Below are 144,179 nucleotides of genomic sequence, written 5' to 3' on the forward strand. Positions count from 1 at the left end.
AACAAAGGGTATTTGAGTTTATGAAGATCCTGATATATATATTATTCATATTTCCCCCAAAATTTGTAGCAATTTAAGCTCTCACAAACCAGATATGAATGTCCAGTTCCTACACCCTCATTATCATTAAATATTACCATGTGTGTTTTCTTTAATTTTGCCAATTTCAAAGATAAAAATAATGCTATCTACTTATTTAACAAAGCTTTTTATTAGTACTGAGATTAAATTATATCATTTTTTATTTTCCATTTGCATGTTTTCTATTATGAATCATCAGTTCATGTCCTTTTTCCTATTTTAAAATCAAGATAATAGGGCTTTCACCCTAAAGACTCTGCCAAAAGTTTGTGAGAGCTGATAAAAGACTTCAGTAAAGTTTCAGGATATAAAACCAATGTACAAAAGCCAGCAGCATTTCTATACACCAGTAATATTCAAGCCAAGACCCAAATCAAGAATACAATACCATTTACAATAGCCACACAAACAAAATACCTAAGAATATATCTAACCAATAAGGTGTTATATCTCTACAAGGAGAACTACAAAACACTGCTAAACGGAATCCTAGATGACACAAACAAATGGAAAAATATTCCATGCTCATAGACTGGAAGAATCAGTATTGTTAAAATGGCCATACTGCCAAAATCAATCCATAGGTTCAATGCTATTTTTATCAAACTACCAATGTAATTTTTCACAGAATTAGAAAAAAAATTCTAAAATTCATATGGAACCAAAAAAAAAAAAAAAAAAAAAAAAAAGAGCCCAAATGGCTAAAGAAATCCTAAGCAAAAATAAAAAAGCCAGAGGTATCATGTTACTCAACTTCAAGCTACACTATAAGGCTACAGCAACCCAAACAGCATACTATTGGGGGAAAAAAAAAAAAAAAAAAAGACACATAGGCCAATGAAACAGAATACAGAACCCAGAACTAAAGCCACACACCTACAGCCATTTGATTTTCAACAAAATTGGCAGAAATAAGCAATGGGGAAAGGACTCACTATTCAATAAATGGTGCTGGGATAGCTGGCTTAAGAATGAAACAGCACCTACCTTTTACCATATAAAAAAATTAGCTCAAGATGGATTGCAGTTTTAAATATAAAACTTCAAACGATAAGAATTCCAGATGAAAACCTAGGAAACACCATTCTGGACATGGGCCTTGGGAGAGAAATGTCTAAGACCTCAAAAGCAATTGCAACAAAACAAAATTGATAAGTGGTACCTAATTAAACTAAAGAGCTTCTGCACAACAAGAGAAACTGTCAACATAGTAAACAGACAACCTACAGAATGCAAGAAAATATTTGCAAATAATACATCCAACAAAGGTCTAATATTCAGAATCTATAAGGAACTTAAACAATTCAGCAAAAAAAACCCCACACAACCCCGTTAAAAAGTGGGCAAAAGACATGATCAGACACTTCTCAAAAGGAGACATACAAGCAGCAAGCAAATATATAAAAAACGTTCAGCATCACTAACCATCAGAGGAAGTAAATAAAAACCACTATGAGACATCACCACACACCAGTCAGAATGACAATTACTAAAAAGTCCAAAAACAACAGATGCTGGCGAGGCAGCAGAGAAAATGAAATGCTTATATACTGTTGGTGGAAATGTAAATTAGTTCAGCCACTGTGGAAAGCAGTTTGGAGATTTCTTTCTCGAAGTACGTAAAGCAGAACTACTGTTCAACCCAGCAATCTCATTACTGAATATGTACCCAAAGGAAAATAAATCATTCCACCAAAAAGACCCATGCACTCACATATTCATCACAGCACTATTCACAGATAAGAGCAGATAAATGGAATCAATCTAGGGGCCCATCAATGGTGCATTAAAGAGAATGTGGTCCATATCTGCCATGGAATACTACACAGCTATAAGAAAGAATGAAATCATGTCCTTTGCAGCAACCAGGATGCACCTGGAGGCCATTATCCTAAGTAAATTAACACAGGAACAGAAAACCAAATACCATGTTTTCTGACTTATAAGTGGGAGCTAAACATTGGGTACTCATGGAATAAAGATGGCAATAATAGACACTGGGAACTACTGGGGGGTTAAAAACCTACTATGCTCACTACCTGTGCTTCAGGATCATCCGTACCTCAAACCTCAGAATCACACAATATGTCCATGTAACAAACCTGCAAATGTTCCCCCTGAATCTGAAATAGAAGTTGAAATTATTTTTAAAAGGTAACAGTGTTTTCTTATTGATTTACAAAGATATCTTTATAGGTGAAGTTTAGCTATCATTATCTGTCACCTTGGTTATAAATATTTGTGTAAATTTGAAGTTTGCTTTTTGATCATATTTCAGGTTCAAGAATGTTTCATTTTTATAGGCATCATATTAATTGTTTTCCCCTATTAATTTTATTAACAGAATGCCATTTTATATACTGAGATGGGTTGAATATTTATCTATTTTAATTTGTTTGATTTTAAAATACTTAATCATTTAAATCATATGAAATGTATTTTTGTGTATTGTGTGAACCCGACATTGTCTTGATTTCTTTTCCCTAAATATCCAATTTTCTCAACACTCAAATGCAGCCTAATTTTATTAATTGGTGATGTTTTCTTTGTCATAAAGTTTTAAAAAATAAATATTAGGTTGTTTTCAGAGTTTTGAGTTTCATTCAGTTGGTCTGCCAATTGATTCTCTGTACTAGTGCTATTGTTTGTATTATCAGTTTTACAATGTTAAGAATTCTTTTTCCATTTTTTATATAAGTTGTAAATTTATCCTTCGTGATGATTTTTGAATTATTTTTATAACCTATTTTTATAAATCTTATTATCTTTATAACCTATTTATATATTATAATTTATTAGGTTGATGCAAAAGTAATTGCAGGTTTTGCTATTACTTTTATATGGCAAAAACCATAATTATTTTTGCACCAGCCTAATATTATAAAATTATTTTAATAAAATTTTAATGTATCAAGATTACATTAAGCCCATGAATTCATTTGGGAGAACTGTCTTAACATTTCATTTATTCAACAAGTATTTATTGAGCACATATCATGAAACAGGCCCTGGTCTGAGTGCTGAGGTTGCAGCAACGAATCCAAAGTTTTTGTCCCAGGAGGCTTATTTCTGGCTTATCCAAGGATATTGCATCCTTTTCAACACATTATTTTAAATCATATTTTATATATTTTAGTAAGGCTTTTTTTCAATGTGATAACTTTATGCATATGGATCCCATCATTTCCAGTTGGAAATAGAATTTCCAATTCTTCTAGAATTTTATACTGTGTTTGTTTTTAGCTTACCATTATATTTTAAATGGCTCAGTGATCTGGCATATTGCAGGAGCAACACAATAACAAAATCTTGTTGAGTGGATAAATTTATACTTTCATTAAACATGTGAATGGAATTTTTTTCTTCAACTTGTTATTTCTGGTATATATTATATTAGTTATCTATTGCTACATACCAAATTACTCCCAATAGCAGCTCAAAACAACATGTAAGTATTATTTCACAGTTTTTGTAGTTCAGGAATTGGCCATTGCTTAGCCAGATTATCTGCTTCATGCTCATTCAAAAATCTATAATCAAGGTGTTAGCCCAGAGTCTGTGGTCTTAACTGAAGGTTCAACTGGGGAAGGATCCACTTGCAAGCTCATCCATAAAGTTGTTGGCAGGATTCATTTCCTTGAGGGCTGATGGCTAGAGGTCATTCTCGGTATCTTGCCAGATTGGAACCTTGAACATGCTAGCTTGTTTTACCAAAGAAAACAAAAGGGAGTGTCTGCTAACATGAAGGAAACCACAGTCTTATGTAGCAGTGTTAAGGGGATCATGGATTTTATTTATAGCAACCATAGCAGGTTCTCACATTGAAAATCTGAGAAAGATCCTTCATGGTTCTGACTAGAGAAGAGGAGTAATCATTGTGAAATATGACCAGCTTCTTATCAAAGAACTACTGTCCAGGGGCAAAGACATTACCGCAGCTTTATCTCAGCTAAGGAAAGGGCATTTCTCCCATTCCAGTCTCCTCTAACCTTTCTGTCTCACCAAAAGGGGGAAGTAAAAGCAGAGGGTAGAGCTATATTTTTCTGAAGTTCACAACTCAGAGACACATGCCTGAACAATGGGAGTATATTGTAAGATGTTACAATGCTTCCCCTCCTCCATACTTCACCACCACATTAACAGGGCTTCAGTATAATAGTAGATTATAGCTGAAAGAGCTGCAAGACATAGATGCTCTTCGAGGAGTAGAACTTACGGAAGCCTAAAGTCAAATGGGGAAAAAACAAGGACATTAGAAGAAGGTGAGTCCTTTTGCACCTATAGCTATAGAAAATTTTAAACACAATCCAACTTTTAGCCAGATTAGCATAAATCCTCACACTGAAGGCCTATTTGCCTCTTATTACCCAACACATTATGTCTAGTTTTCAGCAAAAATTTACACAGCATATAAAAGGCAAACATAGTCTGAAGAGACAAAACAACCATCAGAATTAGGCCCAGACATGGCACAGCTTTTGGAATTAGGGTTGGGAATTTAAATTCAGATGGAACTGAAAATAGCTATGATTAATATGTTAAAGACTCTAATAGAAAAAGTAAACAACACTCAAGAATATTTGAGTAATGTAAGCAGAGAGACAGAAAGTCTAATAAATAATCTAAAGAAACAAAAGAAAACACTATTAAAGAAATTATAAGTGTCTTTGATGGGCTTATAAGTACACTCAAAACAACCAAAGAAAGAGTCAGTGAGCCTGAAGAAAATAAGTCAATAGAAACATTCTAAAGTACAAAAAGAAACAAGAATTAAAGTTAAAAAAAGAAAACAAACACAACAGAACCCCAAAGAAATGTGGGAAAATTTCAAAAGGCATAATATCTCCATAATTGGAATACCAGAAGGAGAAGAAATTGAGGACAGGGCAGAAAAATTATCTGAAGTAATAATGGCTGAGAATTTTCCAAAATTAATGAGACACCAAATCACAGATCCAGGAAGCTCAGAGAACACCAACCAGGATAAATACACAAAACAAACCAAAAAACCCAGAAAAACAAGCAAACAAACAAACAAAAAATCTAGGCATATCATAATCAACCTGCAGCAAATCAAGGACAAAGAAAAAACCTTGAAAGAAGCCAAAGTGGGGCAAGGAAGACACTGGACTATAGAGGAATAAGGACAAGAATTACTGTACACTTCCCATTGAAAACCATGCAAGCAAAAACAGAGTGGAAGTAAATATTTAAAGTACTGAAAGAAAAAAAAAACAATCTAGAATTCCATATGCAGCAAAATTATCTTTTAAAAGTGAAGGAGAAATACTTTCTCAGGTAAGCAAAAACTGAGGCAATTAATCACCAGTAGAGATACCCTGAAAAAAATGTTAAGACTTCTTCAGGAAGAAAGAAGTTAGAAAGTTGACTCTATATTCAGAAAACAGAAGTGTCAAAGTAAAAATAAATGAAAGTAAAATCATTTACTTCTCTTTTTTGTAATTGATCTAAAAAAAGTGTTCATAGCAACAATGCTAACAATGCATTCGGTGATTATAACATATGGATAAGAGAAGTGAATGACAACAATTTCACAAGGGGCCATAGAGAGAAATTGAGAATAGTCTGTAATGAGACACCTATACTAAGCATTAGTGGTGGTGTGATTTGAAAGTAAGTAGACTTATATTAGTTAAAAATGTATATATAAATTCTAGGGCAACTACTAACTTTTTAAAGTAAGATTGATACAATAATATTTGAAACAAAATGGAATTACATAAAATTCTAAGTTAAAACCAAGGAAAGCAGTAAAAGAGGGAGAATAAACCAAAGGAAATGAAATAAATAGGAAAATCTCTAGTATAGTAGATATTAATCCAACTGTACCAATAGATACTTTAAATGTGACTGGTTTAAATACACTTAGTAAAAACAGAGATTGTTAAGAGTGTTTGAAAAATAGGACTCAGCTATATTGTCTATGAGAAATGCACTTTAAATATAAAGTAAAAAATAGGTTAAAAATATAGAGATGGAGAAAGATATGCCACGTTTAACTGATCAAAAGAAAGCTGAAGTAGTTATATTAATTTCAGACAAAGCTGACTTCAGAACAAAGAAGATCATGAGGGACAAAGAGGAGCATTACATCATGAAAAATTATTCAGTTCTCTAAGAAGATATAACAATCCTTGATGTGTATGTGCCTAAAAAAAGAGCATCAAAGTACATGAGGCAAAACTAATAGAAGTGCAAGGAGAAATAGACAAATCCACTATTGTATTTGGAGACCTCACTACTCCTCTGTTAGTAATTGACAGGTCAAACAGGAAGAAAATCAGTCTTGATCATGTGACCTGACCAGCATGATCCATCAACCTGATTTCATTGATATCTATAGAATACTCCAACAAATAACAGCAGAATACACATTCTTCTCAGGATCACAAGGAACATTCACCAATAAATACCACATTTTGGGCCACAGAGACTTAAAAGTATAGAAATCATAAAAGTATGTTCTCAAATCACAATAGAATAAAACTAGAAACCGGTAACAGAAAGATAGCTGGAAAACATTCCCCAAGTATTTAGAAATTAAGTCACATACTTCTAAATAATACATGGGTCAAGGAAGTCTCAAGAGGAATTTTAAAACATTTTGAATGAAATGAATATAAAATAACACCTGCTGGTGAGGTTGCAGAGAAAAGGGAATGCTTATACACTGTTGGTGGGAGTGTAAATTAGTTCAACCATTGTGGAAAGCAGTGTCGTGCTTCCTCAAAGAACTAAAAACAGCACTACCATTTGACCCGGAAATCCCACTCCTGGGTATGTACCCAAAGAAATATAAATTATTCTACCATAAAGACACATGTGCTTGTATGTTCGTTGAAGCACTATTCACAATAGCAAAGAAATGGAATCAACCTAAATGCCCACCAGTTGTAGACTGAATAAAGAAAATGTGGTAAATGCATACCATGGAATACTAGACAGCCATAACAAAGTACAAAATCATGTCCTTTACAACAACACGGATGTAGTTGGAAGCCATTATCCTAAGTGAATTAAAACAGGAACAGAAAACTGAATACCACATGTTATCACTTATGAGAGGGAGCTAAATAAGGAGAACACATGGACAGAAAGAGGCGAACAACAGATACTGGGGAGGAAGGAAGGGGAGAGGAGAGAGAGATTCAGAGAAAAGAAACTGTTGGGCACTATGCTTAGTGCCTGGGTGATGAAATAATCTGTACACGAAATTTCCGAGTTATGAGTTTGCCTATATAACAAACCCGCACTTGTATCCCTGAACCTAAAATGAAAGTTAAAATATTTAATAAAAAAGAAAATTAAAATATAACATCCAAATTTGTAGGATGCAGTAAAAACAGTGCTTACAGGACATTTTATAGCATTAAATACATATATTTGAAAAGAAAAAAACACAAAGTTAACCATATGTCTTTTCCTTAAGGATTTTTGCTTGTAAGAATGATTATATTCAACATACTAAAAAATTTAGTGGTCTAGGACACTAGACCATTGTAAAACAGGTGTTCTTAGTTTAATGCAAAATTTTACAAATTTAACTTTACAGAGCTTGCTTATTAATGTACACAAAATTTTAGAAATTTAGTCTATTTTTTGCCATACATGCAAATACAAAACCTTTGTGTGCAGATGGCTACCTTGAAGTAATGTCTAACTTATGAGTTAGACAACAGATAATTTTGCTATGCAAACCATGGCATGAAATAGAACAGAAGGCCTCAACTTTTTGGTCTTAGGACTCCTTTGCACTCTTACAAATTATCAATAACTCCAAAGAACTCTCATTTATATGGGTTATATTTATTGGTATCTATTATATTAGAAATTAAAACAGAAATGTTAAAAAGAATTTTTTTCTTAAAAAGCAGAAAGTATACATGTTAACATATTTTCACAAAAAGTAACAATATTTTCAAAAACAAACATTTAGTGAGAAGAGCGATATTTTATTTTTGTTAATCTCTTCAATGTCTGGCTTAATATAAGGTAAGTGGATTCTCACATCTGCTTCTGCATTCAATCTATTGTGATACACTGTTTTGACTGAAGTATGTGAAGAAGATCTGGCCTCTCACAGTGAGAAAGAGTATTTAGTAACCTTTGTAGATAATTGTTATTATTCTGTGGTACTGCACCAAAACTCCACAAGTAGCAGTTTCTTAAAAGATAATTGCAATGCAGAATCTGAAACTATTATCAATGAAATTTTCCTGTTCGTCATACCATTACCTTAAAATCAGCTAGTCTGTTTTGCACTTTGAACGGACCTTTTACCCATGTCTGATTTTGCAACATCATGCATTGGTCATTTGGAAAATGTTGCTTCACTGAGTTAAATATATTTTCCAAATGTTGACACATTTCATAAGGCAGTATCAACAGATCACATTCATTACTATCACACCAGTCTTATCAGAAAAGCCTTAAAGTATCAGGGAAGCTGTCAAGCTTACAGTGGCAGTTACAAATTTTCCAAAATTCTAAATTTTGTTTCAAAGCTCAACTTTTTTTGTTGGCAACAAATACTGTCAGTTGTTTTCCTTGAAGTGACAAGTTCACTTTGTTCATTTTTGACAAAATGTCTGCCAAACACCTAAGTATGAATAACCTTAGTTTGTCAGTCATTCTTTCAAGTAAAATGGTGTTCTATGAAAAGAAAACCCCAGCTAGTTCAGTTCTCAACTCATATCTGCATAGAGGTATATTGTACTTGAGTAAGCAGCAAAGTGCTTTATGTACACCTCTCATTTTGTTACACTCAGGGGTCAGGGTTTAATAATACAATTAATATTATTTCACTGCTTCACCAGGACATTGTTAAGTTACACTGGACTTTTTTTCCTGTGAGTACACAGTGATGACAAGTAGGACTACTACACAGTTTGGTGCCACTGCCTTGATTCAAACTAAGGTACTGGCACTTGTAGCTATAACTGCTTTTGAACCATCAGTTCAAATGATGATGGAATGAAAAAGGCAGATAAGACCTTAGTATTTTTATGAAAATACTTTTGAACCCATGGCCCCTTTGAAGTATCTTAGGGACCCCCAGAGGACTCCAGGGACTTTGAAAATTGCCCTGTAGGGATACCAAAGAAGGGAATAACAAAGCCTTTGTCAGCGATATCCAGATAATTCAGCGCCTGCTGTTTCTGCTACCTTCACAAGCTTATGATGGATTTCTGAGGTAGCATCTGCAGCTGTGGTAGAATGGAGAAGCTAAGGAAGAAGTAACCATAATACACAAATATAAGACAGTCTAATTTAATTATAAAGAAGTGAAATAAATTAAACAGCCTAGAGATTCAGGGTCACTATACAGAACAGCAATTTTGCAGGTGACTCTTCTAGAAGGCAGTAGCAGGTAATGATCATCTTTGATGACTCTAGATTGATGGAGATGGTGGGAGGAGAAAATTGCTTTTTAGGGGGAATGTGAGAAGGGTCAACTAACAATGGAGCCAAGGTCAGCTGGGTTTTGCCATTCCTGAAAACACACAAAGCTAGTGGTTAATGACATTCTGGGGACAGTTTCGTTTTGATGAAAAAGGAGGAGAGCACATCTGAGCTGACGTGACAGTGTTAAGAATATGGCTAGTTCAGATATATGTGGCGTTGGGGGTCAGCTTGTTTTGTGCTTACAGTCATATTGCTGGGTGTATAAGAGATGGAACTTCCTCCCAGAAAGTGGTGAGTTAAAGGCAAGTGAAAGAAAATATTGTGCATTTCTGGATGTTTAAGGAGTCCATTAGAACAAGTAGTGATACCAATCTGTAGCGGAAGTAAAAGTCTTTTCTTATTAGCAAGTGCAGTTCAGGAGATATTAACCAATACCACAGAGTCCTCCAGCCAGCTTTGATCCTCCTGAATTTTGTGGAGAAAAACATCTTCTAGGGTTTGAAGTCAAAGCAGAAGTGGCTGTAAACAAAATTAAAAAGTCGGGTTTTCAGGCTGTATCTGTAATAAGCTTTCAGCTGAAATGAAATGTAATTAGCAAGTACGATAATGGATTTTGCTTCATTTAGCTCTTCAGTGGGTTTATAAACAAATTCTGTCAGTTAACTCATAAAGCAGATGCATCCATTACACCCTGGCTAAGCATGTTATGGAAGACAGCCTCATGCAGGTGCAAGAACTACAACAGGAAGATCTATTTATCAATTTACCAGTCAGGAATGTTGGCAACAATGAACATGCACCATTTTTAAATGTTCCCCAATGAAGAAGGTTAAGAAATATTATATCTGAGGGCTTATGAAAGAAAAGCTGAGCAGCAGCACTCAAATTCTCATAGTAAACATTGTTTATTTTGTAATGCTCCATGAAGACAACCTCAAGTGTCATCTGGTGTCCAAGACAACACTGAACGCTTATTACTCTTACCAAAATATTAGCAATGACTGTGAGGTGGAATCAGAGGGTTTTTTTTTTCAAACTTTTCTGTGTCTTTTTATATTGCCTTGGCAATGTAAAAAATTAATTTGGGAAAAGTGAATAAAGCAGAACTTTGGGCTCATCCCAGAAAATATTTTTTTAATACTAATGATTTTTTTAAAACATGTTTTAGCTTGTTTGAATTTAGGAAAATGAAAGCCTGTATTCTGCCACATACTGCCAGACCTTAAAGATATATTAATACAGCCCCTGTATCAAGGGGCTCGGAACCTAATGGGTGAGGCAAACAGAGGGTAGATCACTTACAATGTCCCAGGGAGGACTGAGCAGAGGCCATAGGATCCCAAGAAAAGGAAGACTAACTTTCCAGAAGAATTGAGGAAGTCTTCACAGAGCAGATGAAGACATTTCAATTAGATCTGTAAAAATACTTAATAGGGATAAAAATGAAAGTGATAAAAATATTGGGAACTAAATAGTACCTTGATTCTTATAGAGAAGGTGTTTAGTATTGCCATTCATAATATTTTCTAGAAATGCACATAGAAATTCTGAAATGTCTAGATTCTTGCCATATTAACTACCAGTAATAATAGGGTAAATGTTAAAATTTCTTTAACACTGAGCATCTACATGTTCTGATCCTTGTCATGTATTCTTATTTTAACTCTTAGGAAGTTTTCTTTCAAAGATTGATAGACATATGAATAATTATTGTGCATTTCCTTTTTTTTTTTTTTCCACACAGAGTCTCACTGTCGCCCAGGCTGGAGTGCAGCGACACGATGACGGCTCACTGCAGTCTTGACCTCCTGGGCCCACACAATCCTCCCACATCAGCCTTCTGAGTAGCTGGGAGGGACTACAGATGCACACCACCCTGCCTGACTAGTTTTTCTTTTTGTTTGTTTGTTTTTTGTTTTTGTATTTTTTATAGAGACAGGATCTCACCATGTTGCCCAGGCTGGTCTTGAACTCCTGGTCTCAAGCCATCCTCCTGCCTCAGCTTCCGAAAGTGCTGGGATTACAGGCCTGAGCCACTGTACCTGGCCTGTTGTGCATTTTCAATGTAAAGCCATTAGCCTTGATCTCACTCAAAGAATCTTCATTCATATTTTTCCTGTTAGAGCATGAATTTTCATATGTGCAATCCATATTTATAATTTTCAGAGTGCTTTCATGTTTATATGGTCGTCTTTCTATCCCTTATGGCTTACTTCATCCATAATAATATCTCCAGCATGACTTTTAGCTCTTAGAAACTAAAATCTCTAGAAGATAGTCTTTCTCCCTTCCCCTATAGCTAAATTCTATGATCCAGATCCAGATTATGGCAACAGTTTTGATTGTTTTGGGCATGGTGCCTGACTAACTGTGTGTTAAATAAATGTTCCTTTTCTCTTCCGCTCATGATGATCATGTTCTTTAAGACCCAGCTCAACTTAGCAGAACAAGGAATCCCTTTTCCCCCACCCCAACCCAGATGGATTGTTCTCTTAATTTTACACAGTGTCAACTCTTCTCATGTACTCTTGCCTACTCCCTATCCTTCTCAGATGTTTTGAATCCACTCCTAGGCAACTTACAGGCACTATAATGGATCAATGTTTTTTCAGCTCCATCAGACGTTCTGGTGGAATCCTGCTTAGGAATGCTACACTGAATTGTTTTCTGGTCTTTGGCCACTAGAGAAATGGAATCACTGGGAATGAGGCATCAATGGGACAGTTTATCCCTCATGAGGACCTTGTTGCCCCTGATACCTGAGGGACATTTACTATGACTTCCAGGCAAATTCCTGGGGCTTGTGCTTCTTTTTGTTCCCAGCAGATCCCAAACTAGGAATGTGCTTCTCATGTTCTCTGGCAGACCTCTTAAAACCACTTCCTGGGATCATAGCACGCACTCTGTTTTCCTGGACCTGGTTTCAGTTCCCAGGTTCCCTGGATGAGACCTCCATGGGGCCCTCACCTGTGGTGGATGTGGCCAAGCTCTGCTACTTCCAGGCATTGTTTTATGCTGTAGCACACCTTGACCTCCACCACCAGCAGCTACTCTTTCACCATATCCCCTCAAGTTCCTGCTCATTCCCTCTCTGCTGCTTCTCTGCCACCACCAGCTGTCAATTGCCACCCACCCAGTCCAGACAAGTTATGGCCTTTCCTAGCAATCTTGCCCTTCCTCAGCACCAGGGGCTAGATCAACTGTAATCTTGGCCTTTCCTCATTGTCATGTTACAATGGTAACACCAGCTGGAGCCACGAAGAACCACCGCCAAGAATCATGTCTAAAACAAATCAAATTGTGCCATCTTCAGATATCCATGAATGCTAGTTGAGAGTTTTCCCATGAGTTAAGTAGCATCTTCTGCACAGTGTTTCAGGAAGGAAGTTGTACAACTATTTTTATGCTAGGAGCCAGGGATTCCCAGAGCTCCTCTACTGTAATTCAGAATGCATTAGTACCACAGTGAAAGCTCTTCCTTTATATATCACCAAGATAATTTTTAAACCCAAAGTGTGTATTTGTTTTTAGAAGAGGATCACAGTTACTATACATGAAAAACATTTTATTTGTATCTCCTCAATGATTGCTGAAGTGAGTGTAAAACACTTGGACAACTATTTCTGTAAAGTGATGGTCTTTTTTAGAAATGAGACTTTTCTGTACTCCAAATAATTCTAAGTGAGAACCCTTCTTCAAGAACTACAATCTTTTTTTTTTTATCAAGAGCTGCAGTAGTATGAGTGACATACATTTTATTCCTAATGCAAAAATTTTTGCCGTACTTATGATAATTGAAATACCAAATTATTTTACATGAATATTTTTATGAAGAAGAGATAACTGATTTTTAGTTTGAGATGAAAATTAGAAGAGAAATGTTATTACAATATGCAAAAGTACTTTGTAACTATGATCCAGCAAATAAATACACAATGGTGTTATTAGTAGAAGTAGTTCATAAATATGCTACTTTTGATATGGTATGAAATTCAAGGAGGCCTTCACGGTAGGGAAAAAAGTGGATTTCAAACTGGCATTTTGTTTACTTTATAAATTAACATTTTTAATTTAAAAAATTAAGTTATACAATCTTTTATCCTTTCTTTTTTCTTTTGTCTTCTAAAAAGATTGGAAGGAGGGAAGGAATGTCTACAAGCTGCTATATCCTGAAAACTTTTCTCATTATGCAATGTTAGCCAAACCCTGGGACATGGACTAAAAAAGTGATTTTGTATCATAAGGGATGAGGTCAGTTACCTAAGTACCATCCAATACACTTCATTCTTTCTTCCAAACCAAAATGAGTTGCAGGATAGACTGTATTGGCAATAGATGTTTCATTAGTGTTGCTTAAGTTTTTGAAATATATTTTGGGTAAATTGCATTAAATTTATTAGGTACGGGAATATATTTTAGAATATAATATCTAAGATTATCAAATGGTATATATTTCAATATTTAATGCAGAAAGCCACGGTGGTAGGATGCTGCTGGTGGGTATAGGATGAGAAGACATCTCTCTCCTCCATACTCTAGCACTTTAATGTGTATGTGCATCACATGGAGATCTTGATGACTGCAGATTCTGAATCAGTAGGTCTGGGATGGGTCTGAGATTCTGCATTTCTAACAAGCTCCCAGGTGATATGAATGCTGCTAGTCTAGGGACCACACCTAAAGTAGCAAGCCTAGATGTCAAAATTGTTTTATCCCAGATTTAGAAAGTGTCTTGCACAAATTTTGTAGGTTGTTTTTGAATCAAGATGGCATGCCTGTCTGATGTATCTTACAACTAAGTTTTGCTCATTTCAGTCTTCTCAAATTTTTCCAGAATTATTGGGCAGGGTTGGGCATGGTGGGTAATGCCTATAATCCCAGCACTTTGGGAGGCTGAGGTGGGCAGATTGCTTGAGTCCAGGAATTCAAGGCCAGCCTGGCCAACATGGTGAAACCCAGTCTCTAGTAAAATTACAAAAATTAGCCAGGCGTGGTGGCATGCCTGTAGTCCCAGATACTTAGGAGGCTGATGTAGGAGGATTGCTTGAGCCTTGGAGGCAGAGGTTAAAGTGAGCTGAGATCACGCCACTGTACTCCAGCCTGGGTGACAGAGTGAGACCCTGTCTCAAAACAAAACAACCCACAAAATTATTGGGCAAATGAGCATACATACAATTGGCAACTGAGGTTTAATAACATGAAGCCAATCTGACTGCACAAAACTTCTATACATATACCATAAATTGTCCCTGAGAGATTAAAAAGCAGTTCTGATTCCACTGGATTTGAACCTGGGAGTATGAGTTTTACAAATCAGCAAAATACAGAAACATTATCCTGCAAGGAGCTGATATCATGAACCACACATATTCCTATTGTGAGAATTACTGGCAAAAGCAGAAGGAAAACAAAAACCCTTTATAGATTTTAATTATTTCCAAAGAGTAACAACAACAACAAAAAATAACTCAGAACATGCCATCTGGGGATGTGGAATTTAGAACAAATGAGGTTTGCTGTCTAAGAATGGCACTCAGGAGAGAAAACAACAGCTAAGCAGGGTATAACCGAGAGCTAACAGTCTGCACATTTTGTTATCTCATGAAAAGCATAATTTACCAGTTGTGGCAATAATAACAATGATAACGATGTGAATTAATAAACTTGCTAGTGAAACCACCATTCAAATACACGTTGGGTAATTTAATTAGCCTTGGCTGCACTTTCTCTGTCAATCCCAAACTTACAGGGATTGAATTGTTAAGTACATTTTTCATTCTGTGATTCTGAGAAGTTTATTTTTACCTGGCAAATTATTTTAAATGTGAGACAAAGCAGGGCTGCAGTGGTAAAATCACATAGGAAGCCCATGTCCCTGTTCCCCAAGCCTGGGCCCTTGTTACCTGCACCCTGGTACACAAAAAGCTGGTGTGAATTTCAGATCCTGGGTCTGCTCTAAATCATGGGAACCAGAGAAATTAGAAGTGACACCGTTTACCCAGGGGCCTTTGCCGCAGAATATTTTTTTTGGAACTTTTACATCAGTCTCAGAACTCCCTGGCTTCATTAAGTCACGTGTCGTTGTGTTAGGAAGGAGGGCAAGAACACGTTATTAGCTAGGGATTTTTTTTTCCCTTTCCCTCCACCATCCTCCTTTCTCATTTCATTTCTTTGCATGTTTCCCTTCCTTCTCTTCCCCTTCAAGGTATGCATTATATATCTTTCATCTCAGGGCTCTTTATGTACCAACCTAAGTTAACTTTCTTGGTGCACATACGAGGAAATACGTTTCTTTATGTTCACAGAGTTTTGGAAGAGAACTCTGTGGCGCTGGTTGAGGGATGGTTTATGGGTCATCATTTTACTTCCCTGTTGGTATATTCTTGCCTTTCTTTTACCCACGTCTTCTTCCTTTCCTTTTAAAGCTTACATTTTTAGAGCAAGGGACAAAATCATGAGCAATAACTTTTTTTTTTTTAAGGAGAAGGAGGATGACTGTCATTAAAACTAATATGTCTACTAGATAACAAAAACTGTCCTAACCTCCCACAGAACACAAGCCCTAGGGGCTGGGAAGAACAAAGCCACCCTCTGAAAGGAGAAAGGAGAGGGGAGGGCTTGGGGGAGTCATGTGCAGCTTCTCATCACTGTGGCACCAGCCAGAGCCCACAAACCATTTTATCATCCTCTGGCCCCAAGAGATCAAGGAAGGCACTGTTTGGAAAGTTGCCTCCAAGGAAGTCTTTTGTTTGCCCTGGTGGCTTTCCCTGACTTTTCCTAGGATACTCAGCCTGGTCTGAGTCAAAGGAAGCTACCAGGACCCTTCTTTTTCTTTCTGGTTTAGTTTGGGTGGTGGTCTTCATTGAGCACTTCCTGACTTGTTTCTATGCCTCCCTCTCCCCCACGTAAATTGGGAATCTTTTACTGGTAGTTGGGAATAAGAAGAGACCATTTTCTCTTTATATTGAGGACTCATTTCACCTCCAAGTCAAAAGCAACTTTGTCTATTGTTTGCAGAAACTTTGCATACTCTATGGTTTTGAAAATTTAAAAAAAATAATAAATGCTTTAGGCCTAAGGAGGTACCTGTGCCCAGAGAACTGTTTTGTCACTGTCAAAAGTCATATCAATGTCTGAAAAATACACTTCACCTAAATATATAATGGTGAGTGATATTATTTTCTACATTGCTAGTAAAGAATTATTGTTTAAAAATAATAAAGTTTGACAGGGGTTGGTTTGAGGTCATGGGAATGACTGCTAATAGGTATGAGGTTTCTTTTGGGGGTGATAAAAAGATTTTAAAATGAATTGACGTCATGATTGTGCAACTTGTGCAACCCTGTGAATATACTAGAATACATTGCATTGTGCAATTTACAGCGGTGGTCCCCAATCTTTTTGGCACCAGGGACCAGTTTTGTGGAAGACTATGTTTCCATGGACTGGGGGATGGTTTCGGGATGAAACTGTTCCACCTCAGATCATCAGGCATTAATTAAATTCTCATAAGAAGCACACAACCTAGATCCCTTGCAAGTGTAGTTCACAATAGGGTTGGCATTCCTATGAGGAGCTAACACCCCTCTGATCTGACAGCAGGTAGAGCTCAGGCAGTAATTCTGGCTTGCCTGCTGCTGACCTCCTGTTATGCAGCCCAATTCCAGCCTGGGGCCAGGGGTGGAGACCCCTGCTTTATAAGATCACTTGGAGACCTTTTTAATTTTACTAAGGTCCAAGCCCTACCAAAGATCAAATGAAAAAGAGGTGAGAAGAGGCCACCAGTATGTTCTAAATATCCTCCTTCTTCTTAAAAATCTGAGTTGAACATTCAGATGGTTCAAAATCACAACAATGTAAAAGAACTCACTTCCAGTCTTCTCTCTATCTGAGTTGTACCCAGCCTCCACTCCATACAGAAGTAACCACTTTTATTACTTTTTGTGAATCTGCACGTGTACTCGCAAGTGCCTCAGGATCGCTTGGAGGGTTTGTTAAAACACAGACAGCTGGGTCCCACCCACAGAGTTTCCGATTCTTTAGGTCTGGTACAGGGCCCAGAATTACATTTCTAACCAAAAAAAAAAGGAGTCAGGACTAGACAAGATCAATGATGAGAATAAGAAAAGGGAGGGGTAATTGTTTATATAAGAGCCTGAAATTGGCACGCAGAGAAGGTTTAAAGGAGCAGTGGGGATGAGGGTGGTTAAGGAAGATGTGTCTTCCTTAGACAAACTTGCAAAGGAAGGGCCAGGGTCAAGACATTCAGAGACTTGAGGCTGGAGAAGAATCAGCCACCTGTAGTGCACTGTTCAATATGGCAGCCACCAGCAGCCTGCAGCTGTTGAGCAATTGAAATGTGGCTAATCTGATTGAGGACATAGATTTTTAATTTAATTAAGTTTAATTAATTGAAATGGATATGGAAAAACTGATATTTCATTTTGTTAATGAAAAATTTTAAGTATGCTTTGAACAACTTGGTATAAATCTGTGTTTTCAACTGTAAGTTTTATGATATTTAAATACAGATCAAATAATTCCCACAAAAATCTAGCATCTGAATTGAGATGTTCTAGAAGCATAAAATACATTCAAGATTTTGAAAATCTAGCATGAAATAAGATTATAAAACATCTCATCAATAATTTTTATGTTGACTACTTAATGAAATAATAATTTTTTAATATAATGGGTTAAATATATTAATTAAATGAAAGTAATGTTATTAATCATATAAAAATAATTCCTGTTCATTTTTACTTTTTAAATGTACTTACCAGAAAATTTGAAATGATATATGAAATAATTATATTTTTATTGGACAGCACTGATTTATACCTGTGGCATGGAATAGAGTAGCTATTAGCTATACGTTGCTATTTAAATTTAAGTTAATTAAAATAAATTAAAATAAAACATCCAGTACCTCAGTCTTACTAGCTACACTTTAAGTGTGCAATAGCTGTACATGCCTACTGGCTGCCATATTGCGTAATGCAAATATAAAACACTGACATCATCACAGGAGTTCTATTGAGCAGCTTTGGTCTGTATCTTTTCAATGAATTAAGAGAAGAGGTCCTGTCTTAGGGGTGATGTTGAGAATTCGGAGGAGAGAAATAAAGGTATGAAATGGTGGATGTAGAAATGCTTCAGGGCATCTGCAAGAGATGAGTAGAAGGATTGGAAGTGTAGCCAGAAAGCCCTCACAAAAGCGAGGCAGTTGAAGATTGACAGAGACAGAGCATGGCAGCATGTCCAAAAAGTCTACATAAGAAGTGCCATGTTTAATAGGCTAACCAGAAACTCCAGGTTAGGGAAGAAGAGGACAACAAACCCAAAAGGGGACAGAGGTGAAGCATATTGTGAACATCCAAGGGAAAAAATGAAGATCACAATGAAAGCAACAAACAAAACAAAGTTTGTTAAACGTAAGTGAGAAATGAAAGAGGGGTGAGATGCATCATCTGGTAAGAGAAATAATAGGAGAAATGTTTAAGTTTGTGTCATTGGGGTGGAACCACTTCAAGGGGTGATGGAGACTAAGTTTTGACTACATCAGAGGGTAGCTGAGTTTGGAGTTGATAATGAAGGAGCCAGCATATTTGAATGTCAACAACATTCAATAGTTTTTGAGGATGATAGCTGGTAGAAAAGATAGGGAGAAGACTGGGCAGGTGCTGAAGGTGGAAGAGTATCCAGGAGTTGGTGGGTGGCTGTGGTCAGGAAAGGGAAATGTTGAATAAGCGAATGGTCTGAACCACAACAAAAGCTGTAAAGAGAGGAGAACGATGATCAGAGTGATGTGGGGAACCAAGAAATATGCTGATTTATGCCATTGCCCTGAACTTCCTTAGTAAAATGTAATCTTTCCCTCTTTTGAACCTTGGGCCACTTTGCACTCCTCAGGTAAAATTTTTTATGCTTTGAACTGTGACTATTTATGTGGTAATCTAAGCCCCGCCTCTTACTCCTCTTCCCTACCAACTTCCCTGATCCCCAACCACTGCCTCCATCAGACACACCATATATACTCTCATCAGACTGGAAGTCCTTTGAAAGTTGGAACAATGTTTTCCTTATTTATTCCAGTTTCTAGATCTCAATAAGTTTATGTCAAACTAAGTTTGGTTGAGATTCTTGCAAGCAAAAATATATAGAGAGAACTAGATCTATAAGTTTAGGTGAAAATTAGAAGAACATCTGTAGTGAAACATCACATAGCTCTGTCCTCTGTGTCTTCTTGTTCATTATTTTGTCAAAGATTTGAATGAAGACATCCTTAGGCAAATAACACAAAGCTGAGCCACAGTTCATCTTCACAGATTGTTAAGCAGAAGTAGCCTAGTGGCAACATGGAGGATGGATTCATGATAAAGTGGGATCCAAGAAGAATGGTATCAGCACCTCAGTATCACTTAAACAACATCTTTCTTTTTTTTTTTTGAGGTGGAGTTTCACTCTTGTTGCCCAGGCTGGAGTGCAATGGTGTGATATCGGCTCACTGCAACCTCCGCCTCCCGGGTTTAAGCAATTCTCCCACCTCAGCCCCTGGAGTAGCTGGGATTACAAGCATGTGCCACCACATCCGGCTAATTTTTTTTTTTTTTTTTTTTTGTATTTTTAGTAGAGACAGGGTTTCTCCATGTTGGTCAGGCTGGTCTCAAACTCCCGACCTCAGGTGATCTGCCTGTCTTGGCCTCCCAAAGTGCTGAGATTACAGGTGTGAGCCACCTCGCCTGACCCCAACAACATTTTTTTTTTTTTTTTTTTTGCAGAAAGCACAGTGCTGAGCTCTGCATATGGACCTGGCATGGCAGTAGTCCCATGGTGGAGTGCTAATCGTGCAATGTAGAACTATGAAGGCAAAAATGCAAAGCAGTAAATCTCAATGACCTGGTCCTCAGAACAGTGCCTACTAGTTGACTTGGGCAATCATCGTTAGAGCAAACTAAAAGTTTAGGACACAAACTGCCAAATAGGAGAAGCTAACATTCATCTACATAAGGACAACAGTTTGAGCCCCGTGACTGATATTTTAATCCCTCAGCACCCAGAGGTCAGGGCTATATATGCCAGGAATGGATCAGTTACGCAAATATAATGGTAACATAGAGCATGTGCCTGAAGCAACATGTCAGTCTGTGTCATCTTGGATGTCCCAGGGACTACACGTGATGTATGCCAGGGTATCCAAAATACTAACATTGACTTCCTCCTGACTGCCCTTAATATCCTTTCGAGGATAATTAACAATTTGGCAAAATTGACTTTGAAAAGAGGGGAAACAGAGACAAAATTTTATTTACTTTTTCTTCTCTTTCTCTAAGATCTGTTTCCCTCTGTACTCCTTACAGTTCAAGTTCATGCTGTAAATAATTTTGTCTCATTTTGTTCTTGAATTTGGGGTAACTCTATAGTGTAAGGGCCATCTGGACACATTTGTTGAGACTCTCCTATCTACATTTGCATAACCTGGACCATCAACAGGAAAATGCAGCCTGAATTCTGCACAGAGAATGGCAAACCCCAGGAAGTGAAATGGAAAAACTTAGTCGGCCCAGGGACGCCTCCATTTTGGGCTGCAAATTTGGATATTTGGAGCCAAATTCTCATTCCATGTGACTCCAGGGGAGCTTTGGTCAGCGTGTAATTCAGTGTGGGTTGGGAAAGGAAAAGACAGAAGAACATGAAACTGCCAAGTTTGAGGCCCCATTACGCAGTTGTGACCTGACCGAAAATACGGTGCCGAGTTGTGTGTGGGTAACTCAGCCATAAAAAAGGCAGCTGTGGTCCTATTAGTCGTGAACTTGAGATCATTTTAGTAAAAGATGAATTGCCCCTAAATGATTGATCTGGTATTTGGAGGAAATGCCGTTCTCTGTGCTTCTCTCAAATGGAGAAACTAACCAGATGCTTGTCCCACACCCAGAATGGGTATTTGTGGTGTGGCTTGTACCATGGCCTGCTGGGGAATGATGACCTTGGACTGACAATTCCCCTTTAAGTAGCAAACTTGTGTTTTTCATCTTAACATGATATGCCAGAGGCACTGAATAACAACCTACATCCTTTCACACACCACATGTCTGCTCCGGGTTTAAGCTGATAAAATCTGGAGAGAGTGTGTTCTGAGTGGTCTGACTGAGGCTGGAAATGGGGATATTCAATAAGAGATGGCAGGCCCTCCTTTTATGCCCTCAGGCCCCCTCGAAGAAAATCATAGAGATGCTCTGTGAGCTTGGACTCAAAGTAGCTTAAAATTTCAAGCCAAGGGGAATGTCCCTCCCCTTTTTTTGTGAGGTTTTGCAGCAAAATAACCTGTTTGCCTGAGAGATTAGATTTGTCAGCTTCAGCATTGAATGGAAAGGTCTGACCTTGAGAATTATGGGGCTCTCAGGACAATCAGCCATGGAGGAGAGAAGCAAGCCTGTGGCTGGGATCAGTGGGCCAGACTCTCTCTGATAAGAACCCAGAAGGGGAGAGCCCGGGCATTGGGGAGGCCAGGCTACTAGCCTCTGTCTTCTCCTGAGTCACAGAAAAATCAAAACCTGGGAGCAGATGCTGGAACACAGACACCATACCCTTTTATTTCTGTTCGAAAAGAAATAGAGGTAGAGGATGGATTTTCTTCCTATGCTGCCTCTTAACCTATACCATGGTGCTAGATTTTCTTCTGAAACTTCTCCCTACCTGTTGGCCCTTCCAGCCTTACTGGGGGACCAAGGAAAAGGAGGAAAAGACTAGAGAGTAACCCACCAGGATTGAGGTTACTTTGGTCTTGAAAATGCAGATTATTTTCAGGTGTGAACTAAAAGAAGTCAAGTGTTATATCAGCTATTTGGTGAGAATAAAAGCTTTGAGAATGTCTCCTGTTTGTATAGCATTTAATTACCTACCCAACAGTTTCTGCTGTTTCATCATTTGATTCTCACAAAAGTTCTATGAACTAGATCAAGCAGGTGTTATTCCCCAATTCTACAGTGAGAAAACTGAGCCCCCAGCTGATTTTGTAGCCAGAAATCACAGAAATATGTGGCAGAGCAAGCGTGGTCTAGGAATTTTGTCATTCTACAGTTTCCTGCCAAAGTCTTATCTCATTGCAAAATAACACAATATGATGAGTGACCCTTGGCATACTCTGTCATCATATCTTCATCTGTATGTATGTATGTATGTATGTATGATCCTACTTCAGCTTTGGTCATCTCAACTGAGATGATTATAACATCTTTCTTGTGGCTGCCTCAAGCTTCCCACTTGCAATCCATCAAAATATTTTCCAGCAGGATCTTCTTGGCAGACCATTTTGGACTGAAGTGGGTTTCACTTCCCATGAGATAAGAGCCGAATTGCTAATTAAGAAGTCTATCAAGAGGCCCCTTCTTTCCCCCGTCTTCTTTCCTTGCAAGTACATGACTGTTAGGTGGCCCTTCTCACTCTGTCACCAAATAAGCTTGCTCTTTTTAGTCTCTGCACGTGATCTAAAACTCTCGGAATAACCCCCCTTACCCGGGTGGATAAGTGTGTACCTATATACAACTTTACCTTTTTTGGCTAGCATAGGAAGGCTTTGAGATCTTTTCAGGACACTGGTTTTTGTTTCTTTTCATTTTGTCTTAAACACAGGAAACTTTCAAAATCTCAGCTATGTGGAGGGTCTCATCCCGATGGCTCCCTCTGCCTGGAGTGTTCTGTCTCCAGATATTAACATGGCTTGTTCCCTCACCTCCTTCGAGTCTTCACTTCAACTTCATTCCTCAGTGATCCCTCTTCCTCATCACCAACCTATTTAAAAAATCTCAACCCACCCACTCCCACTTCACATCTCCAATCCCACTTACCTTGATCTACCCTTTCTTTTTCCATAGTATGTATCCCCTCCTAAAATACTGTGTAATTTACTCATCTGGTCTGTCTGCTGTTTATTGGTCTGACTCTTCTTTCTAGAATTAAGTCCTAAGAGGAGAGGCAATTGGGTTTTTATTGTTCACTGATGTATCCTAAATGCCTAAAGCAATGCCTGGCAGATAGAAAGTGCTCAAAAAAAAAAAAAGTTTTGTTGAATCAATGAAATTTCTGTCCTCTGTAAATATTATCTCCCTTCTCCAACCTTCAAGATTGTTCCCATTCCTCTCTGCCAATCACTAGTTTCTTCACACCCAATTATATGAGACCAATAATTATTTCCAGTGCATAAAAATCTAGGTGCCAGTTTTCATATCTTGATAAAATGTGAAATGCTTCACTCCCTCCATCCTTTGTGACCCTTCTCCCTGCTCTCTACTTTCTGTCACAATAATTGCCAGCACATGTGTGTTACATGGAATGTTGTGTATAGGTCAGCAGATATCACTGGGTAAAAGTAAGGAAAAGAAAAGTTATTCAATGTTTGCAAGCATAAGGACAGAATCATTTGTGGTGGAGATATTTGGATAATGGCAGCACATACGAGGCCATGCAGGCCATTGCATATACAGTATTAGCTTGTAAACTTTCCCTTACCATATGAACCAGTTGTTAGGGGAATGATGGAGTGGGGGGATGATATAAAACATCACCTCATTTACTAAAGAACTGAATAATTCACAAACAGATACATATCTGCCAAGCTAATCAGAATAACGACACTGGTTCACTTGATCATTGCCTTCTCAGTAAGGCAGTCTGCTTGGGAAACTAAATTATGAACTGAAGGGCTGAATGATGAATATAAATTCAGAGAAAAGGAAATTGGTAGTGACTAACTGGCAGCAGTGATATCCCAACTCCAGTAATTAGAGATATGGACAGTGGACCAAATGGTCACATCAGTGGTCACAGTACCCTCAGCCTACACATGCCACAGACACAGTGGCATAGGCTGTCAGCCTTAATTCTCTTGTTCTTGACTTAATGATAACATTATACTATTGTTATACTCGTAGCTCTTTCACTCATTCTTATTTTAATATGCACATGGACTTAAAATTTCAGTTTATAAGTTTCCAGTTTATTATATAGGCTGATTATATTTTATGCCCATTGCTAAGTGGCAATAATGGCAGAGCCTTTCCACTCCAGCCCTGAATTTGAGTAAGAATAATATGGGGTGACTTTCCCTCAACACTATATCTTCAATACATGCATCCAATGCCATTGCCAATGGCATTAGAGAATGGATTACTACTACAATCTATACAGATTACGTAAACTGTGATTTGCCTCAACCACAGAATTCACCATTCTGGCACTAGCCTATATTGTGTGTTCTCTAATTTCTAATGCTATATCCATCCTATATGATAATTGTCCTTGTATCATCTGGCCTAATGCCTTCTGTCTCTTAAGTACAGTAAACGTTCTTATGTGTTTTAAAATGAATGCAAGTATGCCTCTCCATCTGCATATATACCTGTGCATAGCCTAAGCGAGACATGAAAGGCAAGCATCACAAATGAAAAGACTAGCAGATTTGACTACTGTCAAATATACTAGAGACTGAAAAACAGTAGTCTTACTATCTTAACATAATAAACGTTAACTAAACTATAACATATTGGGAGAATGTATTTGCCACATATTTAACAGACCAAACTTAACACACATGAGAGGAAATATTCACCATGACTATTTGTTACTATCCCAAGCATACAAATATTTATGTTAATTTAAAAAAAGACAGCTATCAGGGAACAGCAAAGTATGTAAATAGGTAATTCTCAAAATAAGAACTTCGAATGTCCAGAAATATGGAAAGTTTCCCCATCTCGCTAGTGATTATAGACATATGTGCTAAAATTTTTAACACATATCTAACCCGAAAGATAAAGAATTTCATTACTTTTAAGAGTTCAGCTATACATATGTTGAAAAGAATGTAGAGAAAGGGGCAATCTCAAACTCCATGTCTACAGTATAATGGCAACATTTTTTAAAGTTTTCTTTTACAGCAGTTTTATCTTTGCATCAAAATTGAGAGGAAGGTACAGAGATTTGTCATTTACCCTCTGTCCCCCAGCAAGCATAGCATCCACTTTTACCAATATCCTCCCCAGAGTGGTACATTTGTTACAATTGATGAACCTACACTGACACTTTATCACTCAAAGTCTGTAGTATACATTAAGGCTCACTCTGGGTGTTGTACATTCTATGCATTTGGACAAATGTATTATGATATGTATCCACCATTACAGTATTATGGAAGAGTATTTTCACTTCCCTAAAAGTTCTCCGTGCTCCACCTATTTATCTCTTCCTCCCAGAGCTCCAACAAACCACTGATCTTTTTATTATCTCCATGGTTTTACCTTTTCAAGAATGTCATATATAGTTGGAATCATACAGTATGTAGGCTTTTCAGATTGGCTTCTTTCACTGGAAATATGCATTTATGTTTCTTCCACATCTTTTCATGGCTGGGTAGCTCATTTCTTTTTAGTACCGAATAGTATTCCATTGTCTTTACATAACACAGTTTACTTATTCATTCACTTATTGAAGGACATCTTGGTTCCTTCCAAATTTTGGCAATTATGAATAAAGCTGCTATAAACATGTATGTGCATGTTCTATAAGTTTTCAACTCCTTTAGATAAATACCAGAGTGTGATTACTGGATCCTACGGTAAGAGTATGTTTAGTTTTGTAAGAAAGCATTAAACTGTCTTCCAAAGTGGCTGTACCATTTTATACTTCCACCATCAATGAACGAGAGTTCCTGGTTCTCCACACTCTCACCAGCATCTGATGTTCTCAGTGTTCTGCATTTTAGCTATTCTAATAGGTGTGCAGTAGTATCCTACTGTTGTTTTAATTAACACTTCCCTGGTAATATAAGAGGTGGAGAATCTGTTCATATGCTTATCTGCTATCTGAATATCCTCTTTATTGAGTTGTCTGTTTAGGTCTTTGGCCCATTTTTTAAATTAGGTTGTTTTCCGACTAACGGGTTTAAGAATTCTTTGTCTATTTTGGATAACACTCTTTTATCAGATGCATCTCTTGAAAACATATTTTCTCCTGGCCTGTGACTTGTCTTTTCATCTTTGAGACTGTCTTGCAGAGAAGAAATTTTTAATTTGGATGAAGTCCAACTTACCAGTTCTTTCTTTGTTGGATCATGCTTTTGATGTCATATCTCTAAAGTCATTGGTTATCTAGATTTTTTCCTATGGTAACTTCTAGGAGTTTTATACTTTTGCACTTTCCATTTAGGTCTGTAAATCCATTTTGAGTAATTTTTGTGACATATATAAGGCCTTTCTTTAGGTTCTTTTTTTTTTTTTAAAGATTTTTGTATTATTATACTTTAAGTTCTAGAGTGTGCACAACGTGCAGTTTTGTTACATAGGTATACGTGTGCCACGTTGGTTTGCTGCACCCATCAACTCATCATTTACATTAGGTATTTCTCCTAATGCTATCCCTCCCCCAGTCCCTGACCCCGCAACAGGCCCCAGTGTGTGATGTTCCCTGCCCTGCGTCCCTGTGTTCTCATTGTTCAGCTCCCACTTATGATTGAGAACATGCGGTGTTAGGTTTTCTGTCCTTGTGATAGTTTGCTTACAATGATGGTTTCCAACTTCATCTATGTCCCTGCAAAGGGCAGGAACCCATCCTTTTTTATGGCTGCATAGTATTCCATGGTGTATATGTGCCACATTTTCTTAATCCAGTCTATCATTGATGGACATTTGGGTTGGTTCTAAGTCTTTGCTATTGTGAATAGTGCCCCAATAAACATATGTGTGAATGTGCCTTTATAGTAGCATGATTTATAATCATTTGGGTATATACCCAGTAATGGGATCGCTGAGTCAAATGGTATTTCTATTTCTAGATCCTTGAGGAATTGCCACACTGTCTTCCACAATGGTTGAACTATTTTACACTCCCACCAACCTTGTAAAAGTGTTCCTATTTCTCCACATCCTCTCCAGCATTTGTTGTTTCCTGACTTTTTAATGATCGTCATTCTAATTGGCGTGAGATGGTATCCCATTGTGGTTTTGATTTGCATTTCTTTGATGACCAGTGATGATGACCATTTTTTCATATGTCTGTTGGCTGCATAAATGTCTTCTTTTGGGAAGTGTCTGTTCATATCCTCTACCCATGTGGATATCCTTTTTGCATGTGGATATCCAGTTGTTCCAGCACCATTTGTTGAAAGACTGTATTTTCTCCATTGTATTGACATTGCCCTTTTGTCAAATATCAGTTGATTATATTTATGTGGGGCTGTTTCTGGGCTCTCTGTTCTTTTCCATTGATCTCTTCATACTCGTTCACCAATACCATAGTGTCTTGATTACTTCAGCTTTATAATATGTCTTGAGGTTGGTAATATTTGCTCTCCGTCAATATTGTGTTGTGTATCCTGGGTCTTTTTGCCTTTACATATAAATTTTACAGATTGTCAACATCCACAAAATAACTTGCTGGGATTTTGATTGAGATTAGATTGAAGGTATAGAACAGGTGAGAAAAACTGATATCTTGACAATAATTGAGTTTTCCTACTTATGAACATGGTATATCTCTTCATTTATTTAGAAAATCTTTTTTATTTCCTTCATCAGAGTTTTGTAGTTTTTCTCATAGAAATCTTGTATATATTTTGTTAGATTTATACCTAACTGCTTCATTTTTGGAGGTCCTAACATAAATGATGTCATGTTTCTAATTTCAAATTTTACTTGTTCGTTGCTGGTATATAGGAAAGTGACTGACTTTTGTATATTAACCTCACATCCTGCAACTTTGCTATAATCACTTATTATGGAGTTTTTTTGGTCAATTACTTAAGGTTTTCTAAGAGACAATCATGTCATCTGTGAACAAAGTTTTATTTCTTCTTTCCCATCTGTATATCTTTTATTTCCTTTTCTTGTCTTGTTGCACTAACTGGAACTTCCAGTACGATGTTGAAAAGGTAGTTGCAGCTGGGTGTGGTAGCATGTGCCCATAGTCATAGCTACTTGGGAGCCTGAGATGGGAGGATTGCTTAACTCAAGAGCTCAAGACTATCCTGGGCAACATAGCAAGACGCCATTTCTTACAATAAATAAATAAATAAAAAGGTAATTGCAACATTTTAAAGAACAATTCGACAATTTTTTTCAAGACGTTAAGCGCAAGTACATTTGACTTAGTAATTCCACTTCTATAATCTTTCTTAGAGCAATACTCTCAGAAGAGCATAAGGATATTTGAATAAATATGTTTGTGGCAACATTGCTTGTAATAGTAAATTTTCTTTCCCCAAATGTATATCATGAATCATCTGATAAATCTATAAAATAAAATCTATGTAGCCATTATAATGAAAGAGTAGATCTGTATGAATTGATATGAGAGTATGTCCACAATATATTTATTAAATGAAAAAAAGCAAGCTTCATAGTAGTATCCATTGTAACAATATTACTATAGTAATATTACATAGTAATATCTATGGTATAATCTCATTTTTATAACAAATTTTTTTTTTGAGACAGAGTCTTGCTCTGCTGCCCAGGCTGGAGTTCAGTGGCATGATCTCTACACACTGCAACCTCTGCCTCCTGGTTTCAGGTGATTCTCCTGCCTCAGCCTCCCGAGTAACTGGGATTACAGGTGCACACCATCATGCCCAGCTGATGCTTGTATTTTGGGTAGAGATGGGGTTTCACCATGTTGGCCACGCTAGTCTGGAACTCCTGACCTCAAGTGATCTGCCCACCTCAGCCTCCTAAAATGCTGGGATTACAGGTGTGAGCCACCGCACCCAGCCTACATTCTTTACATACATATTAATAGATAAAAGACCTGGAAAGAAACATATCAACCCCCTAATGCTATCAGATAAGGATAAAAGTTTCCCCTTTTATTTCTGTACTTTATACTTCTCTAGTGTTGGATTTTTAAATAGTAATCATTAATCATATATTTTTTGTATGAGTTTCCTGGGGGTGCTGTAAGAAAGTACCACAAACTGGGTGGCTTAAGCAACAGAAATTTATTACCTCACATTTTCAAAGGTTAGAAATCTGAAATCGGGGTACTGTCAGGGTTGGTTCCTTCTTGGGGCTGTGAGACACACTCCATTCCATGCCTCTCTCTTAACTGCCAGCAGCCTTAGGAGTCCTTTGCTTGTTCAGGGTGTTCTCCTGGTGTCTTCCCATCCTCTTCCCTTGTTGTGTATCTGTATCCGTATCCAAACTTCCCATTTCTATAAGGACACAGTTATATTGGATTGGCGCCCATCATAATAACCTCATCTTAACTCGATCATCTGCAAAGATCCTATTTCCAAATAAGATCGAATTCACAGGTTCTGGGAATGAGGACTCCAGTATATGGGAGGGGCAGTGTGTAATTCAATCCATGGTGTTAATTATGTAATGAAAGCAATTAAGAAAACGTGGTTTATGCTCTTCACTCCTACATCAACTTCTTTGCCTCCCTTCTATGTTTCTGTTAATGCTTTCTTTGTAAATATCAAAATGTAAGCAGGCTTTCTGACTCTTCCTCCTGAACTTTCTCCTACCCAGTGGCCCCTCCTATCAGGTATAACAGACTTTTTATGCTTTTACACTAGTGACACTTGATCACAAACCCATGAGTGTACAAGACACATGGATTTGTATCAATAATAGTGGGAGTTTAGAGCCTCTGCTTCATTCCTAAAGATAGCAGTTCAAGAAATAATACATGAATTATAGCTCCTGTGAGAGCTTTACTCAAGCCCATTTCCCTTTTCTCTCTAATCCTTCATAATGCCCTAGTTTCATAATGTGATTTAGTGAATTAAACTTGGACAGCCAGAAATTATATAATTAATTACATTTGGCTTCAATTATATTGACTAATTGATCCAAGCCTGTTCACAGGCTACCTGCAACCAGAGGTGGAACAGGCAGGTGGTGAGGGCTCATTAGCTTAGTAGTTCGTGTGTGCTTGCTAATCTAATTTTAAAAATTGTTATAAATCTCAGATGGATCATACCATAAGTCAGAAGAGTCTCACTTCTTCCAAGCACCCCATGTTATATATGTTTCTCTTCATCAAGAGGCCTTTGTCATCTCACCTAATCTGCAGTCCCCAATGTCAGGCTCTCCCTACTCTATTCTCAACACTCAATTCATTTTCTTGATATGGGCCTTAAATAATGGTGATCCTGGGCTGGGAGTTGGGACAGGAAGCAGTCGTGGGTACAGTAGAAATGGTTATGTACCCCAGGAGCACGGTGTCCAAAAGCTGTGTCTTTTGATGAAATGGTTGTGAAAACTTAAGACTTTAAAGTCTGGCTAATCAAGATGTCCTCCCAGGGACAGCAGCAGCAGCACCTCAAAGCTTTTCAGGAATGTAGAATTTAAGGCTCCATCCCAGACTACTGAGTCAGAATCTCAAATTTAACAAGAATGTCAGGTGATTTGTATGCATTTTAAAATGTTGAGAAGCCCTGCTTTAAAGGAAGTTTTGTGAAAACAATGGTCAGTAAATTCCACATGTAATGTTCACATCAGTGGACAGACTGTGCAACCCAGTGAGAAGGCAATCAAAAAGAATACTATTTATTAAAAAAAAGTAATGTCCATTTTATGCGGTTACTCTTCATGCTACCATCAATTTTAACCCCTTTTTTAGATGCTCCTTGATGTAAGAACCTGGGTATCCTTTGGTTGTAATTACTCCTCTTTTCACAAACACTGTGTGTTTCCCAAAAATCTTCAATATGACATTCTATATTATATTCCAGTCTAAATTTCTAGTCATATTTCCTCTTCCAATTTGGCTATATACATCAGTCCAATAGGTGTGTTTGCTAATCCTTGGACAAACACCATGCATTCTTCCTCATTGGACATGCTAGCATAGACTTCTCACACTCTCTCCTCGTTCAGTGTCCATCTCCACGAAGACTTTTCATAATTCTTCAATCAAAAAGAATCTCTCTCTTGGAATCTTTATTAAATTGTATACTTCTCTTAAACTGGTTATATTGTTTTTATGGCAGTCATTTTCTCTCCACTCGATTGGACTAGCACAGTGCCTAAATACTCAGCAGGTGATTAATAACAATTGGATAACTGACTGAATGAATGAATCTGTGGTCAGGACATCACCAAATTATTCCTTGAGGACTGGTTAAGTTCTAAAAACTGTGATTCTATTTGTTTTCTAATTCCTGAGCTGGTAGTATTCATATCATCTCATCTCATATAACACTCTCAGGCAGTGATTAGAGTCTACCAAGGACGTTTGCTTGAATCAAAACCAGAAGATAATGTCAGCCTTCCTCAGCCTACATCAAACCCAGACTGATGGTGGTTCCAGTGGCTGCAGGGGCAGCCAGGCCCTCTAGGAGAGGCAATCTCTTCATGACAGCCCTTCTAGCTTACACAGTTACTGAGGGTCAATCAGCTTTCAGGACATAATTCCAAATAATCTTTTTAATCCAAAAAGATCCCAAAGGAGCATTGATGAGAAAAGATGCATATAGCTGCAGCCAGAGGATGAAATGCCCAAACTATCTGCAATGACCGCCTGCAGAGATTTTCATTTGATCTTCAGAAATAGCATTTGCAGGCATTAACTTCAAAAGCAGACTTTATTTCATAACATTATATCATATTAATTTTACCTTCCCTGATATTGGCATGCTATGTGGTAATCCAGATTACACCAAATTGTACCAACTGTGATCCAACATACAGCTTCTCTTTTGAGATAGATTAGGTTTGGTTTCCTTTGCTTAAGCAAGTACAGTCATGTGTTACCTAACCATGCTTTGGTCAGTGATGAACCACACATATGATGGTGGTCCCATAAGATTATAACATTGTCTTTTGACTGTACCTTTTATATATTTAGATATGTTTAGATACACAAATATATAACCATTGTGTTACAATTGCCTATAGTGTTCAGTATAGTAACATGCTGTACAGGTTTGTAGCCTAAGAGCAATAAGCTAATCATATAGCCTAGATGTGTGGTAGGTTATCCCATCTAGGTTTGTGTAAGTACACTATGATGTTTGCACAACGACAAAATCACACACATTGCATTTCTCAGAACATATCTCCATTGTTAAGTGATACATGACTTCAAAGGTGATGCACCTATCAAGAAACTATTGTAATGTGAATATCAATATCAGAAATAACTAAATCAGATTTCCTGTGGAAACCCAAGGGCGTATACAATAGATTTAAATTTAAAGTGATTGATAAAATGTAGTGTAGTGATTTTTATTTTGGTAATTTCTTATATAACAAAAAATTTATCACTTTAACCATTTTTAAAATATATAGTTCAGCAGTATTAAGTATATCACATTTTTGTGAAACCATCACCACCATCCATCTCCAGAACACTTTCATCTATTCCAGCTGAAACTATGCACTTATTAAACATGAATTTCTTGTTCTTCCCCTCCCTCAAACCCTGGCTACCACCATCCTACTTTCTGTTTCTATGAATTTGCCTTAGATTCTAGATACCTCATTTAAATGGAATCATACAATATTTGTCCTTTTGCGTGTGACTTATTTCACCTAGCATAATGTTGTCAAGGTCCATCCATGTTGTAGCATGCCCCAAAATTTTCTTCTGTTTTAAGGCTGAATAATATTCCATTGTATGTATATGTCAGATTTTGTTTATCCACTTATCCATTCTTGGATACTTGGGTTGCTTCTACCTTTCGGCTACTGTGAATAATGCTGCTATGAACATGGATGTCCAAATTGTAGTTTAGGTTGTTGAGACAATCCAGCATTTTGAACATGAGGTCAATGCATTTGGAGAAGCACAAGCTATAGAGTTTATTCTTCCATTGATTCAGTGTCAAAATCCACAATGATGCTGATAACTCATCATACATCAAATAACTAATTCTGATAATCAATCCTCCAGTCTTTCCAACAACTAGTGCTTATTAATGTGAAAATAAAATCTAAGCAATGTAAATGGGGATTTTGGCAATTTTACCTGAGCACAGATGATAATAAAGATTGTGTCTCTTGACTGGGAGTGGTGGCTCACTCTTGTAATCTCAGCACTTTGAGAGGCCAAGGCAGGTGGAGCACTTGAGGCCAGGAGTTTAAGATCAACCTGGCCAACCTGGAGAAACCTTGTCTCTGTTAAAAAATAACAACAACAAAAAAATAGCTGGACATGGTGGTGCATGCCTGTAATCCCAGCTACTTGGGAGGCTGAGGCACGAGAATCACTTGAACCTGGGAGATGGAAGTTGCAGTGAGCCGAGATTGTGCCACTGCACTCCAGCCTGGGTGACAGAACAAGACTGTCCAAAAAAAAAAAAAAAAAAAGTTGTGTTTCTTATAGTAAAAATTGTCATTTAATTTAAAAATAGATTCATAACCAAATCATTACACTTTTTCAAATCCCACCTGATTTAGAGTTATCAAGTAAAGATGTATTACAGAATACATCTTTATTTAAAATAAATTTTCCCAGATTTTCCATGTGGCTTCCTGAAGATTCTCCACAGTAGCTCTACCTGGGAGCTTCCTCTTATATCTTGTAGTATTTGGAATAAGGGTGATTTTCTTTGACCACATTCTATATTGTATTTATCCACCTTATGCCACTAGCTCTGTAGCCAAAAAGTGAACATGGTATTAATGGGATGCAGTCCTATTGACAGTAATAACAGTGTGGATTGCTAACCACATGATAAGATCAAGATGCATATTTGAATTGGCTGTATTTATGTTCCAGATGCAAGATGATTATCTGACAGCAGAGGCAACATGATTTAATACATAAGGCCCAGGGCCAGGAATCGGGAAATCTGGGTTTTATTCTTGGCTTCATCACTTAGGCCATGTATACATGAGTGGAGTATTTTGTAATTGCACTGTTCTTGTTGACCCCAAACTGCTTCCTGCCCTGCCCTGCCACCAGAAGTGTTTTACTACATTGTTATGATATCATTGCCTCTCTTCTTTCCCTCTTTCTCTTATCTTTCCTCATCTTCCCTATTTCTTATTAAATTGTACTAAATTTGTATCATATGAGCAATACATAAATACATTTTATTATTTTTCAAAATCTTACAGAGAATATTGATTCCCCCTGAATCTCCACTCTTCTATTTCTAAGCAACTCTCATTCTCTTGTTCCTAATCTTGTTCTTTTTCCTATCTGCTTTTATTTCATTGATTTTCTGATTGTAGAGACTCACCCCATTTCTACACTACCCTCTTTTTCATACCTACACCAGCTTGAGTTTCATATAAGATATTCCCAATATAAATATTCCTCTAAAATACACTAAGGCAAGGGGAGCAATATGTGAAGTGTGATAGAGAACACAAAAAGAAAACTAGGAAACAGAATAGAAAACGGAAGAGTCCCAGGGATCTGTGGGATTGGATTTTGGGTGAACTGAAAACTGCTCTCAATGCATCCCATCATATCAAGTAGGTAGTTAGCAGAAGTTTCTCTTCAGAATTCTGAGAGGCCCTCTCAAGGAAACTTGCAATTTCCTTGAGAATCAGAGATCTTTGCATTTCTGGGTTGCTGTCATCCCCACTTTCAGCAAAGAGATGCCCAGGTTGATTTCACATCCATGGGGACACTCTTCTGCCTCATCTAACCTCACCAGGAGGAAGAGGATGGTAGGGAATGAAGAAGGTAAATCCACAATTAAAAGTGCCAGAAGACTAGGGATACTAGCCATCATCCACAGCATTCTTCCCCCTTAGAAAGAGCATCACTGAAGAGGCCCAGCATTGGGCTGAAAGGAACTAAGAAATGGTCATCTTGCCTGGGTAAATCTCAATTTTTTCCTAGGTCATGTTGGTAAAGAGGCTGAAAGGAGAAGAATGGAGACTGGTTATGTTGGCCAGAATGTGCTGTTTGGTGTTGTGTTGTTGCAGTAGTTATATGCTGAGTGATTCAGGATAGAGTTGGCATTTTTAGTAATTTTTACAGCAATAAAACATTATTGGCAAAAATAAAGACCCATGTTTCCTTGACCTGAATACTGCCGCAAAACTCAGGCAGTTTAGTAATTCTCAACTATATGGATATATACATACATACACATTTGAAAACATTATATATATTCTTTATCTTAAAAAATGGAGCAGGCAGGTGGCTGAAAGCTTAAAATTACTGCTTTGCCACATACCACATAGTTTAATAAGTCAAATATATTCAGAGGCTTTCATACTTTTTCTGTTGTCTTTTCTTATCTTTTCCTCTAATTTTTTGTTTAAATAAAGAGATAAAGTATCACAGGTGTAATTAAGTCCTTTTGGCACCATTCCCTGATCTCATTTCTTTCTCTTTCTATCACTTTCCTAAGAGGTAACCAGTAGTCCAAAGTTGTGCATCTTTTCTGCTCATGTTTTAAGTTTTAATTTCATCTGTGTGCATCCTGAACTAATATACAATACTGTTGAGTATTTTAAAATTTATAAGCATTGATTTATTCCATATATATCTTTCTTAAATGTACCCTTTGTACTCAACATTGTTCTTGAATTTTTATCAAATATTTGTACCACTTCTCAATACTTAAAAATCATATGTGCAAGTTCCTAATTCCTTTGTCATCCCTTCTATCTAATTGCAAATCCCCAAATGGGTAGGCTCTGTTTGACCTTGTGGAATTGTTGAAGATGCAGTTCTCAACAACATCACTAGATGTTGTAAGTACATTAAATAAATTTAATAAGTGGGATCCATAACCTGATAATAGCATTTGTAATAACTTATAGGACTGGACCATCCTCTGACATTTAAATTTTGGAGTTTCCTTAGGTGACATTTTGAAGTTTTCTAACAGCGAGTCTAGAATAAAACGATCATATAAAATTTGACATATATGATAACCAAGAAAAGGCCATAATATTTTAATTACATCACAGAAAAGATAGGTGTGTCTTATCATTTAAACAGTACTCCAAACATATTCTTACCGATTAATTTATTAGAATGTTAAAAGCCCATATCCAGACTTGGCTCAATCAACGAATACATCCAGAAGTAAGATTAATGTGTCCAAATAAAATTTCCCTCTGAAAAGAACCAGAGGTCTTTGGAGAAGTGGCTGATTCTGTGACAAGAAATATACAAGATGATCTGGGAACATCTTGTCCTATAGATATCAAGTAAACTATCAAAATACTTCTATGGTCATTTCAAAAGGACTCAGGAACTAAAATAAAGAGGCTCCAACTGACCAGAAATAGGGTAAGTAGCACATCAATTCAGATAAAAACTGCAATGGATTAAAACTGATCAAATATGTTTAAATCCATGGTCACTTTTGGAGAATGCGAGCCAACTCATAATTTTGAAAATAGATAAACAAACGGAAAGAATCAAGTATTTATCCCAGCTTCCCTGTATATTATATGCCAACGGGTAACTGCTATGGTCTCAATGTTTGTGTCCCCCTAGAATTCACAGGTTGAAATCCTAATTCCCAAGGTGATAGTATTAAGAGGCGAGGATTTTCCATGGTGGTTAGGTTAAGAAGCCTCCACCCTCGAGAGTTTGGATTAGTGCCCTAATAAGAGACCACAGAAAGACTCCTCTCCTTTTCTACCATGTGGACCCTTGCCAAACATTGAATTTTCTGACACTCTCATCTTGGACTTCCCAGCCACCAGAAATGTGAGAAATCAATTTCTGTTGTTTATAATCCACCCAGTATATGGTACTTTGTTATAGCAGCCAAAACAGACTAAAACAGCAACAAAATAGGAAATGCAAGAAAATAGCTCTTTGAATAAGTGTTATAGCTAATAAATAAAGAAGAGGTGATAGAATTATAATAGTACTATTTTGCAACCTTTCATGAACTAATGGATTAACAATAGCTGCTAACATCTCACAAATAGAGATAACTTCTCATAAGGCCAGGCACGGTGGCTCACGCCTGTAGTCCCAACACTCTGGGAGGCTGAGGTGGGTGGATCACCTGAGGTCAGGAGTTCGAGATTAGCCTGGCCAACATGGTGAAACCCTGTCTCTACTAAAAATACAAAAAAATTAGCTGGGCGTGGTGGTGTGCATCTGTAATCCCAGCTACTTGGGAGGCTGAGGCAGAAGAATCTCTTCAACCTGGGAGGCAGAGGTTGCAGTGAGCTGAGATGGCACCACTGCACTCCAGCCTGGGGGACAGAGTGAGACTCTGTCTCAAAATAAATAAATAAATAAATAAATAAATAAATAAATAAATAAAGAGATAACTCCTGATAGAAATACAAACCACCACTTTGATGAAATAGCCTCAACAAACAAATCAAACTTAAATCCAAGAAAGCTCTAGATCCAGCTAATAATTTATGGGAAATACAGTCAGAAGAAAAACATATGCAAGAAATATATTAAGCTACACCATGGGGATGCCACCAGCAAAACCCCAACTTAAGGAGATTCTACAGGAAAAACAATCTTGTGTCTTCAACAAGTAAATTACAAGCAGAAGGAAAGGTGAGAGAATTCATAGATTAAAAGTGACTTCAGAAACATACCAAGAAATCATAACATGGAAACTTTACTCGAATTCTGATATAATCAAATGAACCATTAAAACACTTTTATGACATTTATGAGATCATTGGAAATATGAACATTGTATGATGATATGAGGAATTGCTCGATGTTTTTAGGTTTGAAAATGGTACTGAAGCTTTTCTTATAATTTGCATGATTTCTTATGTAAATAAGGTATTTATAAATGAATTAGTATATAGGTTTTGATTCAAGATAATAAGGAAAGAACGTATGTTACACTTCAGTAACTAATTGATGAAATAATATGAGGAGAGGTATAGACGTAAATGAAATCAAATTGGCCATAAGCTGGTAATTGTTGAATCAGTTCATGAGCACATGGGGATTTGTTATACTATTTTATATGTTTGAAATTTTCCATATTAAAAAGTTTTTGAAAAAACCTAACTGGGGAAAAATAAAGCAGGGAAGAGGAATTTAGACACCAAGCTTTGCTTAGGAGTCTCTGCTTGTAGTTTTTCTAAGACAAGAGTTGCAGATTCTATAAGAAAAGGGGTCATTTTAGGAAAGGATATGATGTGAAAACCATAAAAATAAATTCCAGGAACTGTACTTGTTCAAACAACATACCTATGATGTTTAGACCCCAGGGGGTGCTGACATGGACTTCAGAAAGTCTTCAGATTCCCTGAAGTTGTACTCAAGATATTCTCCGTATGTGCATATTTCTAAGAAGAAAGTGCAAAGCTTCATCAGACCCTTAAAGGGAACCCTTTCCTCCTGAACTTTTAAGAACTACTACCTGCAGCAGGGAAATTAAAACAGGATTTATACCCATGGGTTCCATGGCCAACCCAACAGGAAGTGAGCAGCTGTGAGCACTGCAGGATCTCTGTGAACTGGATACTTGGGCAGTACCACAGTATCTGGGTTGTATCTGTGGTCAGTCATCCCTTACTCTTCTAGCTGAAGAAAAGGTCATGGTGAACCCTGACCCATGCACTTTACCAACAACTAATGTCAGAGCTCACGCAGCTGTAATGGCAGCAATCCTCAGTTTAGGGAATTTTCAAGTCAGCACTTTCTGTTCAGAATATCTATTGGCCCTGGAATTTTCTAATGCTTCGTAAAGGCCCTGTCATTAAGGGTCCTTCTGATGCTGAAAATAAATGAGGCTAAGGTTTAGGAAACCCTGTGTTATTTCAGCATACCAGATATCTAAGAGAAGAAGAAATAGAAACTTCCAGGGACACTGACTAGCTTCTCTCAATGATTTATTTGTCTCAGTGACTTATGCAATTCATGATACGCAGTCTCTGAGATGAAAACAAAAGTGGTGAGTTTTCCTAGACTAATCCTTTTTCTCCTACAAAAGGTAATCAGGGCTTTTTGCCTGCTGGGAAAAAAGTTGCAGTGGTGACTTGGGCAACCAGCAAGAAGAGGCTTTCAGAATAGCAAGCAGGTTTTTACTTTCAAGTCTGTGCTATTATATTCAAAAAGACAGAGTTCCAGAGCTCTCAGATGCCAAATGCTCATTGTTCAAGAATAATAATAACTATAAAACAGAACAGCATATAGATTGATAGGTCCTTGGAGGTTATAATGGGGATCAAAGAGTTAACAACTCACTAAATAGGCATGTTTTTAACAACTGAGCTGATCATAGCCCTTTTGGAGAGCCTGCGTATCTAAAGATAAGCTTATGCTTCTAGTAGAGAAATAATGACCAGTGTATTCTGTTGCTGACCATCCAGGGTTATTTTATTCAGCATTTGATCAATGCTTCAGTGTTAGAAGAACTTGCCAATCATTATTTAAGGGAATCAGCACTGCTGGGTCTTAGATTGGCCTGATAAAGGGAGAGGCCCCTAGAGAAACTGAGAGATCCAAGCCATTTCTCAGACTGAAACAGAATTAATCACCTATTATAGAATGCCTCTTATGGTGAAGTTATATAACTTGTCCACATTCATTTGGCCCCTACCTCAGAACAAGATGGCCAGTGCCAAGCAGAATGCCTTACATGTAGAAGGAACTCAAACATATGTTGAATGAATTACTGCAGCATATCAGTGAATTTGAGCATGAAATTGTTGGCTAGAGAAATTTTTCTATTCTGGAATTTACTCTTTCATCAGAAAATAAAGGAATGGAGAATATATTAGGCTATTTTGACATAACCCAAATAATAGTAGCTTGTGTTTTTGAACATTTACTGTAAATGCGGAGTATTATAAACATTTTACATGTGTTAATTTTCACAAGTTTGTGAGATAGGTGTCATGATCCATTTTTACAAATAGAAAATTGAGGCACAGAGAATTAAATTTATATGCTGTAATTCTTATAACTGGTAAGTGGTACAGCCTGGAATTAAACATAGTCTGACTCACTCCAGGTCTGCAGTCTTTACCAGTGTTCCAGACTGCCACTACCTATCCACAGCAAATGAACAAAGGCCTTGTTTAAAGATCTACATTACTTTGAGAGGATCTTACAAGGAAAATTTTCTGTGTGATAAAGATGCCATATACTACAGTGGTATAGAGCCTAGGCCCCAGAATCAGGATTTGATTTACGGCTCTACTAATGATCCTAAGCAGGTTAACCTCTCTAAGCTTACTTTAAACTGGAGATAATAGTACTTGCCTCAGAGAGCATTTCTGAAAATTAAATAAAATAGTCCACATAGGATTGGATAAAGAAAATATGGCACATGTACATCATGGAATACCATGCAGCCATTAAAAACAGTGAAATTTTGTCCTTTGCAGCAACATGAATGCAGTTGGAGGTCATTATCCTAAGTAAATTGACACAAGAACAGAAAACCAAATTCCACATGTTCTTACTTGTAAGTGGGACCTAAACATTGGGTACTCATGGATATAAAGATGGGTTATAACAATAGACACTTTGGGCTACTAGAAGTGGGAGGGAGGGGGATGATCAGGGTTGAAAAACTAACTATTGGGTACTACATTCAGTACCTGGGTGATGGGATTAATTGCACCCCAAACATCGGCATTATGCAAACCTGCACAAGTACCACCTGAATCTAAAGTAAAAGTTGAAATTATTAAAAAATAATAATAATTCACATAAAGCACTTAGTATGTTTGGCACACATAATAATGATAATACTAACATGTTTACTGAGGTATTATGTACTTACTAAACATCCAATAAATTTTAGTTAACATAGTTCAGTGTGCTCAATGACAGCTTGAAATCCACCACATTTGGATGGTTTTTAGTCTTTCCTAACATTAAGGCATGTACTTATCATCATTGAATTCAATAACTTTGTGGAACAGTCTTCATTAGCCTCAAGTTGATGATTAATCAAAAAAGATTGGGGTTTTTTTGTGTGTGTGAAAGGTCTATATACTACTAAGATGCCCTAAATCAGAGAGTTGAAGAAGGCTAGCCAATTATATGTTGCTCAGATCCACTCCCTGCTAAGTAGTAGTTAATATTACTAAAAGTCAGTGAGAAAACATTTTAAAACCTGCCTTGACCATTTATTTCCATATAGAGAAGTGGACTTAACATCAACTCTGGATGTCATCGTAGCTTTCAGACCTACTGAGACTTCTGTGGCAAGGCAGGATGGAGAAAAGAGTAAACCAGGACTAGAGGGGACAGACGAGCTCTACCCACTAACTGAGAATCTTGGCCATTACTTAGACTGCGCACAGGGGTAATAGTGACCTTAGGTCTGATTCCAACTTGCCATGATATTCAAGAAGTCTGATCTCATGGCAGGAGCACCACAATAGTCTTTAGGCTACAGTAATATGTAAAGGTCAACTGATGGTAACATCTTGGTTCTTCGGGATTTCATTATAAGAGGCAGACTTTTTTCACAAAATCCAATTGTAGCTAGGTGAAATCTGTGGCAAAAGGAGTAAGAACAAGATCCAGATTTTGAAGGAAAGATGGTAAGAGCTAGAAAGGTTTTCAGAACCACAGCCAAATGTAGTCCAGGCCTAGCAGGGAGCTGGAAGGAGTGAAATCCAGGAGCCAAGATGAAAATCTAACCTCCTCTCTAGGAACATGTGCTAGAGGATACAAGAAGAAGCTGCAGCAAAGATAATCATGAAGGGCTTTTTGAGAATTAAGTAGAAACTAAAGCAGTATAAGGAAGCACAGATAAGTTGGAATAGCAGTGGTGAAGACCTCAAATCCCTTCATGCACTAAAGCTGAGATCTCTAAACTGGAATTCATTTACAGAGTTCAGAGGTCCCCCTGGAATATGCACAAGATATTCTTAGGTGGACACATATGTGCAGTTTTCTGGGAGGAAAGTTCATAGCTTTCATCTGATTCTCAAAGTAGTTTGTGTTCCAAGAAAATGCATGACGACTGGCTTGAGTGAAGTTCATATAGACTTGATTATTTGGTAGTTACATTCGTGAGACATATTTCCTTAACATTTGAACTCATAAAAAAAACACAGGTAGTAAGTAGTGAAATAACAGCATTTTCACAGGTTGCTGTTCTTCATATCCAAAGAGGACCCACTTGGCCCTGAGAGCCACCTGCCTTCGATGCGGCCACCAAAAGAGACTAAGGCCTGATCAGTAGGCCAGTGTCCCCTTTGCTGACACTGTATTCTCAAGACTGCCCTGGGTGTGTGGCTTCACCTCTCTCTTTTTAGTCCAGTGTTGTTTATATCATGGAGACTAAAATTTATCTATGGAAAGGGTTCTTAAACTCCTATTTGCAAAGGGGTGCCAGACTGACAAGGTTTTTCATGGTTCATGTAAAAAGGAGAAGAACAGGGAAAATTAAATGAATTTTCTTTCACAAAACTAAATCTATTCAATTTAAGTAACTATCCTTTATTCTGATAAGGACAAAAGATTATACCCTTACTAATTATTTGATGTTAAACAAAATATGTGTTGATGGTGATATTTGATGGTGGTTTGTTCTTTGGTTTTTATTCTACTTGATCTATGTTGGTCTCCAATTTAAAACAAAACAAAAACAAAAACAAAAAACCTTTTTCTAGCCCATGAAATCAAAATTGTGGGAATTGGTTCCTGATATACTCAACAGCGATGCATCTAGCCTATAAGTGACTGCCACAATCCGATCAAATGTTTGTTTTTCCACTCTATGCCTAGTGACTATTCATGTGACTGATTTTCTGTGGTGGAGTTGGAACTAAAATAGGCACAACTGACTTATTTGTTTATTTGTTAAGTAGATGCCTGGCTTAGACAATTAGGATAGCATCAGGACTTAGTAGTTCCATCTTTAACTTAGAATGTGCACAGCATCACATTTAGTAAATGCTCGTTGAAATAAAATTGACTCGCTTTGTTCAAGACACATAAGGAACCCTCATGCAGTTCCCTCCTGCCCGCTGTGAGTCACATTCAGCCAACTGCCACCTGGCACAGGGCTACTCACTTTCTGTGAGTGAAAAGTAGCTTTTATAAAGGGATGGAGTATTACAGCAAGAATCTACTCATGAGAGTCTCAGTCTCAATTTTATTAATGACTTATTCTGTGACCTGAAATGGTCACTCAAGTGGACTTTCTATCCTACTTGCAGGGAATGAAAAAGTGGCAAATTACTGTTGTTGCCTAACAGTCTTAGTATAAGGACATTAGGCTGAATTAGATATGTAGGCATTATTCAGGAACAGAAATTTCTTGACATAACTATGGACTTCAAAAATTGTGAAGCTGGAACATTTTAATCTCAGGATAAACGCATTATTTAAGTTAAGGTACTTTTGAGAACAAATATGATTACTTCATTGATGTATTCACACCAGAGTATTAAGACATTTTGGTTTTTGAAAAATCTATGTGCTTCATTCTTTATCAGTTGGATAGTGTCTATTATAGTTAAGGCTAGTCTATTAAATAATCTTTATATAAAATGATTTTATAGAAAACCTATTAAAATAAATGTCTTGTACAGAAAAGTTATAATGGGACAGAAACTATTATTAAACTTATTTTCAAGAATGATTCTCTACAAGAAATGCTTTGTATGACATTTGTGTAACCTTGTTAAGGTCACAAGGTTACTTGGACAAGTCAGGTAACATCTCCCTGCTCCTCAACCCTATAAATAAGAATAGAAGCTAGCTCAAAGAATTAAATGTGGTAACACATGTATGTTAGCAGAGCAGGACACACAACAATCATTTGATAAACTTTAGCTAGTATTATATTCTTCTTATTATTATTGGCACACTTGAAGTATCAGTTGCAGAATACATTAACAGCAAGAAAAAAGCTCTGAACAATCTTGTATTGTTCTACCATTAAGTTGCAAGTTTCCCTCAATTCATCTCTATCGTATCTTCCTGAGAAAACAGCAGACTAGAAATAAGTTCAATCATCCTCCATCTCAAACCTTATAAGACTCTCAGAAAAACCTATCTGATCTCTAGCAAATCTATACCAACATCATGCACACATGCGTGTGTGTGCACACTTACACACAGACACATGTGTACGTGCACACACACACACACAAAACGACGTGTTATTTTTGCGAGTTAATGGGTGCAGTACACCAACATGGCACATGTATACATATGTAACAAACCTGCACATTGTGCACATGTACCCTAAAACTTAAAGTATAATAATAATAAAATAAAATAAATAAAAAACGACGTGTCATTTTTAGTGAGGTTCTCTACGAATTTCAGTAAACATCTGTAGATAAGGTTCATTCTTTAGACTAAATTATATTTTATTGCAAACATTGCTATAAACAATAGGAATGTTGCTTAAAAGCATGAGCTTAGAAGGCGGGCCTTGTGGTTTCAAGTTTCAGCTGTACAATGTACAATTATTTGTCTTTTCTAATCCTTGGCATCCTCATCTGTAACACCTGCTTTATCAGAGAAAGGCTGTAGTTAAATGAGATGCTGCATGTAAAACACTCAGCGCAGGGCCTGGCACCTTGTCGTGTTTAAAATTCATTAAATTTTAGCTATTATTACTCTTCATTACAGATGTTGTATTTTTCATCTCTAAAAGTTCTATTTGGATCCATTTTATATTTTCTATTTCTCTGTTCATCAGGCTTATGTTTTCTCTAAAATTTTTAGCACATAGAGAATATAATAAGTGTTTGAAGTCCTCATCTGTTAGTTCCATCATCTGTTAGTTCCCATATCTTTGTCATTTCCCAGTCTGGAAATACTTTGGTCATTAAACTGGTGCAATCATAGGACTCACCTTGTTTGCTTCTCTTCTCTCAGGGATGAGAGTCCTGTGCTCCCTACTGTCCAATGTCTAAAAATTGCTGTTTCACATTTTTTGTCCAGTTTTCTAGTTGCTCAGGTTGGGAGGATAAATCCAGTCCACATTACTCCATCTTAGCCAGAAGTTGAAGTCTTTGGCTATTATTATAACTGAAAGCCAGTCTTGGTTTTAAAGCAGTCCTCAGCTGTAAGTCAGATGAAAAGGAGTAACAAATGTGATACATTACAGACTAGACAGGTTTATGTATGTGGTTATAGGATGTTATTAAATACATGTATCAATTTAAGCATGTACCATTTTATTTTTCTTTTTGTTTTTCACTTCTGAAAATATTTGGTTTTTGAATTCTTGACACTGGGCCAATCTTTATGAAAAACCACAAGTTAGGAAGCTTTTGTATAATTTAAAATCCTGCTTAAGGTATGATTAAGGCTTTTGTGAATGACTTGGTAAATTAAAATTTTGCCTAAAAGAAAAAAATTTGATTTTTTTTTGTTTTTTTTCTGAGCCATGCAATCTTCTGAATATTGAAAATTAGATTACTCTTGCATAAATACATTGCAACTGTAATTTAACAACCTATGAAGCTAAAGTATTAAGATCCTCCCAAGTGCAAGGTTTAATTTTTATTATGCAGAATCATACTAATATTAAGCATTATTACATTGTTCAGCATTAGATGAATTTGTAGAAAGTGTGTGTATGACAGAGTGTGTGTGTGTGTGTGTACATGCTCATGTGCATGGGTGTGCGCATATGAGACCCAGGAAGAATATGCACACATGCCAGGGAGAATTAAGCTCAATTTCTTGCTTAAATAAATATTTTATACTTGTTAATATGGTATTTAATCTTCAGGCTGAGAATTATAAACCCATGAAGGGAAATTGAGGAATTCAGACTTTAAAAAAATGCCCTTGAAATGAAATTTAATCACTGCATTTTGAGACATATAAAATATACTACAAAGTGTGAGATAGCTCTACAAAATTTTTATTATGTAGAAATCGTTCAAATGAGAAACACCTCCTAGATTCACAAACTGTAGTATATATGTCTAATAAAAATTACTCTTAAATCTTACATTTCCCCTTTGAGACATTTATTGTTCCTGGAGAAAGCAGTATTTTTTTTCTTATTCCTAAATCTGTCTTCTATTAAACTAGAGAGTTCTATAAATCAGTAATAACCTTTTAGATATCAACCTCTTCATAATTATGTCCTCCAAATTTAGGTAATTGTTTACATATTTTATACAGAAATAAATAGGAGAAAACATATGTTCCATTTGATGGGGGGGAGGTATAAAGATTTAGATTTTTTTCAGCATTTGTGAAGTTTGGCTTTACACTCTTTTATATTACATTTGAATAATTAATTTATTTCACACAGAGAAACAAATACATCAGATGATGCTATGCAGCTCTGAAGGAAGAACATGTATTGCCAGGTAGGAACTGATATGGCTTATATCAATATGTGGCTTTCATTAAATATAATCCTCTACATGAGTTAGTATACCTTGAGTGTACTATGACTATGATTTTAACTATCTAACGAGTTAAAATGAATGTTTGGTTTTAGTCAAATCGAGCTCTGGGTATTCTGATGCTTTTGCTATATTTCTCAACAGGAAGTGGGTAAACTTCCAAACAAGAATGATCTCAGATTAAGAAACAACACCAGCATCTCGAAGGCTGTCTGTTTGTACAATGAAATGACAGCAAACAGAGAGGCCTGCGGCTGTTTTCCTAGATGCCTACTCTGGGTGCCAGCCATCTGTGTTCATTTAGGTGGTGTATGTGTGTGTAGGTAGGTGAAGGGAGGGGGAGAGACAGATCTCAGGTTGCAGGTCTGAGTGTGGTCTCTGATACAGAATGAAACCTCTGCCTGGTGCTCTCAAACAAGACCCTCATCTGCTGGTCTCTCCAGAGAAGTAATTTCACCAATACCAGCTGCGAGGGGTATGTTTTGTGTTTTCTTTATTCAAAGTGAAAGATGTTAAACAGAAATTTTCAGAAGCACTTTTGTTTGGAAGAGAGGAAAGGAAGATCGCGGAAACTGGAAAACATCCATGAAATTAGCCCTAAATCATGGCCAATACTGATCATTTCCTGACAAGCTGTCTGTCAACCAAGCCACAACAATAGTTTATTCAAGGCCCTCTGGTGCTGACAGTGATAGAGTATTGTTAATTAAATGTTGATACAATGGTGGACATTTTCAAATTTTAACTTTCATAACTGCAGTAGTGGCTAGAACAGCACTTTACTATCAGGAGTCCTCAAAATACATTGTTAATGTCTCTCCTACAGATTGCATTAACAGGAATTAGAAGAATATCAGTTTAAAATAAAGGCCCTGAGAGCTTATTTGACTCACCTAAGAGCAGTGAAAGAGAAGAGAACAGAAAGTAGAGATGCCTTCAGTCATGTTAGCTCCAAATTTGGTGTTTATTTGTGAAAAAGTCTATCTAAATACAATGTCTATAAATAGGAGATGGAAATGAGCTAATTTGGCGGCACGATTTTATTTATTCATTATCTATAACCAAAAAATTCTGGTTGTCTTTAATTAATGTTATATTTCACAATATTTCTACGGCCTGAAATATCATTATAATACTCTTCCAATGCTATTCTCCCACCCTCTCTCTTTCCCTCTTGCTCTCTCTTCACCCCCTTCTCTCTCATTATTTCTCTGAGTTTTTGTAGCTCTCACTTATCTGACCTTCTGTGACATATTCATAAAATTTCACAATATTTCTATGGCCTGAAATATCATTAAAATATTCTTCCAATGCTATTTTCCCACCCTCTCTCTTTCCCTTTTGCTCTCTCTCCACCCCCTTTCTCTCTCATTATCTCTCTGAGTTTTTGTAGCTCTCACTTATCTGACCTTCTGTGACATATTCTGTTCTTAAACTTGAATTGGTCAATGTTGTGATTCTAACACCCATGTCCTAATGTAAGAGGAGGGCATGCCAGATTCTGGGGTTAACTTTCTGGATGTCATGTGTGCTTACAGAAAAATGATTAGTATTCGCAACTTAGTGTCAAATTATGCATTTATGAAATTACTATAAGGTGTGAAACTGTTCCTCCTAAGCTCTTCTCAAGGAAAAAAAAAAATCTTTTTATTAACTGGACCAAAAAGCTACTTTGAGAAAAGCTCCCAAACTTTACAGTAGTAAGAACATTTCAAATTTCTTAGAATGTTGTGTTTCTAGGGTTTGCATGTAATCAAAATGCTTAGGAGAAGAGCAGGAACACTTATTAAGTATTTCACATATTTTGAGAATTATTTAAAATGAGAAACAGACTCACCTGGGTAGCATTTTGCCTTGAAAATTCACTGGCCTGAGTTTGTACACCACAATGCAAAAGATGCATAAGGAACTATTTAAGCTGAACTCTTTCTATTCTGGTATTTGACAACCACTACGAGAGATTTCTTCCTGGGTGTAAAGCAGTTTCTTCCTAAGGGCTCTGATAACTCTGTTTCCACCTTTTGCAATTTGTATCTTCCTGTTACTCTGTCTTATTTCATGAGCCAGCAAGCACATATCTGTCCAGAATCTTAGGATTCTCACAAAAAGTACAGGACAAAGATCCTACACTCAAGAAGTTTAGCATGTGGTTAGGGGGAAGCAAAACTAATAAATGTAGGAAATAAATGGAGAACCTACATGTTTTGAAGAGCAATAGGAAATGGTTTTGTGAGATTAGGTGAGTAGAAAGCAATGGCATAGGTTGGGGAAATAGCTTGGCTTATAAGACTAACATTGAAGAGAACCCTTGGAATAAAGAAGAAGGCAAGGAAGACGTGTAAAATAGTGTTGCACAGATGAGAGGGAATCAATTCATTTACTACCTTGAACTTAATGCCACTGTAGATTCTTGAGTGGGGGGTGACATGATGAAGGAAGTGTTTAGGAAAATCACTCCGACAATGATATTGGAGGTTTGGTAGGAAATGATCTGGAAGCATGGAGCTGTATCAAGCAGCTGTTGGAGTGATCCACAGTGATCAGACTTGGGCTGAGGTTATGGCAGAGTTAATGAAAATAACCCAATCTTGAGGATATTTTGAAGAAATAAACAATGGTATATGGCAGACTATAGGAGAAGGGCACTGGTAAATTGTCCAAGGTGACATCTTGATCTCAAGCTTGGAAAGCTAGAAGAACGCTGGTATCACCCAGAGAAATGAGAAAGTTGGTAACTTGGATAGGAAATGCATTTTCAAAAAATTGTAAAATGTATTTGAGAATATGGTAGCTTCAATTAACATTTTTATATATATTTTAAAAACATTCTAGGCCAGGCGTGGTGGCTCACGCCTATAATCCCAGGCCAAGGTGGGCAGATTACTTAAAGTCAGGAGTTTGAGACTAGTGGGGCCAACATAGTGAAACCCTGTCTCTACTAAAAATACAAAAATTAGCTGGGTATGTGGCTATAATCCCAGCTACTTGGGAGGCTAAGGCACGACAATCACTTGAAACCAGGAGGCAGAGGTTGCAGTGAGCCGAGATTGCGTTACTGCACTCCACACTCCAGCCTGGGTGACAGAGTAAGACTCCATCTCAAAACAAACAAAACATTCTAATGCTCTAGCATTCCTACTTTTGAATATACACCACAAATAATTGAAAGTAGGGATTTGAACAGATATTTGTACATCCACGTTCACAGAGCAGCATGATTCACAATAGCCAAAAGATGGAAACAACCAAAATGTCCATTGAAGGATGAAGGAATGAACAAAATGGGGTGTACACACACACACACACACACACACACACACACACACACACACACGAATATTATTCACCCTTAAAATGGAATGGACCAGGCATAGTAGCTCGCACCTGTAATCCTAGTACTTTGGGATGCCAAGGCTGGTGGATTGCTTGAGCCCAGGAGTTCAAGACCAGCCCAGCCAAAATGGCAAAACCTTGTCTCTACAAAAAAAAAATAATAATAATAACAAAAAATTAGTCGGGCATGGTGGCGCATAACTGTAGTCCCAGCCACTCAGAAGGCTGAGACAGGATGATCACTTGGGCCTGGGAGGTCAAGGCTCCAGTGAGCTGTGAACGCACCACTGCACTCCAGCCTGGGCAACAGAGTGAGACCCTGTCTCAAAATAAAAGAAAGGAATGAAGCCCTGATACATGCTAAAACATGGGTGAAGCTTGAGGGCATTATACCAAGTAAAATAAGCCAGATACAAAAGGACAAATATTGTATGATTCCACTTATATGTGGTACCTGTAATAGTCCAATGCCTAGAGACAGGAAGTAGATGGAGTTTATCAGGGGTTGCAGGGAGAGGGGAATGGAGAGTTATTGTTTAATGGGTACAGAGTTCAGTTTGGAAAGATGAAAACATTCTGGAGACGATGGTGGTGACAGTTGCAGAACAATGTGAAAGTACTTAATGCCACCGAAATGTATACTCAACAATGGCTAAAATGGTAAAGTTTATATTATGTATATTTCCAAATAGAAAAATGAATGTCATAAAGAAAGGCTGTAAACACTGAGGGCAAACCAAGTAAGTGCTTCCAAGAAACAAGTGGAATCTGTACACCTGAATTAAAACATAGGACCTGCCACTTACTAGCTGTGTGCCTCTTTTTCTTGTCTGTAAAAGGGTGCAATGATGAGAACTAAAAGAAATAACATGTAGCACTCTTTTTGTACTTGGTAGCTGCTCCACAAATATTAGTTTTCTTTACAGTTAAAAAAAATTACTCTTCAATTTGAACTTTTTCCCTGGACAGAATTAGACTTCAGATATATTACTGTGCATCTTGCATGCCAAAGACTAACTTCAAAGAAGAGGTGCAGCAGCTGTCAGAGAGCAAAGACATGCTTCGCTCATGCAGGAAGGGCACCCCTTTCCTTATGCAAAGTCTAAAAATCAGGAAAACGCAGCACTAAATATGAGGTTGCCTTTGACTGACAGCTTCCCTTCCTGCCTGTACCTCTAGCCCAAATCCCAGAAACATCTGTCACATACACTTGACTGTGTTTGGTTTTTATCTTAAAGAATCTTTACGACTAAATAAACTAATAAGATGTGAGAAAACTCCCAAGTTCTCAGAATGCTGACAGTTTGCTCAGAAATGTCCAGATGATTTCAGTCCTCTCAGTTCAGTGATAGAGAAGGAGGTTCAAGGGAGAAGTAAGACATGTTGAAAAGCTACCATTGCCTCTGGTTAAGAAAGAAAACTGGAAATTATCATAACTATTAGCAAGTGGTTAGAAAGAATTTTTAAAATATCATAAATGTTATAAAAACACTTAGATATTTTCATAACTTCTAAACGTTATCATGTTCCTGGTTAATATAAGAAGAATTTTTTTTTATCAAAAAGGATATCAAAGCCAGAATCCACTGATGAGAAAATACTTCTAACAATCTAAATAAGTAACCAAACCGCTCTCTTTAGAATAAAAAAAGAGATACCTCTGTAAAGCAGATGCAGCAATGCAAAGCGAGATACACGAATTTAGATGTTCATTACATTTGTATACCCCACATCAGTATTCTTAAAAACTGCAAGTAATCTCAGAGACCCTGTGTGCTGGAGCTGAGACCAGAATCCAGGGCTCCTAATCCTGAGTTCAGTTTTATGTCCCACTGTATCCACTGCCACTGCAGGGAGTCACAGAGTGGTCTTCAAAGAACCCCCCACAAACTACCCCCATATCCGATATTGGCATAACGGATCCAAAATAAAGCCATCTGGACAATTTTGTTGTGATCCTGAGATGGCACCTTATCCAAAATAAGCCTCTCTCGCTCTGATTTCCAACTGACTGACAATCCACATCACACCTTCCAATGTGACCACATTTGGCTTGGGCTTGTTGCTTGCATGTTAGTCCACCCCCACCCCGACCCCATGAATAATCATCTCTCAAACTGAAGTTCAGACAACAGGCATCCTGCCTCCTGCTTTATATCGCAGGCATTTTAAAGAGACACCCCTGTGGTCTTAATTCCTGGAAAACAATCATTTACACTGTACAGAACTTAAAACTCTAGGGAGGCAGTTAAGTAATTTAGCATTTTTGTTTCATGTGAAAATATTATTTCTAGTTCATAATGGGAAGTTCAAAAACATTGTTTCTTATCATTAAAAGCTCTCAGAAGTGTGTAATCTGGGCTCTTTATAGGTATGTTCCCTATAAAATGCCCTGAGGAACAGAATACAGGTCTTTCTACAAAGAGATACCTTCAATATCTTTTGTTGTTTGAGGAAAGGTCTTTAATTTAGAGTTGAATAGTCATACAGATAAACACTTTAAAGTCCTTGGAATCTGCAGTTAGTTTAACAAGCTTTTAAGACAAATGAGGAGTGTTTTTCATCTGTTACGTTGTGATGACTGTGAATTGGAAGTAGAGGGTATACAGGCTCATCCATTCAAGGAATTTTTTTTCATCCTATTCTGTTCCAGACTCTCCAAGGCAGTTGGACACACATGGATCTGGCTCTCAGGGGTCTTACAGTCAAGTCAGGGTTCTGTGCAGGATTGAATAGTGTCTCCTCACAATACCCCTGCACAATTCATGTCCACCAAGAACCTCAGAATGTGATTTTACTCAGAAATAGGGTCTTTGCAGAAATAATTAAGGCGTAAATTAAGAAAAGGTCATACTGGATTAGGGTAAGACTTAAATCTAGTCATTGTCAACCATATGAAAAGAGGAGAGGGCGCACAGACATAGATACACAGAGGCCATGTGCATGTGAAGGCAGAGGCAGAGACTGGAGTGATACAATTACAAACCAAGGAAGGCCAAACATTGCTGGCCACAGCTGGAGCTACAAGCAGCCCCCTCCCAGGAGCCTTTGAGGGATGGTGCCCTGCCAACACTTTGACTTGGTACTTCCAGCCTCCAGAACTGTGAGAATGGAGATTGCTGTTGTTTTAAGCCACTCAGTTTGAGGTAATTTGTTACAGCAGCTCTAGAAAACTAATACAGGCTCCATCTTCAAACAGTCTGATTTAATTGGCCTGGGGTAAACTTGGGCATCAGTATTTTCATGAAAGCTCCCTAGGTGATTCTAATGTTTTAGACCCATCACTCTAGATTGGTGGCTTTCAAAGTCTTCATTAGCTCAGCATCAACTGGGAACTTATTACAAATGAAAATTCTCTGGCCCCACACAGGCTTCCCAAATTAAAAATTCTAGGGGTAGGGCCCAGCAATTTGTAGCTTAAGCACTCCAGGTCATTCTGATGCCACTAATGTTTGAGAACCATTGTTCTGGTTGATAGGGGATCCAGGGAGCAATGGAAAATAATCAGTGAACAGGAATGGAGCAAAGCAATAGGCAGGCATATTTTAGAAAGTAAGGGAGGAGTGTTCATGTGTTCTTCTGGAGGCACTGTGACAGTACATCTGAAAATGTCAACATCATGCTTGGTGTTGCTTAGAGGTATGTGTCCAATCAATCATCTGCCAAGTGCGATTTTTGAAGACATACTGTTTTCAAATGTGCAGGCGGCCCTGACAATTTTGTTACTATTCAGGTCTATAGCCACCCAGACTCTACATTAAGGTTGTATCTGTACGCACATCCCAGGAGGCAGAGAAGGAGGGCAATCTGAATACCTGAGATGAAAAACTTCATGGAGGCCAACTTCTTTTCACTTCAATTATTAGAAAACTGGCTCCCTTTGCCACTTGTTTTACCCACAGCCCAAAGAACAAAACAGGCCAATACATTTCATTTTGGCATGGAATTATGCTCTTTGCCAGAATCAAGCTATGTGAGGCTACAGTAACCACTAAGGATGGGGTAACTGGAAATTGTCCCCCTTGATGAAAAGCGTTGGTAAAATCCACATGGCTGGCAGTTGATAGAAAAGAAAATATTAGATGTTATTTTTTTCAGAGATGAATGGTTTAAGAATCCAATTTAAATATTTTTATTTGTTTGCTTGATTTTCATCCTTCTGACCTCAAGCAGAAAGGCTTCCCTGGCAGCATTGACAACATTCTTTCTCAAGTTGCTTGCATTGTAGTCACATATTCAGCTCAACTTTCTCTTGTGCCTTTATGGCTCTACTATTGCATTGTCAACTTAAGGTAACATTTCCAAAAGCATTAAGGTAAAAAGTACTAATTTTTCTTATAACTCTTTCTCTTACACGCTCTAGATTTAGAAACTACCTTGACAGAAAGAATTAAATTCTCGTTTCTAACCAGTACAAGAGAAATTATTAAGTAGACCAAGTTTGTATTTGAAGTCCCTTTCCCTTTCTTTTTGAGGTACTCATTCCATGCGCCCAGTGCCCACAAGCAGACCCATGATTGCTCAGGACTCCCATCTAATGGGAGTGGTCCCTCATTTTTCAGATTTTTCTTCTTCTCTCATGCCTTATAGTACATTGGTCTTGTGGATTAAGAAGACCATGCTCTCCCTTGGTTAACAATAGGGATGATGGGTTGATGATTGCTATTTGTTAATTAGCTGAGGTTACCCTTACTAGATAAAATAATATTTTAACCCACATGAAGTACAGGTATCTTCTTACAAGAAGAAATGTGAATGATAAGAACAGCAAGCTCTTGCAGACATAGCTTGGGGACATCTGCCTTGGAGTCCTTACAGAGTTGCCCCAACTGGTTGGCAGCTCATTGATGTCAAAATCAGCTAGTGTGTTTGTTAAATGAAATGTAGACTATTGCATTCCACCCTAGACCTTCTGAATCAGAGTCTCATTGGTTGGCACTCAGGAGTCTGAATGTTAACAACTCTCCTGATTATTTTTTGGTACACTGGAGATTGAGACTCTCAGGTATCATGTAAAGATCCCCAGATTCAGAGTTGGAAGGCCTCATTTTTATTCTCATCTTCACCATGTGCCACGTAGTCCTGGGCAAGTCATGCCTCTAGTTTTGGGATTTAGTTCCTTTACGGTCAATTGCAGGTAAGAATACTTGCCATGTCCACCTTAGAGAACAGTCGTAAGGTTCAAATGAGTTAAAGCCTCCAAACTGCCCTTTGTGTTACAGGGTTGGCACTAGAGTGAGGCGAGCTGGCCACTCACCTTAGGGCGCAAAATTAAAGGGGGTCCCAAAATACCCATAATCAAGATAAATAATATTTTAATGCAATATTTTTAAATAAAAATTACTGGATAAAAGTCCATAATGATCAAAACATCAGCACTTGTGATGTTTTGGGTTAGTGTTACTAATTTTTTTCTTTTGGCCTCAGACGCATAGTATAGCATGGCATTGTTACTACTATTTATTTTAAAATTTGATGTTGTGTTTACTGTAGATATTTTGCATTAACTTTGATTTTTAAAAAGTGCTTCCATCAAAATATTGTTTTCTCGATTAATTGATTACTGTGTGATACTCCCTTAAAATTTGCACCTCAGGTTAGTAACTCACTGGTCCCTCCCTAGTCCCAGCCCTATAATCTAGAATAGGTTGTGCAGATGCATGTTGTCATTTTTACCGGGCTTGGACTCTCCCAGCTCCAACGTTTCCTCAAATAGTTGCATGCACATGTCAAAAAGCCCTGCTGGCATCCTAGCTAAATTCCGCCTGTTGAATGGTGGGAATGTGGTCCTAAGAACATAAGACAGGCACAGGCATGCGCACAGTGCTTTTCAGGGGCCTCCCTTTCCCAGGGGCACAGAAGAAGAACTCTTCATTGGGATATTTGGTGTGAGAACCAGTTTAACTGGCGTAACTGGAAAATTTGCCTTTGTTTAAGGAAGAATTCCTCCTGCAACTACACACCCATCCCAGAAAAGTTTGGATTTGCAAGTTGCCTCATGTGCAGCTTTTTATTTCAAATGCTGCTATTATATACCAAGGTTACCAAGTCCCCTTGTGCTGGAGGCAAGAATAAGTGACACCCAGGCTGGGTAGCTGGTAACTAGGGAGTGGAATGATTAAAAAGAGGCCTGTGGGTCGGGGAGAGGGGTGATCTGCTGAGCAGAAAGAAGACCCTGCTCTTACACTGCTTTTGGTTTCCCCACCTCACTCAAGGAGGTTGCTTAAAATCCAGTAATGAGAAGACACAGGGTCAGGTGGAATACGTGCCCGCCTTCTCACCTCCTGCCAGCCTGAAAGGTCTAGGATAATACCTTCAACTTCTCTTATAGGACCCCAACATTTGTGCTGTGTTTGCTGTACAAGGAGGAAAAGTGGGAAGAAAGCATGGCATAAAAAGGGGGAGAAGACCTAGCATGAGAAGCCCAGCTCAGCGGGCCAGAGGACCCTGGATCCATGAGAGTAAGCATCCGGCCTTCGCAAAGCAACAGATAAACTTGGAGATGCCAAACTCCAGAGCGACAACAGAGTGAGACTGGGTCTGCAGGTAAGCAGATGACAGCCACAGGAGGGGGGAAAAAAAAAAGTTAGCTTTCTAAGTCTTTGACACTAGATACTAAAACTAAAGACCAGCAACATTGTGACATTCTCAACCGTGATCTTTACACGTGATATTTTCCTTTCTTCCAATTCTTCCCTGGTCCATACATAATGATTTTTAGAATAAAGTGTTATACAGCTTATCACATATCAGAAAAACCTTGGTGGCTGTGGTAAGCTAAACAATGTCCCCCTTACCCCCCACAAAAAGTCCACATTATAATCCCTGTACACTGTGAACATGTTGGCTTACAGAGTAAAAGAGATTTTGCAGATGTGATTAAGAATGTAGAGATGGGAGGCCAGGCGTGGTGGCTCATGCCTGTAATCCCAGCACTTTTCAAGGCCAAGGTGGACAGATCACAAGTTCAGGAGTTCAAGACCAACCTGGCCAACATAATGAAACCCTGTCTCTATTAAGAATACAGAAAATACAGGGCATGGTGGCATGAGCCTGTAGTCCCAGCTACTCGGGAGGCTGAGGTAGGATAATCACTTGAACCCAGGAGGCAAAGGTTGCAGTGAGCCGAGATCGTGCCACTGCACTCCAGCCTGGGCAATAGAGTGAGACTCCACCTCAAAAAAAAAAAAAAAAAAAAAAAGAACGTAGAGATGGGAAGATTAGCTTGGTTTATCTAGGTGGGCCCAAAGCAATCACAAGGGCCTTTATAAATGGAGGCAGGAGGCTCAGAGTGAGTAGGAGGAGTTGAGAAGACCAAAGCAAGAGGCTGGAGGGATTGAGGGAGGGGCTTCTAGATGCTGAAAAAGTCAAGGAATCCCCTGAAGCCTTGAGAAGGAATGCAGTCCTGCTAACACCCATGTTTTAGGCTTCTGAACTCCAGAACTGTAAGAGAATCAGTTTGCCTTGTTTTAAGCCACCAAGTTTATGGAGATTTGTTACAGTAGCAATAGGAAAACAATATAGTTGGTAATGGGTTAACACTGGTCATTCTGACTTTTAAAAAATTTTGCCTAGACTTAATAAGCAAAGGTCTTTTCTTGCAAGTAATTTGATGGCAAATGTTCAAAGCTGGCAAAACATTTACTTAGCTGTGTATTTGGAGGACCTCAAAGTTTTGTTTGAGCTGAACATGGCATAGTGCACAGGCCTGACACTTTGGCAGCACCCATGTCAGTGCTATATTCTATGAGGCACCTAATAAATGCTTTTTGTCAGTCTCAACAGGAATAACAGCTGACTGTAGGAATATGGTGTTCCCATTTCCACCAGGGTAAGACAGTTTAGAAAGTTGGATTCCAGAGACTTGAATCATGAAATCTAATATTTACAGCTCCACCTCAAGAAAAAAGAAGTGGGCAAGGTAATGGAACAAATATATAAATGGATATAAATGGGTAACTTTTCTGTATGGTGAGAGGGTTTTTAAGGCACCCAGTGATGCCAGTGAAATTGAGTCATTTGGGAGAGTTAGGATTTGGGAGGCGCTTTTTGGTAAGTGAGTGGAATAACTTCTTGTCAATTCCATGCTGGCTTCTGTATCTACTTGTGGCCGTGCCTTTTCTGTTCATAATGGTTATGGCACTGATGTGTTTATACTTTCCAATGGAGTCTGAATCAACAAGGTTTGTACACACACAGATAATTCAAATCCATAAAGCCATGCCTGTGATTCTCTTCAGATATTTACTGACTTAGAGTGAGACACATGTAGCCACACTTAGCATTTTACCTTATGGTTTCTGGCTCTCTTCTCTGGTTCACATGAAGAGCTGCTCATTCATCTTCACAGTTAGAGAGATGCCATGGTTTCATGTGCCTTTGAAAAAGAACTTCACTCTATAGAAAGTTAAAGTCATTGTGGTGAAGATGAAGTTGAAAACAGGCATATGATTTTCCGATTCCTTTCTGAGCAGCGACCACAGGCCGGAAGGAGAACGTACTCAGTGGCTACATGAGTACACTCTGTAGGGCATAACCTCTGGACCTATTCTGCCAGGGATTGCATCCCACATTGCCACTTACTAGCTATCTTTTTTTGGAGAACTTACTTAACATTCGTACCTCAGTTTTCTCATCTCTAAAATGGGGATGATTGGATCTACCCTATAGGGTTGTTGTGAAGATTGAATATGTTAATATGCATGAAGTGTAATCAAATGATTCCTGGCCCACAGCATTTATCATTCTTCTTCATAGGTCCCTGACTCTTCCCACTGCTCCACTGAGCCCCCCACCATCCTTGGTGCCAGCACTGTGAAGATCATTCTTGCCTGCCTGGCTGCCATTCAGGTGACCTCCACAATCTGGCCCCAGCAGAAAGAACTTGCTAGCAGCATATCAATAGCAGAGATGGAAGTCTGGTCATATGGTGCCCACATCTATTGAAGGAAACATGCTGACACCAGATATCCCTGGCTCTCTGTCTTCAAGGCACATGGTAGAACTATACTTCCTAGCTTTCTGTGTGGCTGGGTGGGTCACATGACAAGTTCAGACAGATGAATTAGGATTAGAAGCATTTAATTGTTAATACATATTCTAGTGCTCTTTCCTTCTGCCATCACAACTGACAATGTTTCAGACAGTGACTTCTCCATCAGGCTGGTTCCAGAGTGAAAATAGAGCCCAGCAGAGTCTGTACATAATATAATATGGACATATAGGGTGAGTGAGAAAATGCTTTTGTTGGGTTAAGCATCTGAGGTTTGATGGTTTGTTGCTTCTGCAGCACATCCTTACCTATCCTAACAAATATGATTATCATTGACTAAACTGACAACAGAAGAGTCTTTCCACTTCTGCTGTGATGAGGAACAGAGTTTTCCCTGTTATATCTTAATATTAGATAGCAGCAGCCTCTGGAAATAGTTCTATCTCTACCACTTCTTACCCATGTGGCATAAAGCCAGCTACCAAACCTCTTCACATTTCAGTTTTCCCTTTTAAAAGTGGAAGTAAATAAGACCTTTCTCATGGAGTTATTGATCAAATGAAATAATTAAATAATGACTATTTAAATTTTAAATTTAAATGAAAATTCAAATGAAATAATGCCTATGAAGTATTTATTTAGTCCATAATATCCTCAGTAAACAGCAGTTAGCCTTACTAACACAAAGAAAATGGACAAAGCCATGCCATTTTCCAAAGCAGTTTCTAGGACCACATTATCTCTAAAAATCCCAACTTTCTGCTGTAAATTTGAGCTAAACCAGAACAGGCTAATCTATTGCAATGGCCTATTCATCCTTTTTCTTGGAGTTTAGCTATCAGTCATCTTGTTGCTGAGAACAAAGCCAGCCTAGTTGTTTGTAAGCAAGCCTCTAGAGAGACAGAAACTGTCTTGTATTTCTTTGAATATCCTCTACTGCCTCTAACACTGTGCCTCGGCTATATTTCTGGATCTTTATTTAATTGTTTTGAATGCTTCTTTTGTTTAATTTCTGCCATATCCATTAGGAAAACAACGTAATCCTTCCTCCAACGCCGATGGTGTAAGCCTCCATGACCGGGCAACATTTGCCCCCATGTTTAAAGAATTTAGTTCTGTAAGGCTGGTTGACCCATCTGACAGGAATTCCTGCACCGAGTGGTCAGTCAGTGAAGATCTCTTTCCACTGGTAACTTTATCAAGAAAGTAAGATACAAGACTGTATGTAAAGTATATTATCCTATGTGAAATCAAGGGACAGAAAATAACTGGAAGGAAATATTCCAAAATGTTAGCAGTAGTTTCTCCCGGAGAATGTGATGTATACATTTGGATGGGTGATATATAAAGTACTTTTCATAGATCTGGGCAAGAGATATTTTAGAGGGCTCCACATACCACAATCACCCACAAATAAATGTATTAAAGAACACACAGATGCCTTTATCACTCAGGATGTGGCACTCAGAGCTGGCCCAGCATAGTCTATAACACTTAACATCACTCTCATGACCACACTGTTCAGGTCCTAGGGAAGTGTGCCTCTGTATCTCTTCCCTGTATCCTTAAAAGAAAAGGTGACCTAATTTGAAAGTTGATAAAAATCAGGGATTATGATGATGTTGCTTCAGAATTCTTGGAGGATGTAAGAGAAAAATAGTGCTGGGTTATGAGAAGAACAAAACTTACCAAATTCCTCCCTGAAGATAACATAAATGCAATAGATTCTTTTACAACAAAGTGTCATTTCTCAATAATGCCAAGAATCCTTTTTCATGCTTCTCTTCTTGTTCACATTCCTGGTTCCCATGCTACTCAATTAGCATAATATTCAGAAAAGTTGCAGATGGTGATTTAGGAACATTTTGTAATATTAACATTTCATATTACCCTTAAATTTGCATGCATCATATGTGTATCATAGCACCAATTCTTTATATTGGTAACTAGGTGGACATAGAACATTTACAATTTGAATAGTGTTATCTCTATAAAAACAAGATTTAATTAAAATGTTAATATATGAAATGAAATTTTGGCATATATTAATTATAACTTGGATTTTACCTTTTAAAGTTAATAGATCATTTTGAATATTTTAAAAGACTTTTATAAACATATAAAATAACTTAGATTTTATTTTTCTATTTAATTTACATATTCTCATTAAAATATGTTTAAATATACTTTGAATATAATTGCAATTTTTAAAGGCTTCAGAGAATTACAATGAGTTGAAAACAAATGATGTAAACATATTGATTATAACAACAAAGTACTTTTTCTGAAATAAAGGCAAGAAAACTTAATTGATGGAACAATACAAATTTATAAGTTATGTATAAATTTTATTACTCATTCAACCATCACAACACATAGAAAAGCCAGATGTATGCAATAATAACTTTAGCAGACATTTTGCCAGCCCTCAGACCTATAAAAACTGTAGCTTTACATATATCCTTTGTTTTTTGTCACTATGAGGGTATATTTGTCAAGGTAGGAGGATAAAATATATTTTATATAACAGTTTATAATATAGAACTGAAATCCCCTCCAAGTGTCAGCTTCAACAATCCCCTTGGGTCTATTTGTTCAGACTGGAGTGTCCATCCAGTCTCCCATGCTAGATGAAACATAGATGAAAGCCTAGACCATCCCCAAATGGCAGTGTCCCTGACCTCGTGGCAGGACAGAAAGAAGGCAGCCTGGAGGAAGTGACTGATTCACCATGAAACAGCAGTTTCACCAAAACAGAGACCTCCCGGCAGCTCCAGGCCAGAATTATAAAGAACTTTAAGAGCCAGTCCCACAGGAAGAGGGCCAATTATGTCCCCAGACATGGTACAAAAGAATAGCAGAAAGATACAACCATGGGGAAAATTGAGCCCTACAAATAATGCCTCTTGTGGTGAGTTTCCTTTAGTTTCCTCAGCCCCAACACTCAGATATGCTTAAGACAAAAAGTTCTTGAACTTGACAGACAGCTGAGAGCACCGATTGTCTCAAGAGCAGAGATTCTTTGGAAATAATAAGGTGCAAACACTGTCAAATGGCTCCCTTTGCATTGAACTGCAATCTCCAGCTATAAAGGCTGCCAGGACCAGCAGGGGCAAAGCTCTGAGCCATCCCTCAGAACACCAGGCTTCTGGTATCTGAGGGCTCCTGGACTTCCTAATGACAGAGGCCTAGGCAGCCCAGGTTTGGGATATGTTTTTTCGGAGGAATCTCCAGGCACGACACTCAGAGAAACAAGCAGCCAGTGAAGAAGGTTGTGTGGCCCCTGTTGGGAAGGTTACTAAGCAGTGGGACCCTAGGTGAAGACAGCTGGGCTTCTCTTTTTTTTTTTTTTTTTTTTTTTTAACCGTCTTTCTCAGAGCTTAGCTGGACAAAGCCCTGCTGAAGCCAGAGGTGGGCCCATGGATGTATATCTTCTTCTGGCACCGTGCTGCTGGAAAGTGTCTCCCTTGAGAGAAATTATAAATGTTCTGGGCTCCTCAGAATTCCAGATTCTTTCTAAAGGCAGCAGTGCAACCTAGATGGATTCTCATGTAAAGCGCCCAGTCAGAAATTGATCTGGGAAGCTGGTGTTAATTCACCAAGACAGGATTACTGGATACTGAATGATTGAATGCTGCTCAGAACTCACTGAAGGTTCACACATTTGAGAAAGCCTGGCATACTCTACCCTGATTTGCCATATGCACATATTCACAAAATGTCCAAGGTCTGGTACTATCAGTGTTCAGGTTATTCATTGCTGCCCTCATTTATCAAATACTTATTTAGAGTATTTGATATCAAATACTTATTTAGAGTATTTGATATCAAATACTTATTTAGAGTATTTGATATCAAATACTTATTTAGAGTATTTGATATCAAATACTTATTTAGAGTATTTGATATCAAATACTTATTTAGAGTATTTGATATCAAATACTTATTTAGAGTATTTGATATCAAATACTTATTTAGAGTATTTGATATCAAATACTTATTTAGAGTATTTGATATCAAATACTTATTTAGAGTATTTGATATCAAATACTTATTTAGAGTATTTGATATCAAATACTTATTTAGAGTATTTGATATCAAATACTTATTTAGAGTATTTGATATCAAATACTTATTCAGTGCCTGAGGGTTAAAACACAGGAATGTGAAGAATCACAATATTCTTGAGCCCTTAGATTTTTTTAGGTGTTTAAACAAGGCCAGGTTCTTCTCTAGGTGGAATAAAGTAAAATTCAGTTTGATGGGGGACGGAGGGTATAAACAACTCCTCTATGGCCTAGATCATTGAAAACACCAAAATTTGTATTCTAAATTTTAATATGGAAATGTGGTCTGGCCTGATTTTCTTCCTTGTGTTATTGCTTTAATCTAATCCTTCTGTAGCAGCAGTCCCCAGCGCAGAGGCTTGTAGTAGTGAATGTGTTTGGGGAGTACATAGAGGGAGAAATGTGGGTGTTCTCTGTGTGTGTGTTCAAAGCTTTTGATGTTAAAAAACATACTCTCTACCCTGTGGCTTTTCCACTTATGAGACTTGCTCAGGCCTTGTGTATCCCTTCCTAGGCCTCTGCTCACATTTAACCCCGATGAAATGTCCTCCAGTCTCTGTCCAGCTCTGCTTCTTGCTCTTGGTGCCCTATTTATACATCAAAAAACCAGTAAAGCTGCCCAGGAGTACTGATCTCTAATGCCAAGAATCAAAAATCACAATAAAATGTATAGCTAATTTTTCCTGTTTTTAATGTGCCAAGTACTTTACTTTCTGTTTCATTTTATATTCACAAGCTTTGCCATTGTTCTAATGAGGCGCTGAGGTCACGAGACTGGCCTGGGATCACGTTGCTGGAACGCAGCAGATCTGGGATTCAAAACCAAATCTCTTTGACCTCCAAACCTATGCTCTGAGTTAAAATGCTGTGTGGTCTCCTCTAAGCCCCTTTAACACTCACTGTCTCCAGTTGTGTCCTCTTTTCCATTCCTAATATGATCGTCTTCTGTTCTTAATACAGGCAGCCAGAATTTTGTTCCTTTTCAAAGTTTCTTCAGAGAACCAATCTTAATTGTTGATCGATGTTTTCTATTTCATCAATTTTCAACCTGATCTTTTATTTCCTTTAACCTAGTTTCTTAAGACTTATTCTGCTGTTCCTGTTTTTAATTTCTCAGACTTGATCAGTTCATTAATCTCTACCTTTCATCAATATGAGCACTCAGGTAATACATTTTCCTCTAAGTACAGCTTTTCTTCAAGTTTTGATATTTAGTCTTGTTAATCATTCTATTCCAAGTATCTTCCATTATATTAATTATATGACGCAGAAATTATTTGAGTTTTTAAACTTACAAGTATGCGTTTCTCTAACTTAATTGTAAGAGTATAGAATGTATACCAGACTTTTCTGTCCTAGCACATGGTCACTTTTCATAAATTTTCTGTGTGCTTGGAAAGAATGCATATTTGCCAGTTGTTGAGCAATGTTCTTATATAGATTCATTTTACCAAATGTGTTGGTGGTATTGTTTGGTTCTATATACTTTGCAATTTTTGTCTTTTGATCTTTTAATTACTGTAATAGAAATATGTATTAAATTTCTGACAATGGTGATGAAGTTAGCAACTTCTTGTAGTTTAACCAGAATTTCCTTTTGATGAAATAAATCTGTTTCTAAGTCGATATACACCTAGAATGGTTAAAGCTTCCCAGTGAATTACATCATTCATCATTATCCACCTCCTTAAAGTTTATTGTGGCTGATATTAATTACTTTCTCTTCACCAGCTTTCTCTTAAGCAGTATTTTCCTAGTACATATTTCTGTTAATCTTTTAATTTTAAACACTTCTGGTGGAATGTCTTCATATTTTAGGTGTCCCTTTAGGGAAAACATAACCGAACTGGATTTTATTTTTTAATTCGGTATGATAGTCATTATCTTTTAACCAGAAGGTGTAACCTATTTACTCTTATTGTGAATTGTGATATATTTAGTCCATGTTATCATTTTTTCAATCTTATCATTTGGGTTTCTTTGTTTTTTTCTGATCGTGTTCTTTCCTGCCTCAACTTAAAAATGTGTTCTATTTTATTTTTTCTATTAGTATAATAATTATAAATTTGATTCCCATTCTTTAATGATTTTCTATAAATATTAACATTAATATTTAAGTTAAGTCCATGTCTTTGCATTCTCTTGGAATACTAAGACTTTATAATGCTTTCATTATAATGATACCACCACTCCATAGACAAATAATATGCTATTTCTGCTTATTATTTTTTTAGCTCTACATGTTAAACATTTATTATTATTTTATACAGTTTCTATTTATTTAGATATACTGATATTTTTAACATTTATTCTTACATATTGGGGCTTTCCTTATGGGACCATATTCTTTCTTCCTAATGCACTTTTTCTAGAAGTTTCTTTAGTAAGATGTTGATGGTACATGGACAAAAAGAAAAGAACAACAGACACCAGAGCCTCCACCAGCTGGAGGACAGGAGGAGGTAAGGATCAAAAAACTAACTATCGGGTACTATGCTTATTACCTGGGTAACAAAAACATCTGTACAGAAAACCCCAATGACATATAATTTACTATTGTAACAAACCTGCACCTGTACCCCTCAACTTAAAATAAATGTTTAAATAAATAAATAAAAAGATGTTGGTGGTAAGGTCTTTTTTTTAATCTCAAAATGACTTTAATTCGACCTTGTTCAAAAGAGGTGATTTTACTGGGTGTATAATTCTTTTCCTTTCTTTCTTCTTTTTTTTTGTAGAGATGGGGTCTTACTATGTTGCCCAGCCTGATCTTGAACTCCTGGCCTCAATTGATCCTCCCCACTTGGCCTTCCAAGTGCTGGGATTACAGATGTGAGCCACTGTGCCCAGCCTACAGTTATTTTCTTTTAGAAATGTGTAGAAACATTCCACTCTCCTCTGGCCTCACTGTGCTCTAGAGAAGTCCCTCTATAAGTAATAGCAATAATAAGCAGTTAAAGCTTTTTTTATAGTGTTACAATGTGCCAGGGACTATTTTTGGCTATATTTATACACACTGTCATTTAATTTTCATGTCCATACTATGAAGTAGGTACTATTGTAGGTCGAGTATCCCTTATCCAAAATGCTTGGGACCTGAAGTGTTTTTGATTTCAGATATTTTCGGATTTGGGAATATTTGCACTTACATAATGATATATTATTTCATTTATGTTCATTTAAGTTCATTTATGTTTCATATATACCTTATATGAATAGCCTGAAGGTAATTTTATACAATATTCTAAACAATTTTGTGCATGAAGTACATGAAACAAAGTTTTGACTGCATTTTGTCTACAACCCATCACATGAGGTCAGGTGTGAAATTTTCCACTTCTGGTGCTCAAAAAGCTTCCAATTTTTGAGTATTTCGAACTTTCGGCTTAGGGTTGCTCAACTTGTATTGTTATTTCCATTTTATAGATGAGGAAACTCAGGCAATTAGTTCGTTAGTGATAGAGCCTAGATTTGAATCGAGGCAGTCTGGCTTCAGAGTCTGTACTCTTAACCATTACACTTGCAGCATTTCTGACTTATTTCAAGTAGAACTTTTAATTTTTACTTCTTAGGATTTGTGTAACTTCCCACATTTTATGTGACCTGTTATTCTACAGCTCTGGAAGATTATCAGACATTATCACTTCAGATTTTGGCTTTTCTCTATTCTTTGTCTGAAATATCCAGTAGACATATGTGTAAACTTATTAATCCCTCATATTTTTCACATTTCTAATCTTTGTCTAAGAAGCATAATCGTCTCTTCAGTTGGAGTTTCTGTTGCATCATTTTTTCTTTTCTTTTTTTTTTTGTCCTAATTGGCTTAACCCATTGCTGATCTAATTTAATTACTATATTTTTAGTTATAGAAATTGTATTTGGTTCGTTTTAAAATTAGTTTGGTACTTTTATAGTCTTTTCTTGTTTGCTTGGTTATATTTTTAATGGTCTCTTTAATTAAGTGTATCTCATACAGTTATTTTTTATATTTATCGAATAATTTTAATAGCTTTGGTCTTTATTGTTTCTGCTAACTTTCTAATGGTGGTTTCTTTCCTCATATATGTTTTAATCTTGCATGTGTTTCCTGGAATGGTAATTCTTTTAGACCTAAGTGTGGGTGGGTTTCTTCAAACAGAGTTCACATTGACCTCCACTGTACCCCTGGAGGCACCTCCATATGTAGACCATTTTACAGTAAATTATCAGCTTCAACGGTATAAATAATGTTCCCAATCCACATGAAGGCAGGCTTCTGCTTGTGAAATTATATCTATTTGTTATTTCCTCAACATAGGCCAGAGAAAAAGATAAACAAGTTTATTCACTTCCTTTCTCTAGGAGGTGGTCCCCACCATTCACTCAATTTTAAGGGGTCCAGGCTTTCTAAAATTGATATTGGATCATACTTCCCACCTTAGGCATGCGCTTGACTTAGTCACTCATCCCTCACTGGAGCTCTTGAAAACCTAAGCTCTGGCTTTCAGGGCAACTATCTACTCTAGTGCTCCTTCCCCTCGCTGGATTTCTGCTTTCCTCCAAGGTTTTCTTTACAGTCTTGCCAGCTCAGCTATGCCTTTAACATTACTTTTTAAAAAATATTGTACCCACCAGGTCTGATCATAATTTTTTTTAAATTAATTAATTAATTTATTATTATTATACTTTAGGTTTTAGGGTACATGTGCGCAATGTGCAGGTTAGTTACATATGTATACATGTGCCATGCTGGTGCGCTGCACCCACTAACTCGTCATCTAGCATTAGGTATATCTCCCAGTGCTATCCCTCTCTCCTCCCCCCACCCCACAACAGTCCCCAGAGTGTGATGTTCCCCTTCCTGTGTCCATGTGTTCTCATTGTTCAATTCCCACCTATGAGTGAGAATATGCGGTGTTTGGTTTCTTGTTCTTGCGATAGTTTACTGAGAATTATGATTTCCAATTTCATCCATGTCCCTACAAAGGACATGAACTCATCATTTAAGCTACCTACAAATACCATTATATCAGCAACAGAAACCAAGAGTTACAGTTTTTAGTGTTCCTCGGCTACCTGTTTGCTATCCTATATTAAGTTTTCTTTTTGTCTTATGTCTCCACATCTTTTGAATAAGCGCTTCATGAGGAACATGCAAATAAAAATTTTACTTCTGCTCATACAGACATTTTTCAATGTTCTGTTTTTCTCTTCATTTTGATTGCTCAAAGATTCATGGACTTTTAAAATTCTAACCCAACATCCGGAACGTGAATGGTAGTCTTATCTTCATAGACTCTCTATTTCAAACAATATTACACAAAATGTTGAATCTACTTTCTACCTCCTTAAACTCCATTTTCCTCCAAGATATTTCTACTTTTAAATCTTCCACATTTTCCTAAAGCAATAACCCATAAAAATCAGCAAGTTTTTGCAACAATTGAAGAAAAAAAATCTGACCAGAATTCCTAGTAAGACTTGGCAGAAATGATCTTCCCCTACAATTCATCTGTCCCAGAATTAAAAATCTTCCAGAAAGATTTTCAGTGACCACTTGGACTTCTTTCTAGGAAGTTTTCAGAGGTTGTTATCCATGCAAGGGAAACAAGCAGGTTACATATGGAGAAATTGCAAAGACTTCAATTTGATTTAAGATCATAAAACAGGCCAGTGTCATGGATTCCCATAGAGACTGGGACATCCCCCTACAGTTTACCCATATTATAATACTTCTGAAGTATTTCAGAGTCATCTGAACAGTACCTGTCAAATGTGAGACCACCTGACACTGGTCAGGTACTTTTTCTGCAGATGCTGTATCACTTATTACAAATCAATAAATTAGGGCCCCCAAACACAGCACCAGAAAAGCCATTTGTACTTTGGGAAGATCATGGCGGATGGGAGGCAGGACTAGAATGCAGTTCCCACTCAGACAGACAGAGCAGCATGTGGAGGCTCGCCTCATGAACTTTTGTTCCAGCATAACTGCAGGAATAAATCAGGGAAGCCAAGAGAACCCACAGACCCTCTGAAGGAAACAGATTGCTCCTGCAGGACCCGGAAGACCCTCCAAATACTAACAGGTGCTGGTATCCATGGCTGAGAGACCCACAGAAAGTTCACATCACAGGACTCTGTGCAGACGACCCCCAGTACCAGCTCAGAGCCTGGTAGACTTGCTGGGTGGCTAGATCCAGAACAGAGATAACACTACAGCTTGGCTCTCAGGAAGCCACGTCCCTAGGACAAGAGCAGGGAGTACTACATCAAGGAAACACCCTGTGGGACAACAGAATCTGAACAACAGCCTTCAGCCTTAGACCTTCCCGCTGACAGAGCCTACACAAATGAAAAGGAACCAGAAAACCAACTCTTGGTAATATGACAAAACAAGGTTCTTTAACACCCCTCAAAAATCACACTAGCTCACCAACAATGGATCCAAACCAAGAAGAAATCCCTGATTTACCTGAAAAAGAATTCAAGAGGTTAGTTATTAAGCTAATCAAGGAGATACCAGAGAAAGGTGAATCCCAATTTAAGGAAGTCAAAAAAAGATACAAGAAATGAGGGGAGAAATTTTCAATAAAATAGATGGCATAAATGAAAAACAATCAAAACTTCAGGAAACAATGGATGCACTTATAGAAATGTAAAATACTCTGGAAATTCTCAGCAATAGAATAGAACAAGCAAGAGAAGGAACTTCAGAGCTCAAAGACAAGGTTTTTGCATTAACCCAATCCAACAAAGACAAACTAAAAATAATAAGAAAATATGAACAAAGCCTTCAAGAAGTCTGGGATTATGTCAAATGACCAAACCTAAGAACAACTGGTATTCTTGAGGAAGAAGAGAAATCTGAAAGTTTAGAAAATACATTTAGGAGAATAACTGAGGAAAACTTCCCCAGCCTTGCTAGAGATGTAGATATCCAAATAAAAGAAGCTCAGAGAATACCTGGGAAATTCATTGCAAAAAGATCATCACCTAGGCACATTGTCATCAGGTTGTCTAAAGTCAAGACGAGGGAAAGAATCTTAAGAGCTGTGAGGTAAAAGCACCAGGTAACCTAAGAAGGAAAGCCTATCAGATTAACAGCAGATTTCTCAGCAGAAACCCTACAAGCTAGAAGGGAATGAAGCCCTATCTTCAGCCTTTTTAAACAAAACAATTATCAGCCAAGAATTTTGTATCCAGTGAAACTAAGCTTCACAAATGAAGGAAAGATACAGTCTTTTTCAGACAAACAAATGCTGAGAGAATTTGCCACTACCAACCCAGCACTACAAGAACTGCCAAAAGGAGCTCTAAATCTGGAAACAAATACTGGAAACACATCAAAACAGAACCTCTTTACAGCATAAATCTCATAGGACCTATAAAACAAAAATACAAAAACAAACAAATAACAACAACAACAAAAAGATGTACGGGCAACAAATGGCACAATTAATGGAATGGTACCTCACATCTCAATACTAATATTGAATGTAAACAGCCAGAATGCTCCACTTAAAAGATGCAGAATTGCAGAATGGATAAGAATTCACCAACCATCTGCTACCTTCAAAAGACTCAGCTAACACAAAAGAACTCACATAAACTTAAGGTAAAGGGGTGGAATAAGACCTTCCATGCAAATGGACACCAAAAGCCGGTAGGAGTAGCTATTCTTTTATTAGACAAAACAAACATTAAAGCAACAGCAGTTAAAAAAGACAAAGAGCAAGATTATATATTGATAAAAGGCCTTGTCCAACAGGAAAATATCATAATCCTAAATATATATGCACCTAACACTGGAGCTCCCAAATTTATAAAACAATTACTAATAGACCTAAGAAATGAGATAGACAGCAACACAATAACAGTGGGGTACTTCAATACTCCACTGACAACACTAGATAGGTCATCAAGACAGAAAGTCAAAAAAGAAACAATAGACTTAAACTATACCCTGGAACAAATGGACTTAACAGATATTTACAGAACATTCTACCCAACAACTGCAGAATATACATTCTATTCATCAATACATAGGTCTTTCTCCAAGATAGACCATATGATAGGCCACAAAATGAGCCCCAGTAAGTTTAAGGAACTTGAAATTATATCAAGCACTCTCTCAGATCACAGTGGAATAAAACTGGAAATTGACCCCAAAAGGAACCCTCAAAACCATGCAAATACACGGATATTAAATAACCTGCTCCTTAATGATCATTGGGTCAAAAATGGAAATTAAAAAATTCTTTGAACTGAACAACAATAGTGACACAATATATCAAGAGCTCTGGGATACAGCAAAGGCAGTGCTAAAAGTAAAGTTTATAGCCCTAAACGCTTGCATCAAAAAGTCTGAAAGAGCACAAACTGACAATCTAAGGTCATACCTTAAGGAACTAGAGAAACAAAAACAAAACAAACCAAAACCCAGCAGAAGACAGGAAATAACCAAGATCAGAGTAGAACTAAATGAAACTGAAACAAAAATAAATAAATAAATAAAATAAATGAAACAAAAAGCTGGTTCTTTAAAAATATAAAACTGATAGACCATTAGCAGATTAACCAAGAAAAGAAAAGAGAAAATCCAAATAAGCTCAATTAGAAATGAAATGGGATATATTACAACTGATATCACAAAAATATAAAAAATCACTCAAAGCTACTGTGACCACCTTTATGCACATAAACTAGAAAACCTAGAGGAGATGGATAAATTCCTAGGAAGATACAATCCTCCTAACTTAAATCAGGAAGAATTAGATACCCTGAACAGACCGATAACAAGCAGCAAGATTGAAATGGTAATTTAAAAACTACAAAGAAAAAAAAAGTCCAAGACCAGAAGGAATCACAGCAGAATTCTACCAGACATTCAAAGAAGAACTGGTACCAATCCTATTGACACTATTACACAAGATAGAGAAAGAGGGAACCCTCCCTAAATCATTTTATGAAGCCAGTATCACCCTAATACCAAAACCAGGAAAGGACATAACCAAAAAATAAAACTACAGACCAATATCCCTGATGAACATAGATGCAAAAATCCTTAACAAAATGCTAGCTAACTGAATCCAACAATATATCAAAAAGATAATCCACCATGATCAAGTGGGTTTCATACCAATGATGCAGGGATGGTTCAACCTATGCAAGTCAATAAATGCAATACACCACATAAACAGAATTAAAAACAAAAATCACATGATCATCTCAATAGATGCAGAAAAAGCCTTTGATAAAATCCAGCATCACTTTATGACTAAAACTGTCAGCAAAATTGGGATACAAGGGACATACCTCAATGTAATAAAAGCCATCTATGACAAACCCACAGCCAACATAATACTGAATGGGGAAAAGTTGAAAGCATTCCCTCTGAGAAGTGGAACAAGACAAGGATGCCCACTCTCACCACACCTCTTCAGCATACTATTGGATGTCCTAGCCAGAGCAATCAGACAAGAGAAAGAAATAAAAGACAAGTCAAACTGTTGCTGGAAGAGAAAGTCAAACTGTCGCCGTTTGCTGATGATATGATTGTTTAACTAGAAAACCCTGAAGACTCCTCCAGAAAGCTCCTAGAACTGACAAAAGAATTCAGCAAAGTTTCCAGATGCAAAATTAAGGTACACAAATCAGGAACTCTTCTATATGCCAACAGCGACCAATCTGAGAATTAAATAAAAAACTGAACTACTTTTACAATAGCTGCAAGAAAAAAAAATACTTAGGAATATAGCAAACCACGGAGGTGAAAGACAAGGAAAACTACAAATCACTGCTGAAGGAAATCATAGATTACACAAACAAATGGAAACACATTCCATGCTCACGGATGGGTAGAATCAATGTTGTGAAAATGACCGTACTGCCAAAAGCAATCTACACATTCAACTCAATTCCCATCAAAATACCACCATCATTTTTCACAGAACTAGAAAAAACAATCCTAAAATTCATATGGAACCAAAAAAGAGCCCGCATAGCCAAAGCAAGACTAGCAAAAAGAACAAATCTGGAGGCATCACATTACCTGATTTCGAACTACTATAAGGCCATAGTCAACAAAACAGCATGATACTGGTATGAAAATAGGCATATGGACCTATGGAACAGAATGAGAGAACCCAGAAATAAACCCAAATACTTAAGGTCAACTGATCTTCAAAAAAGCAAACAAAACTTAAAGTGGGGAAAGGACACCCTATTCAACAAATGGTGCTGGGATAATTGACCAGCCACATGTGGGAGAATGAAACTGGATCCTCGTCTCTCACCTTATACAAAAATCAACTCAAGGTGGATCAAGGATTTAAATCTAAGACCTGAAACTATAAAAATTCTAGACAATAACATCGGAAAAACCTTTCTAGACATTGGCTTAGGCAAGGATTTCATGATCAAGAACGCAAAACAAATGCAATGAAAACAAAGATAAATAGCTGGGACTTAATTAAACTAAAGAGTTTTGCACGGCAAAAGGAATAGTCAGCAAACTAAACAGACTACCCACAGAGTGGGAGAAAATCTTCACAATCTATACATCTGAAAAAGGACTAATATCCAGAATCTACAATGAACTTAAACAAATTAGCAAGAAAAAAACAAACGATCCCATCAAAAATTGGGCTAAGGCGATGAATAGACAATTCTCAAAGGAAGATATATAAATGGCCAGCAAACATATGAAAAAATGCTCAACATCACTAATGATCAGGGAAATGCAAATCAAAACCACAATGAGATACCACCTTACTCCTGCAAGAATGGTCATAATTAAATAATACAATAATAATAGATGTTGGTGTGGATGAGGTGAACAGGGAACACTTCTACACTGCTGGTAGGAATGTAAACTAGTACAACCACTGTGGAAAACAGTGTGGAGATTCCTTAAAGAACTAAAAGTAGAACTACCATTTGATCCAGTAATCCCACTACTGGGTATCTACCCAAAGGAAAAGAAGTCATTATATGAAAAAGATACTTGCACATACATGTTTATAACAGCATAATTCTCAATTGCAAAAACGTGGAACCAACCCAAGTGTCCAATGAGTGGATAAATAAACTGTGGTGTGTATATATATCTATAAAGTAAAAAGGGAGAGGAGGCTTCACTGAGTCCTAAAGGTCAAATGGGTCCAAATGGGGATATGGAGGGTAATGTGGATGGAGGGCATGAAAGAACACAGGATATTCAGAAAATGCAAATTGTTCCATATGGCTTTGGCCAAAAAGACAGTGGAAAGCAATCAAGTCAAAAGCAGCTCTTGCTGGGCCTGGTGGCATGCACCTGTAATCCCAGCTACAGAGGAGGCTGAGACAGGAGAATCACTTAAGGCCAGGAGGTTGAGGCCAGACATGGCAACACAGCAACACCCCATCTCTAAAATAATATTTAAAAATTAGCCGGGCAGGGTGGCAACCACCTGTAGTTCTAACTACTTGGGAGGCTGAAGCTGAAGGATTGGTTGAGGTCAGGAGTTCGAGGTTACAGTGAGCTATGATTGCATGACTGCACAACAGCATAGGTAACAGAGTAAGACTCTGTCACTAAAAACAAATTTTTTTAAAAGAGAAGCTCTTGTAGGAAGCAGTAGAGACAGAAAAGCTTCTGGGGAGAATGGTTTGGAGAGTGAAGTAGAAAGAAAAGATCTTAGAAAGGTAGACGAATACCTCAGCAAATGACTGTTGCAAAAAGAGCAAAAATGCAAAATATCTTGTGCCAAAGGCTTATTATTTAGACCAATACTTCTAAATATTACTGTGCATACAATTTCACCTGGGGTCTTATTGAAATGAAGATACTGATTGAATAGGCATGGGATGGGCCTGAGATTCTGCATTTCTAACAAGCTCTCAAGTGATGCTGATGCTGCTGATCCATAGGCCACACTTCAAGTAGCAAGGGTTTAGAATGTATCACGGTTTGTCCCAAGTCATTTATGTGATTGTAAAGGTAGGCTCTCATCCCATCTTTGAAAAACCACCCCCTATTACTAATATTTTCAAAGAATCTGCTTTTAAACCTTCATATAGGATGTTCCTTAACCTTTTATTGCATTTAAACCCTAGAATTAGATGAAAAGAAAATCAAATTTCATTCTTTCCTCTTCTTTCAGGATGAATATTCTTCTGGGATCTCATTTTCTCTTTTACCAAATACAGCGTCTCTTCCAAAAGAATATTTTATAATTTGGTTCTCACATTTTGTGAACATTTTATGGATACACTATACAGTTCCTCTAATAAAGGAGTCCTATAACTCAGTAGATTATAAATTACTCGGAATCTGTAGCTAGATTTCGGAGAATTTTGTACCTCCCATAGTACCAAATATGGAGCTTTGTAACAGTGAATGCTCGTATCTGTCTATTGAATAATACATATATACTCTGTTGTTTCAAAAGAATTTCATGACTACATAGAAACTGATTGTACACATAATGTTTTTTCCTCATGTGCATGTAAATTTGGCATTTCAAAATACTGGGCTTCTTTCACTTCCAATGGGAGTTTTGCACACAGTCTATAAATCTTGCTGTTAAGACATTTTCCTTCATTATCCTAAATTTATCTTAATTTCAATCCAATTAAAAACTGTTTACTAGAGTTTTCCCCTCATATAATTGAGCACAGTATAGTTGATTTTTTAACTGTAAACATACATCTGTGAATAATTCCTAAATGCCACAGTATATAGGAGATTCTGCAGCATAATGGAAGTAATTTATTTCCAAATTGCTCCCATTTCTCTTATGACTTGCTTGCAAAGCCTTATTAAAATCAAGTCCAGCAGGTATGACAAGAGGCTGACCTCACTTCCTAAGCATTATGCCTGCTGCCTGTGCAAAAGACTCCTAAGGCTTTTGCATAGCTCATAAACGCACGTCTATCTCTGAAGCTATGTCTCTAGTTAGTGATCACAGCGAAGAATACCAGCAATACAGACAAATGTTTAAAAGCATGGAATCCAGAGTAAGACTGCAGAGGTTCAGATTCTCTTTCTACCATTCATCTGTAAAGTTGAATAACAGGAGATACTTCACAGGATCATTGTGAGGATCAAATGAGCTGATGCGCATTAAGAACATGATTAGTAGTTATTAATATAATCAGAATTAAGGTAATTTTTAATTCTTACCCACTTCTATAGCAGCCAATTTCCAGGCAATAGATAGAATTGCCACAGACAGTGAAAACTAAACACCATCTGCAAAAAGAGTATAGCAACCATAACATGGTCTGTCTGGTCATCTTTGTGGTCCAATGTGATTGGTCAGCCAATCGAATTCATCTTTCAGAAAAGAATGTTTTAATATTTCCTAAACCAGCTTATTGTTTTACTCTGTGTCTCAATAGACCTAGGTTTTCTATCGGACAATTTGAACAATGTGTCCATTAGATCTGATTCATCAAATTGGGATTGAACATCCACTGTGTGCAAGGTACTCAGCGATACCAACTCGACACCAAGATGTGTGGAAGATACAACAATGAATATTTATTCAATAGCTATTAAATGCCTTACTATATGCCAGGCACTGAGCTAGGTGATGATGATATAAAAGAGAGAAGATACATATAGTTTCTGTCCTTGGGGACCTTCTAGTCTAGAGGGAAAAAATAAACCACAATTATAATGAAGTCTCAGTTCTATGCCAGGGAAGGACAAAATGCTACGGGAAAGAAGAGCAAGATAAGCAGGAGGTCTAGGAAGGTGACCAGGTGGAAGTGACCGTAAGTTGAGAACAAAGCATGAGTAGGAATTAGCCAGGTAAAGAGCTAGGAAGAGCACTAGGGAACAGCACAGGGAGATGCCCAGGCAAGTGAAGGTCCCACAGGCTTCCCTGAGAAAGCAGTAGGAGTTAAGTATGACTGCAGTGTAAGGTGTAGTGCAAGAGGGGGAATGAGGGAGAGATGCTGATAGCACCTGGTAAGCCATGGTAAGGAGCTGAGAATTTATCTCAAGGGCAGTGGAAATACACTAAAGGTTTTGGCAGGGTAATGAGATGATCCGATATACAGACATTGTAGAAAAATCACTCTGACTGCAGAGTAAGAAAGAATAGGTAAAGGGAAGGCTGGGAGCAAGACTTGAGTGAGGAAAGCCAAATCAATTGCTGTGAGGGCAAAAGCAAGAGCCAGAGATGGCTTGGACTCAGAGAGGGTCATGGAAATATAAAGAAGTGAAGGGGCTGGGAGCAGTGGTTCATGCCTGTAATTCCAGCACTTTGGGAGGCCAAGGTGGGCAGATCACCTGAAATCAGGAGTTCGAGACCAGCCTGGCCAACATAGTGAAACCCCTTCTCTACCAAAAATACAAAAATCAGCCGGGCATGGTGGTGGATGCCTGTAATCCCAGCTACTCAGGAGGCTGAGGCAAGACAATTGTTTGAACCCAGGAGGTGGAGGTTGCAGTGAGCCAAGATCTCGTCATTGCACTCCAGCCTGGGTGACGAGAGCGAGACTCTGCCTCAAAAAAAAAAAAAAAAAAAAGGAGGATTTCAAGAGATATTGAGAAGAGAGAATCAAGAACAGTCTGTAACTGATGAGATGTAGTGGGTGTGGAAGAAGGAAGAATCAAAGATGACTTTGAGATGAGAAAGAGGACATAAAGTACAGAATAGTACAGAGCCTCCTGGTCTCTGTTGTATGGAATAGGAGTTAGGACAGAGTATGGTCACTGACATAATAGAAACGTAAAAACGCAGAAGTGGCATGAGCAAATAAATCCTTAGGGATGAGGGGTTCAGAAACATCTTGAAAGGCATTGGAGTTGGTTAAGATTAATGGGGACTGGTAGTTTAGAGATGCTGAAAGGATATTTCCATTCTCCAGTGATGTCAGTCTTATAGCTTGGATCCTTTTCAGTGGCCAGTGTCCTCAGGGCAGAAGAGGCTTTCAGGGAAAGGTACTTCCATCTGTTGATCAGGACCTGGAATTCCTGCCTGAAAACATCTGCGGCACCAAGTAACATTTCTCGAGCTGTAGATATTTGAGGTCATGTCCAGGTCTTTGACGGTTTGGGAATTACTGCTCTGAAAGAGTACTTAGTGAAGGGCTTGCCAAAGGTATCAGTACAAATCACTTTCCCTACCCCCCTAAAGTTTATTTCTTTTAAAAAGAGACAAAAGCCAAATTTTGATATAGTTTTTTAAGATTTTTCCATACCAGATTTTGAAGCGGATTTTGATGCAATATCAGACCTCAAAGAAACAGATACTGCTCTCAGCCTAGATTCTGAACACTGATACTTTCTCCTTCAGCCCTACTAACCTTAGCCCCACAATCAGAGCTTTCAGCAGTGCTCTGAAGGCCCAGAGAGGAGTTATCCCGACTTAAATTGCCAACCCAGCACATGTGGGATATGTCTTTAACCACAAAATATGTTTTATTTAAGGCCTTTCCTCAATTGTGAAAACTTAAATTTAATAAGGATTGAAAAAGCCTATAAATCAAACACAATAAAATATTAAATTATGCACCTTACTCTAAGTGGGGTACATATATTTTATCATCGAAAGTGTGGGTCTGGACATTCTGGAAATTCTGGTTTCTCGGGCAGACTAGGAGTTGAAAAACAAAGCTGCATTAGTTTTCAATTTACAGAACATGATGTTAGTGATTACATTAACTTAATCTAATATTATTTCCCATATTTAAAGACAGAATGAGAACCTTGTGTTTAGATTGTTGTTGGCTTTAAAAAATATAAATGTGAATGTATGTGTGTGAGTGTGTGTGTATGTGTGTGCATACATAAAGAAATAAGGATCCGGCTGGTTTTCCATATAATAGGCCACGTTATTAGTACAGCTGCACATTCTGTGTCTCAGGGGATTAGAAACTCAGCCTAAAATCTCATTTAATTACAGAGCATTGACTACTATGGACCTCTTGCATCTGGACCCAGGAATAATAGAGAACATTTTCTCTGAATGGTTTGTAGTGTTCAGGATAGAAACACATGTAGTTCAATTTCTAACATTTGGTTAAAACGCAAAAAGCAAAAGTTCACAGATGGTTAGCTCAGCCTATTAAATAATTTTACCAAAGTTCCTGACTCTCTTTTTCTTTGGAGGCTTAAAAAGTGCAATTTCTTTCCCTTTCGCATGCAGAGGTGAAAGGGCACAAAATGACTTAGTTCATCTGTAAATGACCGTAACAATAGTCCCTACCTCAGAAGTTATCATGAAGAGGAAGCCAGATAATGTGAGTGAAAGGACATCCCAAAATATCAAATGCTATTCAATGTTAAATAGTTTTATTATCATTACTCCTGTACTCCTTTATTTATTTTTAAAAATAACCTTTTGAGCACCTACTAAGAACGAAGCATGGTTCTACATGAAGAAAATGTAGTGGTGAATATGGCAGACATGACTTCTGCTCTAATGCAACTTCCATTCTAGTGAGGCAGACAGATGAATAAATTAGATATTCCACAGAGAAAAGTACTGTGAAAAATATGAAACAGGATAATATGATAGACAGTGGCTGTGTCATTTCTTTGGAACAATCTCTCTGAAAAAGTAACATTTGAGCTGAAGACTAAATGAATTAAATGATAAAAGCAAGCCAGCCATTGGATGAACATTCCAGAGAGAAAGTAAAGCAAATGCAGTGGCCCTAAGCTGGGCTGGATTGAGGACAAGAGAGAACACAGTGGTTCGGGGGCAGTGAATTGGGAGAGACAGACAAGCTGAGGCTTGAGGGAAGGCCTGTGGCCCAATAGGCAGGGCCAGCCTTGCAGGCCACGGCAGAAGCTGGACTAAATCCCAAGAGCTGTAAGAAGCCACTGGAGGATTTTAAGCAAGGGAGAGATAGATTCTGAGCTGTGTTTAAAATGAAAGTCACTCTGGCTCCTGTATGGAAAATGGATGAGTTGGGTGGTGGAGAGGAGAGTACCCAGAGTTGTAATAGAGACATGAATTAAGAGGCTATTACAATAGCTGAGGGGAGAGGAATGATGGCGGCAGTAGGGTGGTTGCAAGAAGACAGAAAAACAGGCAACCAAAGTAGAGGGGTCAAGCTGGAAGCTTCATAGATGACCTAGAGTTCCAGGCAGAAGTTCAGGGTAGACTTGTAAAAGTCATCAGCAAAGTATTGTAGTGACTGAATTGTCCAACCCATGGCTCACAGGTTGCATGCAGCCCAGGATGGCTTTGAATGTGGCCCAACACAAATTCATAGACTTTCTTAAAACATTATGAGTTTTTTTTTTTTTTTTTTTTTTTTGAGATGGAGACTCGCTCTGTCACCTAGGCTAGAGTGCAGTGGTGCAATTTCGGCTCACTGCAAACTTTGCCTCCCAGGTTCAAGCAATTCTCCTGCCTCAGCCTCCCAAGTAGCTGGGATTACAGGCATCCACCACCATGCCTGGTTAATTTTTGTATTTTTAGTAGATACAAGGTTTCACCATGTTGGCCAGGCTGGTCTTGAACTCCTGACCTCAGGTGATCCACTCACCTTGGCCTCCCAAAGTGCTGGGATTATAGGTGTGAGCCACTGTGCCTGGCCAAAACATAATGAGATCTTTTTTAATTTTCTTTTAGCTCATCAGCTATGGTTAGTGTTAGTGTATATTATGTGTGGCCGAAGACAATTCTTCTTCTTCTTCTTCCAGTGTGGCCCAGGGAAGCCAAAAGATTGGACATCCCTGATTTAGAGGAAAACAGAGGAGGAAAATCCAGCAAAGGAGCAACCAAGAAGAGGCAGGGAGAAATCTAGGAAAGTATGGTCTAAGAGCCAAGAGAAGAAAGTGCTAAGGAGGGGCAGTTAAGAAGGAAGGAAGGGGAGAAGCCAAGATGGCCGAATAGGAACAGCTCCGGTCTACAGCTCCCAGCGTGAGTGACACAGAAGACGGGTGATTTCTGCATTTCCATCTGAGGTACCAGGTTCATCTCACTAGGGGAGTGCCAGACAGTGGGTGCAGGACAGTGGGGGCAGCGCACCATGTGCCAGCCGAAGCAGGGCAAGGCATTGCCTCACTCGGGAAGCACAAGGGGTCAGGGAGTTCCCTTTCCTGGTCAAGGAAACGGGTGACAGATGGCACCTGGAAAATCGGGCCACTCCCACCCAAATACTGTGCTTTTCCAATGGGCTTAGGAAACGGCACACCAGGAGATTATATCCCGCACCTGGCTCGGAGGGCCCTAAACCCACGGAGTCTTGCTGATTGCTAGCACAGCAGTCTGAGATCAAACTGCAAGGCGGCAGCGAGGCTGGGGAAGGGGCGCCCACCATTGCCCAGGCTCGCTTAGGTAAACAAAGCAGCCTGGAAACTCGAACTGGGTGGAACCCACCACAGCTCAAGGAGGCCTGCCTGCCTCTGTAGGCTCCACCTCTAGGGGCAGGGCACAGACAAACAAAAAGACAGCAGTAACCTCTGCAGACTTAAATGTCCCTGTCAGACAGCTTTGAGGAGAGCAGTGGTTCTCCCAGCACGCAGCTGGAGATCTGAGAACTGGCAGACTGCGTCCTCAAGTGGGTCCCTGACCCCTGACCCCCAAGCAGCCTAACTGGGAGGCACCCCCCAGTAGGGGCAGACTGACACCTCACACAGCCGGGTACTCCTCTGAGACAAAACTTCCAAAGGAACGATCAGACAGCAGCATTCGCAGATCACGAAAATCCGCGGTTCTGCAGACACCCCTGCCGATACCCAGGCAAACAGGGTCTGGAGTGGACCTCTAGCAAACTCCAACAGACCTGCAGCTGAGGGTCCTGTCTGTTAGAAGGAAAACTAACAAACAGAAAGGACATCCACACCAAAAACCCATCTGTACAACACCATCATCAAAGACCAAAAGTAGATAAAACCACAAAGATAGGGAAAAAGCAGAGCAGAAAAACTGGAAATTCTAAAAAGCAGAGCACCTCTCCTCCTCCAAAGGAACGCAGTTCCTCACCAGCAATGGAATAAAGCTGGACAGAGGATGACTTTGACGAATTGAGAGAAGAAGGCTTCAGATGATCAAACTACTCTGAGCTACAGGAGGAAATTCAAACCAAAGGCAAAGCAGTTGAAAACTTTGAAAAAACTTTAGACGAATGTATAACTAGAACAACCAATACAGAGAAGTGCTTAAAAGAGCTGATGGAGCTGAAAACCAAGGCTCGAGAACTACGTGAAGAATGCAGAAGCCTCAGGAGCCGATGCGATCAAATGGAAGAAAGGGTATCAGCCCTGGAAGACGAAATGAATGAAATGAAGCAAGAAGGGAAGTTTAGAGAAAAAAGAATAAAAATAAATGAGCAAAGCCTCCAAGAAATGTGGGACTATGTGAAAAGACCAAATCTACGTCTGATTGGTGTACCTGAAAGTGATGGGGAGAATGGAAACAAGTTGGAAAACACTTTGCAGGATATTATCCAGGAAAACTTCCCCAATCTAGCAAGGCAGGCCAACATTCAGATTCAGGAAATACAGAGAACACCACAAAGATACTCCTTGAGAAGAGCAACTCCAAGACACATAATTGTCAGATTCACCAAAGTTGAAATGAAGGAAAAAATGTTAAGGGCAGCCAGAGAGAAAGATCGGGTTACCCACAAAGGGAAGCCCATCAGACTAACAGCGGATCTCTCGGCAGAAACTCTACAAGCCAGAAGAGAGTGGGGGCCAATATTCAACATTCTTAAAGAAAAGAATTTTCAACCCAGAATTTCATATCCTGCCAAACTAAGCTTCATAAGTGAAGGAGAAATAAAATACTTTACAGACAAGCAAATGCTGAGAGATTTTGTCACCAGCAGGCCTGCCCTAAAAGAGCTCCTGAAGGAAGCACTAAACATGGAAAGGCACAACCAGTACCAGCAGCTGCAAAATCATGCCAAAATGTAAAGACCATCGAGACTAGGAAGAAACTGCATCAACTAACGAGCAAAATAACCAGCTAACATCATAATGACAGGATCAAATTCACAAAGAACAATATTAACTTTAAATGTAAATGGACTAAATGCTCCAATTAAAAGACACAGACTGGCAAATTGGATAAAGAGTCAAGACCCATCAGTGTGCTGTATTCAGGAAACCCATCTCACGTGCAGAGACACACATAGGCTCAAAATAAAAGGATGGAGGAAGATCTACCAAGCAAATGGAAAACAAAAAAAGGCAGGGGTTGCAATCCTAGTCTCTGATAAAACAGACTTTAAACCAACAAAGATCAAAAGAGACAAAGAAGGCCATTACATAATGGTAAAGGGATCAATTCAACAAGAAGAGCTAACTGTCTTACATATATATGCACCCAATACAGGAGCACCCAGATTCGTAAAGCAAATCCTGAGTGACCTACAAAGAGACTTAGACTCCCACACAATAATAATGGGAGACTTTAACACCCCACTGTCAATATTAGACAGATCAACGAGACAGAAAGTTAAAAAGGACACCCAGGAATTGAACTCAGCTCTGCACCAAGCAGACCTAATAGACATCTACAGAACTCTCCACCCCAAATCAACAGAATATACATTTTTTTCAGCACCACACCACACCTATTCCAAAATTGACCACATAGTTGGAAGTAAAGCTCTCCTCAGCAAATGTAAAAGAACAGAAATTATAACAAACTGTCTCTCAGACCACAGTGCAATCAAACTAGAACTCAGGATTAAGAAACTCACTCTAAACCGCTCAACTACATGGAAACTGAACAACCTGCTCCTGAATGACTACTGGGTACATAATGAAATGAAGGCAGAAATAAAGATGTTCTTTGAAACCAATGAGAACAAAGACACAACATACCAGAATCTCTGGGACACATTCAAAGCAGTGTGCAGAGGGAAATTTATGGCACTAAATGCCCACAAGAGAAAGCAGGAAAGCTCCAAAATTGACACCCTAACATCACAATTGAAAGAACTAGAGAAGCAAGAGCAAACACATTCAAAAGCTAGCAGAAGGCAAGAAATAACTAAAATAAGAGCAGAACTGAAGGAAATAGAGACACAAAAAACCCTTCAAAAAATTAATGAATCCAGGAGCTGGTTTTTTGAAAGGATCAACAAAATTGATAGACCGCTAGCAAGACTAATAAAGAAAAAAAGAGAGAAGAATCAAATAGACACAATAAAAAATGATAAAGGGGATATCACCACCGATCCCACAGAAATACAAACTACCATCAGAGAATACTACAAACCCTCTATGCAAATAAACTAGAAAATCTAGAGGAAATGGGTAAATTCCTGGACACATACACTCTCCCAAGACTAAACCAGGAAGAAGTTGAATCTCTGAATAGACCAATAACAGGATCTGAAATTGTGGTAGTAATCAATAGCTTACCAACTAAAAAGAGTCCAGGACCAGATGGATTCACAGCTGAATTCTACCAGAGGTATAAGGAGGAGCTGGTACCATTCCTTCTGAAACTATTCCAATCAATAGAAAAAGAGGGAATCCTCCCTAACTCATTTTATGAGGCCAGCATCATCCTGATACCAAAGCCTGGAAGAGACACGACAAAAAAAGAGAATTTTAGACTAGTATCCTTGATGAACATTGATGTAAAAATCCTCAATAAAATACTGGCAAACCAAATCCAGCAGCACATCAAAAAGCTTATCCACCATGATCAAGTGGGCTTCATCCCTGGGATGCAAGGCTGGCTCAATATACGCAAATCAATAAATGTAATCCAGCATATAAACAGAACCAAAGACAAAAACCACATGATTATCTCAATAGATGCAGAAAAGGCCTTTGACAAAATTCAAGAACCCTTCATGCTAAAAACTCTCAATAAATTAGGTATTGATGGGACGTATCTCAAAATAATAAGAGCTATCTATGACAAACCCACAGCCAATATCATACTGAATGGGCAAAAACTGGAAGCCTTCCCTTTGAAAACTGGCACAAGACAGGGATGTCCTCTCTCACCACTCCTATTCAACATAGTGTTGGAAGTTCTGGCCAGCGCGATTAGGCAGGAGAAGGAAATAAAGGGTATTCAATTAGGAAAAGAGGAAGTCAAATTGTCCTTGTTTGCAGATGACATGATTGTATATCTAGAAAACCTCACTGTCTCAGCCCAAAATCTCCTTAAGCTGATAAGCAACTTCAGCAAAGTCTCCGGATACAAAATCAATGTACAAAAATCACAAGCATTCTTATACACCAATAACAGACAAACAGAGAGCCAAATCATGAGTGAACTCCCATTCACAATTGCTTCAAAGAGAATAAAATACTTAGGAATCCAACTTTCAAGGGACGTGAAGGACCTCTTCGAGGAGAACTACAAAGCACTGCTCAATGAAATAAAAGAGGATACAAACAAATGGAAGAACATTCCATGCTCATGGGTAGGAAGAATCAGTATCGTGAAAATGGCCATACTGCCCAAGGTAATTTATAGATTCGATGCCATCGCCATCAAGCTACCAATGACTTTCTTCACAGAATTGGAAAAAACTACCTTAAAGTTCATATGGAACCAAAATAGAGCCCGCATCGCCAAGTCAATCCTAAGCCAAAAGAACAAAGCTGGAGGCATCACGCTACCTGACTTCAAACTATACTACAAGGCTACAGTAACCGAAACAGCATGGTACTGGTACCAAAACAGAGATATAGATCAATGGAACAGAACAGAGCCCTCAGAAATAATGCCACATATCTACAACTATCTGATCTTTGACAAACCTGAGAAAAACAAGCAATGGGGAAAGGATTCCCTATTTAATAAATGGTGCTGGGAAAACTGGCTAGCCATATGTAGAAAGCTGAAACTGGATCCCTTCCTTACACCTTATGCAAAAATCAATTCAAGATGGATTAAAGACTTAAACATTAGACCTAAAACCATAAAAACCCTAGAAGAAAACCTAGGCATTACCATTCAGGACATAGGCATGGGCAAGGACTTCACGTCTAAAACACCAAAAGCAATGGCAACAAAAGCCAAAATTGACAAATGGGATCTAATTAAACTAAAGAGCTTCTGCACAGCAAAAGAAACCACCATCAGAGTGAACAGGCAACCTACAAATTGGGAGAAAATTTTCGCAACCTACTCATCTGACAAAGGGCTAATATCCAGAATCTACAATGAACTCAAACAAATTTACAAGAAAAAAACAAACAACCTCATCAAAAAGTGGGCAAAGGATATGAACAGACACTTCTCAAAAGAAGACATTTATGCAGCCAAAAGACACATGAAAAAATTCTCATCATCACTGGCCATCAGAGAAATGCAAATCAAAACCACAATGAGATACCATCTCACACCAGTTAGAATGGCAATCATTAAAAAGTCAGGAAACAACAGGTGCTGGAGAGGATGTGGAGAAATAGGAACACTTTTACACTGTTGGTGGGACTGTAAACTAGTTCAACCATTGTGGAAGTCAGTATGGCAATTCCTCAAGGATCTAGAACTAGAAATTCCATTTGACCCAGCCATCCCATTACTGGGTATATACCCAAAGGACTATAAATCATGCTGCTATAAAGACACATGCACATGTATGTTTATTGCGACACTATTCACAATAGCAAAGACTTGGAACCAACCCAAATGTCCAACAATGATAGACTGGATTAAGAAAATGTGGCACATATACACCATGGAATACTATGCAGCCATAAAAAATGATGAGTTCATGTCCTTTGTAGGGACATGGATGAAATTGGAAATCATCATTCTCAGTAAACTATCGCAAGGACAAAAAACCAAACACCGTGTGATCTCACTCATAGATGGGAATTGAACAATGAGAACACATGGACACAGGAAGGGGAACATAACACTCTGGGGACTTTTGTGGGGTGGGGGGAGGGGGCAGGGATAGCATTAGGAGATATACCTAATGCTAAATGGCAAGTTAATGGGTGCAGCACACCAGCATGGCACATGTATACATATGTAACTAACCTGCACATTGTGCACATGTACCCTAAAACTTAAAGTATAATAATAAAAAAAAAAGAAGGAAGGAAGTGGTCAATGAGACAAGCGTAGTTGAAATGAGGAGGACGATGATTACTCAGAAGAGTTCACTGGATTTGGTAACGTGGAAATCATGGATGACCTTTAAAAGGAAACTAAACTCTAATTAAGGTGGGCTGGGAAAACACCTGAGGAATGTAGAAAACAATTTTAGACAACTCTTCTGCAAAGTTTTACTATGAAGGATCAAAGAAATGAAACATAGGTCAAAAATATTCTTGTTAGAGGCATATGAAAAAATGTTCAACATCACTAATCATCTAAGAAATGCAAATTAAAACTACAATGAGCTATCATCTCATCGTATTTAAAATGGCTTTTATCCAAAAGACAGGCAATAATGAATTCTGGCAAGGATGTGGAGAAAAGAAAATCCCGGTGCACTACTGGTAGGACTTTTCCCACTTTGGAGAAAAGTATGAAGGTTCCTCAAAAAACTAAACATAGAACTACCATATGTCCAGAAATCCCACTCCAGGGTATATACCCAAAAGAAAGAAAATCAGCATATCGAAGAGATATCTGCACCCTCATGTTTATTGCAGCACTATTCACAATAGCCAAGATATGGAATCAACCCATGCCATCAACAAACAAGCAGATAAAGAAAATGTGGTACAAACATATACACAATGGAATATTATTTAGCCATAAAAGGAATAAAATCTTGTCATTCGCAACAACAGTGATGGAACTGGAGGTCATTATGTTAAGTGAAATAAGCTAGACACAGAAAGACAAATATCACATGTTCTCACCAATATGTGGGAGCTAAAAATAATGAACTCATGCAGATAGAGAATAGAATGATGATTAGCAGAGGCTAGAAAGGGGAGTGGGGAAGGAGGGAATAAAGATGAGGTGGTTAATGGGTACAGAAATACATTTGGAGGAATAAGATCTAGTGTTCAGCAAGCAGCACAACAGAATGACTATAGTTAATAATAATTAATCATATATTTCAAAATAACTAAAAGAATGGAATTAGAATGTTCCTAACACAAAGAAATGATAAATGCTTGAGGTGATAGATATCCCAATTACTCTAGTTTTGGGCTCAAGGAGTTCAAGGCTGCTGTGAATTCTTATTGTGCTACTGCACTCCAGCGAGAGTGACACAGCAGAAAACCCTGTCACAAACAACAACAACAACAAAACTAGTCAATAACTTTGTTTTTTATTGCTTTGGTGTTTTCTACCTATACTATGCACAAAATAACAATGGTTGGCTGACTTTCCCTTGTGAAACATTTCAACTGGAAGCATTAGGTAAAGTCACTAAATACTGGGTCATCTTGAAACTTATACGTGTCACTAAAAAATACAGTGTGGATATAGACAAATCAACAGTTTAAGTGAAAAGTAGAAACAACCCCCATGGCAATCCTAAATAGAGATTTTTTTAAGCATTCAATTTCATAGAAGAAAAACAGAACAGCAGGTTTTTTTTAGTTGCCAAGTCAGTTTCATCAGATACTCCTTCACCATACATTTAATTTCATCTAAAAAATTTTGTCACCTAACTAAGATAATTTTCTTAAGCAAAATATAATAAGGCCAAAGAAGTAGCTTGAATAATGATAGAATACAGTCCTTCATTTATGGTTTTAGTCATATTTTATAAAGTGCCTATAGGAAGTACTCTAGGGAAAGGAAACTAACATTTTGCTTACTTACCATGTGCTAACCACTATGCTTGATGCTATATTTACATTAACTTGCTTCGTACTCACTACTGCCCTACAAGATATAACCTGTCTACAATTTAGAAATGAAAAGACTGGTTCAAAGTTTAATAAAACCAATTCTGGTTTACGTAGTGATATTGGTGGAGTAGCAGATTTGACCTCAGGTCAGTCTGTCTAAAGGTGCTTCTCACTTCTTTACACTACCTATTTTACATACATAAGAACAAGATAAGCAGACCATTTCCACTCCACACAAGGCTGAGTATCATAAGATACACTGCTGTACATTTCAAATCCTTTTGTAGAATTTTACACATTTGTTTAACGATAAATTCCTCCTTAGAATCTACAGTCTGTAGGCTCCATGAGGTAAGATCCTCTCACTTACTACTTTATAAAACCTCTGTACTTTGCACATAGTACTTGCTCAAATATCTATTAACTGATAGCCTTTAAGGAGATACATAATTTAAAGAAAATACCAGACAAATATACAGTGATTCAAGATCCACAAAGCAAGTTACTAGCTGTCAGGAGACCCATGTCTTGAAAGGTAGCCTGCGTCTGATACAACTCTAAGGCAGATTTTGCCAGGTACATGAAGGTCAGCAAATGTGGTGCCTTTCATTCCTGCCAATCCTGGTCACAACCTCAAAATGTAAGCCTCTCCTGACAGCGGTCCTCTTTAGTCAGTTTAGCTCCTCTGCGCTTCCCCTCTTCTGACCCAGCCCCAATTCCTCCTCTCCTTCGAAAGCATCACATCACATAACGCTTTGAAACTTGTTTCAGAGTAAACAGACTTCCCTCTACTCTTAGCTGCTACATAGAACACATGCTACGCTTCCCACCTTACTGAAATTTGATGCATCTCCCAAGGCTACTGCTGTGGTGGCCCTCTCAAGGGCCATATTTCCATGTTCCATATTTCATAGTTCTAAGAGGTGGCTCCTGTGTTCTTTTCATTCCCCAGTGCAGCTTTCAAACCAATATTTCCAAGTCCTAGAGTCTAAAAAAAAAGTTTGTTGTTTGAGAATAATGGCATTTACCATATCATCTCCTCCCCTTCAGCTGTCAACCACCAACCACCCAGTCATGGTTTTAGTCAAAAATTTTGGCCCCTGAATCATAATACTTATCTCTACCTAAAGTCTTGTCCAGGTAACTATCCCAATCAATATCCATATGTGACATTTACTTACCTTATAAACCCCACTCCACTTCCTCACCTACTCTCATACCTCAGACATTGCCATCATTCTCTAAAGTAATGAATTTCAGTGTGTCACTGTCTAATAACAGGCTCTTTCCAGCTTTAACTCCCTCATTCCCACTATGCCTATCCTGGAACTTCAATTCTCTCCTTTCTCTCCAACTTTTCATGTTCAGCCTAGACCTCATGATCCATCGTGTCATCCCTCTTTACACTCTTCCCCACAACCTTGTCCCACATCCTTCTGTCACACTATCCTTGTAAAATCCTATCTTTAACTTCCATGATCTACTGGCTGATAATAGAGAATACACGTTCACAATGCATCTTGGTGTCCCTTCACATTCTAGATCTTTAATTTTTGCTTGGTTTTCAGCATAACCTATAAATCCTTTATATATTCCTAGCCAGTTATCTCTCCTTAAATAATAATTTCAAAACCTCATCAATCTTCTCAGGCAGCATGTTCAAAACCTATCTCTCTGTCAAGGCATGACCTCACTTCCTACTTCAGAAACAGTGAAGACATAAGCCTATGAGACTTCCTTCAGTCCCCCACTCTCAGATCAATAACATTAGCTAAATCCACCCTTGTCCTTTTCACTTTTTGTGTCTCAGTGGAAGACTTGATCCTCCTGAAGCTAATCCTTAGACTTATGCTGTGGTGTCCATTTCCCAGATACGCAGAGATACAACTCCATCAATTATTCCTTTTTCTCTTACCTCTTCAATCTCTCCCTCTCTGCTATTTTGTTCCAATTAGCATATACACATGCTTAAGTCTCTCAGTTGATCTTACATCCCTCTCTCTAGCCATGTGACCCCCTCTGCTTCACAGTCAACTCTCAGAAAAAATGCTTATAGCCATTCTGTCAATTTTACTTCCAACTAAGTTTTCTATTAATAGCAAATACACTGCAACTACTCTTGCCAGTAACCAGTGATCTCCTTGCTGCCATTCCGTAGGTGGGGCTCTGTACTTATCTTACTCAATCTCTTACAGATGTCTTTCTTCTTGAGACACTTTGTTCCACTGATTTTCTATAACATTACACTCTCCTGGTTTTCTTACTATATCTACCTTCTATCTTCCTCTAACTACCCTGTAGGTGTTGTTCTACTATAAGAACCTATCATTGGCTATCTTCTCAATCTACATATTCTTGCTTAGTAATTTACCAATTCCTATATCTACCATCATCTATATCTGTTGTCCTTAAACTTTTTTGGATCATGAACCCCTTTGAGAATCTGATGAAAATTCTGGACTTTGTCCCTGAAAAAGAAAAGGAATATACAACCATACTTTTTCTGGATAATTTTAGAATGTTCTTGGACACTCTGAAGCATATTAATGAACCTTTCAATAAGTATTTCTGATCCGCTGTGCGAACAACTCCCAAAATTTATCTGCATTCGTCCCTTTTGGGCAAGCCCTCAAAATTAGGCTGCCTGCTTGATATCTTTAATTGGAAATCTGTATTAGTCAGGGTTCTCTAGAGGAACAGAACTAGTAGGATATATATATACATACACATATTTGTATATATATAAAATATACATATATTATATATGTGTATATATTATATACATATATTTTATATGTGTATATATATAAATATATACATATATTTGTATATATGTATATATGTACATACACACAGACGTATACATATATATTTGTGTGTATATATATATTTTGGAGTTTATTAAGTATTAACTTACATGATCATAAGGTCTCACAATAGGCTGTCTGCAAGCTTAGAAGCAAGGAGAGCCAGTCTGAGTCCCAAAACTGAAGAACTTGGAGTCCGATGTTTGAGGACATGAAGCATCCAACATAGAAGAAAGATGTAGGCTGGGAGGCTAGGCCAATCTCACCTTTTCACATTTTTCTACCTGCCTTATATTTGCTGGCAGCTGATTAGATTGTGCCTACAAGACATCAGATTAAGGGTGGATCTGCCTTCCCCAGCCCACTGACTCGAACGTTAATCTCCTTTGGCAACACCCTTACAGACACACCCAGGATCAATATTGTGCATCCTTCAGTCCAATCAAGTTGACACTCAGTATTAACCATCACAAGTCTACCCCTTGTTAACTTGAACCCACACATATCTCCTGAGATCATAGATAATCTTCAAATAAAGACAATAATAAGGTCATAATTACACCTAACATAACACAACTATCCTTCGTACAACTGGAAATGCACCAATCCCCAACCCAAATACTATTATATAAAGTTAACAAGATTTAAATGCTGATATGAAGTTAATAAATCTTATGTCACATGATAAAGGAAAAGGAAATAAAATGAAGATATTTTCTTAGTACACGTGTATACATACACAAACATGTTTTTAACAAAATAAGGAAGAAATACTCATGACAGTTACAGTCCTTATTTCTGCAGCTGGTCGTGTGGTCATAGCGGGTATTGATGACTACCTTCTTCTACCACACATTCTGCATTCTCTTTGCCTTCAGCAAGCACCTAAGCAGGTCATGGTTTTTTCCCTGGTGGAGTGACCAAACCTTCATTTCTGAGGGGTCTGGACCATTGTAATCTTGCCTGAATTGAGCTGTTGTAGTTTCCCATTGACCTTAATCACAAGAGATGGTAATACTAAGAGACATCCTAATGGATATTCTGTATTCCATGCGTCCTTTTCCTTCCATTATGGAGTAGTAGACTGATTTCATCTTGATAGTCCAGATCAGTCACCCCAACCAACACTGTAACTCCTTTTTTAGCCCATTGACTTAAAGGTGGGAGGAGCCCAAATGTCCAGGTGGCAATCTTAATGGAATCGTTGTTGTGTCTCCTGGTGGCAGTGTTCCTCCCTCTGGAACTAAAACCTCTAGGCCAGCATAATGTCATGGGAAGAGGAAGCAAAAATTTTGCTAGTGGATCACTAGGGGTGATGGTGAGTGGTGCCATTTCCATTTCCACCCCTTGATTCCTGAACCTGTGAATCCCACCTATGGAAGAAACAGTATCACATAATGGACACTGGTTCAGAGTATACATAGCCTTCTGGAGAACTTTGCCCATCCCTGCAAAGTATTGTCATCTAGTTGGCATTGTAATTGTGACTTCAGAAGGTCATTCCACCGTTCTATCAATCCAGCTGCTTCAGGATGATGGGGAACATGGTAAGACCAGTGAATTTCATGAGCGTGGGCCCACTGCTGCACTTCTTTAGCCATAAAGATAGTGCCTTGGTCAGAGGCAAGGCTGTGTGGAATACCATGACAGTGGATAAGGCATTCTGTGAGTCCACAGGTGGTAGTCTTGGCAGAAGCAGTGTGTGCAGGATAGGCAAACCCATATCCGGAGTAAGCGTCTATCCCACTGAGGACAAACCTCTGCTTTTTTCATGATGGAAGAGGTCCAGTATAATCAACCTGCCACCAGGTAGCTGGCTGATCACCCCAAAGAATGGTGCCATATCAAGGGCTCAGGGTTGGTCTCTGCTGCTGGCAAATTGGGCACTCAGCAGTGGCCATAGCCAGATCAGCCTTGATGAGTGGAAGTTCATGTTGCTGAGCTCATGCATAACCTCCATCCCTGCCACCATGGCCACTTTGTTCTGGGGCCCATTGGGCAATGATGGGGTGGCTGGGGAAAGAGGCTGAGTGGTGTCCACAGAATGTGTCATCCTATCCACTTGATTGCTAAAATCCTCCTCTACTGAGGTCACCCATTGATAAGCATTCACATAGGATACAAATATCTTCACAGTTTTTGACTACTCAGAGTGATGCATCCACATACCTCTTCCCCAAATTTCTTTGTTACCAATTTTCCAATCATGCTTCTTCCAAGTCCCTGACCATCCAGCCAAACCATTGGCTACAGCCCATGAATCAGTGTATAATCGCACATCTGGTTATTTCTGCTTCCATGCAAAGTGCACAACCAGATGGACTGCTCAAAGTTCTGCCCACTGGGAAGATTTCCCTTCACCGCTGTCCTTCAGGGATGTCCTAGAAAGGGGCTGTAGTGCTGCAGCTGTCCACTTTCGGGTGGTGCCTGCATATTATGCAGAACCATCTGTGAACCAGGCCCTAGCCTTCTCTTCCTCTGTCAACTAATCATAGGGAACTCCCCATGAGGCCATCAGTGCAGGCTGGGAAAGGGAAGGCAGGGTGGCAGGAGTGGAGACCATGGGCATTTGAGCCACTTCCTCATGTAACTTACTCGTGCCTTCAGGACCTGCTCGAGCTTGATCACATATATACCACTACCATTTGATGATAGAATGCTGCTATGTGTGACGCACTTTATGGCTAGATGGGTCAGAAAGCACCCAATTCGTGATAGGCAGTTCAGGTCACATGGTGACTTGAGGACCCATAGTCAAACTTTCAGTTTCCACCAAAGCCTAGTAACAGGCCAAGAGCTGTCTCTCAAAAGGAGAGTAATTATCTGCAGAAGATGGCAGGGCCTTGCTCCAAAATCCTAAAGGTCTCTGCTGTGATTCACCTATGGGGGCCTACCAAATGCTCCAAACAGCATCCCTATCTGCCACTGACACCTCGAGCACCATTGGATCTGCTGGGTCATGTGGCCCAAGTGGCAGAGCAGCTTGCACAGCAGCCTGGACCTGTTGCAGAGCCTTCTATTGATCTAGACCCCACTCAAAACTGGCAGCCTTTGGGGTCACTCAGTAAATGGGCCAGAGTAACACACCCAAATGAAGGAAGTGTTCCCTCCAAAATCCAAATAGGCCCACTAGGCACTGTGCCTCCTTCTTGGTTGTAGGAAGGGCCAAATGCAGCAACTTATCCTTCACCTTAGAAGGCATGTCTTCACAGACCCCACACCACTGGGCCCCTAGAAATTTTACTGAACTAGAAGATCACTGGATTTTAGTTGGTGTTATTTCTCATCCAGTGGCACACAAATGTATCACTAATAAGTCCAGTGTGTTTGCTACTTCTTGCTCACTAGATCCAATCAGCATAATGTCATCAATGTAATGGAGCAGTGTGATATCTGGCAGAAGCAAAAAGTGATCAAGGTCTCTCTGAATAAGATTATGACACAACGCTGAAGAATTGATATACCGCTGAGGTAGGAGAGGAAAGGTACATTGCTGGCCTTGCCAGCTGAAGGCAAATTGCTTCTGGTGGGCCTTCTGGACAGGAATGGAGAAAAAGACATTTGGAAAGTCAATGGCTGTACACCAGGTGCCAAGGGATGTGTTAATTTGCTCGAGCAATGAAACCACATCTGGTACAGCAGCTACAATTGGAGTCACCACTTGGTTAAGCTTATGATAATCCACTATCATTCTCCAAGATCCATCTGTCTTCTGCATAGGACAAATGAAAGGGTTGAATGGGGATGTGGTGGGAATCACCACCCCTGCATCTTTCAGATCCTTGATGGTGGCACTAATCTCCACAGTCCCTCCAGGGATGCAATATTCTTTTTCATTTACTATTTTTCTAGGTAGAGACAGCTCTAATGGCTTCCATTGGGCCTATCCCACCATAATAGCTCTCATCCTTCCAGTAAGGAGCCAATGTGGGTCTTCTGCCAGCTGCTAAGTATGTCTGTGCCAATTATGCATTCTGGCACTGGGGAAATGACCACAGGATAAGTCTGGGGACACACTGGACACACTGTAAGTCAGACCTGAGCTAAAACTCCATTAATTATCTGACCTCCACAAGCCCCTATTTTAACTGGAGGACGACAATGATGTTTTGGGTCCCCTGGAATTAACGTTAGCTCAGAATCAGTGTCCAGTAGTCCCTAAAATGTCTGATCATTTCCCTTTCCCCAGTGCTCAGCTACCCTGGTAAAAGGCCAGAGGTCTCCTTGAGGAAGGATGGGAGAAAGATTCACTGCATAAATTGTCAGTAATGTAGTGGGGTCCTTCCTCAAGGGGACCTGGCCTCCCCTTCATTCAAGGGGTTCTGGATCTGTAAATTGGCTCAAGTCTGGAAATTGATTGAGGGGCTGTGATTCTGTTTTTATAATCCAAATTAGTCTTTTGTCCATTCGAACTGTAAGTTTTATGCTTGCATAAATTAAGTAGAAATGCAGTAGGCTTCATATCAATTTCACTTCTATGAACACTATGATTAATTAGCCAGTGCCAGAGCTCTATATGAGTTAGACTATTCTGGTTGCCACTTTGCCTCTGCTGTCCATTATGGTAGCTATGCCCATCTTGCCTTTGAGAGTTGAGTGCTGCCACTTGGCCCTTGCCACCTTGGAATCCAATTACTCCCACTGTATGTACATTTTGTAGTTGAGTGACTGCAGTTCCCACCGTTAGATCTGACATACAGAGAAGAGCAATTACAGGGATCTTCAAAGATGCAGGTGCTGCCTTCAAAAATGTATTTTGCAAGGCATTGGTCAAGGGCATATCATCTGGATGATCCTCCCAGCTGGGATGAGTAGGTCTCAAGTGACTAACCAACTCCACCATCTCAATCTCCCTCAACCTTCGGATCCCTTCCTCTATATTAAACCAAGGGAGATCAGGCATTTCTAGCTCACTCACAGTGGGCCATCTTTTAATCCATATTTCAGCTAACCAAGCAAATAAACGATTATAACCTTTTTTAACTTCCTGAGCTGCAACATTAAAAGCAGAGTCTTTACTTAGTGGGCTCAAATCAACAAATTCAGCCTGATCCAACTCCATGTGCCTTCCACCATTATCCCATACCTTAATATCCATTCCCATGCCTGTTCTCCAGATAAAATTTATATAAATTAAAAGGCTGAAACAGTTCTTTTTGAGTGTAGCGCATCTCCTCATGGGTCACACTCTCAACCTTACCTCTAGTTATAAGTCTAGAAGCAAACAGGGGTGTTGGGGGTGGCTCCTGAGGAGAATCAACATTATCTTGCTTGGCAACTGCCTCAGCAGAGGCCATCACTGTTGCCTCAGGCAGTGCAAGGTTTATCTCCTCAGACAAAGGTGGAAAGGCTGATGGCAGCATGGGTCGGGGAGGGGATGTTGCCACTACTGGGTATGAGGAAGCTGTTCCTTCTGGCAAAAAAAAAGTCCATCAGAGTTTACAAACTCAGTGTCCCCAGCTTCTTCAGAGTTCTCCCACATGTTCCCATTCCAAGTTTCAGGGTCCCCTTTCTTTCCAACCAATGCCCTCTCTTTAACAGTAGACACCTGGTGAGGCTGTGCATGCATCTTTCGTTGCAGGTCAACCACTCACATAATAAGAGCTTGTGTCTGTTTTTCCATAATTTCAGCCCTTTCTCTACAGGAGATAAGACTCTCACTCAGGGAAGTCTTAGAGATTTGAGACTCAATATCTGCTTCTGAACCTGGGAAACAGAATACCTGAGTTCATCATTTTCTTTCATCACTTTGTCCACTGAACTTAGCAGCAATCAGCCAGTTTCATTATGTTCCTTTGTTCTCCACATATAGTCAAAGATATTATGTATACAGTCACTAAACTCCTTTCAGTAGCGGTGGATCAGGAGTGTCAAAGGCATTTATTTTGCATAACTCTCTAAACAGTTCACACCAAGGACTATCAGTATTCTCCATACTTTTAGAAGTAGACTCCTTAGCATTTTGGGGTCTAATCATATTAAGCAGCCAACTCCAGAAACCCCAAAACAATGAAAGAACTCCATCCTTAATATTCTGTTCCTCTAGAACCACTCCTGGTACCAAAATCTGTATTATTCTGGGTTCCCTAGAGGGACAGAACTAATAGGATATATATATATCCTATTATGTATTATATATGTATATATCCTATATATAATATATATGTGTGTGTGTGTGTATATATATATATATAGGAGTTAATTAAGGGATAGAACTAATAGGAGCTATATATATAAAGAAGGGAGCTTATTAAGTATTAACTTACACCATCACAAGGTCCCACAACAGGCTGTCTGCAAGCTGAAGAGCAAGGAGAGCCAGTCTAAGTTCCAAAACTGAAGAACCTGGAGACTGATGTTCAAGGGCAAGAAGAATCCAGCATGGGAGAAAGATGTAGGATGGGAGGCTAGGCCAGTCTCACCTTTTCACGTTTTTCTGCCTCTTTATATTTGCTGGCAGCTGATTAGATTGTGCCCACCAGACTCCAGATTAAGGATGGGTCTGCCTTCCCCAGCCCACTGACTCAAATGTTAATCTCCTTTGGCAGCACCCTCCCAGACATACCCAGCATCGATATTGTCATCCTTCAATCCAATCAAGTTGACACTCAGTGTTAACCATTACAACATCCCACCAGCACTGCACATTAGACGTGTCTAAAATAGATTTTCTTCTCACCCTAAATCTGACCCCTATAGATTTTATGTTCTTCAACAATATTATATGTTTTCTTTTATTGGATTTTGTGCAATTCTTAAGTTTGTTCCCATTTTTATTTCTAGGCACTTACTGCTAGCATAGAATATAGGTATTTTTGTATATTTACCAAATATTAGGCTATTATTAGATTTGACTACTCTTTTAGTATAGTTTCTTGGATTTTCTAAATATAAATTTAAATACTTGGCAGAAAACTAGTTCATTTTTCTTTTCTAAAGTTTACATTATTTAATTCTTGCCTTATTGCATTTGCTAATCTTGCTACTGAACATGTGAAATCAACAGCATTGGCATCATCTAGGAGCTCATTAAAAATGCAGAATCTTAGGTCTCATCCTCAAACACACTGAATCAGAATCTGCATTTCAGAAAGATCTCCAGACTAGTGACCAAGATGGCAGAATAGGAAGCACTGGATCTTCCTCCCCATCTGCCATGGACATACCAATTCAGCAACAATTCATAGATAAATTTCCTTTTTGAGAAGTTCAGAAACTAGTTAAGAGGCTTCTACACTTTAGGCAAGTGTAAAATCAGACAAATCGAAGCCAGTAGGAAAATTTGAGATACCCTCTTGCAATAATCCCTACCTCTGGCAGAGTACCATAGAATCTGGACAAAACCACCAAGCTTCCAAATTCTTCCCAGGGAGGGAAAGCGGTACACCATGTGTCCAATGTTCCAACTCTTCCAAGTGCTACCCAGAGAACTGGCTTCGTACTAGCCTGTCTTAAAGTGCCAATAGAATATGACATACTCTAGCTACCAAGGACCAGTGAGAACAGATAATGCAGTTTGGGCTAGTAGTCACCATAGCCACTCCACTCAGCTCACCACAGAGTGAGTAGACAAAAAATCCAGCTTGCAGCTTCTAATAGGGGAGGGAAAATTGTGCACCACACATGCAAATTTATCTTGAGTTTGTCTGAATTATTGACCTCAGTCTCACTTGTCACAGAGCACATTGATGACATACTGTAGGATGCCTAGGAACCACAAAGAACAAAAAAGTGGATTTGCACAGAAATTTGAGAGCCCCCAGAATCTATGGCTGGGCTGATTGGTGAGTGTCCTCTCTAGTACAAGACCAGTCCATAAAGACTAAGAAAGGTGATTGTTTTGTCTAATGCACAGACACCAGTACAGAGGGTCAAGGAAAATGAAGGATCAGGTGAAGATATGCCAAACAAGGGAACAAGGTACATCCGCAGAAACTGACTCTAATGAAATAGAAATATATAATTCATCTGACAGAATTCAAAAAAATTTAACGGTGCTCACCAAGGTCAGGAGAACAATGCATGAACAACATGATAATTTCAGCAAAGAGATTAAAAAAGAAAATACTTTAAAAACTACCAAGCAGGAATCACAGAGTTTAACGATACAATAGCTGAAATAAAAAATTCACTAGAGGAGTTCAAGAGTAGACTAGATCAAACAGAAGAAAGAGTTCAAGAACTCCAAGATATGTCATTGGAAATTATTCTGTCCAAGGAACAAAAAGACAAAAGAATAAGAAAGAGTGAAGAAAGCCTAAGGGACTTAGGCAATATAGTCAAGTGGAACAATGTATGCATTATGGGTGTCTGAAAAGAAGAAGAAAAAAAAGGACCAGAAAACTTATTCAAAGAAATAATGGCTGAAAGTTCCCCAAATCTGTGGAAGAATATAGACTTCCAGATCCAGGAAACCCAAAGGACCCAAATAAGATGAACCCAAAGAAATCCACACCAAGGCATACTACAACCAAACTGTCAAAAGTCAAAGACAAGGGAACTACCATAAAACTATCAGCAGATTTTTCAGCAGAAACTTTGAAGACCAGAAAGAAGTGTGATAATATAGTCCAAGTGCTGAAAAGAAAAAAAAAACTTACCAACCAAGAATACTATACACAACAAAACTGTGTTTCAAAAATGAAGGTGAGGGAGTCTCTCTGAATCTATTCTGGCTCAGGGACTGCCCAATTTGGAAACAAAAAAAAGTGAAGGTGAGATAAAGACTTTTCCAGACAAACAAAAGTCGATGGAGTTAATCACCACTAAATTTGCCTTACAAGAAACACTAAAGAGATTTCTTTATTATTATAATTTATTTTTACATTTTTAATTTTTTATTTATTTTTAAAGAATAAATTTATTCTTTATTTTTAAGTTGAAAATAAAGAACACTGAAGAGTAACATAATAGCTTAAGAAAGTCTAAAACTCATTAATAAAGCTAAATATATAGACAAATACAGATAATGTATTACTGTAATGGTGTTGGGTAAATCACTTTGAAGTCTAATATAAAAGTTGTTAAAAGATAAAAGTATTGAAAATAACTATAATTAAAAATATGTGTTAATGGGTACATAATACAAATAGATGTAAATTGTGACATTAAGAACATAAAGTGGAGGCTGGGCGCTGTGGCTCAGGCCTGTATTCCCAGCATTTTGGGAGGCCAAGGCAGGCAGATCACTTGAGGTCAGGAGTTCAAGACCAGCCTGGCCAACATGACCAGTATTGAGCTATACTTGCCTTCCAGCTATGCTTGATCATGGTGTATGATTCATTTAATGCGTTGTTGGATTTTGTTTGCTAGTATTTTTTGAGGACATTTGCATCTATATCCATCAGAGATATTGGCCTGTAGTCCTCTTTCATTATGATGTCTTTGTCTGGCTTTAGTATCAAGATAATGCTAGCCTCATAAAAGGCTAGCCTGTAGTCTTCTTTCATTATGATGTTTTTGTCTGGCTTTAGTATCAAGATAATGCTAGCCTCATAAAATAAGTTTAGAAATATTCCTTCCTCTTTAATTTTTTGGAAGAAGTTGAGAAGGATTGGCATTAATTCTGCTTTAAATATTAGGTAGAATTTGCCAGTGAAGCAATTTGGTCCTAGGCTTTTCTTTGTTGGGATTATTCATTCTATTTTTGTACCAGTTATAGGTTTCTTTAGATTTTATTTTTATTAATGTTCCAGAGTTAGGTTGTATATTTCTAGGAATTTCTTTATTTTACCTGTTATCCTAAGACTGTTAGTGTATAATTGTTCATAGTAATTTCTTATGATGTTTTTAATTTTTGTAACATGAGTTGTAATGTCTCCACTTTTATTTCTGATTTTATTTATTCTTCACTCCTTTTTTCTTAGTTAGGCCAGCAAAATGTTTGTCAATGTTTATCTTTTCAGAAAAACACTTCCCTCTTAGTACTGTTTTTGCTACATCCCATAAGTTTTGGTATGTTGTAGTTTCATTTCTATTTGTCTCAAGATACATTTTTTTAATTTTTAATTTTTTGAGACGGAGTTTTTGCTCTTGTAGCCCAGGGTGGAGTGCAATGGCATGATCTCGGCTCACTGCAACCTCTGCCTCCAGATCCAAGCTATTCTCTTGCCTTAGCCTGTCTCTACTAAAAATACAAAACCCTGTCTCTACTAAAAATACAAAACCCTGTCTCTACTAAAAATACAAAACAACTAGCCAGGCATGGTGGCACATGCCTGTAATCCCTGCTACTCCAGAGGCTGAAGCCGGTGAATCACTTGAACCCAGGAGGGAGAGGTTGAAGTGAGCCGAGATCATACCACTGTACTCCAGCCTGGGTGACAAAGTTAGATCCTGTCTCCAAAAGTGGGGAGATGGACATGCAAAAAAGAGTAGAATTTTTGTGTGCAATTAGGTTATCAGCTTAAAATAGGGTATTACAACAATAGATATTTTATGTAAGCCCCATGGTGAACACACACAAAAAATGTGTAGAAGTTTCACAAAAGAAGGCTGCATGCGGTGGCTCATGCCTCTAATCCCAGCACTTTGGGAGGTCAAGATGGGTGGATTACCTTAGGTCAGGAGTTCAAAACCAGCCTAGCCAACATGGTGAAACCACGTCTCTAGTAAATATAGAAAAAAAATTAGCTGGGCGTGGTGGCACACGCCTGTAATCCCAGCTACTCTGGAGGCTGAGGCAGGAGAATCGCTGAAACCCAGGAGGCAGAGATGGCAGTGAGCCAAGATCGTGCCACTGCACTCCAACCTGTGCAACAGAGCAAGACTCCATCTCAAAAAAAAAAAAAGAAAAAACCCCCAAAGACTTCGCAAAAGAAAAAGGAATCAGAGTATATCAATAGAAAAATAACAACAAAACACAATGGAAGACAGTGAGAGAGGAAACGAGGGACGTAAAAACTATAAGACAAATAGAAAATAATTTTAAAAATGGCAATACTAATAGTAAATCCTTCTATATAATAATTACTTTAAATAGAAACAGATTAAACTTTCTAGTCAAAAGACATAGAGTGACTGAATAGATTTAAAAATAAATAAGATCTAATTATATGCTATCTACAAAAAACTCACCTTAGATTTAAGGACATACATAGGCTGAAAGTGAAGCAATGGAAAAGAAATATTCCACACAAATGACAACCAAAAGAAAGCAAAGGTGGCTATAATTACATGAGACAACAGAGACTTCAAGCAAAAGCCCTACCAAGAAAGAAATTATAAAGTGATAAAAGGATCAATTCAAAGAGAAGATACAAGAATTATAATTATAGATGCACCCAATATCAGAGCACCTAAATATATAAAGCAAATATTGACAGAAATGAAGGGAGAAATAGAGAGCAATACAATAATGATAGGAGCCTTCAGTGCCCCCACTTTCAATAACGGTGCTATCAACCAGACAGAAAATCAAAGAAATAGTGGACTTGAACATTATATGCATTATTCATTATAAACCAAATGGACCTAACAGACATATACAGAACATTCCACCTAACAGCAACAGAATATAAATTCTTCTTAAGTGTACATACAAAATTTTCAAGGATTACATATTAGGTCACAAAATAAGTCTTAACAAGTTTAAGAAGGTGAAAATCATACCAAGTATATTTTCCAGGTACAATGATATGACATTAGAAACCAACAGCAGAAAGCAAACTGGAAAATTTACAAATGTGTGTAAATTAAGCAACAAACAACGGGTAAAAGAGGAGATCAAAAAGAAAATTTAAAAATATCTTGAGACAATGGCTGGGTGCAGTGGCTCATGCCTGTAATCCCAACACTTTGGGAGGCCAAGGCTGGTGGATCACTTGAGGTCAGGTGTTCAAGACCAACATGGTCAACATGCTGAAACCCCATGTCTACTGAAAATACAAAAATTAGCCAGGTGTGTGGTGGTGGGCACCTGTAATCCCAGCTTTTCGGGAGGCTAAGGCAAAAGAATAGCTTGGATCCGGGGTCAGAGGTTGCAGTGAGCCGAGATCATGCCATTGTACTCCACCCTGGGCTACAAGAGCAGAAACTCCATCTCAAAAAATTAAAAATTAAAAATTAAAAAAATGTATCTTGAGACAAATAGAAATGAAACTACAACATACCAAAACTTATGGGATGTAGCAAAAACAGTACTAAGAGGGAAGTGTTTTTCTGAAAAGATAAACATTGACAAACATTTTGCTGGCCTAACTAAGAAAAAAGGAGTGAAGACTCAAATAAATAAAATCAGATATAAAAGTGGAGACATTACAACTCATGTTACAAAAATTAAAAACATCATAAGAAATTACTATGAACAATTATACACTAACAGTCTTAGGATAACTTAGGTAAAATAAAGAAATTCCTAGAAATATACAACCTAACTCTGGAACATTAATAAAAATAAAATCTAAAGAAATGTATAACTAGTACAAAAATAGAATGAATAATCCCAACAAAGAAAAGCCTAGGACTAAATTGCTTCACTGGCAAATTCTACCTAATATTTAAAGCAGAATTAATGCCAATCCTTCTCAACTTCTTCCAAAAAATTAAAGAGGAAGGAATATTTCTAAACTTATTTTATGAGGCTAGCATTATCTTGATACTAAAGCCAGACAAAAACATCATAATGAAAGAAGACTACAGGCTAGCCTTTTATGAGGCTAGCATTATCTTGATACTAAAGCCAGACAAAGACATCATAACAAAAGAAGACTACAGGCCAATATCCCTGATGGATATAGATGCAAATGTCCTCAAAAAATACTAGCAAACAAAATCCAACAATGCATTAAATGAATCATACACCATGATCAAGTATAGCTGGAAGGCAAGTATAGCTCAATATATACAAATCAATTAATGTAATACATCACATTAACAGAACAAAAAAATCATATCAATTCAATAGATGCAGAAAAAGCGTTTGACAAAATTCATTCTTTCACAATATAAACTCTCAACAAATTAGTTACAGAAGGAATATACCTCAATGTAATAAAGACTATATATGACAAGCCCCCAGCTAATGTCATACTCAATGGTGAAAAACTGAAAGCTTTCCCTCCAAGATCAGGAAAAAGGCAGGGATGCCCACTCTTGCCACTTCTATTTAACATAGTGCTGGAAGTCCTAGCCAGAGCAATCAGACAAGAAAATAAAATTCATCCAAATCAGAGAAGAAAAAGAAAAATTATCACTGTTTTCAGATGACATGATTTTATACATAGAAAATCCTAACTCCACATATGCACAAGAAAACTGGTAGTACTAATAAACAAATTTAGTAAAGTGGCAGGATACAAAATCAACATACAGAAGTCAGTTGCATTTCTATACACCCACAATGTATTATCCTAGAAGGAAATAAAGAAAGCACCCCTATTTACAATAGCATTAAAAAAAAAACACTTAGGAATAAGCTTGACTAGTGAGGTGAAAAAATTTGTACACTGGAAACTACAAAATATTGATGAAAGAAAATGAAGACACAAACAAATGGAAAGACATCTTATGTCATGGATTGGAAGACTTACTATTGTTAAAATGTCCATACTATCCAAAGTGATCTGCAAATTCCATGCAATTCTTACAAGAGTTTCAATGGCATTTTAATAGAAATAGAAAAAATAATTCTAAAATTCATATGGAAATACATAAGATCCAGAATAGCTAAAACAATTTTGAAAAACAACAAAGTGGAATTCATCACACTTTCTCCTTATTATAAAATATATTACAAAGCAGTAGTAATTAAAACAGTATGGTACTGGAATGAAGACAGATATAATCAATGGAACAGAATAGAGAGCAGAAATATGCATATCAAGTGATCTTCAACAAGAGTGTTAGGAATACACAATGGAGAAAGTATAATATCACATAAATAAAATGATGCTGGAAACACAATATCCGCATGCAAAAGAATGAAATTGGACCCCTATTTTATGTCACATACAAAAATCAACTCAAAATGGATTAAAGACTTAAACACTGTCTGTGTTTAAGCTGTAAGCTTCAGATTTCAGTTTATAACTCCTAGAAAAAAACACATGGAAAAAACTTTATGACATTTGTCTTAGCAATGGTTTCATGAATATGACACCAAAAGAATAGGAAATAAAAATAAAAAGGGAAAAATGAAACTACATCAAACTCAAAAGCTTCTGCATAGTAAAGGAAACAACAGAATGAAAAAGCAACCTACAGAATGGGAAATAAATAATTTCCAAACCATGTATTCCATAAGGGATTATTTTCCATAATATCCAAGGAATACCTACAACTCAAAAACAAAAAATAATAACCCAATTAAAAACAAGCTAAAGATTTGAACAGGCATTTCTCCAAATGGTCAATAGGTATATGAAAAGATGCTCAATGTCATGAATTATCAGGGAAATGCAAATCAAAAACCACAAAGAGATATCACCTCACACCTGTTAGGATGGCTGTTATCACAGAAACAAAAGACAACAAGTGTTGGTAAGAATGTGAAGAAATTGAAGGCCTTATACACTGTTGGCAGGAATAAAAAATGGTGCAACTCCATTTCTCCTTGACAAACTCCAAACTGTTTTCCATAGCAGTTGCATCATTTATCCAAAAGAGCTGGATAAATCCTTTTCTGAGTGTTTATTCAAAAGAATTGAAATAATCATTCTTGAAGACATATGAGCACCCCAATTTCATCACAGCACTATTCATAATAGCCAAGATGTAGAAACAACCTAAATGTCCACCACAGGATGAATGAATCACGAAAGTTTGGCATATAAACACTGAATATTATTTGGCCTTAAAAAAAGAAGGAAACCCTGTAATATGCAAGAAAATTGATGAAACTTGAAGACATTATGCTAAGCAAGATAAGCCAGTCAAAGAAGGACAAAGCTGCATGACTCCACTCATACAAGATATCTAAAATAGTTCAACTCATAGAATCAGTGGTTTCCAGGGGCTTGGACAGAGGGGGAAATTGGAAATTGCTGATCACCAGGCATAAAGTTTCATTATACAAGATGAATATGTTCTAGAGATCTGCTGTGCTCATTGTGCCTATATTGTACACTTAAAATTTTAAGAGGGTAGATCTCATGTTAATTTTTGTTACCAAAATAAAATTTACAAAATAAATTTTTTAAAAATTTAAAAATAAAAAGATCCCCAGATGACTTATGTGTAAAGTTTGAGCAATGCTGCTATAAAATATTCAAGACATTACTGAGTAATAATGGCAATATTAGGTAGCAGTATCCATTTCCTGATTTTAATTGAAATAGACCATTTAAGTGATTTTGGTAAGCAATTTTTATAATAGCTTTCTTCCACTGCTATCTTAGAATTCTTAAAGAATGACTATTTGTCTTCAAATTCTGTTTTATACATATATATATACATATATGACAGCATAGTTTTCCTATTCTAATTTGATGGCATAACTATTAATTCACTATATCAACAAATGGTTCAACTCATGATACCAACAAAAGTAAATGTATGTTTTCATATATTACTAGATCCTATTTTCTAATATTTTAATTTTTGCTTCTATATTCATAAGCAGTTAGTCTCCAGTTTTCTTCATTTGTTTGAGGTTTTAAAATTATAGCTGGTTTTATAAAATAATTTGGGGAGATTTCCATCTTTCTCAGTAGTCTAGAACAGTGGTTGTCAATTAGTATGTACATTAGAATTGCCTGGCAAGTTTCAGGAAAATAATATTGTTTAGGTCTCACTCCTAGAGATTCTGATTCAAATGATCTGGGGCTCACCAGTAAGACTATTTTTTTAAGTTAAAACAAACAGGTGATTCTAATGGGTTTCTAAAATTGAGAAACACTGGTCTCAGTGTTTCATTGAATTTCAGTAAATCATTTAAATAACTTCAAAAGAATAAGTATAATTTTAATTATTAATATTACCTTGTCAATGGACACTATTTAGTCACCTTCCCAATTTCATCTGTGATAATTGTTCCCTTAAAGTTTCCCATTTCTTTTTGAATTAATTTTAATAAATGTGTATCTTGTTCTTTATGAGGTTAAGGACATTTCCTTCTATTCCTACTTTGCTAAGAATTTTTTTTATCACGAATGAAGAATTTTCTCAAATACTTCTGCACCTATTGAGATGATGATGCGATTTTTCTTCTGTAGTCTGTTAATATGATTAATTACGTTGATGGATTATGAAACACTGAACCAACCTCTCATTCCTAAGATAAGCCCCAGTTGATTGTGAAATATCCTTTCTGTATATTGCTGGATTCTATTTGTTAATACTTTGCTGAGGAGGAGAAAACGGGAAATTTCATTTCCTACTGGTCATTCTTCACTTTCCTCCTCACACGTCTGCTGTTGTTTTACTTTTCAGATTCTTCCCATAGTTGCTGATTTCATTGTTTTTTGCAGTCTACCTAGATTTTCCATTGTAATCAGTGGAAGAGATAGGCATGGCAAGCTTACTCCATCTTGATTGGTACCAGAAGTCTATCACTTTTGTTAGTGCTTTTTGCAAATAGCACATCCAATCTATTACTTTGCTTCTGTCTGCTTACATAAAGATCATATTCTTGATTATATTTGTTCCATCTTTATGTCTGTTTATATTGCACTTTTTGGTGTCTGTTTTATTTCTATTGTTTATTATTCCCTCCCCCTTTTATTTAGGAATGCTGCTGTAATTTTCCAATTCGTAAATATTCATTTTTCCTTTCCAGAAGGTCATAAGTGAGCATCTTTCATTTAACTGTTACACAAAAAGTAGATATCAACTGTTTTGTCTCCAATAGTGCATTGGTCTTTCATTCCTTTACTCTTTCTCCAATAAGAAGAGCTTTTAAAGAACACATTTTCTATTCAACACACTTTCTCCATCCCACCATCCCAAATGAAATTTTTGTTATGCTTTCATTTCCCTTCTATTTCTCTTGTTACATGCCTAGGTTTAACAAAAACTTAGTACTTTGTTTAGTTCCAGACTAGCATCATCATCGTTTTTATTATTTTGCAGTACATGTACTTTACTCCAGGATCATTGTCCTAGCCCTGCATTATGTATGCTGAGATAATGATTATGCATGTAGAGGAATGAATACATTGGTAGATATTGCATGCCCCTTTGCTCCTATTTCCTTTACTTCATCTTTCCTTATCTTGAGTTTTCTGTTCTGATTAATGCAATTTTGGTTATAGTCTCTTCTCAGGTATCTTCCTCTGATTTTGTACAATAACATATTCAGTAATTCTTTGTATATTTGCAAACACTTTTGCACTCCTGTAGATGAATCTCAGAAACTCAATGAGCAGAAGAAGCCAGACACACAAATGAGGACATGCTGGATGATTCTATCTATAGAAGCTCCAGAACAAATAAAACTGCTATATGTGATAGAGGTTAGAATAACAGTTACTTTTGGAAGCAGAATGAGAGAGCCTGCTGGGATGCTGGAAATGTCTGTTTCTTGATCTGTGTGAAGATTACCTGTGTTTATACATAGGTAAAAATCATCAAGCTGTCTGCTTCGGGTTTTTGCGCTTTACTGTATGTGAAATATACTTCTAAAAAGAGAAAGAGTCTCAAAAAGGGAAGAAAAATTAATAAATCAAGAGCCTAACTGGAAGAAAATTGTAAAAGAAGACCAAAAAATAAGCCCTTCCTCTATTAAAAAGCATCAGAACAAAAACTTAAAGTTCCAGCAAAACTCTCAGGAACAAATACATTTAATCCTACTTAAAATGTTCTAATTTTTAGGCCAGGCACAGTGGTTCATGCCTGTAATCCTAGCACTTTGGGAGACAGAGGCTGATGGATCACCTGAGGCCAGGAGTTCAAGAGCAGCCTGGCCAGCATAGCAAAACCCCGTCTCTACTAAAAATAAAAAAAAATAGGCGTAGTGGCCACCATCTGTAATCCCAGCTACTTGGGAGGCTGAAGCATGAGAATCTCTTGAACCCAGGAAGCAGAGGTTGCAGTGAGCCGAGATCGAGATCATGCCACTGCACTCCAGCCTGGGCAACAGAGTGAGACTCGGTCTCAAAAAAAAAAAAAAAAAAAAAAAAAAAAGAATAAAATGTACTGATTTTAGAAGTAGATAAGTAGATAAATGAAAAGTTTCCCAAATCATTCTACAACATAAAAAAGTGACCTCATATTTTTGGCCTGATTTTGGCCACAATATAGAAGTATCAAGTACCCAAATTCTTTTTTTTTTTTTCTTTTTGAGACAGAGTCTCACTCTGTCGCCCAGGCTGGAGTGCAGTGACATGATCTTGGCTCACTGCAGCCTCTGCCTCCCAGGTTCTAGCGATTCTCCTGCCTCAGCCTCCCAAGTAGCTAGGATTACAGGCGCACAACACCATGCCTGGCTAATTTTTGTATTTTCCGTAGAGATGGGTTTTCACCATGTTGGCCAGGCTGGTCTCGAGCTCCTGACCTCAAGTGATCTGCCTGCTCTGGCCTCTCAAAGTGCTGGGATTACAGACTCAAACAGACACACTTGAACTTGTTAGGAGACACCGAACTAGTCCTCTGTTTTTTTTGTTTGTTTGTTTGTTTTTTGACAGAGTCTCACTCTCTTGCCCAGGCTGGACTGCAGTGGTGTGATCTTGGCTCACTGCAACCTCAGCATCCCAGGTTTAAGCGATTCTCCTGCCTCAGCCTCCTGAGTAGCTGGGACTACAGGCACATGCCACCATGCCCGGCTAATTTTTGTATTTTTAGTAGAGACAGGGTTTCACTATGTTGGCCAGGCTAGTCTCGAATTCCTGACCTCAGGTGATCCACCCACCTCTGCCTCCCAAAGTGCAAATTAGCCCTCTTAATCCAGCCTTGCCTCCTTTTACTTTGGAGTGCTACAAGGAGGGAAAAACTGAAAAGGCAGCTAAACTTCCCCATCCGCACCCTGAAGACCTTCAACTACAGATTAAGCTTGATCTGGGGGAAGGGAAACAGATTCAAACAATTATGAATGTACATGGTTGACATTTATCCCCTGAGCTCCAGTTATTTGGTCACCATGCAAACAAGTCAAGGATTCATGAAAAGATTTTTCAAATTAAAGTATCTTCAAAAGCTAGAAATCCATTGGAAAGCATGACACAACCAAGTTCAGGCAGCTCTCTTACAGTGTATAAATGCAAATTTTCAGAAAGTTAAAAGTTAAACATTAAAAAATTTATTTTAAAGATCAGTGAGAACAATATCTGTTTATGTCAGTCCAGGTTACTCCTATGATACAAAAAGCATTTGCTATAACATTTATATTTCTTCACTAAAGGCCCACCTTTACTCTTTCTTTTCGACCTCTGTACAAATGAAACTTGTGAAGCAATCATTGCATCTGCTGGAGCTGGGAGTCTGTTTGCACTTCCATTCATCCCCTTGTTTCTGGGGGGTCCACATTCAGGCACAGAAAGAAAAAGCTAATAGAGCAGCAGGCCTTGGTCTGAAATCAGCACTTACAGTATCAACCCACGTAGAAACAGATCTTTTTGTAAGGTTGAATAGGGCTGATAAAATAATAGATTGTCCTGCTGTGTGGAAGCCATGGGAATGCAGCTAATGGCACTCACACAGGTCCCAGGAATCCACCTAGGAGTTGCAGCAAGAAACTTATGAAAAAGTAAGGTTAAAGCAAGGTGCTGTGGCTAAATTAACATAATATGTAAATGTGTATATGCTTGTGTCAGTAAGGCCTATGTGTATGTTGGGTCTTAACCATTAACACACACACTGGTTTGATATATCCAGCTTCTGTTTCAAGTTCTAGTACTGTCTAGCAATCTTTCTGGAAATATGCCCCACGTTTCAACCATACTCCTGCCAAGAGAACAGGCTCCCAGGGACATGGCAGTGTGTGTTCCATTAAAACCAATCAATTGTATTGTTAAACTATACAAATATTTCCATGCAATTTTCAAAAGAAATATAATTTTCTGAACAATATCACACAAATATCTTGAAACACACCACAGAAATCAAAACGTTCATTTGGAGTCCCCCAGTCCTTAGATTTCTGTCTGTGATTCCCAACTCATTCAGCATCTTAGGAACCAAGCAGGCACATTCTGTAGCTAGAATATATCAGGGCAACTTCAGCCTTTTCCCTCCCCCAGGCAAAAGCCATCCTGTGCCTTTGGGCTCTATTCCTCATGTCCTAATAGACAGGAAAAAAAAATGCACAGGAAATGGCTTTGGATTCAGGAGGTGAAGGTGGTGGCAAGAAGAGCTGGTAACTATGCAGTGAGTAACTCAGCAAAACTAAGGTGTGTGTGCATGTGTGTGTGTCAGAGACAGAGAGAGAGAGAGACAAGAGGACACCTGCTTTAATAGGAAAGAATAAGTAGTTCTTGGTAAGGTCTAAATGATAAATATGGCCTCACAGTAAAGCCAAGTCTGCACGTGATATTTCTTTTTGTAAGACTTGTATTATCAAAACTTTTTTATTTTTTATAAAGAATAGTGTCTTAAATTAAATGGAAAAGGCTATAATGTTAGAATGTAAATCTTTGGGCTTACTGAGCTGAAAAGGGAGATTGCCCTTCTGAAGAGATTGGGGGAGGGCATTATATAGTGCTGCTCTCTCTATACCCCTGAAAATGGAATTATGATTCTGCTTTATTTCAAGGCCTTCCCGGAATAGAAGGCTATGTGTGCTTCTGGTCCCTGTGTAAAGAATTAGAAAACTAAAAAAAAAAAAATAGAATGAGAAAATTAGTAAACAATTCAACCCCTTAGAGCATCCATGTTAGGACCTGAAAGGATCACACACTGGAGTAGTTGAAGGGGCAGCCAGGGACAACCAGCAGCCCCTAAAGCCCTGCTGAGTGGCCATGTCACACAATCTGCCCACAAGCCAAAGGAACTTGAGTTTGTACAGAGCTGAAGACAATAGGGCAGGCTAAGCAGCCTTGGCCTTGCAACAAGAGCTGTGTGTCACACTTAACCTCCCCTTCCTCTGAAAGGCTTGGCAGCCTAGGGGACATGAAGGATACCAGTAGTCACTCTAGACATTTGGAGCTTAGCCGCTCTGCCCTATGTACCTCTTGTCTGGTGCATCAAAAATGTAGGATTGAGGAAGAACTTCAATGTTAGAAGGTAATTTTCAGGTAGAAACAGGTGAGCAGAGTCTAACGCCCATGTAACTGTATGTTCTATCACTTTTCAGCTTGCTCTCTGAGGTGCACCTCTGCTCTCACAATGCACTATGACCCAATTCAAATTCTGCTAAGGATGCCTCTAAGCCACATTGGTAGTACTACTTGTCAGTACTACTTCTGAGCCTCTTGAGCTGCCCACAGTAAGTATTCAATAAATGTGCTTAAGAATACTATTCAGCCTCATGTTGGTTCTTACCTTTTCTTTGTAGCTATATCCTGTATCTCCATTAGGATTGTACACAGGGCCAACATATTACACTTCATATCTCTTACAGGTCCTTACAAAGCACAATACTCATAGTCTTCTGTAAAGACACTGAATCCTTAACGCTTGCCTGTACTGGCAATAGATGGGTAACATCTGTTGATGTTTACTTCACTTACATTATTCAATACAGTAGGGCCATTTAAACTTTCAGCTGCCAACAATGACTATTAGTTTAACACACCAGCCCCTACATGGAATTAGCCTTCCTTAATCCTAGTGGATAGCTCCAAGAAACAGAATATGTGATCAATTTTATAGGGCATTTTGATCACTTATATCCTGTTACTGATATTTACAATAAAAACATTACCAAAATATTGTCCAGTAAATGAACACAATATTTTTTTCTTATTCCTTGTATTTATCCATTTTTAAGGCCACTTTTGTTTATTTTGTTCTCTTTTCTGAAGTGTTTCTAAGATAAAATAAAAGACATAACTCCTTTCAGGTAGTTTGTTTGGAATGAATTATCCAAAGGGTAACCCAACAATGTGTGAGCTTCCCTAGGCAATATGGCCATCCACCACTTTAAGGAAATACAACATAAACAGATAAAGCAGTTAGCAGGTAATTACATGCATAAAAGAAAGGTCTTCTGCTTTCCAGGGGAGAATGAGTGCAAGCTCCCATGTTGCATTTGAACATGGATTTTAACTGTTAAATTTTGATTTGTATGAAAGTTTTTGTAAAGAGAGACACATCTATAACAATAATTCCTCCTACACCAAGATTTAGAGTTGGGCCACACAGACTCCTTAACTGGCAGAAGATTTGCATTTCAAGGCCTTTTTGAAAATACCAACCCCACACTGAAAAACCTATATGAACAGCAATTAGAAAAACCAATCCTGCTATGAACATCCTCTGCTAATTATAATGATGAGGCCTAAGGGAGAATCTTCCAACCCTGGCCACTAATCCAGTCAGATTGCATCTGCATTTGAATGAGTGACATCAGACCTCTCTACAGCTGTGACCCACTGGGGTCGCCGGCCAATCAAAGACTCAGTACGCAGCTGGGCCTGGTCATTTGTTCTCTCAGATCTTATCAAGCTTGACTCCTTTTCCCATTAGAACTCTCCTTTCTCACTTTCAGTCTCAATTTCCCTCTACTCAAAAACACCCAGAATAGAAAGGAGCTTAAAGGTCTTCTAATCCACTGATTGTCAAAATTGAGTTTTCTTCATAATCAAAGAATTCTTCCTTCAAGTTAAGGCTCACCCAGAAGCCTAAGAGATAAAAGAGTCATCTGGATGTGCTCTGGTCATGGTGGTAGTGGGGGCTAGCAGCCCACCTGGGCACTGACCTGCCCTTCCCAGTAAGGACTTTAAGATAGAAATTCTATTCCCTCCATGTATGGATGAGGCATCTGGAGGGTGGACTGTTTTTCAATGGGGACATCCCTGGCATTTGTGGGCAGAAGCAGTCTTTACCACACAGGATCGGCCGATGCATAGTAGTCACTTAGCACCCCTGGCCCCCAGCTAAGTAACTGCAGTGCCCTCCTGTACAGGTGCTGACCGAATTCAGATACTGAGAGAGAGTGGTTCTGGTTCCACCTGGGCCAAGAATCATGTGATCTGGAGTGATTTGTCCAGGGTTAGTCAAAGGGCAGAGCCAGGATAAACCCAGGTTTCCTGATTCCCAGCCTATCCCTTCTCTCCAACATGTGGACTTTTCTACCAACTACCATGCTTTCCTCCCTCAGCCCTTTGGAGCTTTGTCCTAACAGCCAGGACCTGGTCTAATGCAATTCTGCTTCTACTACTCTGAGGCTGCCAGACCTTACTCCTTCTATTGCTGTTCCTGTTGTGAGGCCCATGTAGGCTCTTCCATCTGAGAACTGAGATTAATTTACCCACAGCAAAGACATCTCCAGCACTTTCTCAGTTTATGGTGAGCACATATTCAACTCCAGGGCTATGACCAACGCAGTTTCTCAGTGAAATGTGATTTTTCAATTCACTAACTCCGATACACTAATTTTTTTTCTTCTTTCCAAATTGTATTGTTTGATTCTAGATCATCTAGATTCTGTATAACCATCTGTATAACCATGATTCTAGTAGATAAGTTCTTGGCTGCCATCCTGGTTGGATGCTAGAGAGATCTAGGTTTGAGTCCTCCTCCTCCACTGATCAGCTATATGAACCTCTAAAGGAGACCTGGCTTTTCTAAGCCTCAGTTTCCTCATTTATAAACTGCGGAAAAAAGAAAACTTCCCTTGCAGGAAGGGAAGTTCCTTGTATGGATTAAATGCAATCATGCATGTGTAGTACTTAGCACTAGCAATTGCTGCCACTGTTATTATCACCATCACCATTTCCTCACCTTAGTGTAATTTGTTGGAGTACATTCCCCTAAGGTTCATAATGTTGTCACGTGGAGGTGGCTGAGTGCCCCCATTCTAGATTCCACGTTCAGAGTTTCCCCTCAGCTTTCAAGCTTGCCCAGTAGTATCGGTCAATTCTGGAAGAAAATGATAGATTCCCCTCTTCCTCCTCTAATAAGACGAGTAGACATCCCTGTGGTCGTCCAAGAGATCTTATTTCCCACTGATAGAGGGGTCGGCAAATATCCAGGCCTTTTAAAATGGGTTTTTACCAACAGTCTATCAAGTCTCCAGAGGAAACTATCGTGTCTGAGACAGTCAGGATCCTTTATTACTGACAAGTTTGATCTGTGTGGTTGAAATCATTTTTGACAAGAAAAAAACAGGCTTAAGTACAACGAAATCATGAACCATCCACAGTGACCAATTTTCAAACTTCAAAATCCTCACTATTGCTTAATTATTACACACAAAAACGAATTTCCATGGAAATTTGATGTACATTTTTGTCTTTTGCATTCAGTACTGAAAAACCAGTCAAACAATTTCAAAAATCACAGCTATTAAGCCAAACTAAACCAAACACTTTTTTCTGAGATATTTGCCAAAAGTCGTTTCAGAGTACAATTTGCTTTGCTGAATCAATTAGTTTTTGCAAAGTTATATATGTGTAAAGCATTTGTTAGATGCCTGTTCAAAATCTATCAATGTGGTTAGTGTTTTAAATGATATATAAAGATGTTAAGTGTATATATGAAAAAGTACACTTTATTGAAAATAGTTAAGACCCAATAAATCATAACAAATTCAATATTAAATTCCATGTTGGGATTCTTTGGATAGATCAGATTCAGCAGCTCTTCTGTTTTGTTTTGTTTTGTTTTTGAGACGGAGTCTTACTCTTTTCTCCCAGCCTGAAGTGTAGTGGTGCCATCTCGGCTCACTGCAACCTCCACCTCCCAAGTTCAAGCGATTCTTCTGCCTCAGCCTCTTGAGCACCTGGGATTACAGGTGCCTGCCACCACGCCCAGCTGATTTTTGTACTTTTAGTAGAGATGGGGTTTCGCCATGTTGGCCAGGCTGATCTCGAACTCCTGACCTCAGGTGATCCACCCGCCTCAGCCTCCCAAAGTGCTGGGATTACAGGCGTGACCCACGGCACCTAGCCAGCAGCTCTTCTTAACAGAAAGCTTTTGTGTGTTTCTGAGGAAATTTTGCCCAAGGAAAGACTGCTGCAGATTCCCGAGCTACATTTCTTTGTTCTTTTTATTCTCAATGAAACAGTAATTATTCAATTAATCTTGTCAACAAGTGGAGGCTGGTTTCATTTCAGTTGTTTACTAATTATTATTGGGTAGATCTTTAGATCCTTGAAAATGTTGTCCAATTGCCACAAACTACTAATGAAGCCAGGCTTGGTTAATTAGGGAATAAGAGCAATTAGCTTGTCAGCAGTTAATTCCGACAGTCCCTAGAGAAAGGCTACATTTAGGGATTCGTATCACAGGAGCTATTGACCTCTAAACCCTCCTCCTTTTCTGTCACTGCTGTTTAATGGAAAGTCACTTATTTTGTCAGGCTAATAACTGAGGTAATGAAGTATCCCATGGCTTCGGCTTGCAACTCTGTTTTTCTCTTGCTAATTTTAGAAAGTTTATAAATAGCTGAATGGGTCTATTTTGGACATCATTAAAAGAGGAAACCCAAGGTGGGACTTCACAGAATCCATTGACGTCTGCTGACCACCCCTAAAGCTATCTGGAGCTCATTAGTCCACAGAGCTTTCTCTGTGGAAGAAAAGTTGGCTGTGAATATTTTTTTGTTATAAGACTGTTAGGAGTCAAGGCAGTTTTGTTTAAAATTTTGATTTAATGGGACAAGAGAGGATGATTTTGAAATGTGTTCTCTTGTTTCCATCTCTCCTGACAGAAACTGTCTTTTTAAAGCAATGGAATTAGGTAATTCATCTGTAGCCATTTGGTGGGGGATGGGGGGAGTGAGACTGGGATGGGAGTTATTAATCATAAAAGACCTTAGAGAAAGCTCTTAGGACAACCTGACAAGCTTGCCAAAGAGTAATAATTTAAACCAAGGTCCTCTGATTGATTGTTCTAATCTTGGACCTCCCACTTTCAGTGGAAATTCTGTGTAGAGCATCCCCTCCACGTCTAGAATAGAGCTGAATCTGACCGGATTGAGGTATTTCACTGGACCAATTCGCTGTTCCCTGTCTCCCCATTCTTAGAAAAGTCTAGGACAGAAAAGTACAAGCCCTGGATCTTGGAAGCCCAGTCACCAGGCCATGATCTGTCTGCCACATGGCATGTTTCATTTACCTCACCTTCACTTTTCTCCTTGGGAATATTATTAAAAAATCCTCTATGCTTAAGCCATGCTAGCAACTACATAGGACATAAAGAACATAAAAGTAGAAATGAAAATGGAGGCAACAGGTCTCATCTCATCATGGAGTTTTGCTGAAGTTGTCACCAATAGTAGAAGTAATGGTGTTGACCTCGATGGTACCGAAAGGACCTAATAAAGAGCATCCCTGCCTTCTTCCCCGCTGAGTTCAGAACCAAATGAAAAGCAAGAGAAAAAGTTAAGGTGAATGGGCACCCATATCACCTGTACTTTAAATTGGTAGAGTTCAACTCAGATTTTATTATACTCTCAGGGAAATTACCTCCATATTTTTAAGAAATCAAAATGTACCACTACCCGCCAAGTGTGGTGGCTCATACATGTAGTCTCAGCACTTTGGGAGGCCAAGTCAGGAGGATCACTTGAGCCCAGGAGGTCGAGGCTGTAGTGAGCTGTGATCATGCCACTGCACTCCAGCCTGGGCTACAGAGAAAGACTCTGTCTCAAAAAAAAAAAAAAAAGTCACTATATTAAACATCATATTAGAGACTGTGGCGTCTATCACAGGCTTCCTGGTAGGACTTAGACCCCAGAATTAGAATTTACCCACTCAATGCCTGAACTGCTAGACCACGTCTCGTGGGAAAACTGTCTGAACCAAGGAGCTAAGAAGAAGATACGCTCCTGCTGGTGGCTGCCTGCTGAAGAGAAAGGAGTTGGCTTTGCGGGCCTAGCTTCTTTTTCCAAACTCAGTAACCAAATTAAGTCTCTCCTCCTCCAAGGAAGCAGCCAGGATGGGGCAAGAATACAGGCATGTTCTCCAAGTAGAATTTCCTCCACTGTAATAGGCAAGAGCTATGCCTCCTCACAGATGTTACAGACAAAAGCTTTCTATATAGTTACATTTTCAGTGATTCATTAAGAAATTAAGAGTCCAATAAAATCTGAATTAAACCTTATTAATTTTAAAATTAAAGCAATTAACTTTTGCATTGTCAATAACCAATCCATAAGGCAAATTAATAGTTTCTATAGAATTCTTGAGGGATTATTTTAATTCTTAAGCAAATGCACTAATTTTAAGACCTTTCAAAGGAAAGTGGCCCTAAGTATCTGTGGGGAATTGGTTCCAAGACATTCTGAGGATGCCAAATCCAAAGATGCCCAATTCCTTATGTATAATGGTATAGTATTTGTATATAACTAAGCACGTGCTCCCAAATACTTTAAATTATCTCTAGACTACCTAGAATACCAAATACAATGTAAATGCTATGTAAAAAGTTGTTATGCTGTATTGTTTAGGGATTAATGATAGGGAGAAAATCTATATATATATCAGTACAGGTACAATTTCTTTTCCAAATAGTTTCAATCCTTAGTTAAGTCCATGATACAGAACCTGGGACATGGGGGGCCTACTATAACACTCAAATGAAAAAGGATCATGCTAAAATATGACACTTTTAGCTGTTATATTACCTAAACATGCATATGTATTTTGTTATTACCAGGAGAGTGGAAATGATGCACAAAAGTCAGTTTTTAATTTTACTTCTCAATATGCACATATTTTACCAACATGCCCTACCCTCAACTTGCTGATGAGTAAAAAAAGAATGAAAGGAAAAGGTACTGTGAGTTGTCCCATGTTTCCCTTTCCTTCTATGCTATTTTTAGCACAACTGATTGACTAATACAGGGAATTAATAAAACAAAAGATGTGACAAGGTTCCCTGGTCATGTGTTTCTTAGAACGTTGCATTCTTCCTGTGTTTGAAACAAATTCTGGTTTGAACAGAAAATGTGGTCTTTTGAGACCGTTTGCATTCCCTACACACACACACAGACACACACAAACACACATACACACACACACGAGTCCTGGATGTAGCATCCTCACCTTATACTTGCTTTGAGTCTTGCTGAATTCGCTTGTTTCATGGGTCCACCAGAATTCTGTGTGCCTGGGACAGTGGGAATGCTATCTGCAGATGGGACAGCTAGGAAGAATGGAGAAGCTATACTGCATGGATCTCCCATGCTCAGATGCAAGCTTTATTGTCCCATCATACTTTATGAAACACAAGTTCAAAGATAAAAATTCTTAAAAATTTCCAAACAGAGGCAGCAGAGCATGAGTGTGGGCCACTATTGAGCATGGGACCACGTGCAATGGCACAGGTCACATTCTTATGAAGACCACATGCCCTGAATGACATAGGCCACGTGCCCATGAAGAAAGATCACATGCCCATGAAGCCAGCCCTGAGTAGAGGATAGGATTAGACCTGAGAAAGTTTGGGCCACAGATTAGCAGCAGGGAAGCCTGAGTTCCGGGGATAGTGAACAACTGAAAGAGAGGAGCAAGTGTTGAAACAAGCCCCCACACACAGCCTTTTTTTTTTTTTGACATATTCTCACTCTGTTGTCCAAGCTGGAGTATAGTGGCATAATCTCGGCTCCTTGCAACCCCTGCCTTCCAGGCTCAAGTGATCCTCCCACATCAGCCTCCTGAGTAACTGGGACTACAGGAACATGCCACGACACCTGACTAATTATTGTATTTTTTTGTAGAGATGGGGCTTCGCCATGTTGCCCAGGCTGGTCTGGAACTCCTGGGCTCAGGAGATCTCCCCATTTGGGCCTCCCCAAGCCTAGGGACTACAGACATGAGCCACCACACCTGGCCAACTCCCTATTCTTATTTTAAGCAATTCCTCTCACTTTTGCCAGGAGGTAAGAATATCAACAACAAATGGGCCTTGTACCAACAGAGCACCAGGCTACATGCAATTGCTAGTTACAGTACTAGGGATTATTTACCCCTCAATTAATACAAAGGAATTAAGTTGTTATTCAAGTTTTATGGACCCAATTTAGGCTTTGGGCTAAATTACCTTCCACTGAGCACAAAAGTATGTGAGTTTTTCCTACATTTTTGTTAACATCTGGCAACAACCAGTATGATTAAATAAAAGTTTATTATAATTTTTCCAGTGATTTAGTAAAATTGGCATAAATATGCAGGTTTGGTAAATTAAACAGCTTTTAGGGTCCTTTAAACCCATTACATTTGTGATCATTTTAGTTTACAAAGTGCTATCACCTACAGAATTCCCATTTAACCCCCATCATAACCCTGTGAAGTAAGATAGGCAGACATTATATCCCTAAGTATGAGTGTGTTTACCGGGCCTGCCCTGCCAGGTTGCATGAACCTCCATTGCCCCCACAGCCCCAGCTGATTGGAAAGGTGGAAACACTTAATACAAGGGAAATCATAACATAAGCTAGACAATGTGCTGATGTGACCAGACTCTAAAAGACGAAATGGGCCAATTGGATGTATCTCTCAGAGAGAGAGCATAACGTGTCCAATACAGACCTCCTTGTACAGATCAGACTGTTCACATTTCTCAAATAGACCTATTGAGAAATTTTCCTAAACTGTTTTGTTCTTAGTCTTCTCCATCTTAGTAAAAGGCATTTCCAGCCACTCATTTGCTCAGCAAAAGACCTAAGAATCATCCTCGTTCCTTCCTTTTCTCTCCCTGCTATCTCTCAGCAAGCTCTGCAAATTCTTTTTATAGCTTTAGTCTATCTGATTCTGCTCTTTCCCACTGACCACCTCTGGAACAGGCTATAATTATCTCTTGTCTAATTTTGCAATAGCCTCAAAGCTAGTCTCCCTGCTTCCATTCTTGCCCCTTTGGTAATCCATTTTCTACACAATAGCCATTGTGAGCTTTATAGAACGTAAATCAAACCATGCCACTTACATACTTAAAGTGTTTCAGAGTTTTTTCACAATGAAAAAACTCGTTGCCCTGTCTTACAAAGCTCTGCATGATGTGGAATTTATATTCCTCTCTAAGCTACCTCATACCAATCCCTTTGGCTACAGTGGCCTTTGTTAGTTCCTGGACCCATTAAGCTCTCCCTAACCCAGGGATCTTGCAATGCCTATCTTGAAATCATTTTGGTGGGGACTAGCTTAAATATCACCTCCACATAGAAGCCTTCAGTGATCATGTTCCCCCAACACCGCCAAAGTAATTCTCTACCCTGTTACTCTCTACCCGGCTCCCACTCATTCCCATCATAGAATGTACCAGAGTCTGTCTTATTTATGTCTCTGCTTGTTCATTGGCCATTTCTCTCCATCAAATGTAAGTTTCATGAGGACAGGGACCTTGTCTAAATTGTTTATTACTATAGCCCTAGCACATAGAGTAGTTCCTGGCACATAATAGATATTAAATAATTTTTTATTTAAATGAAGAATAGAGAGGAAGTCAAATAAATATATTAAAATTTTCAGATGTAGTGGAGATTGGGGCAACCTGAGAGACCACGGGGAAATAAAAATTATGCACACGTAAAGGAGAAAGGAGACAGGAACACAATTGCAGAAATAACCCCAAATCTGAGAAAGAATAAATACAGGCTCTAGAGCTACCTTCAGTGGGAACAAAGTCCCAGTTCTAAATTCAGGACTGGTGTGTCCTGACAATAAACTCTTTTTGCCAGACACCAACCAAAGTTTCAAGTTTTTTAAATTAGAAAACTGAAAGTTATTCTGAAGCTTTGTCTTATGACAAGTCACTGTGAATGGCCATCCTAGATGACCTATCCAACCCTATGGCTGGCAAGAAAGACGCAGTAAACAACCATGAAGATCACATGGAATGGGTGAAGGATGGCATTCCCGATGAAGAGATGCACCAGATAAAAATGACAAGTCCTCTAAGATTACCCTACCATAGACCCCTCCCAAATGCCTTAGCATTCCCTGAACACACACACACTCTTCTACGTGATCAGGGCTTTGCACTTGGTCTCTGCCTCGATTACTCTTCACTGTTAGCTGCCTAGTGCACTCAAAATGGGATGGTTACTCTCAAGGCCCTCCATGTATGCTTCAACAGTAGCCAACTCACAGCCCTGTGTTCTTCATCTTTGTTTACATTTCTGTCTTTCTTGGTCAGACAGTGAAAGTCTGTTTCGGGGACAGTGAGCAGGTGCTCAATGCAATAGGTGCTCCACAAAGAAATGGGCACATGATTATTTTTAAAGTTCACACAGCTAATGACTCACAGGGCCAAAATTAGAATCCAGTGTCTTTCCCTTGGTTCATTCTTCAAATCTTGTGTGGCATTATCATTGTACAGATGGTTATGAAGAAAAGCTTTCCTGATGATCGTAGCAAAAGCCTTAGTTTGGGGATTAATGTTGAAGAAAAGCAAAACAATTCTCAACTGAATAAATACAAAAGGCCTCACAATGTTCTACTAAAATAAATTGTATCATTGGAGTCGTGATAACCGAGGGAAATTTTCTATTTTTAAGTTCTTTTTACAACTCTTGTAACAGTCAGTATCCCAGGCAAATATGTACCCAACATGTACTTATTTAATGGCTACTGGATAGGAGACTCCCTGCACCAGCAACTGGGGACAAAAAGTAAATAAGACATGTCCCCTGCCCTTGAGAAGATATAATCAATAAAGGAGTACACAGTAGCCTACATGATCCTTTAAAATCGAGCAAATCATATCACTCTCCTGAAAACAAACAAACAAACAAACAAAAAACCTCAACTGGGTTTTCTATCTCATTCCTGGTAATCTCCAAAACCCTTCCTATGACTTAGAAGACCCTCCTAGCATAGCCTCCTTTACTTTTCTCACCTCATCTTCCACTGCTCCAGTACTCCCAGGTTTCTGCCTCAGGCCTTTGAACTTTCCTTTCTCTACCTGAAGTATTCTTCACCAAATATCCATAGTTCAATCCCTCATTTCTTTAGATCTCTCCTCAAATGCCTTCTTAGCTAAAAGGGCTTTCCTGTCCACACTGTCCACCACTCACCTCCCAACATCGTTCTCTAACCCTTGTACCTGGCTTCATTTTTCTTCAAGCATTACTACTAACTGATATTTTAGATTTAGGGGGTACATGTGCAGGTTTATTACATAGGTATATTGCATGATGCTGAGGTTTGTGGGTGTTAATTATTCCATCATCCAGGTAGTGAGCATAGTACGCAATAGGTAGCTTCAGCCCTTGCCCCTCTTCTTCTTTTCTCCCTCTAGTAGTCTTAAGTGTCTATTGTTCCCATTTTTGTGTTCATGTGTACCCAATGTTTAGCTTCCACATATAAGTGAGAACATGTGGTATCTGGTTTTCTGTTTCTATGTTAGTTCACTTAGGATAATGGCCTCCAGCTGCATCCATGTTGCTTCAAAGGGCATGATTTTTTACTTTTTAATGGCTGTGTAGTATTCCACTGTGTATATATACCACATTTTTTATCCAACCCACTGTTAATGGGCACCTAGGTTGATTCCATGTGTTTACTATTGCGTGTGAATACTGCTGTGATGAACACACAAATGCATATGTCTTTTTGGTAGAACAGTTGGTTTTCTTTTGGGTATATACCCAGTAATAGGATTGCTGGGTCAATTGGTAATTCTAAGTTCTTTGAGAAATCTCCAAACTGCTTTCCACGGTGGCTGAACTAATTTACATTTCCACCAACAGTGTATACAGATTCCCTTTGCTGTTTTTTGACTTTTTAATAATAGTCATTCTAAATGGTGAAATGGTGTCTCATTGTAGTTTTGATTTGCATTTCTCTGATGATTAGTGATTATGAGCATTTTCATGTTTCTTGGCTGCTTATATGTCTTCTTTTGAAAAAGTACCTGTACGTGTCTTTTGCCCAGTTTTTAATGGGGTTATGTAGTTTTTGTTTGTTGAATTGTTTAAGCTCCTTACAGAGTCTGAATATTAGGCCTTTGTTGAATATATACTTTGCTCATATTTTCTCCCATTCTGTAGGTTGTCTGTCTGTTGACTGTTGATAGTTTCTTTTGCTGTGCAGAAGCTCTTTAGTTTAATTAGGTCCAACTTATCAATTTTTATTTTGCTGCAATTGCTTTTGAAGGCTTACTCATAATTTCTTTCCCAAGGCCCACGTCCAGAATTATGTTTCCTAGGTTTTCTTCTGGAATTCTTATAGTCTGAGGTCTTGCATTTAAATCTGTAATCCATCTTCTATATGGTGAAAGGCAGGGGCCCAATTTCATTCTTCTCCATATGGCTAGCCAGCTATCCCAGCACCATTTATTGAATAGGGAGTCATTTCCCCATTGCTTATTCTTGTTGACTTTGCCAAAGATCAGATGGCTTTAGTTGTGTGGCTTTATTTCTGGGTTTTTTATTCTGTTCCATTGGTCTATATGTCCATTTTTGTACAAGTTCCATGCTGTTTTTGTTACTGTAGTCTTACAATATAGTTTGAAGTCAGGTTATGTGATGCCTACAGCTTTGTTCTTTTCACTTAGGATTTCATTGGCTATTCAGGCTCTTTTCTGGTTCCATGTGAATTTTAAAATAATGTTTGTTAATTCTGTGAAAAACGATGATAGTTTGATAAGAATAGCACTGAATCTATAGATTGATTTGAGCAGTATGGCCATAAAATAGTTTGGATATTGTCCCCCAAATCTCATATGAAAGTATAATCCACAATGTTGGAAACGGGGCCTAGTGGGAGGTGTTTGGGTCATGGGGGCAGATTTCTCATGGCTTGGTGCTGCCCTCATTATAGTGAGTGAATTCTCATGAGATCTGGTTGTTTAAAAGTGTGTGTAACCTCCCCCACCTGCGTTGCTCTTGTTCTTGCCATATGACATGCCTGTTCCTGGTTTGCCTTCCACCATGAGTCAAATCTCTCTGAAGCCTCCCTGGAAGTCAAGGAGATGCCGGCACCATGCTTGTATAGCCTGCAGAACCATGAGCCAATTAAACCTCTTTTCTTTATAAACTACCCAGTCTCCAGTATTTCTAGACAGCAACACAAGAATGGCCTAACACTGGCCATTTTAATGATATTGATTCTCCCAATCTATAAGCATGGAATGTTTTTCTATTTGTTTGTGTTATCTGTGATTTATTTCAACAGTGATTTATAGTTCTCCTTGTAGAGATATTTCGCTGCCTTATGTAACCTCTCTTTCTCTCTCTCTGCCTCTATTTTTCTCTCTTACACACACACACATTCTCTCTCACACACACACAAACATACACAAAATTATAAGCTTCTTTAAACAAGAATGTGTGGTTTTATCCATATTCAACAAGTGGTTGTTGAATGGCTTAATGAATGAATTAGTACATTTCGTAAATACTTTATTGCAAACTTATCAAAATATACATAATTTTGCAATTACAACAATTACTCTCTTAAACTGCACTGAAGATAGTTCTTACTGAGAACTAAATCTGGATGTTTAGGCTAGAACCTGGCCCTTGTTGAGGAGGCTGTTTCTTATTTCTAGAGAACCATTAGATACAAGACACTGGACCAGATATTGTGAAAGAAAGAAATGTGGCTAAAGTAAGATGTAGACTTTAATGGAATTTTGATTTATTAGGAGAGATAAAATTTACACCTGATGGTACAAATGTAGTCAAGTGGCAGTTTGAAGACAGAGCATTTAATGAAGGCTCAGAAGAGAGAAAGAATACTTTTTGGGAAGATCAGAGACTTAAAGGATACATTGATGTTTCAATTATGCATTGAAGAATAAGTAAACATGTGGAAAAGAAAATTGCCCACAAAAGAGATATAGAAAACAAAGCCATGAGACGATAGGAAAAAGTATAGTCTACCTTGAATAATACTAATGGGAGTAAAAGAGATACAGATGGAAAGATCCGCTGAGAACCCAGGAGCCAGTGAATATGCTCAACATTTGAAATTGTGGGAGGCAGGTGTGCAAGCCTGTGCTCAAATCCACACTAGGTCTCATGGACTAACCTTGAAACTAGTTCTTTAGCAAAATTAAAATATCAGTACCTCCTTTGTAGAGTTCTAACAGAATAACATTTTGAAAAGCACTGCCACATATTATATTTCATTAGTACTGTTTCTTCATTATTCAGAAGACATTGTCTAAGTCATAGAAGAAATTTGGAGAAATGAATGACACAACTAGAGCTTTTCCTTATTGACAAATTACCTAAAAGATTTGGTGTGATTTGGTTTTCCCTTTACCTGGTATTTCTGAAATGCCAAACTCAATTTCCTATTCCTCTATATGTCAACCATGTACATGATGTCAACATTAGCCTCTTCTTTATACATATGCCACAAGATGGAGTATCCAAACGTAAACATTCAAAATAGAAACATGGAAAAGTTATGAGGTCATGGAGCCAGACAGCCTGGGTTGGATGCTGCCTTTTCCATGCAATAGTTATGTGACCTTGTAATGCCATTGAACATCTCTGTGCCTAGTGGTTGATGCTATAAGAATTAAATAAGATAATGTATGTCAAGTACTTAACACAGACTTGACACATAGTAAATGCTTCATATATATTAGCTATTATGATCCCACTGAAGTTCTGTTAGATCCTAACCAGACAACATATAAAAATTAGTAATTTAGTTTTCATCCTCTTTTGTTAATAATACGCCATATTAAAATGGACCTTTAAAGAGTAACACGTACCTGACACTGAAGGAAATAAAAAATTGGATTTCATAAAGATTAAAAAATCTTCATATATCAAAGGATACCATCAAAAGAGTAAAAAGACTCCATACTACCCATAGTGAGCTACAGATTCAGGGCAATCCCTATCAAAATACCGATGACATTCTTCATAGAAATAGAAAAAAAAAAATTGTAAGCTTCATGTGAAACCACAAAAGACGCTGAGTAGCCAAAACAATCTTGAGCAAAAGGAACAAAGCTGGAGGCATCACACTATGTGACTTCAAGATACACTACAAAACTATAGTAACCAAAACAGCATGGTTCTGACATAAAAACAAACACATAACACATAGGCCAACAGAACAGAATAGAAACCCAAAAATAAATCCATCCATTTACAGCCAACTGATTTTCAACAAAGGCTCCAAGAACACACGTTAAGGAAAAGACAGCATCTTCAATAAATGGTGCTAGGAAAACTGAATATACAAATGCAAAAAAAAAAAAAAAAAAAAGAAAAAAGGAAAAGAAACTAGACCCCCATCTCTCACCATGTACAAAAATTCAACACAAAATGGATTAAGGCTTAAATACAATACCTGAAATTATGAAACTACTATATGAAAATGTAAGGGAACTATTTCATGACATTAGTCTGGGCAAGGACTTTTTGGATAGAACTTCAAAAGCACAGACAACAAAAGCAAAAATAGACAAATGGGATTGCGTCAAACCAAAAAGCTTCTGTACAGCAAATGAAACAATTAACAGCATGAAGAGACAATGTACAGAATGGGAGAAAATATTTGCAAACTATGCACCTGGCAGGGGTTAATATCCAGAATACATAAGGATTTCAAACAACTTAATAGCAAAGAAACCAAATAATCCAATTTTAAAATGGGCAAAAGATTTGAATAGACATTTCTCAAAAGAAGATATAGAATGGCCAACAAACATACACAAAATGCCCAACATGACTAACCATCAGGAAAACGCAAATCAAAACCACAGTGAAATACCACTTTGCACCCACTAGGATAGCTATAATTTCAAAAAATGAAAATAACAATTCCTCTTGTGGAGGTGGAGAAATTGAAACTTTTATATGTTGCGACGGAATGCAACATGGTTCAGCTATTGTAGAAAACATTTTTGTGATTCTTGAAAACATGAAACAGAATTACTATTTGACCTAGCGTTTTCACTTCTGGGTATATATCAAAAAGAATTGAAAACTGCATAAATGTACATGCATGTTGATAGGGGAACTTTTGAAAAAAGCCAAATTTCCATCAACTCATGAATGGGCAGACAAAATGTGGTATATGTATACAGGGGAATATGACTCAGCCAGAAAAAATGAAGTGCTGATAGATGCTATATCGATGAATCTATAAAGCATTATGTTAAATGAAAGAAGCCAGACACAAAAGATCACATATTGTATGATTCCATTTATATGAAATATTATATATTCAGAATAGGTAAATTCGTAGCAACAGAAAGCAGATTAGTAGTTGCCAGCAACCGGTGGGGGGAGGGGAATGGGGAGCAACTGCCAAATGGGTACAGGATTTTCCTTTGGGATAATTCTGTCTGATGGAAATGTTTTAGAACTAGGTAAATGTGGCACTTGCACACACTGTGAAAATACTAAATGCCATTGTTCATTTTTAAATGGTAAATTTTATGTTACATGAATCTCATTTAAAAAAAATGAAAACAAAATTATCATCTCCATAAGATATTAGCATTACAGCCTTTCCTAATTAATCTGTCCTATTTTATACTCTCACAGTATATGTTCCCGCCATCATGCCATGTTATCCCATGTGTTCTACTTTGTTTCAATACACATCTACTACAGAGATCAGCAAATTATGTCCTGCAGGCCAAATTTGGCCCACTGCTTGTTTTTGTGTGGCCTACAAACTAAGAATTGTTTTTTACATTTTTAAATGGTTGAAAAAAATTAAAACAAGAATAATAGTTTGTGAGACATGAAAATAGTTTGACACTTAAGTTTCAGTGTCCACTCAGAAAACTGTATTAGTTTATGGTTACTCTCCTTCTCTTACAACATACTGTCTACGATTGCTTTCATTCTACAGTACCAGCTCTGAGTACAGAGATTACATGGCCTGCAAAGCAAAAAATATTCACCATCTGCCCCTTTACAAAAAATGTTGTTGACCCCTGATGTACTCGATCATAATAAGCTTCTAAGTAGAAGTAATCTCTCACAGCACCCAGCCTGATGATTTGTACATTCTAGAGAGTTGATAAATGTCTCTTGCATAAATACCTCTGTAAAGTTTTTACTATTCAAATGCATGCCACAGGATTTCTGCTTCTGTATGCTAATAAAATTGAAAGCACTAATTTCTTTGTATTTTTACAAAGTTTGACACCTCGTTTGATATTTGGCACATGAATTCTACAAAAGACTTTTTTAAACAGAAACTCCAAGCTGCAATGAGAATACATCATACCCAAAAAGAGAAGTAATTTTACAGTCTTTTTAAAAATATGAAATAGATGCTTATGTTGAAATCTTGAAAATTACACTAATGTGCCATTCAAACTTTAAACGTCAGTACATAAAACTATGTTAGTTTTCTAGCACAAAAATAAATGAAGGATTAAAAAGTTCTGATCCCTAGCATTGCCTCTCTGGAGGATAGATTCAGAACTAGTGTGACATTAGTCTTTAAAAATTTCTAAAATTAATATTTAATTTATTAGGACAAACAGAATTCTATAATCCATTTTACAAAGTGAGTTACCACATATGTTCAAAGAATGTAGGTAAAGATGTAAATACTAAACATTGTTGGAGTAGATTGTGGGGAGAAAAGAGGCAAAAAAAAAGAAACATAAAGACTAGGTTTTTATCTTGATTGTAAATGATAAATTATCCAGAATCTTGGTAAGACAAAAATGATACTAAGCAGCAATCACTTATGTTTCTTAAACATTTTTTTAGCAAAATTATTCTTTGACTCTTAATATTTTCATCATTATTTTTATTTCTCTGTTTTGCAAAGGAGATTGCCTGGGTTGCGTGGGACTGTCGGTATAATCAAGCAAGCAAGCAATCCAGTGAAATTGATGTCATGTGACGAGCACCCATTTGGAGGTCTGAAGATCTCAGCATGGAGCCAAGCCACCTTGGCCCTATTCTTAAACCTTTTATCATCCATGATGAAGAAGGTGACTACATGGTTTCTGAGATCCTTTCATTCTCATATTCTGGGAGTCTAAGTAATAAGTTTAATTCTGACATTTGTGATTGACTATTCAACAGATTTGAGTGAATCACATTTTTATAAATAATATATATTAGGTTTTTGTATTTCTTCTTTCTCAAATATTCTATGTGTACCTACCAGCGTAATAGCCCTGTATTAAATAGGGCAATATGAAAGAGTTTATGAAGGCTTAAAGAGCTATATGAATGTATGTTGCTATTATTAAATAAAAATCATACAATGTTAGTGTTAAGGCCAGAAGGTCTTAGAGATCACCTTACATGACTTCATTTCACAGATGAGGAAACTGTGGTCCACAGAGGTGAAGTGCTAGAGATTCAAAGATTCAACCTTTTCTATTATTCTATGTTACCCCATTTACAGTTAATAATTGCATTCCAGACCAGGTGCAGTGGTTCATACCTAATCCCAGCACTTTGGGAGGCCAAGGCAGGAGGATCACTTGAGGTCAGGAGTTCGAGACCAGCCTGGCCAACATGGCGAAACCCCGTCTCCATTAAACATACAAAAATTTGCCAGGCATGGTGCCCCGGGCCTGTAATTCCAGCTACTCAGGAGGCTGAGGCAGGAGAATTGCTTGAATCCAGGAGGCAAAGGTTGCAATGAGCCAAGATCATGCCACTGCACTCCAGCCTGGCCAACAGAGACTCCATCTCAAAAAAAAAAAGGAATCACGTTCTAAAGTATTACTGTCTTTGCAACATTTGCCTATATTGGCTTTCTCAATTACAATTTACCTTTTTTATTCAAGAAGCCGTCTATTTTCTCACGCTCTTACTTTTGTATTCCCATGGCTTGATTTTAAGCTAGTTTATATGTCTGCAAAACATTGCATTTTCTGATTGAGTTTATCAAACAATGATATCTAAGTAATATGTTTGTATTTCATCCAAGCATAAGAAGTATACAGCTCATTAGAATTTAGGGCTAATAATGTAAAATGAAGAAAAATAAACAGAGATAAAATAAGGGTAAATTGTTGCCTTATCTGGACAATTTTGACATCAGATTCCTCAAAACTATGGTTTTATAAATAGACATAAATTAACTTATTAAATCATATCTTGTTAACCAGAAAATCAACAATAGTAGTAAGATACTTCTGGCAAAGTCCATTCATTCAGTCATTCAACAAACATTTATCAAGCCCTATAAATAGCAAGACCTTGTTGGAGACCCTAACTAAAAGGCACAGATTAATAAGTTCCTTCCTAGGAAGGAATTTAAGAAATAATAATAATAATTCATTGAGTCCTTACTGTGTACCCTGTACAAAGTGTTTTATGTGAATGATATCTTTTGATCTTCAAGACAACATGAGTTATATACCAGTAAATTAATGTGAACTTTAAGTGAAATACAATATAAAGCATCTAGTACAGTGCCTAGAACATACTAGATTCTCACAAAATATTAATTTTCTTTTGGTCCCCCTTTTATTTCACAGCAGACATCATAATTGCTCCTTCTAGAAGATATATCCCAGAAAGTAGTGGATTTCCAGAGCTAAATGAATGATACAGCCAAAAGAACCTGCTGGTTGAACATAAGAAATACCCCCAGACCCAAGGTAAGGCTTAGAGCAGTGGAATGAAGCCCAGCTAAAGGCAGGAATTGGACAGCCACCCATCTGAAGGCACTGGGGCCCAGGACACCCTGGAGATTCTTGGAGGCGGGAAGTAAGCAGAGGCTTCACCATCAAAGTTTGGAGGAGAAGGGGTCTGGGCTCCTCTCAGTCAGGTACAAGTTCCTGCAGTGGAGGGAAGCCCAGTTCCAAGAAACACAGCGAAGGAAGCATGGGCAGAGGCACAAATAACAGATTGGATTCCCCAGCCTAGAGCCTTCAGAGTGTGGCTTCCAGAACCACAACAAACTCCAACAGACTTTCCACAGAGATGGGAAGGAAGTTGCTAGAACAAACACTATCCTGAAACTTGCCCCAAATCTGAACCTAATCAAACCCCAATGTTTTTTTGAGGTTAGAAAAAGCCTGGCTTAGCATTTTTAAAACAATATCTATTTGCCTTTTGTCTACCATTTGCAGCCAGAAGTGGAAGTTCTAAAAACCCATTAAAAACTTTGGGTTTTATTTTGTATTTATTTCTTTACTATATGCTTTGCCTGGCCAAAACCAGAAAATGCTGGAATGGCACAAGTTCATTCTCCTGAGATATCCAGATCAAAGTTGTTTGGAACTGCTTGGCAAAATATCTGAATTTTTCCATTCTTATCCAAACCAATGCCTCCAATCCCTTGCAATTTACTCATACGCATCCACCTTCTCAAGTGTTCTGAGGCATTTCTTTCAGCACACACACTGGCTTTCAAAGGGTAACAAGAAATTGTGTGCTGGCAGAAGCTATATTTTCAAGTTTATGCCTTCAATTCATTATCCAACAAAGAGAACAAGAACTTCTGGCGATTTTATCCACTCTATATATTCCACATGGAGTAAAGTATAGGAAGAGCAATGTCAAAGACCCTCTTGCGTAGAGATTTATTTGTTGGCAGTATATTTTACACTGCTAAATTATTATCTGCTCTCCTAAGCATGGAATCCAGTTTGGCCAAGTAAAACTTTAAAGCAGCTCATATAATCCGACCAGCAAATTTACTGGGAAACTGGTCTTGTTCCTTTCATAGTGCCTTAGAGAAATGTCCCTGGGGGGGGAGGGGGGGGGTTAGCAAAACTTGCCCTATAAGATATGTTGTATTTTTGTTGCAGAATTCACATTTTACACTTATTTCCCATTGGTCATTCTTATTCTAAGTGGCCTTAATCCATAGATGTTACCTTTCAGGAACATATTAAGGGTATAATGCAGTTCATGCTACAATGTTAATCTTGTCTTCATAAAAATACTTCAATTTATCATCTATAGATTTCTTTTCCTGTGGTTAATTTTAATCTTGATTTTTTTTCCATGAGATACAAAACTAGAATTTGCCTCACAAAAAAAGTCAACTCTTCAGAGAACTCTTCTACCTTTTCATTAAAATGAAGAAAATATATGATGCTGCCTTACTCAAAGCTACTGAGAAAACATCCCAGTAATGCACCTCCTCACCTGTTACATGTTTTAGCCTCAGTTTCTATTTGGGTACTTGGGTATTTTTCAAGTATACCCTTGGCTATTTCTGGGTGTGTATTTGAAACCATCTTCATTAGCATAATATTTTTCTAATGCCAAATGAAAAACATTTTAATGATCAGATAGATTAACTTCTAAGGTCAGCAAGCCTGTCTCAGTTTCTAATGTTTCCAAAATATACAAGTGATTCTTTTGCTTTATAAACCTCCACCTGCTTCTTTCTTTCATGTAATTCGCCTTTGTTCAGTTATTTTGCACCACCCCTGGAGTGTTTTCAAATATATTTTAAACCCCCAAGCAACCCCATTTCAGCTGATTGACTTCAGAGAACTCTAATGCTGGCCAGGCATTTTGCTGCAACCCCATTTAGACTCAGCAGGAAGAGCAGATTTAAAAGGCAGATTACGTTTTTAGCTTTTTAAAAACTGCTTTATTAGAAAGGCTAAAAGCCACAGTGGTGGTAAGCTGAATTCTTTTGAAATACAAGCAACTTCAAGACATCTAGGGAGTAGCTCCTCACCCGTGGAGCTCCTCCCTTTGGGTTTCAATGATGGCAGGGGCCAGCTGGCTCCAAGTATTTTTCTTAAGGGTCCTTGTGGCTCCAACAACAGAATCCCTAAAAGCACCAAAGAGATTTCATTTGAGGGTTGGAGACCTTTGAAAAGCAGCTCACTGAGGTTCCCGCCTCTGGACTTCTGGCAGGCCATTTTGTGTGAAAGTGTTGTTACATACTGGCTTCTACTGAAATGGAGGGGCTGGCCAAGGCGCAATAGGTAGGGAACTATGATAAGGATGTGAAAGCCACTTACAGAAGAGGTGAGAATACCTGCAGGCCTCATTCCTATGACAGGCATCTGGGAGTCCCAAAAGATGGCTAAAAAAAAAGAAAAAATGGATGGATGGATAGATAAGACATAGATAGATAGATAGATAGATAGACAGACAGACAGACAGGTGGAGGCCACAGTAGTGGCTACTGCTTCACACACCATCTTAAAACATGTGCTACTACTAATCAATGCATTCCTTCTCACATACTTGGGGTTTTGTTGGTATTATACCAAGAGCTGCTTATAGAGCAGTTGAGTGTTCCTGAAAAGAGGCTAGACATACTGAGATTTCTAGAAAGTCTATGAGATTCCATACGGAATCTCATTGTGTTCAGAGGTTTTGAGAGGAAATAAACACAACCAGATTTCAAGAATGTTTGTAGAAAAGGCACGCTAAGACTATTTAAAGGCAAGGTTAAAACAGGATTAAGCCAGAGATCTAACTAATCATACCGTGTAGACACAGGGCATATGTGCCGCCACGCACTCCCTCTGTGCCCAAAGAGAACATCAGAAACCAATTATAACTCACCTGCCAAGCCCAGAACAGCCTTAGAATCTTTTTTGGCAGGCTGATGCCATCCTGGATTAAACAGAGGATAGCCCTAAAGATGTATACGGATCAGGTTAGAACCCAACACAGCTGGACATGGTGGCTCATGCCTGTAATCCCAGCACTTTGGGAGGCTGAGACGGGTGGATCACCTGTGGTCATGAGTTTGACACCAGCCTGGCCAACATGGTAAAACCCTGTCTCTACTAAAAATACAAAGATTAGCTGGGCATGGTGGCACATGCCTGTAGTCCCAGCTACTCAGGAAGCTGAGGCAGGAGAATCACTGGAACCAAGGAGGCAGAGGGTGCAGTGAGCCGAGATCACACCACTGCACTCCAGCCTGGGTGACAGAGTGAGACTCTTTCTCAAAAAAATAATTAATTAATTAATTAATTAATTATTTTTAAGAAAAGAACTCAACACAAATTCCCACAGGCAGGACAAACAGGTGGCAAAAGCAAGTGGAGCCAGCGGAATGGGAGCAGGAAGAATGTCAAGTGCATGCCCTACCAGAACAGGGCAGTAGGTGCTCAGCTTCAGAAGATGTTATCCTGCAGGAATCGTGGGCTTGTATCACCAGATTTTTTAAGAGTAAATAAAACCAAATTTTTACTTGAAATCTCTAGATTTTTAAATGCTAGATCCAAAAAGAGGGGGAGAAATTAATGCCATGTAAGCCAAACAAAATACATATGTGGAAAAAAAATAAAAAGACATCTGCTTGTTAATGTAGCCTCCAGGCTTAGGAGAATTGAAGGAAGATTTCACTTTGCTCTTGTCTTGCCTGAACCACCTTGCCACTATCCGCAGCTTAAAAACAAAAGAAAACCATCTCACCAGGGCTTGCAGAGGGCATGTGACAAATTGCAGAAAATTATAGCCAACATTTTGTGGTTGCTGATCTTCCCTGGGTTACACACTAGCAGAGGCCTGAAAAAACAGGCACACTTCAAAGATCAAAGTTTCCATGCTGCAGAGGGGACTTTTCAACCAGCTTGCTTTTGTCTAGTTCCTCCCACCCCCAACCCCTTTTTGTCAATCACCAAGCAGTTGTCACAAAGTTCAGATTCTGACATTGTCAGAGGCTAATCATGCCTTTCACTCATAGCTTATTTCAGTATTCCAACCCTCTAGGTCTTGGTCTCTTTTTGGGCTGTTTACATACAATTTCCTTCTGGGTGGAGCTTTGTTTTTTCTTTCCTTCTTTTGGGGCTGTTGTTTTTTCTTAAAATAGGAGGTCATTTCAGGCAGAAATGTGTTTTCGCCTCTTTGCTTCCTCTATGGCTGGGACTGGGGCCCTTTTGGAAAGAAGGAAATTTCCACTTTGTTTACAAGGAGGGGTTGGTTTTCTTTGGATATCCCATTAATTTGCTGGGTAGGGAGTCTGATGTTCCTAGGATTATCTAAGGAAATCAGGAGAGGCATTTTAAAGGTCCTTCTTCATTTTTTTTTTATGTTACACTCTCTGTTTTTCTGATAATTTATCTAATTTATTCACATTTTTCTAATGAATTTAAGCTTCCTATATGTCTGTCCTTGCGTTCCAGCTTTCTACCCTATTTTTTTAGCTTTAGTTGTCAATCTGGTTATTTGACCAACATTCTGGACCAATTCCAGCAAAAGTCACAGTTTTATAATTTTAAATGGAAAAGTAATGTTCCCTTTCTCTTTAAAATGCAGCCATGACCCATTGCCATTGCTGCAAAAGGCAGACTTGATTGTGCATGTCTTTCTCTAGTGTATTCTCCCATCTTCATGGGCCACACGTCAAGCAATTCATCACCCACATTGAATAATGTCAATAGGCACCCAGGTGGGAGTGAACTGTTCTAAGCCTCACTCAGAGTTTACCGTTATCCTCTGGAAGAATGCATTAACTGAAAAAACACATTAACTGAAAAAAAAAAAAATTCCAAAGCCAACAGAAGAAAATCCTTTAAGGCATATCTTGTGACGACTTTAGTAGGTTTGATGCCAAAGAAATGTTAAATAATTTATTCAAGACCACTCCCAATATGTGATTTATTTAAAGGGTCATCTTTACTAACATATCATACTAAAAGACCTCAATTAAGTGAAATTAAGAATCCCATTTCAGAGTTTGGTTGTTTAGGACCATTCCATTTCATAAATGCTTATTGTTCATTCTAAACAGAGGAAGAAAGGTAAATAATGACAAATAAGGTCTATGGTAAAGATTGAGATCAGGAAAGGCTGTTTAGGATGGTGATTAGGACCATCTATTTGGAGCCAGGCATATGTGGGATGGGTACACATCAGCTAGTACCAATGCGTCTCAGGCAAGTACTTACTATGTCTATTCTTCAATTTGCTCAACTATAAAATGGAGATAATAACAGTACTTCCTTCATGGAGTTGTAAATGACTATGTTAAACACCGAGTAAGTGTGCATTACAACCAACAACAGCAATAATTCCAACCTTCATAAGGCACTGTTATTATGCATGAGGTACTACCTTTACTTGAATAATTCTATGAAGTAGGTATCATTATTATTATCCTCATTTTACTCATAAGGAAATTAGAGACTCAGAGAAGTTAAGTAACTTATCCAGGGTCACAGAGCTACTAAGTAACCAATCCAGGATTCCAACCTAAGTGAACTGGCATAGAGCCTGAGCCCATAACCACTATGTAGCTTTTAACATCCTTTTAATGTGTAATGAGTCTTCCCTATTCCAAGTGTTTGTTGTTCTAAGGTCATTCTATCATTAACTCGACTTCCTATGTCGCCTATGACTGCCTATAGTGTTGTACACAGAGCAGAGATGCTGAAAATGGCAAATCTGTTAAAATAGTCTCTTTCTCTGTCTCTCTCTCTGTCTCTCACATACACACACACACACGCACGCACACACTTACATGGTTGTTTATTTACCCTCACTGTACCCTACCTGGTAAGTCAGAGGAGTAAATGATGGATATAAAATATACATTCTACAGTATAAAAAGAGGAAGGAGTTTCTAATTCATTTTTGCCTTTTAATTAACCAATAATTAGTTATTTAAAACTTCTCATTCCTCCTAGCATTCTGGTTAACTGATATTTTTTGTTATTTTATTCCTACAATAAAATAAATACATGTGGTAGAAATTACAGTCAAATAGCTTCCATTCCAAAAGATACAAACTGCTCTAATTTATCTAGTTTAAAGAAGCAACGGTTTTAGAGTAAACTCTTGGTGAAATTCCAAGTAACATTTTTACTGTCCTGAGAAATGAAATTTGAAGAATTGGAAGGCGTAGGAGGCCATGACGCCAGAGATGGAAATGTAGAATGGGGCCAGCAGTTTGTCACAGTGATACATTCTGATAATCAAGAAGTTAAATATCACAGGATATGTTTGCAAATCTATTACAATATGCTGTGCTTATAAAATTATATAAAATATGCTGTGCTATGAATACCACTTATATTTTATTGTATATTTTATGTATACTATATATATAATATGCTGTGCTATATATATCACTTGTATTTTATTGTATATTTTATGTTATCACACATGACCTCATTTGATTTGCACAGGAGAAATAGTATTAGATGAGATAGGCAGTAGAAATAATATCAATCCATTTTATGTAGGAGGAAACTGAGGCTCAGAAAGCCAATGACTTGGCCTAGGTCACACAGCTTGCAGAGCCAAGACTTACCATTTTTTGCTATTTCTACTAAGTCACAATTCTTACTGGCACTTTTGCTGAGCCTCCCTTGACAGTTTCCTTAGACCAAGATGGCTGTTCTCCAAGGGGTGGGAACCAGGAATGATTTTTGTAGGGAAAGGTCCAGAACAAGAGGTGGTAATGCATGGGTACACCCCTCCCAAATCACCTTAGAAGGCTAAGCAGAGCTGGAGGAAAGGAGGTTATTGGCAGGAGAAGGGAAAACTACAAAGGGCAAATGTCCCAACTTTCCCACATCTGGCCATGCTCATTCCACATTTTATTTTGTGTTAAAACTATTGGCTCTTGATTCAAATTGCAAGGGTTGAATCCTGGCACCACTCTTCACTGAGCTCTTTTTGCCTCGTTTCCTTGTTTGTAGAATGGGACTCAAAACCATCCCAATTTTGTAGGATTGATGTAAGAATTAAACAAGAGAGAGCCGAACATGGCGGCTCATGCTGTAATGCCAGCACTTTAGGAAGCTGAGGCAGGAGGATTGCTTCAGGCCAGGAGTTTGAGACCAGCCTGGTCAACATAGTGAGATCCTGTCTCTTTTTTTTTTAAACAAAAAATATACAAGAATTAAATAAGAGAACCATGTAAAGGGCTTAGCATTCTAACTGACACATGGTAAGTACTTAATGAACATCAGCTATCATCATCACTATTTTTCATGCAGAGCTATGAGTGGCAGAGCCAGTATTTGAACCCAGCCAACCCAATTCCAGAGACCAGTTTCTTAACCAAAATTCCTATTGTCTTTGGACTTTCTGTGTCCATCTGTCTGGAACGAACTTCCCTTAGATATCCATCTGCACAGCTCGCTTCCCCTCTACATTCAGGCCTCTGCTCAAATATCACTTCCCCTGAATGACACTTCTTGGCTACCTGATCTAAAACGGTACTCTTTGTGACTCTCTATCCCTTTAATCTGCTTCATTTTTTTTTCATAGCACTTATAGCAACCTAATACAATATTGAATGTTTATTTGATTTGTCATGGATTGCTTTCTCTACCACTAGGAAGCAAGCTCCATGAAGGCAGGGGCTTGGTTTAGCTCACATGTGTGGCTTTTTTGCCTAGAACGTATTCAGTTTTTTGTTGCATAAATGTATATACTGATGAGTAAAACATTCATTGACAGCGGCAACTAACATACGGAACCACTATCAACAGAGAAACCAAATAGGAATAAGATCTAGCTCCTACTCTAAAGAGACTTACACTTTAGCTAGGAAGGGGCTCTGGAAAGGTCATTAGAAACCCACCTAACTGTCGTCACAGACTATGCCGAGGTTGAATGAAGGGCACCAAACCTCTGTGTGCTCCACCCTGAGTCTAATCTGCAGACTTATCCATCAAGTGAGTCTAACAGTCTATTGTTCCCTAATGAAATGTTCTAGAATCAAATATCAAATCAAACAATAGAATTTCAGAAAGCATTTTAAGAGAGTTTAAATGCTCAAGCCTCGCTATCTCTATGAAATCAGACATACTATTCCTTGGGAGGTGACATTCTCCAGAAGACTATGGAAATAGTATTTCTTTGGTGTAATCTGCTCCCAAAAGTAAACTAGGGAAGTAGATATTTTACAGTTGCTAAAGATCTTGAGAGATTGAAAAGCAAAATAGGCACTCAGTCTCATTAAGCCCAAACCACTGGACTGTGTCTCCTGGGTGAGTCATTAATCAATACCATTAAGTTATAATTCTTTGCCAAGCTAAGAAAACACGACCCAAACAGTAGTGAGCATTTCCTCCCCCTTACCACTTACCCCTAAATATGAAGAGTGATATTCTAAAAACTTCAGTCTTCCTGAGATTAGCAGGTCTGCAAAATGTCCACTGGATTTGTCCAGAGAGAAAATGTGCAAAACGTGATGAAGTGAGAGAACACCACTTGATTCTGGCCACTCACACTCAAAGCTTTTTCCACCGCCCAGATAAAGCAGTGCAGAGCTACACAGGATGACAAGACTGAAATAAAACAAATCATTTACAACATGATTTCCTGCTGAGCAGTGTTCTAAGCCATCCCATGGTGGATAGTGCCTAGCTAACACAGAACAGACCCTAGGCTCTTGAATGGAAAGTCCTTTTATATGACAAATAGCACTGTGTGTGTACTGATGAGTGGCAACCACAGAAAAATGGTGCGCTATAATGGAAACATCAATGGTTCCAGCAGAGGAAGACTGCACTGTTCTTCATCAGAGAAGCTCACCTTGATCTGGTATGATGGGCCTAAGGAATAACTAGCCACTGGGGCAGTCAAATCTACATTCACATAAAAGGCCATAGCAATGCCCAGTGTGACTTATTTAAAGGGCAACACAATTGAACATAAATTATCAAGTGTCTAGAATATGCAACATTATGGGTTAGGGGTTAAAAAAATAAAGATGCACAAGACACATTTCTGCCATGAAGGAGGAGGAAAGTGCTGACTTAAATGTGACCTCATTTAATTTGATCCTTATAGAATCCAGAGGGTAGACACAAAGTTTTATAAAACCCATTTTACAGATAAGGAAGCTAAGGCTCAAAGTGGTAAGTGATGTTGCTCAAGTTTAATTTGAGTGAGCTCTGGAGCTGGAACTTGACCCCAAATCCTGGATTCTTACCACTATAAAATCTGCATCTGGCTCCATCTTTAGACAACAGAAAAAAGCAAAGCCTTAATTCAAACATATTCCTGAGGTAAATTAGAATTTGCATGACAGTTTTAAACTTTTAATCACTTCAGTATGTCATTGCAACACCATTTAGCTTTCTTTCATTAAACCTTGATATGACCACATGACCAAAACAGCCAGATGATGACAGAACAGAAGCTCTGTTTTCACCCACAGAACAATACAGGACTCAGGGATGGCAGGCTGCATCCAAAGTATTCACAGCTGAGGTAAATCTAAAACCTTTGCTCATTGGGGCATTCCAAGGCTTTTGGGGAAAAACATACCTCTTTCTCAAGTATTGTTTGGCAACTTTTCTTCATCCAGATGATCCTGGTTTGACTGGATCACCAATAATGTTTTTTAGAGAATTGAAAATTTTATGAGCCTTCCCTCAAGATGGGCTCAAGGAATGCTTAACATAAAGGCACAAATATTATGGAGCTGGAGAAATTTAAAAAAGAAAATTGATAAAAAAGAGTGATCTGGGTCCCAGGAAGATTAGAGGGTCTTTAAATTCTGATTTTGTTCGGGGTTGAACACTAAACAGAATTCATACATTGACTCTCTACAGTTTACAGTTGGGGCTGTCTTTAACTTCCTTCACCTGGCTTCCTTTCTGTATGCTTTTATTATACTCACAGTTCAAATCTCATTTCCTGACATTGTTTATTATCATCAGGTGGTGTGCCTTTATCATTACAGTCATAGTAGCACTTTTATCTCTACCTCTATTTCTAATGAAACAACCTTTTTACCCTATATTATTGTACTTGTGTATATTTTTATATCACCTCTGAACTTAAAACTTCTTGAAGAAGTTTTATTATCTTCAAGATAGAATATTATCTTGAATATTATCTCTGTAACAGAATGTTATCTCTGACTAACCAGCATGAAGTCTCAAATTTGACAAGCATCCAGTTTATTGAATACAGAATTAATCTTTCTCTGGTTTCCACTGACCCCTCTATCTTCATCAGAGGACTTCTGTTGGACTTCAGTCCAGTCTGGTCTACAGAAGTTCCCTTTTTATCAGTTCTCTTTTTTTTCTTTCTCCAGCTCCATAATATTTGTGCCTTTATGTTAAGCATTCCTTGAGCCCATCTTGAGGGAAAGCTCATAAAATTTTCAATTCTCTCAAAAATGCTATTGGTGGTCCAGTCAAAACATGATCATCTGAATAAAGAAAAATTGCCAATCAACATTTGAGGCAGAGGTACCTTTTTGTCACCAAAGCCTTGAAATGCCCCGATGAGCAAAGGTTTTACGTTTACCTCAGTCCTGAATCTTTGGATCTACCAGCAAATTAGGGACCCTTGTCAAAACATGCCTTAAAGAGAGAGATGGCAGTTGGGAAAGAGAGTAAATCAGGAAATTCAACATCCTCATTTTATATATGAAAAATGCAAGCCCAAAATAGCAATGTAGTTTACCCAAACTCATCCAGCTCTTGGTAAAAGACCCAGGACTAAAACCCAGGTGTCCTGCCTGCCAGTCCTCTGAGGTAACTTTTCTTTTTCCTCACCATCCCAAACTGCCTCTCCTAAAGAAAATAAGTCCTTCTGATATTTTAGTTCTTGTTTTTATTAAATTGGTTTGCGTCCTTGGCTCCTTGTCCTGCCCTCATGCCTGGCCCAGAATGCTGGGCCACTTGGAACTAGGAGTGTCAGTCCCCATGGCTCCAAGAGGTCACCATCAAGAGAGAAGTCACTTGTCTCACGTCTTTGGGCAACTCCACCTTCCCTACTTAGACAAAAAGATGACCCTTGCATTAAATCTGTCAGTCTTGAGTCCTTTGCTAACTGGCAGAGCTAAGAGATCATACCCAGGCTTATGTTGGTCAGGTAGAAACAAATGTGCCACCTATAGGTCAGGTGACATTATGATCACTCTAGCACCCTTTGATTTGTTAAGAATAAAATAGTTTTGTTGGAATCCTTTGTGGTTATGTTAGTGTCTTATCGACCTCATCTTTTTCTAGTCCTACCTTTTTTTTTTTTTTTTTTTTTTTTTGCCTTCCTAGTGCCTCGTATTTATTTGTTTTAAGATGTGATTGAGGCCGGGCGCAGTGGCTCACGCCTGTAATTCCAGCACTTTGGGAGGCCGAGGTGGGTGGATCATGAGGTCAGGAGATCGAGACCATCCTGGTTAACACGGTGAAACCCCATCTCTACTAAATATACAAAAAATTAGCCGGGCGTGGTGGCAGGCACCTGTAGTCCCAGCTACTAGGGAAGCTGAGGCAGGAGAATGGCGTGAACCCAGGAGGCGGAGGTTGCAGTGAGCCGAGATCACGCCACTGCACTCCAGCCTGGGTGACAGAGTGATACTTGGTCTAAAAAAAAAAAAAAAAAAAAAAAAAAAAAGATGGAATTGAGAGATATTACTTTAATTTTTAAGCACCTAAAACACTTTATGTAAAAATAAAGAAATAAATTTATCAAATCCAATTTTTTGGAGCAAGTTGCAATGGAAAAAACCCTACATATGAAATCAGATTAGAGTTCAAAAACACCCTCTCACCTGCTAACTTTTGCCGATGACTGAACTTCTCTGAGTCTCAGAATGCTCATTTGTAAAATAGAGTTAACAATTCAACAACAGAGAGTAGGCTAGTTGAGTGAGAAGTCATTAAATGAGTCTGGTGTGATGCCTGTCATGGCACATAGGATCCCACTCCATGTTTGCTGAATCTGAACTCAGAGAATTTTCAGGATCATAAGAGTTTTTGTTTACCACGGCTGTCCTCACTACTGCTCTGGTATCTCTTTTCTTGTACCATCAGCACTTTTCATAGTGTGCTACAGAAATGCCCAAT

General features: G+C 38.2%; 1 protein-coding gene and 1 long non-coding RNA gene across 2 annotated transcripts; one reads left to right on the plus strand and one right to left on the minus strand.

Annotated features, from left to right (window-relative positions):
* Positions 1-9,452: 9,452 nt before the first annotated feature.
* LOC129060400 (uncharacterized) lies at positions 9,453-97,981 on the minus strand. Its single transcript, XR_010140875.1, has 8 exons — positions 97,874-97,981; positions 89,631-89,788; positions 45,206-45,416; positions 38,614-38,711; positions 36,438-36,574; positions 33,475-33,623; positions 10,810-10,933; positions 9,453-10,026 (listed from the first exon to the last, which is right to left on the minus strand). It is a non-coding gene; the product is annotated as an uncharacterized LOC129060400 (long non-coding RNA).
* On the plus strand, positions 46,671-58,945 carry LOC100433643 (putative protein SEM1). Its single transcript, XM_003777091.1, is given in 5 exon segments — positions 46,671-46,682; positions 56,386-56,600; positions 57,946-57,975; positions 58,812-58,860; positions 58,862-58,945. Coding segments are annotated over 5 exon segments (390 nt in total).
* Positions 97,982-144,179: the final 46,198 nt, after the last annotated feature.

The sequence above is a fragment of the Pongo abelii genome, chromosome 6 (genome assembly GCF_028885655.2).
Source record: "Pongo abelii isolate AG06213 chromosome 6, NHGRI_mPonAbe1-v2.0_pri, whole genome shotgun sequence".
Classification (NCBI taxonomy): Eukaryota; Metazoa; Chordata; class Mammalia; order Primates; family Hominidae; genus Pongo; species Pongo abelii.